General features: G+C 45.1%; 3 protein-coding genes across 6 annotated transcripts; 2 read left to right on the top strand and 1 right to left on the bottom strand.

Moving 5' to 3' along the window:
• Nucleotides 1–49,742: 49,742 nt before the first annotated feature.
• MEIOC (meiosis specific with coiled-coil domain) lies at nucleotides 49,743–93,969 on the top strand. The gene is made up of 9 exons (XM_066585916.1): nucleotides 49,743–49,836; nucleotides 50,846–51,011; nucleotides 67,606–67,720; nucleotides 78,222–78,361; nucleotides 80,009–80,113; nucleotides 85,193–86,771; nucleotides 92,248–92,382; nucleotides 93,513–93,696; nucleotides 93,778–93,969. Exons 1-9 carry the CDS (start codon nucleotides 49,743–49,745, stop codon nucleotides 93,918–93,920), a joined length of 2,661 nt encoding a protein of 886 aa, XP_066442013.1. The 3' UTR covers nucleotides 93,921–93,969.
• Nucleotides 93,970–97,881: 3,912 nt separating this feature from the next.
• CCDC43 (coiled-coil domain containing 43) lies at nucleotides 97,882–106,819 on the bottom strand. The gene is given in 7 exon segments (XM_066587915.1): nucleotides 97,882–98,481; nucleotides 100,338–100,390; nucleotides 101,092–101,227; nucleotides 103,055–103,145; nucleotides 106,599–106,627; nucleotides 106,630–106,701; nucleotides 106,704–106,819. Coding segments are annotated over 7 exon segments (642 nt in total). The 5' UTR covers nucleotides 106,777–106,819; the 3' UTR covers nucleotides 97,882–98,293.
• Nucleotides 106,619–135,871, top strand: DBF4B (DBF4B-CDC7 kinase regulatory subunit). 4 transcript variants are annotated; one of them, XM_066587911.1, is made up of 13 exons: nucleotides 106,619–106,979; nucleotides 107,624–107,656; nucleotides 120,080–120,213; nucleotides 122,508–122,642; nucleotides 123,767–123,820; nucleotides 123,999–124,059; nucleotides 125,040–125,095; nucleotides 125,574–125,610; nucleotides 126,339–126,384; nucleotides 127,914–128,030; nucleotides 129,227–129,314; nucleotides 129,401–129,510; nucleotides 132,778–135,871. In XM_066587911.1, the coding sequence occupies exons 1-13, from the start codon at nucleotides 106,961–106,963 to the stop codon at nucleotides 134,285–134,287; spliced, it is 2,400 nt and encodes a 799-aa protein (XP_066444008.1). In that variant the 5' UTR covers nucleotides 106,619–106,960; the 3' UTR covers nucleotides 134,288–135,871. The 4 variants fall into 4 exon arrangements, with proteins under 4 accessions (XP_066444008.1, XP_066444010.1, XP_066444007.1 ...); XM_066587913.1 differs by having other exon boundaries at nucleotides 106,619–107,128; XM_066587910.1 differs by lacking the exons at nucleotides 106,619–106,979; nucleotides 107,624–107,656 and having other exon boundaries at nucleotides 119,719–120,213.
• The last annotated feature ends 8,308 nt before the right edge of the window (nucleotides 135,872–144,179 follow it).

Raw genomic sequence — 144,179 nt, 5'->3', positions numbered from 1 at the left:
TTGGATCAACCCCTAATATGTATATGTGTGTATGTTGAGGAAAGTCTAACTGACCTCTGTGTATATAATGAGGAGAATCTACCTCATCTCTATGTGTATATACTGGGGAGAATGTAACTGACCTCTATGTTTATATACTGAGGAGAATCTAGCTGACCTCTATGTGTATATACTGAGGAGAATATAACTCACCTCTATGTGTATATACTGAGGAGAATTTACCTCACTTCTATGTGTATATACTGAGGAGAATCTACCTCACCTCTCTGTGTATATACTGAGGAGAATCTAGCTGACCTCTATGTGTATATACTGAGGAGAATATAACTCACCTCTATGTGTATATACTGAGGAGAATTTACCTCACTTCTATGTGTATATACTGAGGAGAATCTACCTCACCTCTATGTGTATATACTGATGAAAATCTATCTCACCTCTGTGTATATAGTGAGTAGAATCTAACAGACCTCTGTGTATATACTGAGGAAAATCTACCTTACCTCTATGTGTATATACTGAGAATTTACCTCACCTCTATGTGTATATACTGAGGAAAATCTAACTGACCTCTATGTGTATATATTGAGGAGAATCTACCTCACCTCTCTGTGTATATAGTGAGGAGAATCTAACAGACCTCTATATGTATATACTGAGAAGCTACCTCATCTGTATGTGTATATACTGAGGAGAATCTAACTGACCTCCATGTGTATATATTGAGGAGAATGTACCCCACCTCTATGTGTATATACTAAGGAGAATCTACCTCGCATCTGAGTGTATATATTGAGGAGAATCTACCTCACTTCTGAGGAGAATATTACTGACCTCTGTGTGTATGTATTCCAAGGCTGTAAAGTACATAAGTAAGCAGCCATGGCCTGCAGGGTTGGAGCATGCCTTTAAGGCTAAGAAGGGGTTGGAACCTCCAGTCTGGGGGTAAATTTGAATAAAAAGCGTAGTTACCTTTAAGGGTAAAAAGTGAGGAGAGTGGCATATTCTGCAGAGGGACATCGGTAGATGCAGTCTGAGGAGAATCTAATGCTCCGCTATGTGTATACTTATTTTATTCCTTGGTTACTCTGAAGTAACCATGACTCCATAAAATTTTCTGTGCGAACAACACGTAAACACCTGTAACAAATTAACTAGAGCGAAGCCGGGTATATCAGCTAGTCAATAAATATGAGCCAGATTTATCGGTTTGGACCATTTAATAAGTATTACTGTCAGGCAGGCAGATGTAAACTTATCTTGCCACACAATGGTTTGGTTTGGGCAGCACCTGGCGGTCCTCGGTTTTCAGCCTTGACCTTTCCATATGGGATATGGTGTTTGTTTCGGGGCCCCCACGCCCTTAATTACACAGATAGTCCCCGGGCTCCTGACTGTGAAGGGCTGAGACGCAGCACCTGATTGCGTGAGCGTAGTGGTTGGTCAGCATAGGTCAAGGCTGGAGGCACAGATGAGGAAATAAAGTCCAGGCAGAAGGCGAGGGCAAGTGGTGAGCAACTGCAAAGTCTAATCAGAGCCGAGGTCAGGGAGTACAGAAGTCAGAGCATTCGAGGGTCAGGCAGGAGTCAAAACCAGAATTCATATGAAGGGGACTTTGTTACAATGGCTATAGATGACCGATTGTCCAGACATCTTCTATGGCAGGAGTGTCAAAGTCGTTTTCACTGAGGGTCACATCAGCATTATGATTGCCTTCAAAGGGCTGTTTATAAGGGCTCATTCATACGAGCATATTTACGCTACATGTATATTTATGCTACATGTGTATATTATCCACACGTAATACAGAAAGCTTAATCCCCATTGATTTGCATTAGGATATTCAGACATGCGTTTTTTACACGTGTGAAATAAATTGCGACATGCCCTTCTTCCTATTATGGACCAAAATTTGTTAATTAAAGTCAAAGGGGTTCACATACATACACAGTAAATACGCTGAATACTTAAGTATTCGCTGCATATTTATGCATGAAGTTAAGAGAAATCTATGGGACTGTTTTTCATTTCTTTTTTTTATGCACGTGAAAAAACTGTAAATACATGTGCAAAAAAACCCAAAAACACACTAGAAGGTCCTAATGTACAGTGAATATGCACAGATTTGGTTCATGAAGACGCTGCGTATTTCATAGACTGAAAGTGCATACGTCCGTGTGAGTGAGCCTTGAGTGTAACTACCTCTTAACATGGCTCTGGAGCTCTCTGCACTAGGATGGCGTTTCTCCCCTTCCAGCTCTTTAGCATTGAGCTTCCTACCTTGGCAGGTGGCTAGAGCTGTGCTGCCACATGTAAGCTGCTGAACAGAGCGGTGTGGAGGTGTGCTGGAGCTCAGAATCCAAGATGGCACCTGCTCCCTGTGCCAAGCGCTGGCTGCGTCTTCCGGGGAAAGTGGAGAGCTGGTCCTTTTGGGTCTGAGTCTCGTCGAGGGCCACATAAAATAATGTGGCGGGCCATGTTTGGTCTGTGGGCCTTGAGGTTGACAAATGTGCTCTATGGGGAGAGGATGCCTAATATAGCGGGAAATTCCTGGAGATTAGTGGAAAACCTAATGAGGGTGTGTGCCTTGTCCCTCTAAGAAGAAGAACAGGAGTGTGCCCGTGCTCTACAGGCTATTTGGCTCATTTCAATAACTGTGCCAGCCTCCTCTATCTCTGGCTTAGTTATTGAAATAAGCCAGTCAGCCAATGACATTAATGACAATGAGAGGTCCATACCATGAGACCAAGCCTAGCCAGCGGGGCGGAAGTGGTGCTGATGACACCGCTGGACCCATACTGGATCGGGTAAGTAGTTCCCTGGATAATCCCTTTAATAATATGTATGTGCACTTATTGTCACAGTACAATCAATTTTTAACCGTCCTCTGGCTGCAAAATGTCTATTTTCCTAAATTCATGTAATTGTATAATGAGGCATCAAATGTTTGCGGTTGGTTTGGCTTGGATACGGTGAGTGACCTTGTGTGAGGCTTTTCCGGAAAACCCTACTGAAAATGTCTCTTTGGATTTGACTCAGGGTCTGGCCTTCGATATGCTGTCTGAGATTGACTGAGTCAGAGACATATTCACCAATTAGAAGATATGAATGTACTTGTGAAATGATGGGGATTTTTTTTTAACCCTCAGAATACTTGTACCAGCAAAAACACCGGCATTAGGGTCAGTTCAAGGTGTCTGTCTCTCTGCTCCATTTTTGGAGGAGAGAAACTAATATAAAACAGAAAATAATTGATCTGTTTCTTTCCCCATTGATTTCAAATGTGGGTTTCACCTCTTAAGCCATGCTCATGGAAACCTGTAGAACCATAGGTCCCAGACACACAAGCTAACAGTTATATAATACATTATATGTACCCCAGAAGGGTGCCATTAAAAAGGATAACTCATCCCACTAAAAACAAGCCCTCATATCACTATTTTCAACTATTTCAACGAGTTATCTCTCTTGCAATGTGATGATGAAAATGCTTGGTCATTAAACCCTTAGTGACCAAGCCTGTTTGCGCCTTAATGACCAGGTCAAATTTTGGAAATCTGACGTGTCACTTTAACATAGAATAACTCCGTAAAGGTTTTGCATATCCAAGTAATTTTGACATTCTTTTTTCGCCACATGTTGTAGTTCATTTAGGTGGTAAAAATAGACCGGTAGAATTTGTGTAGAATCATAGAGCTGGAAGAGACCTCCAGAGTCATCGGGTCCAACCCCCTGCTCAGTGCAGGAACACTAAATTATCCCAGACAGATATTTGTTCAGCCTTTGTTTGAACACTTCCATTGAAGGAGAACTCACCACCTCCCATGGTAACCTGTTCCACTCATTGATCACCCTCACTGTCAGAAAGTTTTTTGTAATATCTAATCTGTGTCTTCTCCCTTTTAGTTTCATCCCATTGCTTCTGGTCTTTCCTTGTGTAAATGAGAATAGGGCTGATCCCTCTGCAGTCTGACAACCCTTCAGATATTTGTAGACCGTTATTAAGACTCCTTTCAGCTTTCTCTTCTGCAAGCTAAACATTCCCAGATCCTTTAAACGTTCCTCATAGGACATGATTTGCAGACCGCTCATCATCTTGGGAACTCTTCTCTGAAATTGCTCCAGTTTGTCTGTGTATTTTTTAAAGTGGGGTGCCCAGAATTGGACAAAGTATTCCAGATGAGGTCTGACTAAGGGGTCATGTCCACGGGGGGGGGGGGTTGAATTCCAAGATCCGCGTGGATCCCACCCTGCACGCATCATGAAGACATTCCGGACGTGTGTGGGTCGTTCGGCGTCTCCTCCGTGCATGTGGGCGGACCCGCCGGCCAGCACGCCCCCCACACATGCGCAGTGGAGATTTTATTTTAAATCTTCTGCTTTCCTGGGGGACCCGCAGCACACCCAGAGTGACAGTTCCGGGTGTGCCGCAGAGCGGACAGATTCCATTGACTTTAATGGAAGCCCTCCCCGCAGGTCCCGTGGCAAAATGCAGCATGCTGCGATCTGTTCTCCAGACCGGTTGGTTTTTTTGGCTGCTGCATTACATTGTTGACTCATGTTCAGTCTATGATCTATTAGTATACCCAAGTCAAAGAGCACTGAAAAAAACAAATAAGATGGAAACTAATTCCAATATGAGTAGAGTCTTAGCAATTAATTGATAAAATACATAAGAAATATTTTTTTATTATTAACCCCTTTCGCTCTTTTTTGTCTTTGTGGTTTCATTTTTTCGCACTTTAAATTAATCATAACTACTTTATTTTTCTTGTGACATGAAGGCTTATTATTTTCAGGACGAGTTGTATTTTTCACTGGTACTATTTAGCGTACCATATAATGTGCTAAAAAACTGTAAAACATTTCAAAGTGGGTAGAAATGGGAAAAAACACGATTTCGTCATTTTTGGGGAGAATTTGTTTTTACAACATTCATGGTGCAGTAAAAATGACATTTTATATTTATCTATCTATTTTACAGCTCATTCTCACGAACGTGATTTCACTACTTATTACACGCGCGTAATACACAGTGAATGGAGTCCATGAAAGTACATTGATTTTCATTAATCAATTCACATTAGCGTATATACATTGTGTGTAATATGTGGGCGAAAAAGATTGTAGCATGTTCTATTTCACAGCGCATTATGCGCGTACAGTCCTATTGTTCTCTATGGGTTGCAGATTCAACACTATATATACACAATACATGGCGTAGGGGTGGCGTTATATATACAGCACCCTATGACTAAAAGAGGGAATTAAAAAAAATAAAATAAAATAAAACAAGTCACACTGTGTATGTAGGTGTGCATGAGATACACTGTTATGTGCAGTAAACAAATGCTGCTATAGGCGGCGGTAGCCAACTTAGCGTTTTACGTGTACAACAGCGGGAATGAGTCTTAACCTATATTTACACAAATAAATAAAACTGAAATAATCAGTGGCCATTTGTTTAAAAAAATGTGTGGATTAGTGAAAACAGATTAATCTGAAGTTGGTCGGGAGGGGTGTCGTCTCTCCTTAAGGAGAGCATCCAGTAGGGGTGTGGAAACACCTAGTAGGTGAGTGAGGAGACTTATAAGGCCATGCATGCTCCTCTGGGTAATATATGCAAATAAGGTAGATGGAACTGGTCATGCACTAGAGATTTTAGAGGACTATCTTCTTACAAAGACTTGTCCTCTATGCTTGGTCTTGGTCGGTGATCATGGTTAATCTGGATGACATTACCATATGCTAAATAGATAAATTGCAGACAATTGGCAGATCAATCTTTGCCCTCTGTGACCTGGGCTAGGATTCAATTGGATGAGGTGAGAAAGCTGTTTGTACCCCATCTCACCCACTACTTGAGCATGCTCAGTTATGCACACCTGTCCTTTGTCAGGAATGACCTCACAAGTATTCCAAGGACGTACATCTGACCATGACCGCAAAATAATGCAGAGCAGCAAACCGACCTGTCCAAAGTTATCTGCTTTTGATCACATCTGTTCCACCATTAGGTATCGCAAAAAAGTATCAACAGTCTCCAGGAAATGCTGCAAATCATTCTTTATGGCCATACATTGTATGGAAAAAACTTTTCATCTGCAAATGAATTACATTTATGCTGGGGCATTGGAGGGCGCAACTCTCAGTGCAAGTGTTTGTACTTTTAGACGTTAGTGGGCCTTCTGGTGGGAAAAATCGCATGACGCCAGAGTGAGTGAAAACGCAGAATTATGAAACCAATAATTTTCAATGGTTTCATTCCCATCTGCCATGTTTTCACTCACGCGATGTGCATGAACAATAAATCGCATCATGTCCTTTCTTTTTGCGATATCACCCATTGTTTTCGCTGGGGCCGGTGGCAGCAGCGCCGCCTCCATTGAAAGCATTGGGAGAACCCCTCAAACCTCTGCCACCGCGGTGACAGCCATGGCAGGGGATTCCGTCATCCTTGCAGGGAATCCTTTCAGCCCCACGGGGAATCTCTTCAGAGGGATTCCCCACAGTGATGCAAGGCTGTTTTCACATGAAAATGCCTCGCATACAGGGGTTTCACATGAATCACAGCCCAATTTCGCCCTCACCCGTATAAAGGAGCCCTTATTCTGAAGCGCTACCGTGTTCTTAGAAGTTTGAATTGGAGCTGAGCTCTCACGACAATGGGGCGGGCGCGTTGAGTTTTCCCCTCCCAGATTATCAAGAGTGACAGGTCCTCTCCCTACTTGAGTATGGGGAGCTGGATGTCTGTCTTGGTAATGCGGGCGGGGAAAAACCGATGTGGCCCGCCTCTTTGACTCCAGGTTAGACTTCTAAGTATGTTTTTTCTGAAACACAGCAGCGCTTCAGAATAAAACATACATGTGCCGAATGGGCATATCCGTCCTGGGTTCATGCTGCCTGGTGATAGGCAGCAGTGCCGGCCCCATTGAAAACAATGGTAGAACATCGTGAACCCCTGCTGCGGCTGTGACAGCTGCGCTGGGGGATTCCTTCAGCCCTGCGGATATTGCTCCCGCTAGTGTGAAGCCAGCCTAAGGGTCTGCTCCCACAGGCTTTTTCCATAAAAATCTGGTGCAAATTTCTATGAAAATCTGCGGCACAGGTCTGCATGGTCGCTGCAAATTTCTGACCTGGATTTTCATGTGTTTAATGTTTTCTTCAGACGACTGTGATTTTGTTCCATTTTGCAGCTGTGAAAATGCTGGTGTAAAACAGGCTGAAACAAAGGCATTGGTTTCAATGGTTTGGTTTTCACTATCAGGATTCTCTGGTTCATGCGCTAATACGCGCTATAGCGGCGAGCATATTACTGCATGCCCTAAGAAGAAGCCCCGAAGCTTCTGATCTATATGCAGATTTAGATGAGAATAAGTTCATGAGAATTTCTATAATTTTTTTTTACACAACTGTAAGAATGTCTAATCAATATGTACATTGCATACTATCCTATATACAAAACATGTACCCCATGTACAATAAAAAAATCTCAGTAAAAAATAATTGAAAATAGGGAAAATCCGTATGTGGCTCCTCCGAAGCAGTTGTAGCACGAATCCACGTCAAGGAGAAACATGGTAATTTTTTTCTTTTAACTCCGCAAGCAGAAAACAGCTGCACTGTATATACTATGGGGCAGCTTTCCGTTACAACTAATGGGAGCCTTCAAGTGTCGCTGATTGGAATCTGTGTTAAAAAAACATTGTGTGAATGTGGCCTAAATACTACAGATTTTCTACATAGAATTTCAGCGTAGAGAGCTAAAGGGGTTTCAGCACTACCCCAAAAATTTTTCTAGCAGCTAGACCCAGCATAAAATAAAAAAACAGACAATAATAACCTCTCTTCAGCCCCCAGGACACCGTTGAGTGGCTCCCACATCGCTGGATTCTGGATGCAGGGTCAAACCCCTGGCATCAGCACTAACATACTGCCATGATGCCAGGAGTTTGGGATGGTGATGCTGCAGCCTCTGATTGGCCGTAGCGCTTACCTGTGCGAGCCGCTCAGCTGCATTCCGGGGGGGGGGGGGGGGGGACTGAAGAGAGGTGAATATCGTCTGTTTTTTTTTTATTTTATGCTGGGCCAAGCTGCTTAAGAATGTTTTGGGCTAGTGCTAAAAGCCATTTAACAAATCTCACCCTCATGCTGCAGAAAAATTGTGCATTGAATTTGTAGTGGAAGTGACATGCACTTTGGATTTTATACAGTCGAGTCCCATTATTAGGACCACCTCCAACTTTTTGGCATTGGCAGCACGTAGCTTGTGAAGGCTGGCTTGGTGGGTATATAAGGTGTGCAATGGGCTGTCTGCTCACATATCACTCGTTGTCAGGGGTAAATGGGGCGATTTATTAGAGTCGCAAACAGTGATGATAATTGGCTATCAGGCCAAAGATGGCGGTATTTCTCAGACAATGCAGTTTGCGAACTGTTCGCGAGCTACTGTGGTGAAAGTGTATCGTGAATGCAAAAATGGCATCGTTGGGAATAACTGACGAGGAAACTGTGGAGCGCCACGTGCCACTGATGTGGGAGCTGAATGTTGGCTACAAAGGTGTGCGAGCAACGACTGATATGCTACAATGGAACAGCTCACCATGAAAATGAACCAGGGGGCTACTAGACATGGGTCTAAAACAACAGTTCAGGGAACCCTTCTGTCTATGGAGCTCCGAAGCAGACGGATGGTCACTGCTCTTATGCTAAGGAAGGTGCAGCAGAAGAAAAGGCTTCAATTTGCACGTTAGTGTTGGAATGGGACCACCGCTGATTGGCAAAGCATTGCCTTCTTTAATGTGTCCCCTTTTCTGCTTCATCGAACGGATGGACGGACGTTGGCATGTCAGATGAGAAACATCAGGGAACAAACACCCTGCAACCATTACTGGAAGCACACAAGCTGGTGGCAGCAGCGTTAAGGCCTGGGGAGATTTTTCGTGGTGTTCTTTGGGCCGCTCCATGTGAAGAACTCTGAACCGATCTAGTTATGAACCCATCTTTGCAGATCATGAATACCCCAACATGCTATTTGTCTTCCTTGGGGCAGATGGGAACGTCCAGCAAGACAATGCAACATGTCACACAGCTAGAAATGTCCGACAGCAGTTGGAAGAGCACGAACAATACTTCCAAGTACTTCCCGACCCCCAACATCCGCAGACTTAAACCCAATTGATCATCTGTTGCACCACCGCGATCGTCGTGTTCGCTCTACGGATCCTCCCGCACGCACCCTCCAGCAACTGTGCAGTCAGCATGGCTCCAGATACCTGAAACAACCTACCGGCACCTTATTGAGTCACTCCAAGCCCATCCAGCTGCTGTCCGTGCGGCACAAGGGGGAGACTCTGGATATTATCTGGTGGTCATAATAATGTGGCTCGACCTGCAGCATGTCAAATATTCTGAATTTGAGCAGGAATCTCACCTCTTCAAATGAGGGTGTAAAATCAGCACCAAAATCCACATCAAATTCTACGTGTTATATGCCGATCGGCAACAGTATATTTTCCTCTGCAACAAATATGCGATGTGTAACTGTAATCTAACTGTATGACTACCGTATAATGCAGTCAGTAATCTAGCGGCGCACGGCTACGGACACCTCGCAGGCGCTCTGACCTGGTACGGTCATCTTTCTCGCCTAAAATACAAGATTAACGGGCAGATTTCGCTATTCCTACGCCAAAGAATGAGAGTCACAAACTAAAACTTGCTTTGTTGTGATCATTATTGTTTTTGATATAGAAAGAGCAAAGGAATTATAAGACCCGACCAAGTTAAACAAGAGTTAACCGGAGCTTGCCTTGAATTCCCTACCCCCTCAAAGCCCCCTCTCTCCCATCCCCCAGCTCATTTAGGACACCTGCTTTTTGTTAGGCTCTCAGCCTCTAGATAGCTTTCAGGAAGCCAGGGGGGTTGTGTGGGGTCCAAATTAGATGGGCCAACTCCCTCTTCATTACCCCCCCCCCCCCCCCCCCCCTTAACCAACTCTGACCTCTGGGACAGGCAAGGCAGAAAGACTAAAAGGGAAAGCAATCTTTTATAGCTGGATTTTAATGATATATATATATATATCTCTGATCAACTTTAAGGGAACTGAGATGTTATTTTTGGCCTCATATGATAAAAAATGATGCCGTGTTTTAAAGTCTCTATGTAAAATAATAATGACTCCGGTTTCATTTAATATATTTGTTAGGACCGCTGCGTAACTCAAAGTCCAAGACAAGAAGCTCGAAAGGAACCTTATATACTGAAAGGGAATGTATCATCAGAATATGACCTATTGTATAAAGCAAGTTTTTGTGTAAAATATATGTAAAAAAAATTTTGGGTGACACTTTTTTTAAGGTTTTGAAGTCACAATCTATATTTTAAAAACTCCTGAAATCCTGCAGTTCTCGCACTGGCCACCAAGCCTAATAATAGTCCCATTCTGTAGAGTAACTTCTCATCAGTCATCTCCTTATCATCACAGGTAGGTATTACAATGAAACACATATATATATATATATATATATATATATATATATATACACAACATCGTTCACAATGAGAGATGGCCACAGTACACCTCCTCCCTGCACACTGAGCACTAAGCCTAATAATAGTCCACTACTTCCTGTTTTACAGAGAAAACTTTTCAGCAGTCATCTCATTATCATCACAGGTAAGCATTACAATGAAACACCTATATATAGAAAACATAGGATTCACCATAGCAGATGGTCACAGCTTCACCACCTCATCCTACCTGCACACTGAACACTGAGCCTAATAATTGTTACGGCACTCTGACCCCCGAGCGCCAGGTGGGGTGCCCTGAACTTCCCGCACCCGTAGAGCCTGGAGCAGAGATCCAGAGTCCCTTGCACTCCCGGATGGCCCGCGAAAGCTGACAAGTGGGACTCTTCAATAACCGTGATGCGTAATGATTCTGGCACAAACCATCTGCCTTCTGGAACCCCTGGGGAGGCGTCCTGCTGGGCACTCTGAAGGAGGGGAATGAGCCCAGAGTCCACCACCGCAACCACAACCCCAGGTTCCAGGATATTTTCGGGAGGCAGCGACTCACATTCAGGCACCCCAAAGCTCCGCGAGAGAGCATCAGCCGTGACATTCTTAGTCCCCGGGAGATATGTCACTACGAGGTTAAATCTAGAAAAAAACAATGCCCACCTGGCCTGACGTGCGGTGAGGCGCTTAGCGTTGGCGAGGTATACTAGGTTCTTGTGATCGGTGTACACCGTGACGGGATGTCTAGCGCCCTCAAGATGGTGACGCCCCTCTTCTAAGGACCACTTGATGGCCAATAGCTCTCGACTGCCTACATCGTAATTCCGCTCTGCCGAACTGAACTTCCGTGAGAAAAAGGCACATGGACTGTAGCCAGCCCTCCCGCTAACCACCTGGGACAACACAGAGCCAGCCCCCACCTCAGATGCATCAACCTCCACGAAGAAGGGGCGTAGCGGGTCAGGTTGGACGAGCACCGGGGCGGCCGAGAACGCCCTTTTGAGACGATCGAATGCCCCCAGGGCTTAAGGTGACCATCTTACCAAGTCAGCCCCCTTCCTGGTAAGGTCGGTCAACGGTTGAGCGATGACCGAGTAGTTTTAAATGAACTTGCGATAGAAATTCGCAAAACCTAAGAACCGTTGGAATGCTTTCAGGTTACCTGGCCGGACCCATTGGGAGATAGCTGCCACCTTATCTGACTCCATTTGCACGGAAGTCGGAGAAATTATGTACCCTAGAAAGGACACTTGTTGAGTGCCAAACAGACACTTTTCCAATTTGACAAACAGCTGGTACTCACGTAACCGGGTTAGTACCAACCTAAGGTGCTGCACATAAGAGTCCCAGTCAGGAGAATATACCAGGATGTCGTCGAGGTAGATGACTAAAAACACCCCCAGGACGTCGTGAAAGATCGCATTCATAAACCCCTGGAAGACCGCAGGGGCATTACAAAGGCCAAATGGCATCACAAGACATTCAAAGTGTCCCAACGGGGTATTGAATGCCGTCTTCCATTCATCCCCCTCGCGGATTCGGATCAAATTATAAGCCCCTCTTAAATCTAGTTTCGAAAACCAGTGGGCTCCCACCACCTGATTCAGGAGGTCAGGAATCAGAGGCAGAGAGCACTGGTTCTTAACTGTGATCTGATTCAAGGCCCGATAGTCTACACAAGGCCTCAAGGTCCCGTCCTTCTTCTCGACAAAGAAGAGACCCGCCCCAGCAGGGGAACGGGATGGCCTAATATGATGTTTGGCCAGGGACTCCGTAATATAGACCTTGAGAGCTTCGTGCTCCTGCCTTGATAAATTAAAAATGGCTCCCTTAGGGATGGGCTTATTTGGAATAAGGTCTATCCCACAATCCCACTCTCTGTGGGGAGGCAGGGTCTCTGAAAGTCTTTTAGAAAACACATCCCGGAAGTCAAACAGGTATTCCGGAATGAGTGCGGTATCTACTGAACAAAGAGGAAGGGGAGCAAGGTGGCTATGGCAGGATGGTCCCCAAAGAGTCAGCTCCCGGGTGGTCCAATTGAATTGGGGGTTGTGCAACGCCAACCACGGCATCCCTAGCACCATGTCTACCGACATTTTCTCCATCACCAGGAATGATAGTTCTTCCGAGTGGAGAATCCCCACCGTGAACTGTAACACTGGGGTCCTCCACCGCACCAGGCCCGTAGAGAGAGGGGTAGCATCAATACTAGTAAAATGAATTGGCGTCTTCAGCGCCACAAAATCAGCCATCAGGGGTCTAACGAAACACAGGCTTATCAGGTTAGCGGCCGCTCCGGAATCAATAAACGCCTGCCCTGGTCAGGAAAAATTCCGGAAACTAACCTGACAAGGTACCAGAAGCTTAGGAAGTACCTGAAGTCCTAGGCGATCCTCCCTACAATTGCCTAGGACTCGGAGTTTTCCGCCGGTTCCGACTGTGAGCGCTGAAGCCTCAGGGGGCAGGTTATCACCCGATGTCCAGCTTTCCCGCAGTAGAGGCAAAGATGATGCAACAAACGAATCCGGCGTCGCTCCTGGGGGTCCAGCGGGTCCACCTCCATAGGCTCGGGAACAGAGACTGGTAAGGAAGAAGAGGGAACAGGACAAACGACCTCCCTGACTCTACGGGCCTGTCTATCTTGCTTCCTAGACGTGAGCCTCCTATCTGCCTTCACCGCTAGCTCCATAGCCTCCTTTAAGGACCCGGGAACGGGATGGGAAATCAATAGGTCTTTAACCGCGTCCGAGAGGCCTTGCAGAAAAACATCTTTCAGAGCACTATTGTTCCATGCCGTATCAACCGCATAGCGTCTGAAGTTGGAGCAATAATCCTCCACACAAAGCGACCCCTGATGCAACGCCAACAGCCGAGAAACCGCCAACCCCACTCGGTCCGGTTCATCGAAGATACCCCGAGTTCCTGAAAAAAGGAGTCCACCGACTGCAGGCAGGGGGAACCCTCGGGGATGGAAAAAGCCCCGCAGCAGGGACATTATAAGCCCGACCCTCTGGGCCTCCGACCCGGAAGAACGGGGGCGCATCTGAAAAAACAAGCGACAAGCTTGTTGGAAAACAAAAAATTTGTTCCTCTCCCCAGCAAACACCTCGGGAAGAGGGCACTTGGGTTCTGGACTGGTTGAGGCGTCCGGCCCCTGCGAAACCCCCGCTGCTCCTGGGCTGCCATGCGAGTGGATAAATCCTGGATCACCGGCACCAGGGCTTGCAGCTGGTTCGCGAGAAGGCTGATCGCCTCCATGGAAAACAGTTTTAAGGGCCAGTTATTATGTTACGGCACTCTGACCCCCGAGCGCCAGGTGGGGTGCCCTGATCTTCCCGCACCCCACTGTCCCTGACTACTTGCCTCGACCCTGGCTAACCCCAGGCGGACAACTGGACGGCGGTCCCTACCCTGGCTAGGGACCTGGCGACTGCAGGAGATGGAACTAACTAACGGGGGACAGAGTACCGACAAGGAAAGGCAGATGGAGTGACCAAACAGAAAATACTGAGCACAAGGCAAAGCTGGAGAAGGAAGCTGACTAGCAAACTAGGGAACTGACTGAGACGAACTGCAGATAGGACTGACTAGGAGCAGACAGAACCAATAACTGGCAGTGAGCTCAGGTCACTGCCAGCCTTATAACTACAAGACTCCGCCCGGGGGTGGAGAGTGGGAGGAGCCAACTCCCCCACTGCTGCATAAGAAAAGTGGAGGAGTGCGGGCGGCACTCTACGGGCGGACACGCCCACGCCGCTGCACACCGGCCGTCTTACGTCGCCGGGAGAGCCCCAACTCCAGAGCTCCAGGACGCCGGAGCGGTGCGCGCCGACCGCGGGAGCCTGCGCCGCCCTGCATGGTAACAATAATAGTCCAACACTTCCTGTTCTACAGAAAAAACTTTTCAGCAGTCTTGTCCTTATCATTACAGGCAGGATTACAATGAAAGGTTTCCTCTATACATCCATAACACAGGATCTACTATTCACATCAGGAGGTAGTCACAGCTTACCTTCTCCCCCTTCCTGCACAACAATCTCTGCACAAGTCACAGAGCATGCTCACAACACTCTCTCATAGAAGTCAATGCGTTATCCATACTCTGCAAATTCCTATAGTCAACATGGCTGCTGTAAAGCATAAATCTGCATATTGTATATAGCAGCTCACAAGATAGCTGCCCTAATAGGCATGTACAGACAACAGAATAAAAAAAAAATCAGAAAAGAATAGATTAGAAAAAAAATAAAGATGATACGTTTCATCTATAGAGACTCTGCCACCATCTTTCTACAGCCCTCTCTCAGAGGAGTACAAGGCAGTCACAGACATGCTGATTAGAGTAATATACCCGCTGTGTGTATCTGTGCAGTACTTTGGGAGAAACTTGCATTTTATTCCTAGCAGCCACACAGTGAACTGCATGTGTATGAAATGGTGCATTGATACGTAGAGGAAATGTTGCCAAATTCTACAGCGGACAATCCGCATTAAAATCTGCGCCATTTGTACGCATTTTGATGTGGTTTCTGATGTGGATCTGTAGCAGATTTGACCTTTCTAAAAAACCTTTCTTGCTCACTTCCCGCTTTGCTTAAAGGGGTTGTCCCGAGGCAGCAAGTGGGTCTATACACTTCTGCATGGCCATAATAATGCACTTTGTAATGTACATTGTGCATTAATTATGAGCCATACAGAAGTTATAAAAAGTTTTATACTTACCTGCTCCGTTGCTGGCGTCCTCGTTCCCATGGTGCCGACTAATTTTCGCCCTCCGATGGCCAAATTAGCCGCGCTTGCGCAGTCCGGGTCTTCTCCTCTTCTCTATGGGGCTCCGTGTAGCTCCGTGTAGCTCCGCCCCGTCACGTGCCGATTCCAGCCAATCAGGAGGCTGGAATCGGCAATGGACCGCACAGAAGCCCTGCGGTCCATGAAGACAGAGGATCCCGGCGGCCATCTTCAGCAGGTGAGTATGAAGACGCCGGACCGCCGGGATTCAGGTAAGCGCTGTGCGGGTGGTTTTTTTAACCCCTGCATCGGGGTTGTCTCGCGCCGAACGGGGGGGGGGTTTAAAAAAAAAAAAACCCGTTTCGGCGCGGGACATCTCCTTTAATGAAAAAAAACAAAAAAACACCACATTTTTGTATTGTCGCATCCGTAAAGAGCCATACAATAAATTAAACATACTTTTCATGCTGCATGTCAAATGCTAGCAAAAAGAAAAATTTTTTAAAAATGAGCCAAAATGCTTTTTTTGTTCATTTCAGCTCCCTATAAAAAGGCAATAAAAGTGATTTAAAAAAGTCATATGTACCCCAAAATGTTACCAATAAAAACCACAGCTCGTCACACAACAAACAAGCCCTCACAGAGCTCCGTCCATGAAAATATAAAATAGTTACGGAACTTTGAATACAGCAATTAAAAAATTTCCATAAAAATGGGGTTTTATTGTGCAAAAGCTTAAAAAAATATATATAATTTTTTTTTTTTTTTTAATTCTTTATTTAACATTTTCATTATGGTTTACATACAATCGATTAACTGTTAAATGATTCCAACTGGATACTATAATATTTAGGTAACTTTGACAGATATTCCCGTAACAGCTTGTGATTACTCTAGCTGGTCCGAGTTGTATTTCTATCAGAAATTAAGTCTTGTTTTCCTGGACCGAGTCTGTCTGAACTTTTGGTTTTCCACTAATCTCTGCTGCATAACTACTCAGGGTAACACCTTAATGAGAACACACATTTATTGGGGAAGGAGGTGGGGCGGAAAGGATCGGGAGGAGCAGGTGGGGTACACAAACGTCTACGAATGATCTCAAAGTTGAGCGAACTCTGTCGTGCTCTGAAATTCTATCCAATGGTACCAAGTCTTCCTAAATTTGTTTTGCGTACCTCTCAGTGTGGCCGTAAGGTCCTCCATCTCCATCGTCCAGTTTACTGCGTTTAACCACATCCTTACAGTAGGGGGATCTGTCTGTCTCCACATTCTGGGGACACAGGATCTCGCTGCGTTAATTAGGTGACGAAGCATTGAGTTCTTGTATGTAGAAATGGGTACCTCGCAGTGGTGCAGGAGGAAGAGGGCCGGTGTTTTGCTTAAGGTGTATGTGGTGAATTTGGATGTAATTCTCCACACCTCCGCCCAGTAACTCGTCAACAACGGGCAGTCCCAGAATATGTGCAGTAGCGTCCCCTGTTCTGATCCGCATCTCCAGCATAATGGGGAGACCGAGGGGAACATCTTATGTAGGTGGGAGGACACCCTGTACCAGCGGGACAGGATCTTGTATCCTGATTCTTGTATTTGACTTGATAGGGAAGTTGTGTGCGTCAATGTGTATATTCTCTCCCTTTCCTCTGGGCTGAATGTTGTATTTAGGTCCTCCTCCCACTGCAGCATGTATCTCGGGGGTGGGTTTTCCTCTTGTGTGTTTAACATATTATACATCCTTGACAGTGTGTGCCTAGAGGGACCTTCTTCGCTACACGCTGTTTCGAATTGTGTCTTAGGGCGCGTGTACAGGTTGGCGTGGGGGAGGGATCGCAGAAAATGTCTTAGCTGAACACTTTGCCAGAATGTTAGCCCAGCTAGGTCTCTCTCACTTCCCGGGTCCTCATCCGTACACCACTGGCCCTCTCTTAGGAAGTGGCTTGCCCTGAAATTCCCTCTCGCAAGCCTCTCTTGGTATATTTTGCCCTCATTGCCCGGTGGGAAATCCGGGTTGCCCAATATCGGGTACATGGGGGAGGGTCTAGGACATACTCCCGCATCCTCCGTGATCCTAGCGAGACTTGTTAGTGTGGGGCCGATGGTTGGGTGGTTTGTCAGTTCTGTTGTGGTCAGATTATTCCTCCATGGGAGTACTACTAGGGGTACCGATGTCGCCATCTGTTCTAGGTCTATCCACTGTTTGGCTCCCCTGTGTCTGTGCCAGTCTATTATGCGAGCAAGATGCACTGCCTGGTAGTACCGGGGGAAGTTCGGCAGGCCCATCCCTCCCTCCCTTTTTGATCTAGTCAAAATGTTGCGAGATACCAGGGTAGGTTTAGATGCCCAGATGAAATTAGACATAAGGGAGAGTAGTTGCCGGAAGAATTGCCTGGGTACGTGTATCGGTAGTGCCTGAAGTAGGTAAAGCACTCTCGGTAAGATGTTCATCTTAAATATGGCCCCCCTCCCGAACCATGAGAAGAGCCCCTTTGTCCAAGAATTTAGATCTATGCGGATCTTGTTTATTAGGTTCGGGTAATTTGCGGGAAATAACTCTGTCACCTTGGGCGTCAAGTAGATCCCTAGGTATAGGATTTTGTCTCTCCTCCAGGGGAATGAAAATGCGTCTTTGAGCTCTTCCGCGAGGGTCCGTGGGAGTGAGATGTTCATTGCCGCGGATTTCTGGTAATTGATCTTAAAGTTTGATAATTTAGTGTATCTATCGATTTCTGCTACCAGGTTGGGTAATGATATTCGCGGTTTAGTAATGAAAGATAGGAGGTCGTCCGCGTAGGCCGCGATTTTATACGCTGTGTCTTTAAGGGCTAGCCCCCCTATGTCTTGATTCGACCGGATATGGTTTAGGAGAGGTTCGAGGCATATGACGAAAATCAGAGGCGACAACGGGCATCCCTGTCTTGTCCCGTTTGTGATGGGAAAAGGGGATGAGAGCAGACCATTTACTCTGATTTCTGCAGTTGGGTTGGAGTACAGACTCGCTAGCCACTGTGTCATGTGGGGTCCCGTCCCGAGTTGTGACAGGGTGGCGAATAGAAAGTCCCAGTCCACCCTGTCGAATGCTTTTTCTGCATCCGTTGACAGTATACACATGGGGGTGGATAATTTTTCCGCGAGATGGATCAGGTTTATGGCCTTTATCGTGTTATCGCGGGCTTCTCTTTGTGGGACAAAGCCCACTTGGTCTTTGTGTATCAGTTGCTGTAGGTAAGGGGATATTCGGTTTGCTAGTATCTTGGAAAAAATTTTTTAATCTGTATTCAACAGAGAGATGGGCCTATAACTCTGGCACTGCGCCGGGTCTTTCCCCTCCTTTGGGATCACAGTTATGTGGGCTCTCAGTGAGTCTCTGGGCATTTCGTGCCCCATTGTCAGTGAGTTGTATGCCCTTAAGAACTGGGGTGATAGGATTTCTATGAATTTTTTGTAGTATGGTGAGGTTAGACCGTCTGGGCCTGGTGCTTTCCCCGAGGGGGCTTCTGACAGAACTTTGGATAATTCGTTCTTCGTTATTGGGGCGTCCATTACTTCTATTGCTCCTTGCGTAAATTTACCTAGTTTTGCTTGTTGGATGTACTCCTTGATCCGATTTTTGTGTGATTCTCTGTCCTGCTCTGATTGGGGGGGGGAGAGGTTGTATAGTTCCTGGTAATATTCCCTAAATGCCTCTGAGATCTGTTTAGGTATGTGCAGAGTCTTCCCTTTAGAGTTTGTGACTTGTGGGACATATGTTCTCTCCCTGGCGTTGCGTAATGCCCGTGCCAGTGTCCGGCTAGGCTTGTTGCCGAATTCAAAGAAGTTCCTTCTGCACTTTAACAGGTTAGTCTTCGCCTGGTCTAGACTTATTTTACGTACTTTGTCCCTCAATTGTGCTAGTTCCTCTCCTTGCGTCCTATCTAGTGATGATTTGTGGGCCAGTTCTAGGGTTTGTATGCGTTTTAATAGCTCTTGTAGCTGTGCTCCTTTTTGTTTTTTGATGTGAGCCCCCAAGCTAATGAGAGACCCCCGTATAACGCACTTATGCGCTTCCCATACCGACATGGGGTTTATTTCGTTCGAAGTAGTTTTGTAGAGTAAGGCTTAGTTTCTCTGCTACTGTTGGATCTCTAAGTAGGGATTCGTTTAGTCTCCAATTCCATTCTCTTTTGTGTATAGTGGGGAGTGTTAGTGTGAGGGTGACTAGGGCATGGTCCGAGAATGTGATGCTATCTATTTCAGCTGATATGAGCTGGGCCAAGGAGGAGTGGTGTACCAGAAAGTAATCGATTCTGGAGTACACATTATGTGGTGGGGAGAAGAAGGTGTAGTCCTTAGTGGTCGGGTGTAAGATCCTCCAAGCATCAATCAGCTGGTGCTTGTGTAGGATCTTTTTGAACCTGCGGTGCGTGGATGTTGGGAGGGAGCTGCTTCCTCTTGATGTATCTACTTGTGGGTCTAGTGACATGTTGAAATCCCCCCCAAGTATCAGGGTGCCCTCCTTGAATTCACCCAGGTCCTCCAGGGCCCTTTCCAAGAAGGACGCCTGGTTGGAGTTGGGAAGATACAAGGTTGCCAGTGTGACTTGTGTATTTGCGAGCTTACCCTTGACGTATAGGAATCTTCCTCCCGGATCACCGCGCGTCTCCCCATGCTCCCACGGGATGATGTTCGATATTAGGATTGACACCCCCTTTGTTTTGGCCTCTGCGTTTGTGCTGTGATACGCTTTCGGGAATCTCGCGTTCTCGAACCTCGGGACGGCGTCTGTGCGGAAGTGGGTTTCTTGTACAAAGGCTATCTTTGCCCTTTTCTTCCAGAGGAGATGGAGGATGGAGGACCTTTTTTCCGGAATGTTGAGCCCCTGCGCGTTAATGGAAATCACCGAGAGGTTAGCGTGGTCTGTAGACATGGTCAATTGGCTAGGTAACCTGGAAGTCAAAGACAGTTATTAAAGACTTGTGGTTAGTAGCTTGGGTAGATGTGGGGAGGGATGGGAGGGTAAGAGGGGGTGGTTAGTGGACAGGGGATTTGACAGACACAGTAAGAATAAACTATTAATCACTCTATACTTTAAGTTTATCCGGAGGCCTGGCCCCCCCCCCCCCCCCCAGAAGGAGGCTGGGCCAAGGTCTCCGGCGCCCTATTAGGGGGTACGAGGTAAGGCTCTGGTCAGAGAAGAGGGACGCTGGTCCGTTCTCTGTGATGTTTCTCGGCAGTGTAGTCTTCACGGACCGGCGTAAGCGAAGGGTGGTTAATTCGCTCTATTATGGGTGTGAGCTGCTCCGCCGTAGCTTGTCTGTCCACGTCTGTGGAGCCCCGACCTTTCAAGTGGGTTGTCCTTTAGCTCTTCGGCATAACAGCTCTGAATTGACGGGAGTTCCTTCTATGGGGCCGCTTTATGCTTTTTTAACGGGCTATATGAGTGGTGTTTGCTAGGTCCATTCTCTTTGTGCCCGTTCGGGTATAGTACCGAGTTCCGTGCTTCGGTGTAAGATGCCCGCGTAAAAGTTCTTTTTCCTTTGGGTTTCTGCGTTGAGGATGTTGGTGATCTTCGTATGTCGTGGCTGGTAACTATTTTCGGTTGCTGGTAATTGCTGGAGTCATCGCCTTAATTGGATATCCCAGGTGAGTCCATTGGTTGTGTCCAGTCTGGAATAGGGACTGGCTGCTCTTCCAGGAATGCGAACGCCCCTTCTAGGTCGGATGGTGTTTTGACCGTGTATAGGCGGCCTCTTTTGCGCAAGATCAGGTGGAAGGGGTGTCCCCATTTGTAGGTAGCGTCTGCTCTTCTTGCTGCGTCTAATAGGGGGCGGATCAGCCTCCGGCTATTTAAGGTAAATCTGGATACGTCTGGCAGGATGGTGATCTCGTTTCCCCTGAATCTGATCGGGCCTTGTTCCCACGCCAGTCGCAAAATCTCCTCTTTTTGTCGGTAAAAATGTACCCGGCAGATGACATCTCTGGGAAAATTCGTATTCCGCGTTCTCCCCCCCAGTAGGCGATGGACTCTGTCGAGCTCTATTGCTCTATCTTCTGATCGTTGTAGAAGTTTATTGAATATTGCCGTGACGCAGTCGTGCAGCGCTTCTGGCGGGATGTCTTCTGGGATGCCTCTCAGTTTTAAATTGTTGCGGCGGCCTCTGTTTTCTACATCATCTAAGTGCAGGGTTAGATCTCTGATTTGTTTTTGCTGCTTTTCCACTGTTTCAGCAAGATGTTGAAAGTCCATACTCGGGGCGCCTGTTGTCTGTTCTAGGGTGTTGACCTATTCCGTAAGTTCTTGTACTGAGAGCTTCACCGCTGACATGGCTGCTTCTTGTTTCTCTTCGATACGCCTCAGGTGCGTTTCAAGATCCAATTTAGTGGGTAGTTCATGCATCATTTGCCATAGAGCCTTTAGGGTCTGGGTGTCATCTGACGGGGGTTCTTGCGGTTTTTGGGAGGCACTGGCTGGTGCTGTATATGCATTACTAGCGGGTATGCTGTTCCCCAAGCCCCCAGGGCCATCTGAGTTTGGGGCTGCTGTGAGGATGGAGGGGGTAGTAGTTGTTCCATTTGCCCTGTCCTCTGTGCTTGTTACTTGTTGTGGGCACTCTGTGGCTTCTTGACTGGGGTGTTCTCTGCAGCTAAGCCCCTTTCTCTGCATATCTTGAGCAGGTGTTTCTGCTTGCTGAGCTGCTCTCTTCATGGGGCTGCTCTGAGTGCCCTCCTGCACTTGTGTTGGGCTGCCCCTGGGAGACCCTCCCGGTACCTGCGGTGTTGTGGAGCTTCCTCTGCCTGGTAGCGGTGACTGGCTCTCCCTCCCGTCTTTTCCCGCCGTTGGCTGGGCGCCTTCTTGTGTGGGGATGACTGCGGGAACCTCCTCTGTCAGCGCTCCGCTCTTTTTCCTGTCCCCGCTCTGTGTCTCCGGCGCGGTCCGCGCCGGCGGCAGCGCTTTACCAGCGGAGCTCGGGGAATGCCGCTCCACGTGTCTGCCCGGCGCCATGTTCCCTGACTTGCGGTCCGTCTCCGTGGCTCCCGCTCCTTGCAGGTACCTCCTCAGCGACGTGTTTGTGGTTGGTGGGGGGTCTCCCCTGCGTCTTCCTCCCGGCATTTGGCTGGATTTCTCCTCTGAGATGTCGGGGAATTGTTCTACTGCTGTTAACGGCGGAGGAGCTCGTTCCCTTTCTTCCTTACTCCTCCATGCCTAGGCCACGCCCCCCCAATATATATAATTTTGGTATCGTTGTAATCGTAACAATCTGCAGAAAAAAATGTATCATGTCATTTATGCTGCATGATTATGGCTGCCTGCACGTGGCAGAGCTGGATTCTGCATGTGGGAGGCCGCAGCACAATCCGGCCCTGACCGAGGCCGGTGACCCTGCGTACCTGCTTTCTCTCATTCTCATCTGTACTGCGGATGGTCCGCATGACATGCACAGTACAGATTTTTTTTTCAAATCTGTTTTTTCCTGCACTGTCGTTAGGCAATGACCCAGGTACCCATGATCTTTCTGCAATGTCAATTGTGGAAGAGCCGCGGGTCGGACGGCTTCCATTGACTTCAATGGAAGCCGCCAGTGCGGAATCTGCGGAACAATAGAGCATGCTGCGATTTTTCCTCTGCGAGCGGAAATCGCAATTCGATTCCGCTCATGTGCAGGAATAATCACTTTCCCATAGCATGTAACGAACGGCATTTGCTGCGCATCCGCAGCGTCATTCTGTGTTAGGATGCAGCAGTGTCCGGTTTGATGCTCCTTGTGGCATTATGCCTAGATGACAATGACTTGTAAGAATGCTGCCTTCCAATAGGTGGCGCTGCAGAGGTATTGTTCCACCTCCCTTATTTGCTTAGATCACGTGTCAAACACAAGGCCCGCGGGCCGAATCCGGCCCGCTGCCTCGTGTTATGTGGCCCGCGGCGTGCCGACGGCCGCTCACCACTGCAGCGATTACCAGCTGGGGTGCTGCAGCTCCCCTCTGGTAATCGCGCTGTTACCGCTCATCCCGGCGCACACTGACGTCAGTGTGCAGCCAGGATCCTCCTCCCCTGAGTCCCCTGCTCTTCAGTTCTGCAGGAGAAGACTCAGGGAGGAAGCATGCCGGGCGCAAACACTGACGTCAGTGTGCATCCGGGCTCATGGCAAACAGAGATGGAGCGGCGCTGACGGCAAGGAGGAGGTAAGTATATGGGTTGGGGGGGGCTGCTTATTAATTGGGAAGGCTGCTTATTACTGAGAGGGGGGCTTATTATTATTACTGAGGTGGGGGCTTATTATTACTGAGGGGGCTTATTATTATTACTGAGGGGGGCTTATTACTGAGGGTGGGGGCTTATTAGCTTATTACTGAGCGGGGGGGCTTATAATTATTACTGAGGGGGAAGGGGGGTTAATGTTGCTATGGGGGTATTACTACTGAGGGGGTTAATATTACTAATTGGGCCACTCTGGGGGTCGTTATTTTTACTGGGGCCACTATCAGGGTCACTATTTTTACTGAGGGCCACTATCAGGGTCACTATTAGGGCTCGTTCACATGGGTGTAATTGTATTTCAGTCGCACAAATACGCTGCATATTTGCGCAATCGAAAATCGCTCATGCCTGTATATTTGCGTACGCAAAAGGAACGCAGACGGGCCCATTGAAATAGTGCGCAAATATGCAGTGAATACATAGGTTTCCTGTGCATTCACCACGTATTTGCGCGGCCCATTCACTTCAATGGCCTATTTCGGTGCGTAGTGCGCAACAAAATAGGTCCTGCTGTGTGAAAATATACATCATGTGAATGAACTCAGTGATATCAATGGCTTTTATTCACTGCATATTCTGTACGCAAAAATGCTTGTGTGAACGAGCCCTTACTGTACTGTCTTAGGCCCCCTGCACACGGGCGGAAATTCCGCGGCGGGATTTCCCGCAGAATTTCCGCCCGTGGAAGCTGCCATAGGATTGCATTAGAAAAAAACGCAATCCTAGGCAGACGGCCGCGATTTGTCTGCGCGAAATGTCGCAGAGCCTCGCACAGAAATGTCACTCCCCGGCCACTGGCTCCGCTCTGCGCATGCATCGGGTGCCCGGCAGCCGGCACATCACAGAGCCGAGGAAGCCGCGGAAGCAGGTGAGTGCCGCACTGGTTCCTGCATGGGCTCTTGTCGGGTCCCGCTGCGAGAATTCTCACAGCGGGATCCGACCTGGCCGTCTGCAGGCGGCCTTACAGTCGGCCCTTTGAAGGTCACCATAAGCCTGATGTGGCCCTTGGTGAAAATGAGTTTGACACCCCTGGCTTAGATGATGACATGGAGCATTGTGCTGTTCATTTGGTGTGCCGCCTGTCTGCAGGTCTGTCGTCTCTACAGCTATGAGTATTGGGTACCAGGGCGGTCCTTTATCCTGGACAGCATGTCAAGGCTTTTGGAGATGTATTTAAACTGGAACTTCCCTTCCTGAAGTGCCATGATGGTTCCCTTGTGCTCTGGTTCTGCCCCGACTGAGGAAGTGTTTGCTTGTGTTCATTTCTTGGTTTTTGACGCAGACTTGGTGACTCGGCTTTTCCGTTCCCATCAGTCTTTATAGCTGGACAGAAAAGTGTCACCTATACGCTTCTCTTTCCTTCTAAAAAAGACTGGCAGGGATGGAAACCTTGTGAATCGGAGACCAAAGAGGTCTTTATTTTACATGTTAAAGACTGTGGATCCCTCAAGTCTTTTATCTCAATGCGATTTTTAATGCATAAAAGTCGTAAACCTAATATGGAGAGCGGGCCGGTGGAGGCAAAGCGTACTCTGAAAAGAACCTTATAGGTCTAAAAATTACACCAGAAACATCTGCATACGTTGTTTTACACACGCACATGTACACTTAGGGCTTTTACCCACTAGCGTTTTTTTAACACTGCGATATCGCTGCGTTTTTTTCAATGGGACTTTCTAATGCTAAAATCGCATCACACAAAAATCTCAAGTTTGTGCATTTTTTATTTTTGTGAGATGCGATTTTAACATTAGAAAGTCCCATTGAAAAAAAAACGCCAGTGGGTAAAAGCCCTTATACATACACACCGTGATATACGTACGTCCACAAGTTGTATAGATTTAGTCCGGGTTCTAACACGAATTTCAACCCTTCATTTGAAGAGGTGAAATTTGCACTATAAATCCGCGAAGAAACTCCATCATACCCTGCACAAGTCTGACCGTCTGAAAACAATATTCCCGGACCCTCCGCTTCTGTGTTACGGGCAACCTCCGAATTTGAAGAACTTTATAATCAAGAGCGCACTGCCCTCTGACACACAAAAAGGAACTTATCCCTGTAAGGTAAGGAGCTGTAAGACCCGCTCACATGTACTGATAACGGACAGGATACAAATCCCCATCACACAACAGGACTCCCGGGGACAGTCACATGTTGGCGCGATATCGATAAAGACTATTATTATTAATAAAATATAAGCCCCATGTGGCGCAGAGTGTTAAGGCAGCACAAATGCAGTCCTACGCTCTCGCTCTAACCATCCCCGCATGGTTCAGGTAGCCGGCTCAAGCCTTTCATCCTTCCAAGGTCGGTAAAATGAGAACCCAGCTTGGTGGGGGGGTAAATAATAAATTACCTGAAAAGTGCTGTGGAATAAGTTGGCGCTGTACAAATAATAAGATTTATTTATTTATTTAATTTTTTAAAGAATCTTTCCGCATAAAACTACATATCGTGTTTCCCCGAAAATAAGACACTGTCTTATATAAATTTTTGCCCTAAAAAGAGAGGCATTATTTTCTTATTTTGAGTGGATGACATCACTGAATGGCTGTGATTGGCTTATCGAGTGCCAGCTGTGATTTGCTGCTGGCGCTGTGATTAGTCAATCACAGCGCTCGCTTTGCTGGAGGCGGGGTATTCAAAACCCCGTCGCCAGAAAGAAGTTAAGCAGGCAGACGGGGAGGACACTTGCCGCAGCGCCGCCGGAGACTATCGGGATGCCGCAGACCATCCAGACAACGTGGACCAGGTAAGTATAAACCACTCCCCCTGAAAATACGACACTGTGCCCTTTTTGGGGCAAAAAAATAATATAAAGAGTGTCTTATTTCCAGGGAAACACGGTAGTGTAGGCCATGAACTAACTGTTAATTTAGCTTTGTATATTACAAATCATTCAGGTACATGTCTATCCAGTTCAGCCTATTACTCCCCAATGTTAATCCAAAGAAAGCCAAAAAACACCAATGAGGTAGAAGCTAATTTTCCACACTTAAGGAAAAAAAAAATTCTTTCCTGACTCCAATTTGGCAATCAGAATAATCCCCGGATCACAGACCCCCTGAAGTAATCAGTGATACAATGTAATATTATAACGCTCAGAAAGGTGTCCAGGCCCCTCTTGAACTCTTTTAATGAGTTCGCATTCACCACTGCTGCCCAACAATCATAGGAGTGATAGTCGGTCATGTGAATGGAGGTGGATCGGGCCGGGGATCGTTCCAGCCGCCTCCTCCCATCACATTAAACAGGAGTCATTCACACACTGAGCAGCATCTGTTTACGCGGCCTGACAGTCACTTAGTTTTCGGTTCTGCGATTTCTTGCTCAGTGCCTTGTCAGTGGCCACATGTACCCGGGACGATTATATCACCCATAGTTGCTGTTTGCAGCGAGAATTCCAGCGAAAATCTATTATCTATCTCATATCCCTCTATCTCATATCTATCTATCTCTCTATCTCTCTATCTCTCTATCTCTCTCCTATCTATCTCATATCTATCTCCTATCTATCTCCTATCTATCTCCTATCTATCTCCTATCTATCTATCTATCTATCTATCTATCTATCTATCTATCTATCTATCTATCTATCTATCTATCTATCTATCTATCTATCTATCTATCTCTCATATCTATCTATCTATCTATCTCTCATATCTATCTATCTATCTCTCATATCTATCTATCTATCTATCTATCTAATATCTATCTCTCTATCTCAGTATGTAAATGTTTTCCTAATTAGAGTATGATTCCTAGGTTTGAGCATGGCCTCTCACATGTGTTATATACATAGAGCGGTAACATGTGCCAGGCTTCTCTCCCGCCTCCTAAATCCTGCCGTTAGTCTTGAACACATAACTCTTTGTAGGTTTTCCAGAGTTTCAGAGCAAAAGCACCTCATCTATCAAGCGAAAAATGTTCCCTTGTGGGGGCTGGTAAATCTGCAGCATAGAAATCTAACAATTTGCAGTTGACTGCACACAGGCCTGCAGCCCCCCACCCCTGTAATGTAGGGAGAGGTTCAGGACTTTTCTCTGGTAGGGAGGCCAAATCTAACAGTATGATCAGACTCGCGGGATTCCCCTCCATCTTTCTACAAGATTGCTGGCCTAGTTCTTCTCTTTCTTTCTTCGGTTATTTAGGAATATGACTCAGTGATGTGATGAAGGTTACTTAATCCCCAACAGGCCTTATTGTTAAGAGGACCAATACCGCTGGTCAACGAGTGGCCATACTCACTGCTGCCACACCAGCCTAACGACAATACAGTATAAGCCTACGTTCGCACATAGCCAAAAGACTGCAGATTTTCACCGTGTATGGCACTTTTTTCACCTCTCAATATGTTGCGCCGCCAGTGCACCCTGCCGAGCACATCCGCCGGGCAGAAGAAAGAAGATCCGGACGCAACGGAGGGAAGACTCGCACAGTCCGGACAGGTGAGTATAATGACATTTTTGGTCTCATGGCTGAGGGCATGGGTGGAAACCCCTGCAGGATTTAACGTGTCTTGGACATGAGGGCTGAGGGTGATCAATGAGTGGAACAGGTTGCCACGGGAGGTGGTGAGTTGTCATTCAATGGAAGTGTTCAAACAAAGGCTGGACAAATATCTGTCTGGGATGATTTAGTGAATCCTGCACTGAGCAGAGGGTTGGACCCGATGACCCCGGAGGTCCCTTCCAACTCTACCATTCTAGGATTCTATGATATCAATGGGTTCATACACTTTTTCTGTTTTTGCACACACATTTCTCTTGCATGCAAACAAATAGGACCTGCTCTATTTTGTGAATATTAGCACACCAAAGGTAACCATAAAAGGGCGCCTACCCACTGGCGTTGCCGATTTTCGTGCGTGAAAAACGCAGCGTTTTTCGCGCCTTTTTTGTTAATTTCCATTGACAATCATGGGTGCATTAAGAGAAAAATAAGGAGACATAAGCAACTGACAGTTCCTATGTGAAAAATTGCAACGAAACGAAAAAAAACCCCAAATGGACAAGAACACATTCTATGCTAATTGCTCTTCAGAAAAAACGCAAAACGCAATTTAGCATCGCAGGAAAAAAAATCGCCAGTGGGTAGGCACCCTAAGGGTGACTACCCACTACAGTTTTTTTTTCACTGCGAAATTTGCAGCGTTTTTTTTCCTGCAGGGGTCTATGGGACTTGTAATGTTAAAATCGGAATCGCGCAAAATTGCAATTTTCCCGCAAAATCGCGATTTTGCGCGATCGCGATTTTAACATTACAAGTCCCATAGACCCCTGCAGAGAAAAAAATGCTGCGAATTTCGCAGGGAAAAAAATCGCCAGTGGGTGGGCGCCCTAAGTCTAGGAAAGGTGCAAAAATACATGCACAGATGTGCAGTACTCTGCGCAATTCCGTGAAAAAAGAACGCATCTAGAACTCATTAGGCTACATAGCCATATAAATCAGGGTGTGTCATTTACTGTACGCAAATAAACATGCCCTGCGTGCACAAAAAAATGCATAAAATGCACAGATAGGCACGTAAAAAAGCCTAGTACATAGCGCAAATGCGTTGTGCTGAGGCGTGCTCAAAATTTAAATACGTCTGTGTGATGGAACTCTTAATGGTGCAAAAGGCCAGCAGTCAGAGAAGTTACAACTGGCTGTAAAAAGAAGTGGGCTGAAATGTTTGATCAGTGTCCACATTGAGGAGTGATCCCCCTCCTCGCTCAGGATGACTCACGGGATGACGGAGGCTCTTGGACGGCCGGCGCTGCTCAGGGCAGGTAGGAGCAGTTCTGTGGTTTTCAGAGACTCACAAATTCTGCACATTCCTACTTTCATCATAACAGAGGTTACCCCTCTCACTGTCTGCTTTCCTTTCCTAAAATATATTTTGCTTTCTGGGACAATTTAACCCTTTACGCAGGTCTTATAAATGTGTGCTGCTTTTGTTATCATCATTTCAACTTCTCATCATTTCATTATACAGGGTGCCTCAAAAGTGCGGAAACACCCATATAGAATGAAAATGTTTTGGCAGACGGTGATCCAACTTTTTCATACAAGTTGCAGGGAAAGGGAGATACCTGTTAGGCCACGTCACCAACATGGCGGCCATTTTCAATGCCGCCATCTTGGATTCAACTCTTAATTTTTCCAATGGGCAGGTAGGTATGTGATATATCAGACTGGCAGAGAGTTTCACCAGAAAAACAATGTTGTGCTTCATTTTCACATAACTTTTTTTGCTCCCATGTTAATACAAAGGTTTTTCTTCATTACAGGCAATATGAATGATGGCGTTATCTTAAGCAGAGATGGTTTTTACGTCAGGTGAATGAAGCACACGTGTCATCGCCGCAGATTTCAATCACACTACCCAAGCAGACCTCCCAATACCCACAGTGTAGCGGCCAAACGTCTTTCCAAGTTCAAAAAAACGGATTCTGTCACTGATATGGTGACCTATTGTGCTCAAATGCACACCAAAACAGAGCACATACAAAAACGAAGCATGCGACTGAACCCACTGCGTATTGCGCAAGCAAAAATTTCCTGCGCAAACACATCCGTCTGAGGCCGCCCTTAATGATTCATGACGTGGATTTCTACTGAGCTTTCCGATGCAGATTTGACTATGTGAGCGTGGCCTAAGCCAGCAAACCAGTTATGCTCTGTATACTAATGAACCAGCCTGGAGGCCGGTGTATTATCTCTATCAGCATAGGTGCATTACAAGCGAGAATGCAGACCGTCTGACAACTTACTGCTTCGAAGTGAAAGTAAGCTCAAAGATAATAATTACTTATTTGGAATCTGTGTGTCTTCAGCTATCCGAGCATTATAATAGTTGGGGGATGTTTCATGATGAAAATGCTCTTTAATTCATAGAAAAAGAGTTATTCAAGGGTTTGTCTATTTACAAGCTCTTCTCCGCACCAGTATGTTGATGCACTAAGCTGATTTCTGCAGGAAACAGACCGCTCCGTTCTCACTGCAGGGCCAGGATTGATACTACAAGCCACTTCAATTGGAACTTTGCCTGTAATACCAAGTTTGGCCACTGGAGAGCAAAATACAGCCGTCTACTTCCTGCAGAAATCAGCTCAGTGCACAAGCGCACTGGCGGGAGGAACAACTAATTGTGGAAGAAGCTTTACTTAAAACATACAGTGCCCATAGAGCACCATACAGCAGCACACAGAGTCTTCATAACTCTGTGGCAAGGATCCTCAGAGACTCTGTATGCTCTCCATTTTCTCCCCTAGACTTACTGCTCAGTTATAAGCCATGGCCTATGTCTCTGCATAGTCAAAGACGTTGGATTGTCATAAGATTCCACCAAAATTGTCTGGATCTGCCAAAAAATATCTCATGTCTATATAAGCTTTACACCAGTGGCTATTTCCCACTTCCAAAAGTTGTGTTGTACAGTGACGTGCCAAAAGTCCTGGGACAGCAGTATGCAAATTGGCGTTACCTCAGTTGGTGGCTTGGAAATATCCGCACCCATATAAGTTGTAAGGTGTTATCTTGTGAGGTTGAACACCGGCCAGTGTGTTCATGGCATAGCGAGTTATTGGAGTTGGAACGATGATAGTGGGCGCTAGACGAATGGGGCATTGAGTTTCCAAAGTTGCGCGGGCATTTAACATTCGTCGATCCGCAATGTCACCTATGTACTGGAAAGACGTTATAGAAGGCGTTACACCCACAGTGGACAGTGCAGTGACCGGCCATGGTTGTTTAGCGATTGCAACCGGCAGCGTCTTGCTAGAATTATCCATATGAGCAGATATGCGGAAATCACCTCCACATACAATGCATGAGACCCCACACATATCTCGCAGATCAGTGCAGTGCTCAATAGCTTCAATGGGAGCAGAAGACCCATCAGAGGGCCTCACCTTGACTTTAAAGTTTGCTAACTGGACCCTAGAGTATGGGAGCAAGGTAAACAGTTGGGTTTGTGTGTGGCGCACACCCCATGAAGCCATAGTCCCCAGCTGTCAACAATGCACTGCGTAGACTGGTGGAGGTTCCACATTGATCCACTGGTCCGCCTAAACAGGTAATTGACCGATGCCTGCTATGTTTCACTGCTTTTTGACCATTTGCCACAAAAATGCCAAATACCACGGAGCTGTGGGTGGCTATCCAGACAGCATGGCTCAACATCCTTCAATCCTTCTGTCCACCTATGGAATCGATACCCTGACAAGTTGCAGCACTTGGCCGCGGTAGAGGAGGTCCTACATAATATTAGTAACTGTCTCATTACTTTTGGCATGTCGGTGCATAGTGTTCCAAGCAAATTATTGATAATTGCATACATTTGCATGAGGAATAAATAAGTAGACTCTGGACCTGTTCACTTCACATTTCCAGCCTCCATTTGATGTATCTGCTGGGAGAAGCTCCTCCAACAAAAGGCTGTGACATATTCTACCATATAGCGGGATACATCGCCCATAGAACACACTTGGGTGGAGCAATATGGATACAATTGGCATATATACCGCTAGCATTTCCCAGGGTATACGCCAAGCATGGGGCCAAAGCATGATGTGAGGAGGCCATTTTTACGTCCATCGATGATCTTGCCGCACCTAATTATCTGCGTATTTTCACATTTGGGTAATAAAGAGTATATGCATAAAACGCTCTGCTATAAAAGGGTTATTGGTGCCGTACTGCATTGGATTGGTAATAAAAAGCTATCTTCTCTTCTTCCTGCTCTGGATCGGTTCAGCCTAGTCAGACCTGCCAAAATATTCCTCTGATTTCACTCCAAGCAGAAAGGAGTAACCAGAGCTGAGCTGGCAGGGGGAAGGAGAGCAGGAGGAGGAGGGGAAGGGAAAGAATGGGGAGTCACAAAACATAATGGGGGGTGGGGGGGATATTAATCGAGGGGCCTTAGAGGATGTGATTTAGAAATACAAAAAGAATCTGAGATTTTACATATGGCACAAATGATCGGTGTAGACTCACTTGCTAAAAGCTGATGGATATATATATATACATTGCATCTATTACACTATGGGGAGCGGTCTTTTTTCACTATATGTCTGTATTAAATGAATCAGTAAATATGTTTTTCTATAACTGCAAGCTCGATCCCTATTTACCTACATAACTGTAGTTCTAGGTGTCCAGGACATCAGCATCTCCATCCAGTTCCGAAGGACGATGGTCTTAGCACTATACACATCTGTGCGGTGTCTAGAAATATAACATATGTATCAGTTTGTGTACACAAAGTCTAATAATTGGCATTATTAAATCTATAACCATCTGGTATAAGTCATAGTAACGAACAATAATCCTCCTGGCGTCCCATTGCTAGTGGAGTCTTGTAGACGAGGCATTGTACAGGGGTCACAAGATTTTGGATGGCCGACAGAAATGAAGGAGGAGTGCAGATTGGGTGGGTCTCAGAAACAAGTAGGAGAGACGAGCACAACCGTGATAAAGTGACAGAAGTAAAACGTCATGGTGTCTAAACGGCTCTGTAATGAATATACCGGGGCAGATTTACTAATCCGAATGCGCCAAAATCCTGGCCGACATTCTGTGCCACACAATTACACTTTTTGCGCACACTGTAAAAGTCTTGAATTATATTTTATGTAGTAGTGTTGTGCGCATAGCATGAAGTACGTGTTCAAAAGACAAATATTGTAGTTTTACTAACAGGGTCTAAGGCGTTGAGCATGCAGCTTTGTCATAATTAACCTTTGTAATGTTTTACTCAGGGCGCATTCAGATGACCGTTTATCCGCTGTATTTTCACGCCCGGCCAATATACGTGTCCCTCTCTGCAGGGGTAGGAGGCTGGAAGAGTCGGAAGCAGTGCACTTAGCTCCCGGCCCTCGCCTCTATTTGCAATGTGAGGGGCGGAGCTACATCCCAAAACTTAGCTCTGCCCCGTCCCGCCCCCTCCCATTGCAAATAATGCTGAGGGGTGAAGAGGGGGCGGGAGCTCAGTGCACTGATCCCAGCTCTTCCAGCCTCCTCCCCCCGCAGAGAGGGACGCTGTATATCGGCCAGGCTGAAAACCCAGCTGATATAAGGTCCTATGAATGCACCTTAAAGGGGTTGTCCCGAGGCAAACATCAAAATTTTACATTAGCCCATTCCCCCTGTCACCCCCCTGGCATAGAATAGCAATTTAAAGCGGTTTTTAAACCGCTTGCTACTCACCGATCTGACGAAATATGAAGTTATAAAAATATTCTCCCTAAGATGGCTGCCGGTCCTTTCCCAGGGATGCACTGCGGTTTTCTCCCATGGTGCACCGCAGGTCTTCTCCCATGGTGCACCATGGGCTCTGTGCGGTCCATTGCCGATTCCAGGCTCCTGATTGGCTGGAATCGGCACACGTGACAGGGCGGAGCTACGATGACGACGCGGTGACCAGCTCTCCGGCACGAGCGGCCCCATTCACCAGGCAGAAGCACGGACTGCGCAAGCGCGTCTAAAAACGCCAGAAGACATCAGAATTAGACGGAGCCATGGAGACGGGGACGCCAGCACCGGAGGGGGTAAGTGAATAACTTCTGTATGGCTCATATTTAATGCACGATGTATATTACAAAGTGCATTAATATGGCCATACAGAAGTGCATAACCCCACTTGCTGCCGCGAGACAACCCCTTTAAGGAGAAGTATAACACAAGCTGTGGACTTTGAATTGTTGACTTTGTGGGGGATGCCTCACCAGATAACCTCTTGCATTATAACAATAAAACAGAAGAGCTTGGAAATATTACTTGAGTGTTTGTCATTGTATTCTTATCCACTGCATCGTCTATATATAATTAAGCATACCTGATTGATAAGGCTACGATCCCCCATGAGTATCACCTAAATTAAGTGATTACTTTAACAGGCACTTTTCAAAAAGTTTTTTAGAAAAGGGGCATGACTTTGTTGAGTCGAAAAAATGCACCAGATTTTTGATTAGATTAATCAGTAAGTTACTAGCCTACTCCTTCCTTGGTGGGGTAACGTTTTCTTTTTTCTCTCACCAGGACAAAAACTGGTAAAAAATATATTACAAAGGATGTGGTATAAAGACAAGAGTCTAACCTCTCATTTTGGCTTTTAAGGGTTTTTTGGTTACTTTTTAAAAATGTAATGACAGGTGAATATAACAAATACAGCACTACTTACCGTCCTCGGTGATCCAGTGCTGCAGCCTCATGGTTGTCCCACTCTCTGCTGACAGCGGAAGTCAGGTGACAGCTGCCTGCCAATCGCCTAACTATGTATGTATGTTACCATTTGGAGCTCCAGGTGCCCAGGTTATGAGCGCTGATGCCTGGAAAAGGGGCGGTGATGCTGAAGCCTCTGATTGGCAGGTAGCAGTTACGTGACTTCCACCGTCAACAGAGACTGTGACAACCACAAGGCTATAATGTTGTAGCGCCAAAGCCGAGGATGGGAAGGTAGGGCTGTACTTGTTGTTTTCACATATCTGCACATGCCATTAAATTTTCAAAACGTAACCAGACAACCCCTTTAAAAGGGTTTTCCAGGGTTTTTTTTTATTAATGACCTATCCTTCAAATAGGTCATCAGTAAAAGATTGTCGGGAATCGGACACCTGGTACTCCTGCCAAGTGGTTGTTACATGCCAGGAGTAGGGCAGCTCTTTATATTGTGCAGTGGCCCAGAATGATGGAACTGTAGGATCTGTCCCATTCGAGCTGATACAAAAATGAAAACCTGGAAAAGTGGAGAAGAAACTTTGCAACTTTGGGCTTCTTTAAATGTACATATTTGCACGCGTTTTTGTGCATGCAAAAGATATGCGCACAATACGCAGAGAATAGAACCCATTGATGTCAATGGGTTCTTTCACATGAATGGGTTTTTTTGTGCACATTTAGGACCTGCTCTATCTCTCCGGATATTTACGCAGCCAAGGTCCCCATAGAAGTCTGTGGGAGGTGCGTAAATGTGTGTGCAAATCCACAATATGCTGTGCAATTCAGTGAAAAATAGAACACATCTGGACCTCATTAGACTAAGTAGCCTTCTAAATGGGGGGGGGGAGGTGGGTATTTTGTGCATATGAAATTGCCCTGTGTGTGCAAAAAAAAGTACAGTACTATGCGCAGACACACGCAAATCAACCTCGTTCACTGTGTAAATAAGTTTGACTAATTCAAGTCAATGATTTTGTTTGGAGTTCCATGTAAATACTACTTTCGGGACTTCAGATGGAACCCTGAGATGGAAGGCTGGACATTGGGAAAAATACTATGTGAATCTAGCCTTAGGCCACTTTTACACAGCCGAGAAAATCACGAGATTTGTGCGTTGCGAGATGCATAAAACTGGCATGAATATGAACCATATTCCTTTGAATGAAGTCGTATACATGAGCGATGCGGTGCGGGGAAAAAAATCACAGCATGTCCTATATTTTCGCGTTCATGGAATGCATCTCCTATTGTTTTGAATGGCACAGGTAATCAGATCAATTAGGGAGTGATGTCCATGCGAGTGAGATGGGAAGATGCCCACTGAAAAGTATGGGAAACATTTGCCAATTCTCCGACGCGGCTGAAAGCAGTACTAGAGGATCGCAACTGTACTGACGTGGTGGGAGGCATTTTAAACAGAAAAATGCCTTGCATCCGCGGCTAAATCAAACGTTGGCGATTGCTCTATTGGTCCGAATTTCACAGCCCGATATAACGCTTTTTCCTTGTGTAGGAAGCTTTAGGGTATGTTCACATGTAGTGGGAATTCTCGGGTTTTCAGCAACAGAATGGGCAGCAATATACAGTGCCAGCATTGTGAATGAGATTTCAAGAAAGCTCTTCCACACAGCCGACCCGCAGTGCAGAATTTAGGTGTAATTTTTGCTGCAGATTTCACTTCTTCAAAGTGAGGGCTTATTCAGGGTGTATATTGGTCGGGTTTTCACCCCCGGCCAATATATGCTGCCCCTCTCTGCAAGGGGAGGAGGTGGGACGGGCTGGAAGCTAATGTACTGTTTGCAATGTGAGGGTTGAGGCAGGGGAGGAGCTAAGTTCTGCCCCACCTCCTCCCAGTGCACTAGCTCCTATCCTGTCCCGCCTCCTCCTCTTGCAGAGAGGGGCAGTGTATATCGACCAATCGTGAAACCCCGACCGATATACGCCCGTCTGAATAAGCCCTGAAGGAGTGAAAACTATGTCAAAGTCCGCAGTGGATATTCCCTTGTGGAAAATTTGCTATACGTAAATGTAGGCTTCCTGAGACAATCAAGGGGTATAAATGTAAATACTTCACTGAGGTGAAAGGTAAATTTCGAATTTCCTACAATGGAAATATTTTTCGATCCTTGCAAAATATCTCAGTGTGTACATGGCCTACTCACGCCATCCTTCTCATTATCGTATTACTTGACTCAGCGATATGCTGCACAGCAGTGACTTTTATTACATGCACATGACAAATAAATTGTTCTGGAGTTGGGCGGAATCTCTCTCTATGGATATGTATTTTTAACCCCTTAAGGACACGGCCCTTTTTTTTTCCTCCCCACTTTCAAAAAACCTCTTTTATTTATCCATCAACATAGCTGTGTGAGGGCTTGTTTTTTTATGCTGGGAGTTGTATGGGTATGGTAGCCCGATTGCAACTCTAGGGAATTCCAAAGGCCCCCAGCTGCTATAACAAACGAACGGCATCACACAATCTCATCACAGGGTGAGGGGGATGTCCGGACCCCCAAACTTTGATCAGGGCATTTAAATGGTCAGGAGTAGAGATGAGCGAGCGTACTCGGAAAAGCACTACTCACTCGAGTAATTTGCTTTATCCGAGTATCGCTGTACTCGTCCCTGAAGATTCGGGTGCCGGCACGGAGCGGGGAGCTGCAGGGGAGAGCGGGGAGGAACGGAGGTAAGATCTTTCTCTCCCTCTCTCCCGCCCGCTCTCCCCTGCTCCCCGCTGCGACTCACCTGTCAGCTGCAGCGGCACCTGAATCTTCAGGGACGAGCACAGAGATACTCGGATAAAGCAAATTACTCGAGCGAGTAGTGCTTTTCCGAGTACGCTCGCTCATCTCTAGTCAGGAGCGGTAATCAGCGTAAACGCTGATCACAGCGATTTCCAGTTGTGAGAAACAGCCGGCAACCTGCATTGTATGGAGTGGGAACAGCTCCAGATGCTCCTCCATACAAACCACGAACCTCCATGATGTACGTCCAGGAGTGTTAAGGGGTTAAAAAGGTTGTCCAAGATCAAAAACTGCTATTAGTTCAACTCCTTTTGCAGCTCGGTGTACGGGTACATCAGTAACTACATTAGTTATGGGGGTGCTGTCATTGCATTTGTATGTACTGAACATGCGCCAATGTTCTTCAGTCTACGCCTGCACACGCACAGTACATGCAAATTAATGGATGGCACTCAGAGAATGTCATAGTTGCTGATGTACCCATACATGGACCTGCAAAGGCTCATGGTGGTCTGTGAACATGACGTCATTGGATCTTGTTTGTATCTTACAGCAGGGTCATGTGATCGTACTCCTGATTGAGAAAATGGGACACTTTTGCTAAAGTAAGCACACTGAAATGCATTCAGTGTAATATAAAACCGTTGGAATACAGGTGGTTTTGGCTCTCGGACAACTCCGTTAATAGCAGTGAAAAGAAATCCGTATGCGCAATTGTGCACGTTTTCACGTAACATGTTTGCAAAGTGAACGAGGTCTGATGAAGTGATTTGTGAGCATATAGGTGTATAGTACTGTACTTTTTGCGCATGCAGGGCCTGTTCACATGCGCATGCACCCCCTGCCGTCATTTAAAAGGCTATTTAGCCTAATGAGGTTCAGATGTGTTCTTTTGTTCATAGAACTGTGCAGCGTATTGCGCATTTGCAAACTCCCATAGAAGTCTATGGGGCCCTTGGTGCGCAAATACGCAGGAATATAGAGCAGGCCCTATTTTTTTTCCACGTGCGTGCAAAACACATTCATGAGAATTAACTCATTGACATTAATGCGTTTTATTATCTGCGCATTGTATGCATAAATTTTATGTGCGCAAATACGGTCACCTAAAGAAGCCCTTAAAGTTGTTATCCTGCCTTTTAAAATTGATGGCCGACTTCAGGCACCCTTGCTGATCAACTGTTTGAATTGGCTACAGCATTTGGGTGAGAGCTGCAGCCTCTTCAATGCTTACATCAGTCCGTGGCGCTGTTCATAATCACACTTTTAAGTTACCTTCACATGGGGTGCTTATTGCCCGCATAATTGCTGGAAGCAGCAAATTCGGGCGATAGTTGTGCCGCGAACACAGGGCCACCGGCTAGGGACTGAGTGACAAATCGCTCACTTCTCACACTCACTTGCTTTTAGCTGACCTAAAAACCAAGTCCATAAACTCCTGTTAAAGCAGGAGTTTGTGCACCCAACAGTCATCCCCTGTAAAAGTACTTTTACTAGTGGCTGTTCCGAGTACTGCAGTTTTATCCTATTCAAGTGGCTCCTTCGTTAGGCCTCCTTCACACACGGTTTTTACGTGCCTAATTTACCTGCGATTAAAAATCGCGACCGTCTGGAGCACTGGATTCAATGCATTCATTCAGATAACTGATTTTTAGCCAATTGAAAATGTTGTGGCCAAAAAGATAGAACATCAGCAACCAAATACGCCGATTTCATACGCGGCCAAAAAAGATAGGTCTTGCCCTATCTTCTAGCTGATATACACTGGCGGCTCCCATAGACTCTTATGGGAACAGAAGAAAAAGGGAGGGGGAGCGAATTTAGCAGCGTCCAACACTGGGAAAACATGACAGGTACCTCTATTTAGGCATTAGAAGCAATTCCGAGGATTTATGCCGACCGAGGGAATTCCGGGCTGCATTGTATTTTTCCGCTAATACGCCACACCCGGCTGAGTTAATGAACGAGAAAACACTAATTTTAGCCGCGACTCTATCGTGGCTTTTTCTTGCCCATGCAATTTTTGCGGTCAGTGTTAAAATGAGTCATCTGTGTGAATGAGGCCTTAATCTGATGGGTGGGGATGCTGGGAATCTAATATTGATGGCTTATTCTAGGTGGAAGAGGCATCATATTTAGGAGGCTGCATAGCCTCTCTTAAACAAGGAAAGAAAGCAAGATCTTCTAAATAGGGCTTAGCTGATCTCAGAAGTCTCTATGTAGGTGAAGTTCTATATTGGTGAAGTAGGAGGTAATGAGAGCGGAGTTTAGCAAGAATGTGTAGGAGAGAAGAGTGGGAGTAGGACTGCATTGAAGTGTTGGGGGAGTAACATACTTCTGATAAGGCACAGAGGAGAGATTGCAGACTAAACCTACAGTAATATAATCCACCCAATTACAGTGTCTTCACTGAGAAAAAGCAGATCCTTGTTTTGCATCTATGAGGATGAGGAGGGGTTCCTAAACTATATGCTGAGGGAGAGGAGGTGAGGGGTTAATTAAAGACATGTGCTGTTTTCTAGACTCAAGAATTTTATCTATTCTGGGTCAAGTGTAATGCAATGAGTTTACAGACAAATCACGTTGTAGGATTTCAGACGTTTATGCTTATCCCCTATAAGGACACAATTTGCCTTCCTTCAGTTCTTACTGGTCGCAGTTATTAGGCTTAGTTCCCACACTGCAGTTTAGGTGCAAGTTTTTGTTTTCTATTCTTAAAGGGGAAGGTGTCATCAGAAAATGACCAATTCTATAAATCCCAATTTTGTGTTAAACATATTTTTAAAGACCTTTTGGTGATTTATTTTTAATAGAGATGAGTGAGCGTACTCAGTAAGGACACATACTCAAGCGAGTATCGTTCTTACTGAGTACCTGCCTGCTTGCCCGCAAAGATTCAGGTGCTGGCGGGGGGGAGATCTCTCTCTCTTGCCCCTTCCCCCGCTCCCTTCTGCTCACTCCCGCAACACAGCGCTCACCCCCGCCGGCGCCCGAATCTTTTCGGGTGAGCAGGCAGGTACTTGGTAAGGACGATACTCGCTCGAGTATCTGTCCTTACCGAGTATGCTCGCTCATCTCTAATTTTTAACTTTCAGTCACAAGCTGTATTTTCTTTTTTTTTTTTATCCTAAAATCCTGCATTTTTCACACTGACCACAGGGCCCAGTACTAGTCTGTCACTTCCTGATGTGTAGAGAAAACTTTGCATCAGTCATCTCCCTTAGGGCTCCTGCACACTTGCATTTTTCTGGCGCGTTTTTTCACGCGATATCGCAGCGTTTTTCTCACACGATTGTCAATGGGACTTTCTAATGTTAAAGACACATCGCAAGTTGGTGCTTTGCAATTTTTGTGCGATGCGTTTTTAATAGAGATGAGCGAGTATACTCACTAAGGCACATTACTCGAGCGAGGAGTAGTGCCTTAGCCGAGTATCTACCAGCTCGTCTCTAAAGATTCGGGGGCCGGCACGGGTGACAGGTGAGTTGCGGTGGGGAGCAGGGGGGAGCGGGCGGTGGGGAGCAGGCAGGAGAGAGGGAGATCTCCCCTCCATTCCTCCCCACTCTCCCCTGCCGGCCCCCGAATCTTTAGAGATGAGCGGGGAGATACTCGGCTAAGGCACTACTCGATCGAGTATACTCGCTCATCTCTAGTTTTTAACATTAGAAAGTCCCATTGACAATCGCGTGAAAAAACCCCAGCAATATCGCGTGAAAATAACGCGCAAGAAAAACGCAAGTGTGCAGGAGCCCTCAGGGCTCCTTCACACAGGCAAGGACAATATCAAGGCCCGATATTGCACTTGCCACCATATGAAAGCCCTCGATGATGCAAGGCATTCTCATGTTAAAACAGCCTTGTATCACTGTGGGGATGAAGAAAATCCCACCGCGGCGTAGGATCGCAGAGTTGCAATATGTTTCCTGCATATTGTCGCATCGTGGTGCCATGCAGGAAAACATCACTGATGTGAATTAACCCATTCTAAACAATTGTGTTCATATTTGTGCGAGATTAGTGCGTATCGCAATGCACAAATATAACACGTTTTTCACGCCAAAGTGAGGGCAGCCTTGGGCCTCCAATTTTGTGGCAACATTCTGTCCTGAGACCAGAGGGGGCATTTATATTATCAGTGCTGATGCCCCTCTCATCTTCTGCTTCTGTTATCAGCCAGCCAAGATGGCTGATGAAATCTTCAGACAACCTGACCCTTAGAATGCATTAGTATTTTTAGCCTATCAGTGCACTATACCTGCTCTCTGATTGGCCAGCACTACTCACATGCTCTGTGCTGGCCAATTAGAGAGTGGTATGCATAGTGCATTAGGTAGCTAGAAAATTGTAGTAGCCATGGTGGACAGTTAAAAACAGAACACTGTTTAGGACTCGTTGGATCAGGGGGACATCAGCATAGAAGGACAACTGCAGGTAATATACCCTCTCCCCTGCAGTCTAGGGGGCAGAATTTTGGCCCCAAACCGTAGGGTTACTTTAATATTGATAAAGGGCAAAGTCAGTTTTTAGACATTTAAAGGGAAACTGTCATCATAAACTAAGTTATGGTGCTTTATAGTTTAGGTGATGTGGAGTCTGGGGAGCCTCTTTTCATACTCAACTAGTCTCCCATTTCTTCAGAGTCCCCCAACAAAGGCAGCGAGCGCACAGGCTGCATGACTGTTTTCAGAAGGCTGTGCATGCACTCCTATAGAGATAAATGGGACTGCATGCACACAGCCTTCTAAAAAAGACTCATGCTAGCTGTGTGCCTGCTACCTTTGCGGGAGAAACACAATAGGAACGAAAAACTGGGTATGAAAAAAGGCTCCCCGAATTCCAAGTCACCTAAACTAGAAGCACCATAACTTATAGTTCATGACGGGTTCCATTTAAGGGGTGTAATGATGTCAGCTAGACACTAAAGAGCAGAACTAAAGTTAACCAAGTCTTCAATTTCCAGTCATTGTTACAAGACTTGTATGAAGAGTCTAACATTTACGTGCAGGAATTCTGCCTGCCAATAGATGGCGCTGCAGAGGTATTGTTCCACTTCCCTTATTTACATATTACCCAAAGGAGCATTAATGGCCTTATAAGTCTCCTCACTCACTCACCTTCTAGGTGCTCTCTCTAAGGAGAAAAGATAGCGTTCCTGTCCCATTACTCAGATATCCCTGTGACTTACGAAGAGCCAAACAGTGTGACAACTGAACGCTGCAGGAATAAGAAGCACATATCAGCACAAATAGTACTAGAAACTCAACATTAGATGACGGGGCAGAAGGTGATGGTAACAGGATGAATATGATGAAACTCGCAGTGAAGACTGTAGCAGATGGTATGGAACCGAAATAACAACCGGAGAAACACTGTCCGTAATGCTAGCTCTCCTTACATCTCTACCTGATGCTATCCCTCAACGCCAGTCACCACTATCCCTAAGTAGCCCTCAGTTGTGCCTACTGGCATCCTTGTCTGAAATACTTCCTCGGAATAGGAAGGCATTAGAGCCCAAACAAGAAGCAAACAAGCAGATAGAATCAAACAAGAAAAAAAATAGGACACACCACAGACTACACAAATCACAACACATTGGTTGGAGACTAGAACACATCACCCAGAACTAGAGCAAGGAATACTGGATTAAATGCAAGCAGTCACAACTATCAGCTGCAACACACTGCTAAAGCCATAAATACTTCAATGGAACCAGGCAGCAGTTTCTAAGAAAGTAAATCGCTAGCAGCGGTACAGCTATGTAGGAAATGTCTTTCCAACACTGTTTTCTTTTTGAATGTGGCTTAAAGCATACCGATGTAATTGTACTTTGAGCAGGATGTAAATAAAGCAGAGCGGTTTGGTAGGCAGGTCAGACCATTTTTGCTAGCTGCATGTTTAGCTAGAAAGTCCACCCCTCTCACATCCTCTGACATTGATGACGCCTACTATATTATCCATTCACTGCTCTGAAGTCTCGCGCCTGCGCCACAATGTCAGGTATCGGCGCATGCGCAGATAATCTCAGCAAGTCTGCCCACAGAAAGGAAAGTTTATCTGTGCATGCAACGTCACCCGGTATCACGGTGCAGAACTTCAGAGCAGTGCATGGTTGATGTAGTAGGCATCATCCACATCAGGGGATGCGAGAGGGGTGGACTTTCCAACTAAACATGCAGTTAACAGAGACGGACACCTGTCCTTGTGCTGTCCGATCTCCATGGACTCTGCACATTGCACATCCTATTCTTGTGCGTGAAACCACACGAGAATAGGACAAGCAGCACTTTTTTCACATGGACCGTCGGTCTGCATTAACAATAGCAGTATAGCCTAAAATGGGGCCATGTTCTGTCCGTGGAATATACAGACAGCACAAAAGTATGGCCGTGTGAATTGGCCCTTAGGAAGCAGGAGCTAGTGATTCACTAGGAGACCCCCTGCTGATCATAACGAAGGGGTGTCATCATGACTTCTCTCACCTTTGGTGATCAGCTCCTAAAGGGGTTTTCCATGAAAAAACTATTGATGACCCATCATCAGGATAGGTCATCAATAGTTGATGACCAACCAATCCGCTGTGCAGACGCATGATGTCAGTGCTGCAATAACACAGAGGTCGGAGCACTGACCTCCATGACGACCTCTGTGTAGTGGCCGACGCTTGAAAATGCAGGCACGGCTCTCATTGAAATCAATGAGAACCGTGCCTGCAGTTACCATGGTCGGCCACCACATGGGAGGTTGGAGCGTAGGCTTCCGCTTCGACCTCTGCGTATTTGGAGCGAAAGTCTGATTTCAATTAGAGCTGTGCCTGCAGTTACAAGTCCGCCACTACATGGAGGTAGGTGCAGATGCTTCCACTCCAACTTCTGTGTTATTGCTGCGCTGACAGCATGCGCCTATACAGCTGATGGGTCGGGGTCCCCAGCGATGGATCCCAGCCGATCAACTATTGATGACCTATCCTGGTGAAATATGGACATGCTGTGGCTTTGAAAATGCACAGGGTGCTCACCCGTGTGCAGAATGGCACAGTCCATGACAAAATACACATGTAACACATGCAAATGTTGCAACAGATTTGTGATGGAAAACCCACAGCACAAATAGGGACTTTAGGTATGTTCACATGTAGCAGAAATGCTGCGGCTTTTCTGCAGCTGAATATTCTGCTGCACCGCCACCGCTCATCTGGCAAACGCTACTAAGCGCCGTGGCTGCCAGTCAGGTGATGCGGAAGTGGGCACATTATTTGACTGGTTGCTGTAGCGCTTAGTAGTGGTTGCTGGCTGAGGGTTGCTGATTGCAAGGTGAAAAGAGTGGTAGGCCAAAATTAGCTGTGGATCCGCAGTTGATTTTGAGTCAAAATCTGCACCATTGGTGTGGATTTTGACTATTGATGTGGGAATGCTGTGGACATACCTGCAGCCTTACATTTACAGGGTGAAATACCAAATAAAATGGGATTGTCTAAGAAATAAACAAATACCATCATGACACTTCCTTTACCTTTAGTCATGGTAACATGAACATGGAAACAATTGTACCTTGTCTTTATGGTATAACTTGCAGTAACACGCATCACCCTGCAATGTCACAGCCAGCCAGAACTATGACAGAGCGTGTAACTACATGCTCCACCATTAGATCTCTGTGGCAGCGATGACAGGATTGTTACTGGATCCAGATAGTCTCATTACTCACAGTTACCACTTTGACATTCAGATAATAGAAATTAGATAAGGCTTAATTCATATTATGTTTTTTTTTGTCTGCAACCATTAACCCCTTAACGACAGGCAATACGCATTTGCACTGACCTCACTAATGGACTTTAAACCTGCACATACATCTTTGTAAAGCAGTAGCTTAGCTGACTACTCACTGCCAGGCTCCTGCTCTAACAGCTGTGAATGGAGACACCTCAGATCCTGGCAGTTTAACCTCTTACCTGTCACAATCAATAGTAACTATAGCATGCAAGTGGATGACAAGGGGAGGGGGACTCCTTCTGTTACCCATCGGCACCCCGTAATGCGATTGCAAGGTACAAATGGGTTTGCATGGCAGCTGGAAGCCTGAAAAATGCCTCCATGTGTGCCATGTAACTCAGCCTTGTAGGCCCTACCTCCTGCTTAGTCGAATAGTCTTATTCTGGTACCCGTACTAAGAGCTAAGACTCTCATGAAAGCTTAGAAATAGGGCTTAGATAAGTGAAACTTTTGGTTCATTTGATAGACAGTGACACTGATTGAGAGCTATTAGCGTAATATGGTATTTATCACTTTTGTTGCGGAACTACCTGATTGTGTTAGAATGTAATGGATAGTTGGTTTAATGAAAGATACCAGCAATGTGGATGATTGTAAATGTTTATTTTCGGTTTTGTTAAAGCTAAAATGCTTCAATAAAAAGTGATTAAGCCAAATATACCCCATTTTCCCCACAAAAACCCTTCATAAATGGATAAAATAGAGAGAGTTGAAACTACTCACCTCCAGAGTCCGCGGTGTCCCACGGCGATCTGGACCTGCATAAACCTGACACTGCCTTCTGCGCATGCGTGCCAGACGTCAAAGTGCCGGGCTGATTCGCAGAAGGCCGGGGGGCCCGGTAAATTTAAAATCTCCCTGCTCCCGGCTGTCAAAGATAGCCAAGAGCAAGGAGATGTCAGCGGGGGCTGCGGTATACAGTCCCCGGTCACGTGAATGCCACTATCCTAAAAGTAAAAAAAAAAAAGCTTGAAAAAAGTTAAATTACTTATCTAGGGCCACCGGATTTGTCCCCGAAGGGATCGTTGTCCATGGGCCTTTTCCCGGCTTCTGCACATGCGCTCGTCAGCAAAATGCCGGTCCTATGCCAAAAAAATTCAACGATCGCCTGGGAAATTTAAAATCTCCCTGCTCCTAGATACCAAAGATGAAGCCGAGAGCCTGGAGGTGTCATGGGGAAAGGGATGGGGGGAGGGGCCGCGGTATGCAGTCTCTAATCACGTGATTGCCATTATCAAATGGTATAAAAAGGCAGTGATCTGCCATTATGTCAGTCTCACACGACAGGATAGGAATTGGGAATTCCACATGTGTTTGTAAGCGGTTTTATTGCCCCATGTGCCCATCCCAACAAGGCCTCTGTAATTGAGACCCCTCTTTTGAGACATACCACACAGCTTTACATTATAACTTTTATCTAAGATTTAGGGAATGTCAAAAAAGGAGGGGAAGGGGGTTGGTTCTTTTTAGGAAGTTAATTTTTTTATCCGTGCAAATGTGCAACAGGGCCTGGAGTGCCCTGAATTCCAACGGGTGTTCCCTCCATTTTAGATCTAGCCACGTGTCCTGTAACTAGTTTTGGGCTACAATGAGGGTATTGCTGAACACAGAAGAACTAGCGCTACCATATTTGTGGTGCATCTGCCCAGTTCTTATGAAAAAAAAAAAATTTATTTTTCACATGATTTATAATAATTTTCGCAAAAAGCGGTGGGGTCAGAATGCTGAGTACACACATACATTAATTTGTTAAGGGGTCTAGTTTGGGGTCACTTGTGGAGGGCGTTCTATCGTTTTGGCACCTTTATGGCTCTACAAGTGAGCAATGGGGGCTGGAAATTATTCTGTTGTGCCCTGAAAGCCAAAGGGTGTTCCCTCCATTGCAGGCCTAGCCATGTGTCCTATAAGTGGTTTAGGGCCACAATAGTATTCTGAACACAGGACAAATACGGGTATCCATTTTGGGGTGTATGTCTTCATTTTCTATGTGTGCTGTAAAAAAAAACCAAAAAACAGTTTTTAAGATGACACATTTGTTAAAAAAACGAAAATCGTAATTTTTTCCTTCTGCTTTGCTTAGATTCATTCAAAAACTCAGTACATTCAAAAATTAATTCAAACTACGCAGTACACAGCTAGATGAATTCATTAAGGGGTCTAGTTTTCAAAATTGGGTCATTTGTTGGGGTTCTCTATCATTTTGGCAGCTCAAGGGCTCTAAAAGTGTGCAATCTGGCCTGAAACACCTTGAAGCAAAATGTCTGTTCCGAAAGCCACTGGCTGCTCCTTTCAGTTCGGGCCCCGTTTTCATAGAAACATAAGATTAGGGCCACAATGGGTATGTTTCTGAACACAGGACAAACCGGGGTATCCCTTTTGGGGTGCAAATCCTCATTTTCATGTGCACTATAGAAAAAAAACTGTCTTTTCAAAAATATGAAATTTAATTTTTTCTCCTCTAAATTGCATTAACTTCTGAAAAAAAACTGTGGGGTCAAAATAATCCTGACCCCCCTCAGTGAATACATTAAGGGGTGTATTTTTTAAAATGGGGTCATTTGTTGGAGTATCTATTATTTTGACACCTATGAGCCTTTGCAATCTTGGCTTGGTGAGGAAAACAAAATGTTCCTAAAAATTTTCATAGTCAATGTTGAATTTGTACGTTTCCTAAATGGTTTTAAAAAAAGCTAACGTTTTTCCAATGTGCTTCCTGAATAAAGTAAACAGATGGAAATCTGTATCTTTTAAACTCGTTTTATTGAGAATAACAGAACATATCAAATTATATTACTCAGTGACAAACCTGAGTGTAACGTGGTTCAAGTCTGAAATCTGTTACAATTACTTGAAACAATATACACTCTTTAACATAGCGCATTTGAAAAGATAGTTCGCAGAGTGCAGGATGTTATTTGCATATCCGTGAAGGGCTAAATGGCACATGGATGGGTCAAAAACCTCCTTTGGTCCACCAATTGCTGAAATGCATTTTGCGTGTTGGTTGTGGTTGATGAGCCACATCAAATTCCCCAGGTTTTATAGAATTTTTCTGGGCACTTTTTATTTTTGTATACTATTTTTTCATGCGAGAGAATATAATTGACTGGATCAGTGTTCCCCAACCCCAGTCCGCAGGGACCCCCAACAGGTCATGTTTTCAGGATTTCTTCAGAATTGGACAGGTGATATAATTATCGTTAATGCTTCAGACATTGCCACAGGTGTTCTTGCTATAGAAAATCCTGAAAACATAACCTGTTGGGGGTCCCTGAGGACTGGAGTTGAGAAACACTGGACTAGATTATGCCATTGGGGGAGCGTCGGGGGTTTCCTATTCATCCAGCGCAATGCTACTGCCCTACAGGCCAAAAACAACTCCTCACCAAGAAAAATGCAGATTTGGAATTGCCGCTGTTCTTCATCCAGTATACCTAGCAGACATTCAGCAGGGTTTGGTGGAAGTGGCACCCCAATAGTTGTCCCAGGAAGTCTGTAACCTCCATCCAGAAGGAGTATACCATCAGGCAACTCCATATCAGATGGTTAAAACTAGTGTTGAGTGTCTGACAGCGATGACATTGTGTGTTTGGGGTTCTATTCATCTTAAAGGGTCTGCTTGGTGTCAAGTAACATTGATGTATAATGTGCAATTGAATCATTTTGTTGTTAGCTGCTGTTGGTGAGACTGAAGTGTAGGAGGACATTTTGGTACTCCACTCCTCTTCAGAGAGCAAGGGGGTTATTTGGAAATATATATATATCTTACAAACATTTGTACAGTATGTTGGCACATATTTGACATATTGCAGTTGAAGATGTGAAAAAATAACATTTTTTTCAAATTTTTCTCAATTTTGGCACTTTTAATAAATATATACAATATGGATGCTTACAGGATGAAAATGGTGAATTGGTTAAGAATGATGTTGAGAAGGACGAACTTTTAAATTCCTATTTTGTATCTATTTTCTCTCAGAAAGTAGATGTAACATCAACTGATCTTCTCTGTGCTATTGGGGGAATAAAAGAATGCAGGTTATCTATAAACAGAGAGATGGTGAGGGAACACTTAGCTAACTTAAATGAATTCAAGTCTCAAGGTCCAGCTGAATTACATCCTAGGATACTAAAGGAAGCAGCGGAGTAATTGCTGAACCACTTGCCATAATCTTTGAAAATTCCTGAAGAACAGAAGTCCCAGAAGATTGGAAAAGGGCAAATGTTGTCACTATCTTCAAAAAAATAAAGAAGGTGGATCCAGGAAACTACAGGCCTGTGAGCCTGACTTCTATACCGGGAAAGATCTTTGAACAAATTATTAAACAGCATGTATGCAAGTACTTGGATGAAAATGGAGTAATTAACCAGAGCCAGCATAGGTTTGTAACAAACAAGTCATGCCAGAAAAATCTAATTTCCTTCTATGACAGAATCACTGACTGGGTTGATCAGAGAAATGCAGTGGATATAGTTTATCTTGACCTTAGTAAAGCATTTGACAAAGTATCTCATACCATACTTATTGAAAAAATGACCAAATATGGGATTGACAAGGCAACTGTTAAGTGGATTATTCGTACTCAAAGACTGGTCCACATCCAAGTGGAAGAATGTATCAAGTGGGGTACCACAAGGCTCTGTCCTAGGCCCAGTGTTATTCAACATTTTTACATGATCTGGAGGAGGGAATTGATGGGAAACTGATCAAATCTGCCTACAAAGCGAGAAGAAAAAGCTAACACTAGGGAAGAGAGGGAGAGTATTCAAAAAGATCTAGAAAAGCTTGACCAGTAAGCGGGGACTAACAGAATGGTATTTAACAAGGGGAAATGCAAAGTCCTACATCTGGGCAAGAAAAATGAAAAAAAAGCACATACAGAATGGGAGGAAGTGGGCTAAGCAGCAAATGTGAAAAAGACTTGGGTATACTAATAGATCATAGACTGAACATGAGTCAACAATGTGATGCAGCAGCCAAAAAGGCAAACACAATTCTGGGATGTATTAAGAGAAGCATGGAGTCTAGATCATGTGAGGTAATTATTCCCCTCTACTCTTCCTTAGTCAGAACTCATGTGGAATACTGTGTCCAGTTCTGGGCACCCCACTTTAGAAAAGACATCGACAAACTGGAGTTCAGAGAAGAGTTACCAAGATAGTGAGCAGTCTGCAAATCATGTCCCATGAGGAACGGTTAAAGGATCTGGGAATGTTTAGCTTGCATAAAAGAAGGCTGAAAGGGGACCTAATAGCTGTCTACAAATATCTGAAGGGCTGTCACATTGCAGAGGGATCAGTCCTATTTTCATTTGCACAAGGAAAGACTAGAAGCAATGGGGTGAAACTGAAAGGCAGGAGAGACAAATTAGATATTAGAAAAAAACTTTTTGACTGTGAGGGTGATCAATGAGTGGAACAGGTTAACACGGGAGGTGGCGAGTTCTCCTTCAATGGAAGTGTTCAAACAAAGGCTGGACAAATATCTGTCTGGGATGATTTAGTGTTCCTGCACTGAGCAGAGGGTTGGACCAGATGACTCTGCAGATCCCTTCCAACTCTACCATTCTACGATTCTACACAAATTCTATCGGTCTATTTTTACCACCTATTTTTATTCTTTTTCTGCTTTACAGGTTCTTTGCCTCGTTGCAGTTTTGTGTTCCAACTAGATACCATTACTATTGTCCAGATTGTTCATCATACTTGCAAGGTTATTTGGCAGCGTGCCAGTGTCACCGTGATGCCACTGCTGACGACCGAGGAGTGGATGGACATCGCTTTGGGCGCAGTTCCCAACTGGTGCGTTCAATGGAAAACACATAGATGTGCAGAAGCAGACGTACTTAGGATCACAATATTTTAACTACAAATACTACTTTTCAGTAGTTCTGTTGGCTTTGGCTTATAGCAACTATCTATTTGTTTTAGTTGATATGCAGATGCATGCATCTTCAGAGTTTCCAGAATGGGGCAGTGGCTGCAGTTTCACAATATGTCCCTTCCGTGGCCTGGCAACTTTCCGAGATCCATCAGCTCACCTTCCCCCTTCGTCATTGTTGCGGATGAGGGTTTTGGACTGTTGGCACACATTCTGCAGCCATTTCCCTGCCATGGCCTTGTCACCAGTAGAAGAATCCTCAGCTACAAATTCACTAGGGCATGCTGGTTTGAGTGAGCCTTTCTGGTCCGCAAGTGGCGGTTATTCCAAGGTAGCCTTCAGCTGTATCCAGAGATACAAGCCTATGTGGTTCTACACAACTCCTGTAGTCTGGTCGTCTCTTCCAGGTCTGATGACTTATCTCCACCAGGAAGAGCAGCTGAATAAGCTCTAAGAGCGCAGGACCAGTTCGCAGACTACCTCATGTTGTTACATGTGCTGCTGGGATTTGTTGTACTATGTATTCCTAGCAGCACCACTACAGGTGGTTGAGGGTTAATTGAGCTGGCTGGGTGTGGTACTTCCTGCTAGCCAATCTCCTGGATCTGTGCTCACATATAAACACAGCTCCTGGTCAGTCACTGGCTGGGTCCCAGGGTGAGCAGTCATGTTACTTCTGTGTTCTGTAACTTGTTATCAGTCATTTTCAGCTTGTTCCCACTCTGATCTGTGTTTGCAAGTAGGTCTGTGTCTCTCTGCTTCCAGTGTGTCAGTTGGTGGATCCCTGACACAGTCCCCTATGTCAGCTCTGTGGCTGACTGTCTATCCCCCCTGGTATGAGGACCCATAGACTTGCTGTGAGTTTCATCTGTGTTCATGTGAGCTCTGCCAGTAGAGTCCGTGACCTGGTTATTTGTCCTGTTGCAAGCTTGCTGTGTCATCTGTGACCTGCTGGTTCATGTCCATTTGTACATTTATTTCCTGTAAGTTTTATGTCAGCTTGCTGTGTGCCCTGTGCTCTGTCCTATTTCTTATGCAAGCTTGCTGTGTGATCTGTGTCTTGCTGGTTCATGTCCGTTTGTACGTTTAAATTCTGTCAGTTTTGTGTTAGCTTGCTCTATGACCTGCGATCTGTGTCCTGTTCTGTTGTAGCGTGCTGTGTGAACTCTGTCCGGTTCTGTTGGACTCCTGGTTAGTGTAGGGACTAGCGGTATAACCAGGAGCCGTGAAGTTGGCCCGCTAGCTTTCATGTCTTGTACAAAATGTCAACTAATACCTGGTATTTATATTCAGCTTATCATCTACTATTAGTGGTTGCATTTTGGCTGCTGTATGCTGTGTATTCTGGCTCTGTGTGTCCTGTGGTTCAGTCCCAGTCATGTCCTGTTCTGGTGTGTGGCTCCTAGGATCAGCTAGGGCCCAGACCCGAAGACCGCTGGGCTGCCCTCTTATTGGGGCGATGTCCCCGCTTAGGTAGGGCCATTGTCATCCCCCTTGTAGTTCAGGGTAAGTTTGCCTGAAACCCGTGTGAATATCGTGTGCAACCTGTGTGCGTCCATCTTCCCCCAGTCCTCTTTGGTCATGATCGTGTGGGCCCCGTGCTTAGTTTGCCCACACGATCGTAACATATGTCACCTGTGGGAGCCGTGTCATGGCAGTTGGGACTCCATTCCAGGAGTTTCTACTTCGCCTCCTGTTTTTTTCTTTTTCTGGCTGCATTCCTAGTTAGTTTTTTTTTCCAATTTTTGATAGTTAATGACTCGCAAGAGAATGAGGACCCTTGACATGGGTTGTGAGCTTACTTATTTCTGTCAAATCGACCTTTTTAAAAAAACCTAAATTTATTTTGCATTATTTAAAATAGATTTTGGGCAAAATATTACCAATACCTCATTCAATTATTTATTTTAAATATTATCCCACAATTGTTTTTCTGTGTTTCATTATTTAAACAGATTTCAAAGACGAAAAATAGTGATGACTACTTTCAGGATAGGTGGTCATTATATTTTCGCTAGGGACCGTCCACTCAGGATCCCCACTTATCAGCATATTGCCTGGAAAGCTAGAAATGGAGCGGCCCAGATGTGCACCATATGAGACACAAGCTGGATTGTCTTTGCTGCCTTCACTGATATAGAAATTTATGGGAGCTAAAGCAGCTATGACACTTCCGTTTCTGAACACAGTGTGACAGGCGGAAGTGATGGAAGTGTCATAGCCTCATCAGTTTCGTTAAGTTTTCTATGGGAGTTAAGCCAGCTAAACCATTTCCATTCACATCTCTTAGGCAATTAACATTGCAGGAAGGTTGCGCAACCCATGTCATCACCTAGCGATGGCACGGGAAAATCTGTACAGCGCATCTGCGATGACATGACGTCCAGACCATCCACAGTACAGAAAGAACAGAAAAATGACAGGTACACAGGGTCACCGGCCGGACACAGGGTCGGATTCTTGTGCTGGATCCCGCATCCGAAATCCGACCTGTTCGTGTGCAGGTGGCCTAGTAAAGACGTCTAACACAGGTTTTACTGTATCTTTTAATGCCAGATCCGTTTGACAGTTTAAAAGAAAGAAATGTGTTGGAGACTTTCTTAAAGTTTAATTAAACTTTTTAAAAACTTCTTATATATATCATAGTGACATGTCAGAAGTTTTAATTGGTAGGGGTCCAGGTGCTGAGAGTCCCACGAATCGCTAAAACGAAAGGGCAGAAGTGCTCAGATGAGCCCTCTGCCTGTTCAGCTGTCATAATGAGCTGTGTACAGACTACATAGACTTTCTATGCAGCCTGTACATCACTCCGAGAAGTGACGGAAACAGACAATGGGACACAGCACTCAGATGAGCGGTTCTGCCTGTTCATTTAAGCAATCCATGGGCTATCAGCACCTAGAACCTTACTAAACAAAACTTCTGATATTTCAAGTTTTTAGGAAGTTTAGTTACCCTATAACACTAGACAGCTATTTGTTCCAGTTTTCCTAATAATCCATTCCTAAGTTTGGCTGAAAAAACACATACACAGAAAAAATACATTAAAGGGGTGAACTGGATATGGTTTTCTCCAGCAGGTTTCGGGGTATTTTGTAGCTTCCTAATTGTGTAGAAGCAGTATGCGCACACTGACCAGGTCAAACACGAGGTATCAGTCTCATGCTCAAAATGGCTCTCTGGGCAGAGACACCCAGACGGCCCCTTTTATTGTAAAGCATAACACCTGCCCTTTAATGGGCGTGCAACAGATTACATCAGTAACATATAAGATTCTCATTTGTCAGATCATATAGAATCCCCCTCCTTCCTGCCCACCTTCTCTCAACTCCAATGTATAAGCAAGTCTTTGTCTTACAAACATGTGCTCAAATCTGAAACTGAAAGTAGATATCTCTTTGTTGAAGAAGATTCTGTGTGGGGGATGGGGAGGACTGGGAAAACACTCAAGATGGACACGAGCAATGACATATAACACTGTGATTTAACTCTTTCCTTATGCAGCAGAGTTCCACATTAGGCTGAAGTCACAAAACACACATAATACGTCTAGTTTAGTACAAATCGATAGACATTTTACACTGACTAATCATCATGTCTATCACAATCCCCCCTTAAAATGTCTATCCTCTAACTCTCTATTTGATTTTCACAGTTCTCTGCGCATGAGCCTATAACTGGAGCGCGTTGAAGGTTCATTTTAGGGTCTTCAAGGGGGTGTAGGACTTGTCCACTCCTTCTGGGGATGCATCCAGCGAGCTCATTGTGGGAGCGGCTTTTCCAGCATCAGTTTCACAGGTCTCTCTGACACAGGGGATAACACAGCAGACTAGAACAGAAAAGGTAATCATCAGTTCACATACAACAGCGACGCCCGTCTGTGCCAGGATCCTTTACCACCCGCTCATCCATGGCGAGTGCTGGTCCCAAAAGTTAGCTCTTTTTAGTTAGTGCGGTCAGCTTCTTAATGGCAACTGCGTCTTTACCCGAGGGTCACGTGTCGTCTGGGATGTAGGTACAACAAGTCTCCCCTATCATCTTACAGACACTCCCCTTTTTAGCTAAAGTCATATCTAAGGCCATTCTATTTTGAAAAGTCATAGTCGAGGTAGGTCCTATTGGTCGACTAGTCCCTATAAGGCGTCTCTAGTATAATTTATAAACCACTGCTAATTATAATAAACATAATTAATCCAGTCAATGTTTATTTACCATAATGATCGGGAAAATGGACTCGAATCTAGTTTTAACTTGGTCTCTATTTTTTTAAACTCGTCAGGTACCCCCCTTGGCTATCCTATGACGTCAATGTACACGTGTAGATCAAAACTACCACCAGGAGTCTCTCTTCTCGCTCTAGTATAATGTTACAATACTAGTAGTGTGCACAGGTACGCACGGCCTGGGACTCCCTAATCTTCACCCACACCAATATCCCTCCTGGAGATAGTCCGGATGGTGAACACGTCCAGGCCGCCTAACCCTACACTACCTAGTGACAAGACTGGAAGGAACCGCCGTACCTATGCGGAAAACAAGGATAGACCAACATGACAGGATAACCACAAAACACAGACTGAGTTGGATCGAGATAAAGTAACTATTAGGGGTAACCTCATTATCCTCAATGTTGTCTGACAGGATGTGGAGGAGCATAAGGGCTTTACTAAGGCACACTCCCCTGTCCAATTACCCTCCAGGCGGGTCCTCTACCTCATGTCTCCACAAAGCCAGTAAACGTCTCCTAAGGACTGAACCTGATTCTGGATCCATTCCCCTCCTATCGTACCGTAGGAGGAGCAATACCCGTTGGTGAGTTCCCCAAAAATCTCCCTCAATCCTACCTATTTGCCTGGCAGGTGTAGTTTCCAGGGTAGTCAGTAATACTCTTTCCGGTGCAAAACACTTAAGTAGTTATAGAGTATTGCTTCTTCCACTTCTCACGGACAGTGTAATTAGCGGAAATGTTCGTGAAGAGACTGATAAACCACTCTTCAGCATCTACAGGGAGATTTAGGGGGACCATCCCCGAGTGTAGTCGGGCACTACCGCACACGCAACAGTTAGACTTGTTGCTCCTGTTAGCATTGTACCTCATCAACTCCAACCAGAGATTCTGGTCAGAGTAGCCAGTCGCTACTGTCAAGGTGTCCTCAAAAGGTAGGGTCGGCTATGATCATCATGTTCGTCAAGGTCTTTATCTTACGGCGGAGGGGGTTAATTATGAGCACGGGACTAAGTGAAGGCTTCCATTCGGGTGCATCTACCATATCCCTTATTTTAAACTTCCCTAAGGGATCTGTCCTCCCGTACCGGTATGTCCCCAGACTGTAAGTCCCCCCCCCCCCCGGGCTTGGATCTCCCATGGTTAATGTAAAAACCGCATTAAAACCATGCAACATACTAAGTTCAGCCTTCCAATACCTGCTGTCCTTATTATTCTCAAGGAGGGTTATACGACTGATTAGGGATTTCCCGCTCTTATCTTTCGTATTTAAGGCACTTCGCGGTTTATAGGACCAGTCTGTTCCTGCGTTCCATCCCACTAATCCCCAATAACGGCAGTCTTCTCCCCAGACGTTATCAGTGGCGCGAACATATTGTATTCCCCGGGTATATAAGTCATATAACTAGCTGGACTGAGCTAAATCTGGCCTGCGGTGGGATCTTGCGCCTAGACACGGGACCACAGTACAATAGTCGAAGGAATATGCGGCTACTTGAGCATTGGACGAGTTATACTAGAAGGTAACCATACCCTCATATTCTTCCGACTAAGGATTCCAGTTGCCACCCTCCTCCCTCACTAGCCCTAACCAGAGTAATGTCTTTGGCACAACTAAGACTGGTCTCCCGGATCTGAAGCTTTCTTATAGTATGAAGCATGGATCCATGTAAGTCTTTCGGCTAGTTTCACAGCTGTGGCAGTAGTCAGAAGCACCTGGTAGGGGCCATCAAATCGGGGCTCAAGAGGGTGCTTCCTGAGGAACTTCTTGACGCACACCCAATCCCCAGGCTGCAAGATATGTGTCCCAGTGTCTGCCTCTGAGTCTGGAAGAGAACACCTGTGCATAGGCTTTGGTTAGTTCTTTAACAACGGAAATCACATACTCAGTCAACACATCAGATTGTAATTGTAACTACTGAGGATAGTAACGACCTAGCCTTGGGGCTAGCCCAAACAATCTCGTAGGGAGATAATGTATGATCCCCCCTGGGTTCATATCTAACACTGAATAGGGCTATTGGATGACAGTCTTTCCAAAGTGGCGTCATTTTTAAGTATCTTACTTTTTAGTGTGCCACTAAGTCTCTCCACCTTTCCACTATTCTAAAGATGGTAGAGTATGTAAAAGGCCTGGGATACACCCAGAGCAGACATGACGTGTTACATTCACCTGCGAAGTTTATACCTCTGTCTGACTCTGAATCACTTCTGGTACCCCATATTCACAGTTTACCTCGTTTATGAGCTTCTTTGCGGTTACCTACTTGTTTGCCTTGGTAACAGGGTCAGCCTCCAACCTGCAAAGACATCAACAACAACAAGCACGTATTCATACTTCCCAACAAGTGGGAGCTGAACGTAGTCAATTTGCAATCCCTGAAATGGGTAGAGTGGTCCCGGCAAGTGTGGTGTGGCAAATTTACTTCTGCCCTGACTCACCTATGGCATAGATCATGCTAAACTGGACAAATGATGCAGCAGCTACAGAGAACCCAGAAGTCGCCCATCCTCTTTCAAGCATCGTCGTCATTGCTGCTTTACTAGGTGGGTCTTTCCGTCCATCAGCTGGGCCATCATGGGATACAGGAACTGTGGTGGGCAAGTGCTGTTGACTGTTCACCACACGCTGTCCTGTTTCTGCTGCTCCCATATTAGTCCATTTATCCTTTCCTTCCTTGCTGGCTTGTAACTGTAAAAGTCTTTAGCATATCAAAGTCCAAATTTTGTCAATGTCCAAAGTTTTTACCACTGACTCATGCTGTCAGTATCTTTCTTCTTTCTTCCACGGCTTTTGGGCCGCTGCCTTTGCTATGCTGTCAGCGAGGGTGTCGTCCCTCGCCTCTCCAGTGTAGGAATCGGTGCGAACTCTCAACTTTGTCAGGTAGAAGTAGGGCCTCCATGCGACTCTGTACCGCTGCACCATTCTCAATTAGTTGTCCTGCTAAGGTAAAAAACTGTCTGGCCTTCCATATTGGGCCGTAATCATGAGCTATGCCAAATACATACCAGGAGTCAGTGTAAATGGTTGCCGTCTTACCTCTCGCCACTCTACTCGCCTCAGTGAGGGCCTTCCATTCCGCTTCTTGTGCTGAGACATGCGGATGCAGAGTTTCTGCTTCTAGGACATCTTGTTGTGTGACCACTGCATATCCGATGTGGAGTCATCAATCCTCACCCTGGTACCATCTGCAAAAAGCTCAACATATGCATTATCAACAGGGGTTCTGGTAATTGTTTGCATGCCTGCAGTTTCTTACTGTATTAGTACTAAATAATCGTGCTAATGTTCTATTTCACATGGCTCGGAATCTTGTAGCACAAAATCATTTATTTCCTTTTATTTATTTATTTTTTTAAACCCAATAGCTGATCTACAACACCTAGATCATCTATGACCCAGATCACCTATGCCTCCCCCCTTTTGAACCGGAATACTCAATGGAAAAAAGAGTAATTGCGTTCAAACTAGTAAACCAAGAGGCACAAAAACAAGCACTTTGTAGGTCAAGGTGACATTGTATGCAGCGAAGTCTGAGCGAAAATATCCTTTAGATTTTTTTTTTCCCTCAGGTCGCAGTTAGCATTTTTTAACACAAGGGGGCGCAACACAAGTAAAATTTTACGTCACCCAGTGTAATAGTATTTCAGGGAACGTCCAGCGTTTAACTTTCACTCTCCTGTCGGAATATAATTATAGCTTCAGTGTAGACTGACAGAATATACAAAAGACTTAGGGAAAAAACTAAAGAATACGGATGAATTAACATCCTACTCTGGGCAATTTAGTCCCTCTTTCTTCACATAAAAAATAAAATTACTTCATCAAATTGCATGAAAAAGTTTGCTGGGTGACTATAGGGAAATTATTCCATCTGTAGGAGCCTTCCATAACATCATCTGTCTGAGCATCCATTGGAGAAGCGGGCAGTGGAAAACAGAGCCCCTGGGAACATGACAGAGCGTCCCCTGTCATGTATTCCTGGCCTCTGTCCCCCATGCATCAACTCCAATCTTCCATACACTATAAACCAGCTTAGTCATCTACTATGTCCCAAGCTGCATCTTCACAAAGGTTTGTTTCCCTGAACTTATCACACACCCAAAGTGGCCACATCTTGGAGTGTAACAAAGTCCGGTCAAACAAGACCTTGCTTCAGACAATCATGAGGTTAGCACTGGATACAGTGGCATTGGGGAATATAGGCCTCCCAAGTGCAGCAAAATGGCCGCCAGAGGCAGAAAGGGGCGGGGCTACAAATCTCCCAGGTGAGGCAAGATGGCTGCCGGAGGAATGGGCAGGGCCAGGAGCAGCAGCACTTCCAGGTGAGGCAAGATGGCCGCTGGAGGAGGAAGGGGCGGGGCCAGATCCTGTCCCGGATGGGGAGGGAGCGGAAGTAACATCACACACCCTGAAAGTGAGCACATGGGGGGAAGTAACTTCAGGGTGGGGGCAGGGCTCACCAAATTTGCTGCAAAGTCACACTATGTGGGGTTGTAAACATTGCAAGCGCGGCCGCCATTACAGGGAGGGGCTGTAGTCAACACAAAGGCATTACATTGTTCATTAGCAACACACATACCCCACTACATGCTTTCCTCTCTTGAATCTCTTAACTACGTTATACCAAAGAACTAGCTAAAACTAGCTAAAACACCTTTCTTTCTGCTGGGTTTCCTGCTCGTCTTCTGAAAACTTTCTACAGTCTATCTTACCATACTCATTTCTGCTTATCTGTCCATAACCTGACATTTCTTTGTAAAACGCTTCTACATGTTTTGCATATTCCAAAACATCCTGTACTGATCCCTCATTCTATTCTACCTGCTTATTCTATCCTATTCGAAGTTTCTGGACACAGTAGTGTTTCTCTTGTAAAATCTGCTTTCTTCGAATCCTTCCAATATAACCTCTCTTTCCCACTCAGATCACAATGCACATTAATTCTACAAAATACAAGACAAAGGGAACGGAAGGGTTAATTGAGAAATGCTCTCAGTGGCTTAACTTCAGTCCACTCTCTTATCAGCAACCCTCCCCCAATAATAAACACTGCACATTCTTTAAACTGTCTGAAACACACACAGACTGATGATTATTTTCAATGACCAAGAGCTTCTGGAGACGTCGGCCGTCACAAAGCACGGCTATATTCCCGCGTATATACCTTTTCACATATGAGAACATAACACGCTCAATCATAAAGGTAAATATGCGTATCATAAATCTTCCTAACCTCACACTAGTTGCCTAGGAGTAAGTATCTCTCTCTGGCGTGCTCCCTCAGACTTAAACAGCTGAGTCCGCCCTTCTGACACATTAACCCTCACAGAATTTATCTCTTGGTCTTGTATACACAATTTTTAACCGTCTCAGACATAGCAGCCACAGCATACAAAATACCCCTAGACAGGTAACATGGTGATAATTGGGTGGACAGAACTAGAGTTATTACCTGCCTTTCAGTGAAGGTCTAGTCTGGATCAGATACAGGCAGTTTAGCAGTTGGAAATCAGCTCACATCGGTGGATTTTACATAAAGCAATCTTACCGTGTTCTGCAAATTTTTGGGCCCCTGAGTTCCGCATGCTATCTGCCGGTCTCTATACGTTCCAGGCTCTGACCTCACAGATCCACCCGCGCACCCAGGAACGCCACTGAACTGGATATGGTTTTCTCCAGCAGGTTTCGGGGTATTTTGTAGCTTCCTAATTGTGTAGAAGCAGTATGCGCACACTGACCAGGTCAAACACGAGGTATCAGTCTCATGCTCAAAATGGCTCTCTGGGCAGAGACACCCAGACGGCCCCTTTTATTGTAAAGCATAACACCTGCCCTTTAATGGGCGTGCAACAGATTACATCAGTAACATATAAGATTCTCATTTGTCAGATCATATAGAATCCCCCCTCCTTCCTGCCCACCTTCTCTCAACTCCAATGTATAAGCAAGTCTTTGTCTTACAAACATGTGCTCAAATCTGAAACTGAAAGTAGATATCTCTTTGTTGAAGAAGATTCTGTGTGGGGGATGGGGAGGACTGGGAAAACACTCAAGATGGACACGAGCAATGACATATAACACTGTGATTTAACTCTTTCCTTATGCAGCAGAGTTCCACATTAGGCTTAAGTCACAAAACACACATAATACGTCTAGTTTAGTACAAATCGATAGACATTTTACACTGACTAATCATCATGTCTATCACAAGGGGTATTGTGGTCTATTTCGACTGATAATTATCCCCAGTACTAGTAACTGATAGACATGAGTCTGCAGCTTAGGAACCCCCGTCCATCAGCTGATTATCCATGTTGCTTCTATACTTCCTGCACAGGACAGGACGTGATGTCCTGACCATCAGAAGCGCAGTGCTCCCATTGATTCCAGTGGGAATGAAGCCTGTGCTGCCCCTACTTCCTGGCCACTGATGACCACGGATGAACTGATAAGACAGAGGTCCCGAGCTTTGGGCTGCCATTCATCAACTACTGATGATCTACCCAGGGAATAGGTTATCAGGTAAAATAGACCAGAAAACCGTTTAAATTCTTTACTAAGCTGCCTTGAAACTGCCATATTAAACGTTCCTTAAAGGGTTGGTCTGGTTGGGACAACCCATTGGTGCAGTACAAGTCCCCTGAGATGAGCTGTTATTACCAGAGTTTCTGTAATGTATGGATGAGCTGTGTACTCAAAACATAGGTTCTTTCTTTGCAGTAATTCAAAGTGGGGGACCCCCCTGTATTACATCCACATGCCCTAATAATATAATACCAATGCCCCTAAAAATATAGATAGGGGCTAGCTAAAACAGACAAGCCATTTAAAGCTGGTCATAAACATTACATCACAATTTGAATTGTGTGACTTATGTAGTGGTACCACATTGGTATTGACAGAGGAATTGGCTTTGTGATGCTGGAGTTGCATTTCTGTTTGCATCTTCACTCCTGTATAATAAGTGACTTCATGAACTCGATTTTATGTATTTCTGAAATAGTAATACAGTTTCCTTCTTGTAAAATGAGATATTCCAGATAAATGTCTTACTCTGCTTGCTGCAGTGTTCTTACTCCCTCTACTGGCAACTGGCTTAAACACCTATCACCATGTTCAGAGTTATAGTAATAAAATAAGATATAAATATTTTTCAGTGAAACTCTGGATTTGATTTCCATTTCATGTATTGATGTATCAATAACAATGCTGGGGGGATATAACAGCTGTCGGTGATGCTTCTTCTGGAATGTCAGCTACCCCAAAAGTTGAAGTCTAAAGACTACAGCTTGATAGCTGACGAGGATCTCAATCTGAGGCTGCAATCTGTAGTATTGTCAATAAAACAAGACTGCATGATTAATAGCTCTAGTCTTTGGACTCTATTTTTGTGCATCAAACATTCCAGATGAAGCATTACTGACAGCTGTTATATTCTTCAGCATCTTATCTGGACTGAGTAAGAGCTTTTGGGTGTGGGAGTCACCGCAGCCGACAGTTTGGATCATCAGCTCATGGTTCAGTGCAACAGAGGTGTATCTGACCGAGGCACTAAGTGGAGTTGTGCCCATACATGGCACAGCCCCTTCAGGCAGGGCAGCTTTAACCACAGCACAAATGGTGCACTTGCAGCAGGCCCCAAACGCTAGCACTCCAGTGGGCTGAGGGAGATCTCAAACACCGGTCCTCACCAATTCGCCACAAGTAGTGAATAGCAGCGAAGTCCTTTTTTCTCTTTTCGCTGGTGTGAAAAAAACAAAACACGACATACTCACCATCGGCGAGTATCACCATTCTTACTTCTGGGTAGAATGTATATATCGGACACGTAACCAGCCTTGGCCAATCTGAGATCACGGACTAACCAGCTCCGGTCATATATCTGACTTATACGCTCTACCTGGAAGAAAAAGCAGAGTACGGACTGAACAGCTTGGGGAGCGCTGCGTGTTTTTTTTACCAGCAAATACCAAACTTACAGGTTTTTTTGCTGTACTACGTTTATTTTATTTTCAAAACATATTTAATTTTTTTATATGATTTTCTGTCGCCATCATCTTTTGACCGCAATAACTTTTTAATTTTTTTATTGGCATAGTTGTGAAGGTTCATTTTGTGCGGTACGTCGTGTAGTCTCTGTTGGTACCATTTTTGAATACATACGACTTTTTGATCGCTTTTTAGTACATTTTTTCTTGGAGACACAGTGACCGAAAAAGCACAATTCTGGCGTTCTTTATTTTTTTCTCTAAAGACGTTCACCGTGCGGGGTAAATAATGCGATACTTTAATAGATCGTACTTTTACGGACGCAGCGATACCAAATATGTATTTTTGTTTTATTATTTAGATTCTTTTATTATAAATATGGCAAAAGGGTTTTTTTAAAAACTTTTATTACTCTTTATTTTTTTAATATTAGTAAAACTTTTTAAAACTTATTTTTAGTATGTTTTTTAGTCCCCTGAAGGTACAACAACTTGCGATGCTTTATACGCTCCTGCAGCATGGTGTAATTCTATTGCATTTCATCATACTACGATCAGGCAGGTATTCTATCAAGCCACCCCACAGGCATGGCTTGATAGGCATTCTGCTATGACAGCCCTTGCGCCTTTCAGAAGGCCCCCGGCTGCCATGACACCCGCACGGCTCCCTGCGATATCTGTGTATCAAATTGTGCAGAGAGACATCATGGTGGTGGTCTGGGCCTCGATAGAGGAAAAAAAAGGGAAAGAGAATAACACCTATCAGAGGTGATGCTGCTTGTAATCACTGGAGGTAACAGCACTGTAATCACTATCACTGTATAGAGGCGTATCCAATTATTATTTAGAGGTATACTATTATTGTGGAAGGGAGGTGTCACTGACGGACAATATTACCGTGAAGGCATCACTAACGGGCAAACTTACACCGGACTCACACAAGCAGGTCAGATTTCGCGTGCAGGGGACCCGCAGCGGATTCCGGCTGTGAGTCTGGCCGGTGACCCTGTGTACAACTGCATAATTGCATAGCTTATGACCGTGTACTTACAAGGTCATGTTCAGTACACTTTTTTGCTTGCTTGCATATCCAGTGCTGTCGCTTACCGATGATGCGGATATCCGTAGCCCATACGCAGTGTAATTGCGTATGGGCTGCGGGTATATCCACTTCCATAGAACACTATGGGCTCTATGTCGCGGTAAAATAGAACATGCCGCATTCCATTTTCCGTGTATTGTATTTTTCAATGGTACTATTTAATGTAAGAAAAAATGTAATGAAAAACGATCAAAAAGCCGTACGTACTCCAAAATGGTACCTTTAGAAACTACAGGACGTCCCGCAAAAAATTAGCACTCACACAACTATGTTGACGGAGAAATAAAAAAGTTATGGCTGTCAGAGGATGGCAGTAGAAAATAATTTAAAAAAACTTTAAATATCTTTGGAAAAAAATAAAAGTACAGCAAAAAAAAAAAAAACAACTATAAGGCCACCTGCAGACGGCCGGGTCGGATCCGGCTGCGAGAATTCTTGCAGCGGGACCCAAACCGAGCCCCTGCAGAGAGCAGAGCGTATTCACCTGTTTCCGCGGCTGCGGCTGTTTGATGTGCCGGCTGCCGGTGCATGCGCAGACTGGAGTCGGCGGCCGGGGAAAGAGATTTCTCTGCCGGGCTCAGAAATAGAGCATGCCGCGATTTGTTTGCCCCGCGAGATTTTGCGCGGACAAATCGCGGCCGTCTGCTTAGGATTGCGTTTGTTAACGCAATTCTATGGCAGCATCCACGGGCGGAAATCCCGCGGCGGAATTTCCACCCATCGGCAGGCGGCCTTAATTTGATATGGTTGTAAACATACTATCCTACAGAATTAAGTTATCCGGTCATTTTCATTGCAGTGTGCACGCTGTAGAAACAAGACGCACCGAAAGATGCTGGAATTTTGTTTTTCCCATTTCACTACACAAAGAATTTTTTTTAAAGTTTTTTTCACTACATTATAGAGTCCTTTACATAGTACCACTGAAAAACACAGAAATTCTGTGGGAAATCCCGCTGTGGAATTTCCGCTCGTGTGCAGGAAGCCATAGAAAAAAACCCATCCTCAATCTGCCCCCTACCTCTCACCCACCCCTATGTGGAGGGCCTTGCCTGTTCACTAATCCCAAGCCATCATGTCTAGGAGGGTGGCCCACTCTTAACACTGGGACCACCAATGTGTTAAAACAGCCTTGCCTTCAGTTCAGAGTACGTCTGGAATGTTACTCATACTTACCAGTAATTTCACTACTCCTAGATCCCGCCCGTTGTTTTCTTCCATTTTTTCTAAGATACCTATTACCTTTTTGTATTGATATGAGTTACCAGAAATTACAAGAAATTTTAGGATCCGTTCGCACGTAGCGGAAAATCCACACCAAAATCTGCATCAAAACCGTGACAAAATCCCGGTCAAAATTTGCCCCACTGCGGTGGATTTTGGTGGATCAGCAGCAGATTCACTCTCCCAATTGAAGGGATGAAATCTGCAGCGGATCAGCATAAAAAAACATGTCAAAATCCGTTGCGGTTTTGCACTATTTTCCGCTATGTGTGAACACGTGTTTAGGGCGCCATTCACACTGGCGAGGAAATCGCACGATGTGAGAGCAAGTAAAAACGCAGAATTATGAAACCAATGATATTCAATGGTTTCCTTCACATTTGCGATGTTTTCACTGCTGCGTTTTTTTATCTCCATGTTTCCCTATGGAGCCTCCTTTTTAGCGCCTCGCAAAGCACAAACTTGCGATTTTCACGCAATGCGACTTTAACATTAGAAAGTCCTATTGACTTTCATGTAAAAAAAATCGTAAAATCGCGTGAGAAAATCGCAAGTGGCAGCATTGTTTTTGCGAAAAAAGCCAGTGCCGATGCTCACAAGTAACGGGAAAAAAGTTGCGATTTTCGCAATCGCCCGTGTGAGAAGGCGCCCATTGGCTATAGTCACACGGGCGAGCGTGATACGGGGCTGATATCACGCTTGTCAACGTGCGTTTTACCTGTGGATGCGAGGTGTTTTTCATGTCACATCACTCCAGTCCAATCGTGATCCTCCAGCGCTCATTTCACGCACGTCGGAGGATCGGCGAGTGTTTCCCATCAATTTTAATGGTAGAAGTAACATGGCGCTCGCGTGCACATCGTACGGCATACGAGCTTTTTGGCTGTCCCATTGAAAACAATGAGCGATACGTTCCGAGGGACGCGATAATATTGGACATGCTGCCATTTTTTTTTTACCTCACGATGAGGGGGAAAAAAATTAATTAAAATCGCTAATGCGCAGGACTCCATTCAAAAACATGGCGTTCCTATCCGTGGAACATCACAACTAATGGACAAACATGGACGTGACTAAAGGTGAATGGGTGATATTGCCAAAAAATAGGACGCGCTGAAATTTTTCTCTCACAGCGCACAGAAATTGTGCGGGAAAACCGTCCGCGCAAACGCACCCTCACTCCGCTGTACGAAGGCGGCCTGAAAACGCGAAAGCATCAATGTCCTTTATGCATTTCGCTGGATTTATGCATTCAACTCCCATGCATGAAGAACTATACAGCTTGGAAGCATACTGAGGATAAACTACAAGGCTATCTGTGTACTAGTGAATATATATATACTACAATATCTGAATATATAGGTATATATGTACGTCACGTCTTCAGCAGGCCGCCATTTACCTCACACACACACAGCCGGCCTAGTTACCGGCTTCACCCCCTACAGCCAATCAGCAGCGCGCTTTTACCTTTCGGGCGGGAAAGACTCGTATCACCTATGCGCGCGCTCTTCCGCCCAAAATAGCAATCTTCTAACCAATCACACCGCCGGGAGACAAGAATTAACCAATCAGAGCTCCCTCTGGCTTTCTGTCAGCCAATAGCGTGAGCCTGCAGTAGGGGCAGTTGCTGGGGCAGACTAGAGCCGCGAGTGTTTGAGCGCAGCCGACGCTCGGGGGCGGGACTAAGCTGAAGTAAATTTTTACCGTTGTGTCTGCCGGTGTCACAGCCTGAGAGGACGCGGACGACATGGAGGTGAGGCGGCACCGGGATATTAGCTGCCGTTAGAGCGGCTATTAGTTATGACTAGACTGTTATGTAAGCGCAGGGTGTTATTGTCCTGCCGCCCGTGTGGTGACCTGTTATGTGTCTCCTCACAGTTGTCCTCCTCACGTTCCGGCGTCATTACTGGCCTAGTCATTCGTTATATCCCTTACTCTTATTTACTAATATTTTTATTTTTGACCCCAGGAGGATTCTGGGACTTGTAGTTCTTCAGCCCTCCAGCTGCGGCCTCCACTATGCTGAAGTTGGCTTCTTCGGCTCTGTTCACATCTGCGTTCGTTCATCTTTTGGCGCTGATCCGGTATGAAACGCCGGACGAAAAAATTGTGCGCGGGACTTCATCATCTGGTAAAAGTAACGGCGCAGGAAGTGACCGGACCCCATTCTAGTTCCTGGGGGCGTTCGGCGCTGTTTGGTTCCGTTATGAGACGCATTCATCCAAGGGATTCCGTTTTCCTGCTGCCTTATCGAAGTCCGTAGCGCAATTAATTTAGTCTCAGGCGGGCGAAAATATGTGTAAAACAGCATTTTGCTAAGGTAGCGCTGCGATTTTGGACTGCGCATGACAGTGTATCTCACGCACGCTGTCTTCCCGTTTTGTTTTTAATCTCCCGCTCTGTTGCTTAGCAACGAAGCGTATGCGCATTGCATGTAATCGCATATGCACAGCACTTATTACACGCCCCTAGAAAACCATAATGGCTCATTCACACGGGCATATTGTCACCACATATTACGCAGGCATATTTCCCGCACGTAACACGTGGTGAATGGAGGCATTGAGAGTCTATGGGCTTTCATTCTTCCATTCACACCCGCTTTGGAGCTGGGAGGGGACATCCTTATATAACGCAGGAGAAATAAATCGCAGCATGCTCTATTTCTCCCGTTTTATACGGCGCCCTTCCCTCGCAATACCTGCCAAAGGGCAGTATTTAATATGTAGCCGGGGATTTGAAGAAAAACAAAAGCCACATTGTGCATGTCCGTGACATTATAATGTAGGGCATGCGCAGTGCCTATCGCAGCCTGTACACGATCTCTGCCGGCAGAGCGTAGGGGCTGCGATGAGTACAACACTGCGATACACCCATGTGAACGAGTCCTAAGACTATCCCGCGTGATATACGGTAAAATAGAATATGCTGTGTTCCTTTTTATGCGCGTATTATACGCAAATGTGAATGGATCAATGCAAATGACTGTACTTTCATTGGATCCATCCACAGCATACAACACACGCGCAATACGCCATTAAATGGCGCTCGTGTGAGCCCGCCTTAAAAGGGTTTGGCATTAAAAAAAAAAAAAATCCATCCTTAGTAGAGATGAGCGAACCTACTCGTTTCGAGTAATTACTCGATCGAGCACCGCGATTTTCGAGTACTTCCGTACTCGGGTGAAAAGATTCTGGGGGTGCCAGGGGGCGGGGGGAGGCGTTGCGGCGCGGGGGGTAGCAGCAGGGAACAGGGGGGAGCCCTCTCCCCCCCACTCCCTGCTGCAACCCCCCACTCACCCACAGCGCCCCCCGAATCTTTTCGCCCGAGTACGGAAGTACTCGAAAATCACGGTGCTCGGGCGAAAAAGGGGCGTGGCCGAGTAGGCTCGCTCATCTCTATTCCTTACTAGAGATGAGCGAACGTACTCGTAATGAGTACTTACGCACCCGAGTACCGCCATTTTCGAGTACTTCAGTACTCGCACGTAAAGATTCGGGGGGCGCCGGGGGGCGGGGAGAGGCGTGGCGGTGCGGGGGGTAGCAGCGGGGAACGGGGGGAGCCCTCTCTCTCTCCCTCTCCCCCCCACTCCCCGCTGCAACCCCCCGCGCCGCCACGGTGCCCCCCGAATTTTTTCGCCCGAGTACGGAAGTACTCGAAAATCACGGTACTCGGGCGAAAAAGGGGCGGGGCCGAGCACGTTCGCTCATCTCTATTCCTTACCTATTTCTCCCCAGGCAAACTCCTTACCGCATCTTCTCCCCAACAGAGCTGTGTGAGATCTTGGTTTTTTCTGATTGGATGGGTTGTGGTTTCCAGTGGTACCATTTTAGATTACATTTAACATTTTGCTCTTTTTTACGCCATTCAGCGTATCAGATATATTTTTATTGAACCGGTTATTATGAACGTTTCGATATCTAATGTGGTTTTTATTTTTTCCTTAAAAAATGTGTTTTGTTGGGAAAAGTGTGTTGGTGTTTTTTATTTTTTTATTTTGTTTAACTTTTTATGCTTTTTTTTTGTCCCTGAAATGAACTTGCGAAGATGCGATTAGGGGCACCAGCTCATCTGAATACTGCAACATAGTGGAATTTGTTTAGGATCCACTACAGAATGCACACTGGAGCGGTTTTGGATGCAGATCCGCAGAAGATTTCACCCTTTCCCTTGAAGGCCTGAAGTCTACTGTGGATCTGCATAACAATACATGTCAAAATCCTGCAGTTTTTGACGTGTAGAATTTCACGTAGATTTTAGTGCGGATTTTCCGCTGTAAAGAACCGACACAAATTCTGTTATGTGTGAACGTTCCCTGAGAGATGATCTGATGTAACGGGCACCACATTTACTCGGCTCTAGATGAACCTTTCCCAGCGTGTTATGTGACAGAGACAGCAGATAAGCCTTGGAGTAATACTAGTGAAAGGCTCAGCAGTTCTGTATTGCATAAAACTTATGTGCCATCTCTGTCAGGTAACCTGCTGGGAAAGGTTCACCTAGAGCTGAGTAGATGTGCAGGATGCCTGTCACAACAACTTATTTCTGACAGAAGCACTCAGTTACGGCAAGAAATGAACTGATGCCACATTTGCCTGCACATTCGCTGACTGAGTGCAGGGACCCGGGTGGCTGCAGTATCTGCTGGACGTGCCACTATTGAGCTGGTGCTCAGTCCCCTCTCTCCTATACAAACCTCCCTGCATATACCACGTTCGCACCTTTAAATCCTTGTAACCTCAGGTTTGACTGGCGGTGACGTCATTAATCAGGAGAGCCGTTCCTGGTTTACCTGCTCATGGGGGCGGACATCATTGGCTCCAGAGTCCAGTCCAACCAGTAGAACTGACCTATAAGGAGTGAGCAGAGGCAGCATACTAATGTTGCTTTGGTCATGTCTGAAATGTGGAGGTCCGAGCACTGCAATCCCCAGGGGTCCTGACAGCCCCCGCATCAATAAAGCCGCTGTCATATATGTGTACTACCGCTCCATTAATTTCAATGATGGTGCTGGGCATTGTGGAGTACGAGCACTCAGATTCCCACCTGTTTAAGGCCTCCTGTCCACGGGCATAGCGATATCCCGCGGCAGATCTCAGCCGTGGGAGGCGATGCCGGGGAGCATGGGAGAGCTGACAGCTCTCCGCGCTGAGCCTATCTGACAAATAGGCTCACCGCGGAGAATCGCAGCAAATCGTGGCATTAGAGTGGAAAGTCACTATGATTCTACACTCGTGGACAGGGGGCTGCGCTTTCCATAGCAACACTATGGAAAGCGTTCACTGCGTTACCCGCGGCCGGATTATCGCCGCAGATAGCACAGTGAACAATCGCTCGTGGACAGGCAGCCTAAAGGTTATCCCCTATACGGTGGAAGAGGCGATAACTTTATATTTTATTGTAAATGCTTCAAAGTGACTGCCTTTCAGTTATATACTGTATATTGTATGTGTTCCTTTGAAGCAAACACCCTACAGAACAAGTAACCGGTGCTGGAGTAACACGGATGTTGGGGAAAAACTGATGGATGGTTTTGCCAGCAGTGCATCGCACAAACCAAGCTGCACATACAGCTCCTACACACTTCAGGTAAATTGTAATATTGTATCAATTTCTGACTATCCATTGCAAATAAAAGCTACAGAGTGGGCTGGGCTGAGAGTAAACAAACTTTTTATTTATCTTTTGCTGATATTTGAAATCTTTTTTGAAAACTCTTCATTTTTGCGTCCAGTAAACTTTTGTATGTCAAGTACAATTACAAACCAACAAGTACAATTTAGGCCGCCTTCAGACGACCGGGTCGGATGCGGACCCGTGCCCCTGCAGAGGCCTGCGGCTCACCTGCTCCCAGTGTCTTCCGTCTGTGCTATGTGTCGACTGCCGGCGCATGTGTAGAGCGGAGCGGGCCCAGCATTACTGACATGTCTGCGAGACACGCACAGAAATAGAACATGCCGCGATTTGTTTTCTGCGTGTGTTTTTACGCGAACAAATCACGGCTGTGTGCATAGGATTGCGTTTTGCAATGCAATCCAATGCAGGCGGGCACGGACGGAAATTCTGCGTGAAATCCTGTTGCAGAATTTCTGCCCGTGTTCAGGAGGCCTCAGATGTTGGTATTAGACTTTACCCAATACACATAAAATGACATTCACCACAAATTCCAAATGACATTTATGCACTAGAAATCCCTGCCGTACATTTTAAACCGTGTTCCATTTAACACCTTTTTGCCCTGCACCATGCTATTATACTACTGCAGGAATATTGGGGCTTACCTACTATTCAAAATACGTCAGTTTATAGGTTCAAATTACACCAGAAAACGGTCTTACATGCTTTGTGCCACATTTACTGTGCGTTTTTAGACCCTTTTGAACAGTTTTTATGACTTGTCCGCAAAAGGTCCATAGCCTAAATGCACCAAATTGCAGCGAATAGCACCTGAATTTTGCTGACTTTTTGGCATAAATTAAGCCAACTAATAGGTGGTCAAAACTTAGATTAGACTAGACTTCCTGTGGAGGGAGAGCAACGAAACTTGGCACAGTTATTAGACCCTCTATACATAGGTGCCACCTAGGGACACACATTTCTCGCATCTCTTTATGCAACAGACAACACCTCACTTGTAGAAGTTGACTGGTTGCTCCAAAAGCCACGTTATGACTTCTGAAATCAGAGTCTCGTCATTTTAGAAAGGCAACATTTACCTGATGATTTAATTGTTGAAAAGAGGTAGAAGTCTGATGGTGCGAAGTTGGATGAATAAGGGGGATGCGGCAGAATTTCATACCCGCAGCGACGTGCTTCTATCTGGGCAACATGTGAGTTGTGAACTGGGGCATTGTCTTGCAGAAGGCGGACTCTTTTGGTGAGCATGCCACGTATCTTGGTTTTGATGGCCCCCTGGTTGGTCCAGGGAAAGGCAAAAAAAACAACTTGCTGGTCACCTATTGTCTATAGCCTGTAATATAGCACTCTAAAAAGACATCTAGTTCCCTCTTAAACTCCTCTATGGATTTTGCCATCACCACGTCCTCAGGCAGAGAGTTCTACAATCTCCCTGCTCTTACAGTAAAGAACCCCCTTCTGTGTTGGTGATGAAACCTGCTTTCTTCTAGACGTAGAGGATGTCCTCTTGTTACCGTTGCAGTCCTGGGTATAAACAGATCATGGGAGAGATCCTTGCATTGTCCCCTAATGTATTTTTACATAGTTATTTGGTCGCCCCTCCACTGTCTTTTTTCCAGGGTTATCAATCCTAATTTTGATTTCCTCTGGGTATTACAGTCCTCCCATTCCGTTTATTAATTTAGTTGCCTTTCTTTGAACCCCCTCAAGCGCTGTAACATCTTTCCCGAGCACCGGTGACCAGAACCGTACACAGTATTCCATGTGGGGCCTGACAAGTGCCTTATATAGTGGGAGAATAATGTTCTCATCCCTCGCCCCTATACCTCTTTTAATGCACTCCAAGACTTTATTTGCTTTTGCAGCAGCTGATTGGCATTGATTGCTCCAGTTAAATCTACAGTCCACTAGTACCCCCAGGTCTTTTTCCATATCACTTTTCCCTAGCTGTACCCCATTTAGTGTATATTGGTGACATCCGTTTCTCCTGCCCATGTGCATAACTTTACATTTATCAATATTGAACTTCATTTGCCATTTTTCTGCCCAAGCCCCCAGCTTATCCAAGTCCTTTTGTAGCCGTACATTGTCGTCTGTTGTATTAATTATCTTGGATAATTTTGTATCATCTGCAAATATTGATATTTTACTGTGCAGCCCCTCTATCAGGTCATTGATAAATATATTGCACAGAATGGGGCCTAATACTGAACCCTGTGGCACCCCACTGACAACGGTGGCCCAATCAGAGTACGAATTGTTTATTACCACCCTCTGTTTTCTATCTCTGAGACAGTTCTTTACCCAGATACACCCGTTTTTGCCAAGGCCGACCTGTCTCATTTTATATATCAACCTATTATGCGGCATGGTGTCAAATGCCTTAGAGAAATCCAGATATACGACATCAATAGACTCTCCCAGGTCCAGCCTAGAACCTACTTCATTGTAGAAGTTCATCAAATTGGTCTGACATGATTGACCGCTCATGAACCCATGCTGATGAGGAGTTATGCCGTTGTTTTCCTTGAGGTATTCTAAGATGGCATCTCTCAGAAAGCCGTCGACTATTTTTCCAGTTATTGAAGTGAGACTTACCGGCCTGTAGTTACCAGGCTCTCTTTTAAACCACATTTTGTATATTGAAACCACATTGGCAATGCGCCAATCTAGTGGTACAACCCCAGTCTCAATAGTGTCCATAAATATAAGAAATAGCGGTCTAGCTATCACCAGCAAATCCAAATGAATGAATCCTGCAGCATACAGTGATGCTTTGTAATATTCCAAGCCGAGTTCCTTTATTTCATCACAAGTAGTACAGCACAACGTTTCGGCTTATGGTAAGCCTTTGTCAAGCTGTTATACCTTACACAATCGTGACTATAAATACAAATCACTCCATCCATCTCATAGGTCCGTGATGGCGAACCTATGACACGCGTGTCAGCACTGACACGCGTAGCCATAGTCGCTGACACGCGGCCGCTCCCCCGTTAATGAATACCGGTAGGGGCCGCGGTTCCCTGCCAGTATTCATTAACCAGCACTACTAACCAGCGCTGATCCCGGCGCACACTGTGATGTCAGTGTGCACCAGGATCCTCCGTCCCCCGATGTCTCTTACCTGTTGGTTCCGAGGAAGCGTCCGGGGGGAGAAGGCGTCCTGCAACACACTGACGTCACAGTGACAGTCACAGTGACGCACCAGGCACAGGAGGAGCGGAGCATCCACGAGGTAAGTACATGGGTTCTGGGGGGGGGGGGCATCTGTGTGGGGGGCATGTAATGCTGGGGGCCCGCTGTGTGGGGGGCATGTAATGCTGGGGGCTGCTGTGTGTGGGGCAGGTAATGCTGGGGGCCGCTGTGTGGGGGGCAGGTAATGCTGGGGGCCGCTGTGTGGGGCAGGTAATGCTGGGGGCCGCTGTGTTGGGGGCATGTAATGCTGGGGGCCGCTGTGTTGGGGGCATGTAATGCTGGGGGCCGCTGTGTGGGGGGCAGGTAATGCTGGGGGCCGCTGTGTGGGGGGCAGGTAATGCTGGGGGGCGCTGTAGGGGGCGTTGTCGCTGCTGGGGGCCACTGTGGCGGGCGCTGTCGCCGCTGGGGGCTCATCATTACTGACATAAGTGAGGGGGAGGCAGCGAGAGGCGAGGGCCTGTGCTATGGGTGTTTTGGGTTTATTAAATACAGTTATATATTACAATTATACATATTTGTTATTTAAACTATAAATATCGCGAATTTATGGATTTTTTTCTCGAAGTGACACACCGCCTGAGTCATGCTCGGTTTTTTGGCGAATTTTGACACACCGAGCTCAAAAGATTGCCCATCACTGTCATAGGTGGTTAACCAATACACACACAGACAGCACATGTCCAATTAATCTTACGACGTGAGTATTCCGATGTAATCGATCCATGGAACCTGGACTTAATCTGTTGGTCCTTACACTATCCAATGATCCTGAAGACATAATGTGGAAAATTGTTGTGCAACCTTATAAAGACCTGTCTAAAGTAGTTTTACACACAGTCCAAACAGGTGATCACTATCCTACAACCCGTGATGGTGAGATGGCTGTCTACATAAAGCTCAAAAGTATATGTCTCATATATCAAGGGTCCACTACCGGCAATCCCATTTAGTGTGCCAATTGATGGTTTAAAGTACAAATGGACATTAATAGCTATTTGTGAAGTGTACGTGTTCAATGAAGTATAGAATACAATTATCATTGTGTAGAGATAACACCTGGACTTCTACTCATTTCCATAACTGGATGAGGTATACCTAACTTTATCGGGTATCTAATCCTAATGGATGGAGCAAGTGTCTGCCTTTAACCATGTGTCAATCCCAAACGTTGCACTTTCTACCAAAAATATATCCCATTTAAAGGTGTTCTACAAAGTATTACGCCATCTGCAATCAAGATATGCTCACTACCATACAGTATATTAGTTTCTACTGTTCCCAATGTTAGTATCTCCCAAATGAAACATAACAACTGATAGGATATTGCTGCAATAATATTTTATTATGGGAAAAAACAAATCATGACAGATAGCTGCATATCTCAGTGTCCAAAACCAGTTATATCATATTTTAGTGGGATTTATCATAACGCAAAAAAGGGAACAGCCATCTCTTCCAGGCAACAGAGCCACATAAAGTCCAAATCTGGACAAGACATACAACACAGGCCATAAGGTATACATATGCAGAAGCATCAATTTCACCAGGGAGGAGCAGATTCAAGTCCGGAACCGACCAATCCGCTGCAGCGTGGTAATCCACATTCTGGATTAAAATCCAATACTAAAGAGTTAAAATCATCATAAAAACTAGTCAGAAGATGCTAGGAGGAATGTTACAGGTATGGGGTCACATTATATTCAATGTTAATGCCATGCAGTAATCTCGTGTCTAAGTCAAAGATCCACCGCAGTTCCTTTTTCTTCAACGCATGGACTCTATCTCCATCTCCCACATTCTCGGGGACATGGTCTATTACCCTATATTTGAGTTGACTGATTGCATGTCCATGGCTCAGAAAATGCTGCGGTATTGGTAATTCCTTTTTGCCAGTCCGTGTGGTGCTCTTATGCGCTGTGATACGTATCCTCACCCAGTGGTGGTCTCCCATACGTAAAACAACCCACACGGGCAGGAGATGAGATAAATCACAAATGATGAGCGACAGGAATACCTATCCCGTATTTTAAAACGTTCCCCAGTATGTGGGTGATAGAAAGTGTAACCCCTGGCCAAGTTGCTACAACAGGCACAATTTAGGCAGGGGAAATTCCCATTTTTCATATACGTAATCCCTGGCCCACAGCTGATGTTGATACTATCTGTGACCTAACCAGATTCACTCTCAAATTAGGGCCTCCTCTGTATGCCACCATGGGAGGAACTTCAAACTCTACAACTTGAGGACAGTTTTTACCAAGCAATGGCTAATACCTCCTCACTATTATTGGAGACTCGTTTGTTTAGGGGGGCCGTATGTTGAGACAAATGGTATTCGGGCAAGTGTGTCATTCCTCTGCCTTGGTGCCAATAAATCAGGTTGAGTTTTATAGTGTACTTCGTTATCCGTTCTGGAGATCAAATCAGACGGGTATCCTCTGATGTGTAAATTTCTTTTAACACATATTGTCCAATCTTTCATCAATTACTTCATAATTCACAATACGACGCACACTAAGTAGTTGGCTCCAGGGCAGTGATTTCAACATCCTCTCAGGGTGACAACTGTCAAAATGGAACAGATTATTTCTGTCAGTCGGCTTACCGAATATGTCGGGTATCTAGTGACGTACCGTTCTTCCTAATGAGCACATTGAGAAACTGAATCTGTTCTTGTGAACTATTAATTGTAAACTCAAGTTCAGGAAAAATCCCATTAATATAGTGATGAAATGCTTGAAGTTCCTTATATGTGCCAATCCAGAATAGCAGTATGTTATCTATGTAACAACACCACTTCAGTACTTTAGTCCAAAGAGGTGATGTGTAGATGTACCACCCCATCCATATATATGTGGGCACAACATTTGACCCCATAGCGGTCCCCTGATGTTGTAAGTAAAATTCCTTCCCAAACATGAAAAAGTTGTTCCAAAGGATAAATTCCAGGAGAGTCATTACAAAGTTAACACTAGTATTCGACTATTTGACCCCAAACCGTCTGAAAAATAAGTCTGCGTGCTTAAATACAGTTACCAATGCCTCCCCATTGGGCACTTTGAATTGCCGATCTTCCATGCTAAATCTTTCAATATGTCGTCTGTTTGAAAGCTTATCTTTGCGGGTACTTTATGATCGTGGTCAGGGCTCTATGGCAGTTATATGCATACAATAAAATGTGCATGTGCCTGCAAAAAAGCATTGTAATACCACATGTAAAGTATTTCTATAGGATTGATTGTCTTCGATGTCCTCAATATGGCAATTGCAAAAAAATCCAGTAGTGTTGGATTTTATTTGTAATAATTGCATAAAACCAGTTGAATACTCTCCTTTATCTCAAAAATCGCAGGTATCACATGCAAGTTTGCAACTATGTGCAATTTGTCATCATGGTGTCCCAGCCCAATAGTTGCTTCACAACTATACACAGCTATATTGACGCAAATCTCTGCGTGAAATATTGTCTTTTGATACAAATAAAGTGGCAGATGTATGAAACTGTCTAAAAAAACTGTCTTAGTTGCCTGCAGCAACTAATCACAGCTAAGCTTTCGTTTTATTAGACAATACAAAAAGAAAGCTGCTCTGCGATTGGCTGCTGGGGGCAACTAAGACAGTTTTTCTTTCAAACAATTTCATAAATCTCCCTGAAAATATTTAATTCATCGACAGAATTGTTTCTCTAACAACCGCCAAAATAAGCCTTAGTAATTGCTTAATAATTTACATAAAGATATTTCCTTACAGAGTGAGGAACCATTCAGCTTTCAGCAGAGTTATGGAGCATCTCTTCCCTCTACAAACTGTGATGAATCTTCCATGCTCTATACACCTTGGGAATCTCACACTGATGAGATCAAGCCTGCTTCAACACCGGTCAAGATCAAGTGAGTCAATGCTATATCACTTAAAACTGGTTTCACGTTACATTTTAGTGAATCTGGTTCTGTCTTGGTTTCCGTCCTACATGCAGAAAACTACATATGGACGGAAACCATCACAGAACCTATACAGCACGCCTATGGGTGGCAAGAGATGCGGATCTCTCGTGTAACAGACACACGCAGATTTTATAATTAAAATCCGCATGTGGACATTGGGCCGGTATTATTGTATCTTGACGCCACCAGGAAGCTAGGGGTTTGACAGGGTTTGGATGCAGAAACGCCCCTGTCACACCCCTAGCTCCCGATTGGCTGACTTCCGCAGCACCCGGATGAGCATACTGCACCAACCGGACCCTGGCGCCCCAAGTGGTAACCCCATATCTAACATATACTACATTGTGTGCTTCAAATATACTGTAGTTTTGTAGATAAAGGGGTTTTCTGGGACTAAGAAATTGATGACCTATCCTTGGGATAAGCCATATATAACAAATCAATGGTAGTCCACTGCTTGGGACCCCAGCTGATTGAAGAGGCCTGTAACGGTACATTCATCGGTCACATGGCATAAGAACAGCACGGTCAGATCCAAGTGTAAGAGACTGAGGTGTAGTACCAGGCACAGCTACTATGAAATGTACGGCACTGTGTTTGGTTTGTAGTGAAGTGGCCACAGTGCTCGCATGAGTGCCATAGCCACTACATATGTATAGCTGAAGGGCTGAGTATAAGTCATCGATATCTCAGTCTCAGAAAACCCCTGTAATTATGCAGTTGTAGACTTTTGATGTTACTGAGATATCTTAAACCCTAAGAAGGAGTTCTATGTTAATCTTATAACATATACAGTATATATAGTTGACAACAGTCTTGGGAAATGCCGCAAAAAGGATGGGGTTTGTGCAAATTTACCCCAAAGAAGTTGTGTGAGGTGGCCCCAGGGCATGGCTTAAATCTCCTAAATTATATTCGAAGATCTGTTCATGCCACGTGTCCTTTTAGCAAGTGTCATACATGTTAATATACTTTTTTTTTAATGTATAGGAAAGTGAAGGGCCACCCCCCAAATAATGAATATTGTGTTGTATATGTAAGGGGTCTATGTAAACAGTCTTCTTGAAAATATTTATTGTATCAAAATTTTTAGGCATAATTGATGCAAAATCAGCTTTGCAGAAGAGACTATATAAGAAAAGTAATTTTTTTTATTTACTCATGCAAATAGTCCTTATCAGAGATATGCAAAAATGTACACTTAAATGGGTTTTCAGAGATCAATACTTTTTTAAAGCTGCCCATGTTGAATAGTAATAAAATATCCTACGCCCATCCATTCTGCAAAGGGGTACACTCATTTTTGTCAAACATGGCCTTGATAGGAATACCTCTCTATACAAGGTGGCTGGGACGGTCTGGCTGTGCTACACTGTTTCTGTAATTTCCATAGAAACGAAGTCCCAGAGGTGGGACCCGCATCTATCAGACTTTTAGGGCATATCATCTGAATATGCAGTAAAAAGCTAGATGGGAATATCCCTTTAATAAGAATCTTAACTACGTGGTATACCTTATGTATAGTACATAAATTTTACCCTTTTCTGTTTTTATTCTACCATACACTTAAATAGCATGTTCTTAACTCACTAGGGTCCAGACTGAAGGGAACAAGTTTGGAAGTGACTCTGATCTCTATGGCCTAGTATCTGATATTCTAGAGGAGCCAGAGAAAGCACAGCCATTCTTAGATGGAGGGTATGTATTGAACTTCTAAGGCCGTACTCAGATGGCCATATGTAAGTTGTGCCCGTCTAAAGCCTTATTTACACGGGCTACAAAATTGTACGACTTTGTAGCGCTACAAAAACGCATGTATGTGAAGCTCGTGGCTTCCAATGGCTTCTTTCAGGCTACAAAACATCTCTCATCAATAAACCCACTAAAAGCCATGGCATTCACATACGTGCGTTTTTGTGGCACTACAAAATCACACGATTTGGTAGCCCGTGTAAATAAGGGTTATAGTTTAGGTTTATTAAGGGTAATCTGTCACCCTGCAACCCTCCCCGCTCCCCCAACTACTGTTATGGTCAGATTGCTCAAGATACATAGATGCAGAGTGTATAGTTCCAATTTTTCTAATCACTTATATTCCCCACAATAAACTGGCATCCTTTATATGGTAATGCATACTGAGGACTCCTAAGTGCTTCATTGCATAAACTCTATGCAGGCTTTCTGCAGGGGAATGCAACTGAATAGAACGATTAAAACTACACATTGTGAATCTGTGTCTTCTGAACTTTTCAGCCATTACAGTGGTTCCGGGAGGATGGGGTTACGTGGTGACAGGTTTTCTTTAAATTAATGTCTAACACAAGCGAGGATATCAACAAAACACACCAAAATACTTGCTGTAGATCAGGCCAAAGTTACTGGGAGGAAGGTGGGATAATTGTCACTGGAAGGAGCAGAGAAACTGCCCACTGCCTCCAGCTGTAAACAAATATATACCACATGGTATATTTTTTTTTGCAGTGGCCCACAGTATAGGAAATTGCAGACTACTGTGCTTTCCTGTAGAGTTTAAAAAAGGTATACTAAAGTATACCAGCCCGACAGCCCAAAAGGATGCTCACTTTGTCTCCGTCGGCTGAAATGCCTGCTGCATACAAACATCGAGTTCAGATACAGTGCCCACAGAGCCGAACATCCTCTTTTTTTGTGCCAGAAGCAAAATACAAGTTTGAACTTCACACATACATATCAAAGGGGGTAGCTAAAAGGAACTGCATATAAGCAGGGGATGTGGTGGCCATCTTGGGAAACATCAGTAAAACTAAGAACAATAAAGTTTTACTAATTATTAAAAAATAATAAGTAATAAAAGTTGATTTAAAAAAAAACCCTTTTGCCATATTTAGGATAAAATAATAAAGCAAAAATACATATTTGGTATCGCTGCGTCCGTAAAATACCAATCTATCAAAGTAGTGCATTATTTACCCTGCACAGTGAGCGTTGTCAGAAATAAAATAATGTCATAATTGAGCTTTTTGGTCACCGTGTCTCCAAGAAAAAAATGTAACAAAAAGCCATCAAAAGGTCGAATGAAATCCAAAATGGTACCATCACAAACTACAGGGCGTCCTGTAAAAAATGAGTCCTCGCACAGAAAAATAAAAAGATATTGCGCTCAGAAGATAGCGGCAGAAAATAATTTAAAAGAAATTAAATATCTTTGAAAAAAAATACAAGTAGTACAGCAAAAAAAAAACTATATAAGTATGGTATCTTAGTGATTGTACTGACCCATAGAATAAAGTTTAATGTCACTTTTGTTGCTGTTTGTGTGCCATAGAAACAAGACGCATAGAAACAAGACGCACCGAAAGATGGCGGAATTTTGTGAGTTTTTTTCACGAAAATGGGGGAAAAAAGGTCCGCGTTCTTAAGGGGTTAAAGGGGTTGTCTCGCGAAAGCAAGTGGGGTTAAGCACTTCTGTATGGCCATATTAATGCACTTTGTAATGTACATCGTGCATTAAATATGAGCCATACAGAAGTTATTCACTTACCTGCTCCGTTGCTAGCATCCTCGTCGCCATGGTTCCGTCTAATTTCGGGGTCTTCTTGCTTCTTTAGACGCGCTTGCGCAGATCCGTCTTCTCCCTTCGGCTCCGCTCGGCAGCATCGGCGATTTTGCTCCGCCCCCTTGTACGCATCATCGCGTAGCTCCGCCCCGTCACGTGCCGATTCCAGCCAATCAGGAGGCTGGAACCGGCACACATCATGGGGCGGAGCTACGCGATGATGCGTACAAGGGGGCGGAGCCAAATCGCTGATGCTGCCGAGCGGAGCCGAAGGGAGAAGACGGATCTGCGCAAGCGCGTCTAAAGAAGCAAGAAGACCCCGAAATTAGACGGAACCATGGCGACGAGGACGCTAGCAACGGAGCAGGTAAGTGAATAACTTCTGTATGGCTCATATTTAATGCACATTGTATATTACAAAGTGCATTAATATGGCCATACAGAAGTGTATAACCCCACTTGCTGCCGCGAGACCACCCCTTTAAGGTGCAAACGGGCTTCATCACTAAAGGGTTAAAAACATTGAACTAAATCTGCACACATGTAATGTGGAAAGTATGCAATATGCCAGTCTGTAATGACTGACAGCTATCTGCACCATAGCATGGGGATCCACAGGGTCAAATGCTGGTGGAGGTGTTTGTTGCTAGACAGCTGCCTGCAAGCACTGCGCTTACAAGGATCATTCCTTAGAGAGCTTAAAGGAGTCTCCTGGTTGTGAAGCAAATAAAAAAAAAATCCAGGTATGAAAGGTGTTTGTGCCATGTTTATGCACAACTAATTATCGGTATAAATCATGCAGCCATTACCTTTTTATGCTGACCTCAATTTCTGATGTTTCCCTACATCTGTATTTTCTCGTCTGTATCATTGGGGGACACAGCTATGACCTTGAGTATAGCTTCTTCCACTAGGAGGCGACACTAAGCTATTTTCCAAGATGGCCGCCACATCCCCTGCTTATATGCAGTTCCTTTTAGCTACCCCCCCTTCCTTTAATATGTATGTGTGAATTTTTAAAAAGTTTTTCAGTACATTATATGGTACCTTAACTAGTACCACTTAAAAGTACAACTTTTCACGCAAAAAACAAGCTTTCATACAACTATTTCGATGGATAAATAAAGGAGTTATGATTTTTTAAAAGGGGAGAGCAAAAAATAAAAATGGAAGAAAAAAAAAAAGGGCCAGCTATCCGCTGGATAGCTGATAAAGGTTTGATCTTCGGGTATGCAATCACCTCTTCATTTACTTCTCGTGAGCCCTGGGGGTCTTAGTGGTCAGACCCCCGGCACATTTACCACCTGTCCTGTGGATTGGGGAACAAAGTATTTAATATGAAAACCAATTAAACTAGTATACATCATGCACTTCACATATATAAATATAACCATCTCTGGGGACTGTTCAAGAGCATTCAAAACCTGTAGTCAGAAATATTCAATCAGGTTAATAGAAATTGATTTCTCAAACATACCAAAGGTATTATTTCTCAAGTCTCTAGGGACTCATTCTGATGACTATATATTTTGGCCACATGCCGACTGAGTATTTCACAGAAGCACCCAAATCTACCATAAGCAATTAGGCTATTCACACAAATATTCTTTCACATGAAAAGATGGTCCTAGTGAAAGAAATCGTTGCATATCCTGCTCTTGTCTGTTTTCACGGATGAGAATACCACATGCAATGTGCTAGGTCATCAAATACCAGACAGCACAACTACAGTTGTCCGTTTGCTGTCTGATGTGAGTTACGCCTGAGTTTCAAGCTTTTTAATGAAGGTCAAAGCTTTTATGTCTATTGATGTAACTTTTTTATTTATATGTGTATTTATATGAGTCTTGTTGGAAGCAGGTTCTCCACTCACCATTTAAAGCTGCTTTGCGCTCTTAGGCCTCTTTCACACGGACGACAGCAATATGGGTGCTACAAAAGCGCAACAATATCGCAGCTGTGTTCCCTCAATTTTGTAGTGTCAGTAATGCGTTTTTCTTTTAACAAATCGCGCATTGCTTCGCTGCTGCCAACAATAAAATTGCATGATTTTATCGTGAGAAAGTCAAGCCCTACCCCTACAATAAACCCTAGCTGATTTCCCTGGAAAAAAGGGAATACTTACCTAGCAGGCTCGGTCTGGGTCCTGCTGCTACTCTCCGGAGCTCCACCGTGCGTCCTGCAGTTCTCGAAGAACCAAGCATGGTGTGTAGGCGGAATTTATGAATTGGCTGAGCCCTGACAATGATTGGCCAATTGATAAATCCCTCTTCCACAGCGTAATTGGTGCTTCAAACTCTGCTCAGCCAATCACAGCCCTCGCATTGGTTCATCGAGCACTGCATTGATTGGCTGAGTAGCGCTGGATGAACCAGTCAGCGCCATCGCTTAACGGAGGGTGAATTTTTGAAGCCCACAACCAGGAGGCAATCTTCTGTGGGCGAATGAGTACGGCAGGACGCACAGCGGAGCTCCGGACAGCAGCAGGAGGACCCGGACCGTGGCTGCTAGGCAAGTATGCCTTTTTGGGGGGGAATGCAGCCAGGGCTTATTTTAAGGGTAGGGAAATGTATCGTATCTCATGAAAATCGCTAGTTTGTGAGATGCAATAAATAAGGAAGTTCCATAGGGAAACATGAGCTGCATAACATTGCAAATTGCGGCAGTATAGAGCATGTTGTGATTTATTTATTTTTTCGCGCAACATCCCATCAGACAAAACATTACTAATGTGAAGAAACCTATAGGAAAGCAAATAAATGCATGCGATTTGTAGCACTGTCGCATTGCGAGAAAATCGTGCAATTTTGTCGCCTGTGTGAAAATGGCCTCAGGCACAAAGAATGACAGATTTATTATGCATCTAAGTATAAGGTTAGGTGCACACTTCCCATATATGCGAGTTGTGACCGAAAGTCTCAGGCGCAACTCCCAGCACAAGTCCATGTGCTGTCTGATTTACGCAGAGGCAGCACATTTGATATGGATTAGCATGTACTATTTTGCATCAGTGAAACGGAGCAGTATAGGCATATATGGAAAACCATCATTCCATGTGAAAAAAAAGTGAATGTGCATGTCCTCATTGGCCTATAATGGGGTCATGCGCTGTCCTTGGATTAACATAGACAGCACACGGCCCAAAATACACTAGTGCAGGGATCCTAAAGTGGAGTAGCGAAATGAATCATGCACGGCATCTTCTTTGATCTTCTCTGATCTTCTCTTATTGCTTTTAATAGGTTTTACTCTTCGATTTTGAAATCTGCATTTCCATGTAATAGACTGTCTGATCACCACAACTTAATCCCAGACAGTAGACAACCCGAGGATCAGATCAGTCTGCAGCAGAGTCTATATGAAGAGTCAGTCCTCAGTACAGAAACACCAAATGTGAAGGATTTATACAAGATGGAGAATTTGGAACAAGATGAACATTGGCTATATTCACGCAGTTACAATGCAAATGCCAAAATACATCCACCTGGGTTCTCTCCTCCCAATAGCTTTTTCTTATCTGAAACACCAAAAGACTCCTTTCAGAAAAGAGATGCAATAGTTTCTTCATTAAATAAGTATAACTTTGAGGAAGATTTTGGTAGGTATGACATGAGCAATCATGATAAAGCCATGCACAATAAATGCACTGTGACTGGCTTACAGGATGTCAAAAGTTGTGTTAATTTATCACACGAATCACCTGCCTCATATGCAGATACATACAGTAATTTATTCACAGCAAAGCGGAATTGCCAAACATTTGACGATTTTATTGCAGACCAGTCGTTAAGCATCCCAAACACAACATACCTAATGTCAGATAGATCAGAGTATGATCACAAAACAGATTTTGGAATGAAAATTCTGAATGGTAGCAATATGGTTTTTACTGATCATTTTCAAAAGCTCAGACCCAAGCAGGAACTTCAAAATTCCAGCTTTATGTCCTCGATGACCAGCAATACACCCGACAAATTATCATGGACAAACAGCCAGATGGAGAGAAACTCTCAAAACATATATAACAATCTGGTCAAGACTGGTATTGTTTTACCAACTTCTCCAAAAAATCCTGCATTTGTGTCCAACTATACAAATTCACGTTCGCCACACCTACCTGGTGGCAGTGCCCAAACATTTCACAGTGACAGTTGCAGGAATTCCTCCTCAGACTATGGTTACAATAGTGCTGACAAGACACTGGAAGGTTTGGACAAAACTACAGAGGAACATAAGTTTGAATCGGTATCTGATAAAAGGCTGAAGACTTTAAATGGTATGTATGAGAATGTATCAAGCTTATACAGAAATGTCAAAAAGACCATTCCTGAGAACAAGCAGAACATGTCATATACAGTACAGGATATGAATCTGGAAAGCATGGTCCAAAAGTACAAGGAGTTATATAGCAATGCCCTTGGACATAGTAATTTAAGGAATCTAAATGTCGATAAGTCACAAAATAGCAGCAAACTAACCCATCCACAGAATATGTATTTATCCAATGGACTCATGATGGGCAATATAGGAAGCAATTTCAATGTAATATCTTCCAGTAACTACAGGTCACCCCTTTCTAATAACTTGGGTTACAGTTTCTGCCCAATAATAAACAACTATGATCGTTATTCTTATGAAAGCCAAGCATGGCCACGGATCAATGACATTATACATCGTGGTGATCCCTCTCTTCAAGGCTTGACAACTGTGTTAAGTCCTCAGAGGTCAATGAAGCCTATAAGTATGCCTGCAAATGAACTCCACCTTCGTCTGGATGAATGTTACGAGCAATGTAGAGCTCTAGAAAAGGAAAGGAAAAAGGTATGTACAAAGGCAGAGCTAGAGTTGAAGCCATAAGTTTACATACACCTTAGGGGCTGCTGACATCATGTTTTTATGCCTGTTTAACCTATAGAGAAAGCCTCAAAACAGACCCCCTTTTAAAAGATAAAACTTTAACGTATACAAAGATATGCAGCTTTAAGTATATCTTTACAGTGTATACTTTAAACTTATAGCTGTAGTTTTTCATATGTTTTTGACCATTTTTTCATGTTAAAAAGTATACAGTTTCCTTTTAAATGAAGTTTAGTAGTCAAACCCTTTTTTCTTTTTAGGCACCTGAGAACTAAAATATTAAGTTTAGGCTAACTTCACACAGGTGAGTGCAATATGGGGCCGTGACTCCTGCACCCATATCGTGCTCCTGACCATGTGAAAGCCCTGAGGGTTGTGAGGTTTTTTTTGTGAAAGCAGCCTTGCATCAATTCAGAGTTGAAGGAAATCCCCTCGCCATGGTTGTCAGCCATGGCAGTTGATTCCGGCTGTTATCCGCGGCTGGGAAAGCGGAGTTTCCCCCATTGTTTTCAATATGAGATCTCGCATTACATCATGTGCACTTAGCATGTGGTGCTATACTGCCACCGGTTCGATTGAAAACAATGGGGCTGTGATGCGAGAGCACGCAGCATGATAGAACATGCTGCGATTTGTTTCCCTGATTGCATTGCCATGCAGGGAAACATCGTTCATGTGTTTGACCACATTGAAAAGAATAGCATTCAACACATTCTGACAACGCACAGGCCTCGCGCAATTTTCTCAGCCGCGTGAGGCCGACTTCAGGCCGGTCTCACATGAATTAGTCAGATTCTGGCTCTGACCTCGGCTGGCAATACCGTGTAACCTTCTTTTCTTGTATTGCAGATCACAGAGGGCGCTCGTTGTCTGTCATGCGCAATACAGGTTTTCTTTATTAAATATTTGTCTTTCCTGTGCCGCCGCTAGGTGATGAAGCGGGTACCTGCGTTTTATCCGCAATGTCAATTGCGGATGGGCTGTGGGTCAGACAGCTTCCATTGATTTCAATGGAGGGAATCTGCAGCAAAATAAAGCATGCCGTGATTTTTCCTCCGCTCGCAGAAATCGCAATTCGTTTCCACAAGTGTGAAGGAAAAAGCAAAAGTACATACATTTCAATTCATGCTGTTTGCCTCGGATCCTCCGTGCGGATGCCAGCCATGGATTCCTCAATAGAAATTTGGTCGTGTGAGACCAACCTTAAATGTATGGAAACATAAATCTTTACGTATCTAAACATTTCCTGTTGACTGTTATGTAACAAAAAAGAATACATCAAGCATGTTTTTTTTGTAGGATAGACTGAAAATACGGGCGAATTTTCACTGCGATCCCCGTGGCGATAATCCGGCCGCAGGGAACGCAGTAAATGCTTTCCATAGCGTTGCTATGGAAAGCGCAGCCCCCCTGTCCACGAGCGGAGAATCATTGTAATTCTCCACTCGCAGTCAGCAATTTGCAGCATGCTGCGAATTGCCGCGATTCTCCGTGATGAGCCTATCTGTCAGATAGGCTCACCAGGGACATCCAACTGCAAGCTCCTGCTCCCGGGCGGCAGAGATTCGCCGCGGGATTTCGCAACGCCCGTGAACAGGCAGCCTTACTCAGATTATGTCAATTTTCACTTATCAGAGGCTCCTAAAGTCATGGTATTGTTTTCTGGACTTTTCCAAGCCATTTAAAGGCACCACCAACTTGGATCTTAATATTTTAAAATTATAAATGAAATTATTCTTTAGTAAACATTTAGGAAAAATTGCTTCCATCATGTGCAAAGTAGATATCCAAAAAAAAGTACCAAATAGTATAGGTACGATGGAATTCAGTTTTGTGTGGATGCATGTTAAGAGATGACGTGACTTCTTCATGCAGATCTTCTTGGAATCGCATTGGAAATTCCAACCTGAAGATTTCTCCCATTCACAGGGCTAAATCCACGTGTAAATCAGTGGCTAAATGTGTGGTTTAGCCTTGGATATTGGCTGTAGTTTAAGAGGTGGAATCCATGCTGAAAAATCAGCGTTGGATACCGCCATGTTCACATATCTAAAAACTAATTTCAGGGCTCCAAATGGTCGCATGTGCGCCATAGAATTTGCAAATGGTGAAAAGAATTCACGTTCCTATCGCTGTTTATGACTTAATCCTCTACCCCCTTTACATTAATTCCTTCCCCTGTGTATCGGCCGCTGATGATCACAAATAGGAGTTGTGGGAAAGAAGACATGCTGGAAAATGTTTTCTCAGATTGTTTCTGAGGAGGAAGAACCCTAATCTCACTCCACTGCCTTTCTATCCCAGCTGCTGCAACCTTCAGAATAACTGCGGCCAGTCAATTTTATTGCCATTTTCCCTGTAGATTCTTTCCTCTCCATGGGAAGAGATGGCTACAGCAAAATATAGGCAGCGAAGCCGCTTCAAAACCTGCGCTGGACAGCAGGGATTTTGAAGTTGCCTTTCTGCCACATAAATCTCACCGAATTTCCATGCGTTCCCGCTGCAGTCATTCTGCGGGATTTATGGCCCGTGGGACTGCCACCGTAGGATGCAGCACTGTGTATGTTAACCTTTGTGAAGTCAGCGCAACAGCTTTCAAAAAAGTGAATTTTTTCAAAAGTTTTGAATGCACCCCAAAGAGTTCTAGAGTTCCCTATTAATTTAAAAAATAGTTCTAGCGAATTAAGCAAAAAAAATTAACAAATGTATCTTGGGGATGCTAGCTTCAAAAAATAATAAATCAAGCATTAAGAGTTTTTGAAGAAAACTCTTAATGCTTGAAGCTCTAGAACCCATATTTACAAAGTTCTCGCTGATAAGTGATATCCGTTTTTGATGTTAGCACTCCGGAGATACATTTGTTGATTTTTTTGCTTAATTCACTAGAACTATTTTAAAAATTAATAGGGAACTCTAGAACTCTTTGGGATGCATTCAAAACTTTTGAAAAACTTTTTTTGAAAGATGGGGTGCTGACTTCACAGAGGTTGTATATTATGCAACCTGCAGTAGGCCTCAGTCTGGATGTGTAACAGATTACTGGGTGAAGAACAGTACTTTGGATGATGTGTGTAGATTTTACTGGGGGTGACTCTTTGGCTGTGTATATGTAATTTTTAATGCATTTTTTATTCTAACAGTAATAAATTTGTTGACTAAAAATTTTGTCTTCTACATTTTTCAGTTTAGGAGCCAATGGCTCCTCTAGGTAATTTTATTAGTCTGGAGTAGAGTGTTGACATGGAATCTGTGGAGAGGATAAATAAAAGTTAAATGAATTTCACCTAAGTGTATGTAAGCTTATGCCTTCAACTGTATACAGGTTCATTAGTAAAGGAATTTGTATTGAAATATTTGCACGTTATGTACTTTTTTCCTGATTTGTTCTTAATATAAAAAGGGACCGTATATCTATTTTATTTAGCTTTTCATATCTTCTTTTTGTATACTTAAACAGGTACCAGAATCACTAGTTATCCCCTATCCGTAAGATGGTGGAGATCTCACTACTGAAACCCCATCAATCCCAAAAACTGGGGTCCCGGGTCCCCCTCTGCCTATCACAGTGGGGTTGCATTCATTAGAATTAATGGAGTGCTGGGTAATCATGTGCGGTTGCTGCTCCATTCATTTAAATAGGGTTGACGGAGACACGCGAGCGCTTGCCACTTGGCTATCTCCAGCAGTTAAAAATTAATGGAGCGGCAACGTGCTTGTACGACCAACACACGATTAAGTCTCCTCATTGCAGGAGGTGCAGTTATCGTGCATTGAGGACAGGGAATAAGAGACCCCTATTCTCGGAATCGGTGGGGGGTCTTATTGGTCGGACTCCAGCTCATCAGCAAATTATCCTCTATCTTGTGTTTTAGCACAAAAACGTACTTGTATTCCAGCATGCGCTCTATGTACTCTATGTAAATCACAGCTCTGGAGCCCTTTGTGTGGTGAAGGAAGTCCTCTAAGTCACTAACAGAAAAAAACAAATGAGCAGCAGGTCAGATCTGGCAACATCTGATGCTTTTTTTTTCCATTGGGATGTAAATGAAGGGGACTCACCTGGTGCCAAGGCGGGAGCTCTTATAGAAAGGGCAACCCGCCAGCACCTCCTTGTCTTGGTTCGCCTTGTATAGGTATTGGCTGTACTTCTGGTCCCGTCTTGATCCAGAGGGTCTGGAGAGTCGTCCAGAAGAATGAGCCCACTAAGGAATAGTCGGCACTCTTGTACAAATCCAAGTAGGTTAAAAGGAAAAAATCTCCGCACTCACTAGATTAGGAAGAAATCAGGCCGCTGAGTTGTAGGCTAAAATTAGCAGTAGTTTATTCAAGGAAGGAAAAAAGTGATGTGTTTCCGCGAGATAATGCGCCTTTCTCAAGCATATATCGATGAAGCAGGTTATATATATAAAAGTTACATACTCACTGATTAGCAATGTCTGTAGCTGTGACGTCATCTTCAGTAGGCATGTATGAGGAGGAAACATCACTTTTCTCCAAGTCACTAAGACACTCCTGTACCTACACCAATTCCTGGGTAATTGACCGTGGCCTGGGCTCATGATCCTGCACATGTTCTGTCCAAGTCTTGCAGGATTTGAGCACTACAACTGCTAATGTCACGAGTGCAGAGAGATGATAATCAACCAAGATTGGGCGCAGATAGTGGAGTGTATCGGAGAAAACTCCAGCGTGCCAGTCTTCTGTATGCCCAGTCCTGATTGATTAACACTTTCCTGGGATCCTGACATCAACAGTAGCAGCACTGAAATCCCACAGGACTTTGTTCATCTCTAACAGTGCAATGGAGTCACAGAGTGGGACTTCTGCACTGCTAGTGCTCATGTCACAAGCCCAGGTCAATGTCTGTCAATCAAGAGTGGGAGCACATAGTGGAAAAATAGTAGTAGTACTGACCTGTAGGATCTTCAGCTCCACCCAGATTAATTCAAAGTAGAGATTTACATTCAGTGCATACCAAATAAAAGTTTGTTTTTGTGCTAAAAATAAAAATCGCACATGTCTAAAGCAGTTAGCAAGTTCTATAGCTTCCTGCTGGGTGATTGGAACGAGAAAAAAACTGGTAACAGGTTCTCTTTAATATATGGTCCTATAGTGTAAGTTCTTTTATATAGCTTGTCAGCTGTAGTTTATTTTTTAAAGTTAGGGTGCCTACCCACTACAGTTCTTTTTCACTGCGAAATTTGCAGCGTTTTTTTTGTTAATGTTAAAATCACGACACGGCAAAATTGCGATTTTGGGGTAAATTGCGATTTTGCTGCGTTGCAATTTTAACATTAACAAGTCCCAGAGACACCTGTAGAAAAAAAACGCTGCAAATTTTGCAGTGAAAACGTAACGGTAGTGGGTAGGCACCCTTATGTGGAAATAATAATGTGCATTTACCGTGTAGTAATTATAGTGATGTATTTATCTGTTTCAGACGGAATCTTTTCTTACGAAACATTTTCCTGGGAAGAGGATTTCTAGCACGAATAATGTTCCTATCCCGAGGCTGAGTGCCAACCCCTCAAGAGTTGACCGTTTAATAGTGGATCAGTTACGTGAGCAAGCCAAAGTAAGCATAATACTGATTATATGATGGTTATAACTGCTGTGTGTGTGTGTGTGTGTGCGCAAACCCAGACTTAGCTACCAATGCTGTTTATATAGCTGTAAGATAAAGGCTCATTAGGCCAACAGCTATTTTTTACTGACGTTACATTTTTTACATACATGTGCATTCTCTGCTGAGTGTACATGTGTTTTTCTATTGGGAGAGGGGCATAAACCAATTCCAGAAAAGTCAAGGAAAGGGGAAGAGAAAGGCAGGCATGAACCAACACTGATGATAGATGAAGAAGCCATCTGAATAGTCGTATATCTTTAATTGTAAGTTAACGTTTCAGTGGCAAACCACCTTCATCAGTAATTAATGATTCAACACAGGAATTTAAAACATCAGAAAGAATGGCAAAGCAAAGGCAATAGTGACTTTATGGCAGGAGTAGGTCAGAAACTGGCTTACATCATGAGGAGGTCATCCAAACAGCAGTTGCCAATATTTTCTTCATACTGTTGTGCATCGTTAGCACAACATTAACAGTTGATGTATTGCAATCTCTATCATATGTATTAGAGGTCCTGCACTGTGGAGTGCTGTTTTTGATTTTTCGGTGTTCTCCAGAGGAGTCTGGCATTTTATCTTCTGCCTAAAAAAACAAATAGGCATGTGTGTGTAAAACGAATGCCTGTTTTTATTAATGAATGTTTGCTGGATGTACACCATTTTCCTTTCTCCCAGGTGCCTGTAATTTTGAGTAGGACATTGTAAACAAGTTGCAAGATTGAAAGGACTTTGTTATTAGTGGGACTAATCACATTGTTAACACATGGCAGTTATTGCTTTTGGTCCGGTGCAAAATGGTTAGTTGCGCAAAAGCATATAGAATACATATTTGTTCAAAGATCCTGAAGATTTTGCTTGATTTAATGACATTTTTAACATGAATGGAGACAGCTTGTGTCCTCCTTGACATCTCCTGTCAAATGAAAAAAGAGCCGACAGATTGAATTTTAACATTTCAAACCCTTTGTTTCCCTTGCTGCAGGATGTCCTTCCTTTTTTTTCTAATTGCTTCAGTAGTTAAACATGCTTTGTGTCTGTATATGTTCTTACTAACATTTTCCTAATCATTTATCTGCAAGGTGGTAACTCTGCTGAGTAAAATGGAACGCTTTCGGAGCTCACCTCTGCATGCAAACATCTCCACTGCGCTCGACCGTCATTTAGAAGCTATTCACAATGTTCAAGCCCAACGCAAAAATGAGATTATGAATACATCAAATCATAAACAAAAGCATGGGAGATCTCACCATAATGATGACAGAGGTAAAAAAAAAAATGAGGAAACTCTTAATATCTAGTAATCCAGAATCCAAACAGCAGTTTTCTTTCTTTCTCTCATTACAGATGTCTTCATCCTTGCCTCTTCAATTAGAGAAATGGCTTTAGCAACACGTAAGGCTAGAACAGCGTTGTGGTGTGCTATGCAGATGACTCAGCCTAAGTCAACACCTACACAAAGTACTGGAGAAGGGGGACGGCTGCAGTAAAGTATTGGGAAGTCTCATGATCAGAATTGAGCATCTTGATTAAGTTAAAGACTGGCACATGTCAAGATCAGTGTTTTGCGTGGACTCCTGGTGCTCCTCCCTCCCACTGTATTGAGTGTTCCATATAGACCCTGCTCACATCTTTTTTTTTTTCCTCTTTCTTTTGCCATATACATCTGGTAATGATAACATTTATACCAAACATATGGATGTATGCAATTCTATGCCATACAGTTATATACGTTGTTCATTACCTGCCATTGAAACTAGAAAAAAAATAGAGCAGTGTCGACAGCATATTCTGATATTTACACTGTAGGGAAGAAGCAAGATGTGAACAGAATTTTTCTGTAACCACTGTCTTCCACTATATGTCCTCTGACCTGGACATATTATGCCTCACTGCTATTGAAGGAGGTGACATATAGTAGTGGAACTAGGCATCTGATTCACTAGGAAGACAGAGGGGTTCATTAGGAGTCCACACAAGACTTAAGGTGCGGAGTTCACCTTTTATCGTCTGTTCTTTTAAGTTAAATTAATTTATCAAGATGCACCAAAACAACTTGTTAGTTTGCTTTAAAGGAAGTTCCCCCCCCCCCCCCCCATAATTAAGTATATTAAAACATAACTACTGTGAACTTTTAAAGTAAATGAAACCACTTTATCCCCATTTGATATTAAATTGGCTGCAATGATGCAGCTATACTAAGAAACCTTTGCATTAAGCAGTCTAGTTTAGAATTCATATGGCTTGGTTTCTCTCTGCCATTAAACTCTGGCATGTATTCCAGTTTTTTCTGTATTTTTTTTTTAATGTAAGCTTCCCTAAACATTGAAAAACTTATTAGTTTAGAGTATTAGTTTAAAGTCCAGATGATTTTCTATTGGGCAGAGAGTTTTTCCTAGCTAAGCTTCCGGTGCAGATGTCAGTCAGTTCATGTAGCCACAATACTGTACTTGGGGTTTACATATCTTAATTATTGCAGATATGCAGTCAGATCATTTATTTCCTACCATGCACTTAAAAGTCTTCACACAAAAATATTGTTTCCAGTTAAATGCAGCCTGTAGTTTTACAGTTTTTTGTATATCCACTTATTAAAAGACTTTTCTATCCCTAGATATGCCAGGATTAACGTTAGGATAGCGCCTCCTGCTGTTTCTGCCCCCAAGTATTCCAGGACATTAATGTTGGACTATGAGAAAGATTAGAGACCCTCTTTGTGTCAATTAACAGTCCTGGATTATCTGCAGATAGAAACATTTTTATTCTAAGCATAAATAAAAAAATGTATATAATTATATCTAATTCTGAGCTGGATTTAACTAGAAACAATATTTTTCATGGGACATTTTAAACAGCTGGAATTTGATTGGTTGCAGCAGTCAAATATTCCACTGGTTTGTAATATGAAAAACGTCATATTTCTCAGATGTTCCATGACTGGAAGTTTAATCATCTGTGTACATGGACCCAAGCCCACAAATGGCGATCCATCAGAGAAGTATATAAAGGATCAGAGTATTTATTCTTTCACATTCATAAAACAAAAGTTGTTTGCTTAGAAATATTCTTTGAAACCCATTTTAGATGACTGATTATACAGTAATGTTGATTTAGCAAACCATGCTATATATTGTATGCAATGAATGGTGCATTTTATCGGTTTTTAATTTACCAAGGAATCAAAATTCTATCTTATAATCCTTAATGGGCATGCAGAAATATTGATTTATTATCCCTTGGTGCAGAATATCACCAAGAGGATCTCTACGTTTTGACAACCGCTTCTAACCCTGATGTTAGCTTAACTGTGTATTCTCATCTTGTAAAGCTATGGCATATCGCTAAAACATTGCAACGCTTTATGATCGGTCAGGGCTAGACTTCAGGGACCCCACTAAACCTGAGGATGCCAGGGCCTCAATTCACTGCTGCTCCCCTAGGCTTTTCTTGTATACAGGCATGCCCCTAATCACCAACTGTGCAAGGATCAGCAGCCATCGCCATTCAATAGAGGCAACTCTTTGTGTGTAGGAAGAGACTGTAAAAGGACCACCATAAAGAACCACCGCTATGGCCTCTTCATTCTTAGAATATGCGGGGACCCAGAAGACAGACCCCACTAAACATGAAGCGATCGTAAATCCTAGCGATATGCATCAATTTAATGGGATGGTCTCGTATCCATTTCTTCTTAAGACCATGTTTACACCTGGTGGTACAGCGCAAAACCACATTGTTACTGCAATGCGAAAGCCTTAGCAAAGACTACTGTTAATGCATCGATGGCTGTAGTACAACTGCTAGAAAACACATGGCTCTGGGTGGCCCCCGTTTGGCTGTTGCTGTCAGAAAACACAGGGTTCAGAAGCAGTAAAGCACCAAGTGTAAACTAGTCCTTAGCTAAACCTGAGTTACACCAGGATGAAGCTGTGGTTGTTAAATTCAGGCCATAGGTTACACTACAACTTAATAGACGTCAATTATAAGATCATGCACCAACTTCTTTGCAGTGTTTCCAGCGCCCACCTGATAAGTATAGAACATTTAAGACGTCTGAAGACAGACCACTCATTTAAAGATTTTTTTTTTCTGGATTTAGAAAGTTGTCATGAGGTTTGTTTTTTTTCAGTGTAACGCAGTTGATAAACCGGTTGTAGCTTTTAACATATTTTGTTAGCAGGACTTCGGTCTAAAGTTGCTACACATTTCTGTTGTGTAACGGGAGCAAAATGCTCAGACGATAACGCCAATGCAAATAGAGCTAATTTCTGAACAGGGCAGAGCATTGCCAAGTCAAGGCTTGTAACACAGACTTCGGCATATACAGCTGTAGATGGAGATCAGAAAGGAAGCCCTACACTCCTAACTTGATTCAATCATAGTTTCATAAATATGACGTTTTCATTAGATAGTATAAGATGTACTCTGGTTTCTATGGATCAATGCACAAACAAGTTATGTTATAGAAGAGTGCTGCACTGGTTGTGCCTTGTATGGCTTATGGCATGTTTAATCTAAAACAAAATAAAAATGCAAATGTTAACCGCAGTGTAGCGTGTTGTCTTTACTTTTAAGAATTGCTAAAAAAAGAAAAGTTTTTTCTTGCAGATTGGAGGTCGATTAAATATTTTTTTTCCAATTGTCAATGGGACTTTCTAATGTTAAAAACGCAAAGTTGCGTTGCATCTTTAACATTAGGAAGTCCCATTGACAATTGGAAAAAAACGCTAGTTGGTAGTCGCCCTTACTTAGTAGAATCTGTAGACAATCTAAAGTGGCCGAAAATGTCTATTTCACAGAGACCAAGTGACAATCTCATGGATGGTGACCTTCTGACAAAAGATGTTTGGAATAGGAGGGGGATTATGAAAATGGCCTCTTGCTCATAGCAACCAGAAGTTAAACATGTGCTTTGATTGGCTGCTATGTACTAAATTTTTTTTTTTAAAAAGACCATTTCATAAAGCTCTCCTTAAAAGGTCATTGCCATTAAAATCCATGCCAGTATTTCAATACAGGTTAGGATCATGGTAGTCACTTATTGCTTTGCAGTAAATGAATTCCGCTGTAAAAATCTGCATCATTTCCGCCATAAATTCAGCAAAATCCACACCATGACTCTTCTGTGGCGGACCTTTCAGTTGTAAGTGAACAGTTTATTAAAACCTCATTCACTTACATTGTACTGTACATTCTTGTGGAATTTTAGCAACAACCAGGCACCCAAAATTCCACAGCAAAACCGTGACGTGTGAACTCACCCCTAGTGCCATTACCATTTCCGACTAGCAAACAAATTCCCATTGAGTATTTGGCAACTGAAAGATACCGCCAACCACCCAGCCTTCAGCAGGTCTACAAATCCAATAATTTAAAGTTCTTCCATTCTTCTAGACATTATGTAAAATGTTGTACACATCATAGGCATCACCAAAATAACCGCTCCGCGTCTTTACAAAGGTCGGCGTGCCGGGCATTATTTATTTTATGTGGTTTACAAATGTATAAATATATTTTCAGTGCAAAGAAGAGCCCACCATTAAATATGTCTACCCTCCACCCATCCTGTGAGATGAAAGCTGTATTGTTCATGCACCAAATAGTCTTGCCAAGAGCGGGTAAGTACAGCAGCAGTTCCATGTCATCGCTGTTATGGCGTTACTTGGCATCTACTGCCTTACGTGTCTCTCAGCTATGTTGGTTACACCAGTTATTCTCAATCGGAAGTTAGAACCGTCGAAAATTAGACCTGAACTCGCTTCTTGCTGCTGAATGCGTTCAATGGAAGGACCTTGAATTGTGTTACATATGTCCAGTCTAGTTTATGCACCACGACCGAGGCAACGTCTATCATACAGGTGAATTATCGCTTGCGCTCTCCCTTTTGTGTGCGTTTCTTCTCCTTTTCTTTTCGATCCTGCTTGGCTTGTTTATCTTTCTCCCGTTGCTGCTTATCCTGCTCTTTCTTCTTTTGAGATGCCTCCTTCATTGCATCGCGTTCGTGTTTCCTGGCATTTATAAGATCATCCAGATTGGTGTTCTTGAAAAGTGCTGAATTTTTGTTAAAGGTCTGTAATCATCTGTGTTAGTGCTATTGGGGGAATTTATCAAGGGCTTTGGGGCAGAATTTTGGCAAAAAAAAAATTTCACAAATCTTGGCTCATGCCACTTTTATACTAAAGTCTATAACTTTTATTCTATTTGCCACTTTTAAAAAGGGGTGAGGTTTAGCAGGCGGGGGGAGCATGGCCAGCAGTGATCGGCCAGGTTTATTAAAGGAGTTGCATCAAGAACAACTTACCTCTAAGACCCTCGCCAATCCTAAGAAAGGGCCCCATGTTCCCATCCCTTCTCCTCACTGCACCTCCAGCAGGGAGAACGAATAGAGCGGCAGTTTACATGCACAACGGTACTTTTCAATGAAACTACTAGAGACAGCCAAGCGCTTGTACTCTGGTCATCACCGTCAGCCCTGTTGAAATGAAGAGCAGCACCATATATGTGTGACCAGTACTCCATTCAATCCCCACATCCCTGCAGGGGGGATACAACAATCCCACAGTGACAAGAGGGGGACACAGAACCACTATTCTTAGAGTGAGGGGGGGGGGGGGAGGGGGGGAGAGAGTTGTCTCTGCAGTGAACCCCCAATCAGAACTATCTATCCTGTGAATAGATAATAAAAGCCATTTTGGGTACAACCACTTGGATGCTACATTCACAAGCAGAAAACGCACGCAAACAAACTCCATTCTTTTGATTGGAGTCATACATATGAGCGATGGTTTTCACCTTTCCTCACAGCACCACTGAGGTTAAAAAAAAAAAAAAATTGCTGCGTGTCCCGTTTTTTCATGTTCGTCAGAAAGCATCGCCCATTTTTTTCAGTGGGATTGTCAAGCTAATCGCATGCCGTGCGATATGAGGTTTCCCATTGAAATCAATGGGAACACTTGCTGATCCTCAGAAGCGCATGACAGGCGCCAGAGGATCGCAACTTCACAGAAGTGATACAAGGCATCTTTGCATGAAAAAAAAAGGTGACATACGCAGGTAAAATGGACGTTGACAAGCGCGATATCGAGCTGGGTTTCTCGGCCCGATATCACACTTGCTCGTGTGAATGCAGCCCAAGTTTTAAGTCAGAAATATTGCAGATCTGTGTCTGCTCATAGCAGGCGCAGATTTTATTTTCTACCTTAAAGGCAGCCTAGAATACGCTAAATTTCTTAAACTTATCTCATATGAGGTTTGGCGCATTTTGCTCAAACAGACTCAAGTTTAAAGAAATTATGCTATGAAAACAAGTTACCCCCACTGCACAGGATAGGAGATAACTGGTTAATGGGGACCCAACGCCGCTCGTGACCCCAATAAATCAGCTGTGCGGGCGCATGCTGACAGCGCCGCAATAACACATGAAATCAGTGGGAGCCGTGGCTGCAGTTACAAGTACCGGCAACTATACGGAGGTCAGCAGAGACTTCCGCTGCGACCTCTGTGTATTTGGCGCTTGAAATCAATGAGAGCCGTGCCTGCAGTTACAAGCGCCGGCCACTACACAGAGGTCGGTGCGGAGGCTTCCTCGCCTACCTCTGTTATTGTGCTGACAGCTTGCGCCCGCACAGCTGATCGGTCGGCGTCCCTAGTGACGGATCCTGGACGATCTACTATTGATGACCTACCCTGATAATAGGTTATCAATAGTATTTCCACGGAAAGCCCCTTTAAGAGGCGAGGGTTATTACAAGCGGAGGAATCTGCAACTTGGTTTTCATTCGTAGGAGTAGTTGGGCTGAAGGGACTCGTCGCCGCACGTAACATTTGTGCTCTTATCTACAGGAAACCTTTTCTTTGTTCCTATATTATCATAGTAATAGTTCTAAAAAGGTATAAAATCAGGATACATTTCTCTGGGTTCTGGGCAGCAGAGCTGGCAGCGTCCTCTTCTTCACCTGCAGTATCATTAATTAAGGAAAGAACTGGTGTAATTAACGAATGACATACAGAGGAAAAGGACACGATGTAAAGCTTAGAAGTGCTGGGATGCCTTGTAGTCTCCTTTACCATTACCCCGGGGCTGGGATGCCTTGTAGTCTCCTTTACCATTACCCCGGGGTCAGAGAGGATACATTTGCTACGATTTTACAGTTCTGACCATTTCAAAGTCATATTCAGCATCGATATGAACACTTTAAGGGCCAGTCTAGCAAAAACACATTGTTCCATCCCTGCAGCCTCACAGCAAATACCGCCCATAAAAAGGCTATTGAAAATAGGTTTTCCATGTCCACAAGCGGAAACCCATTGAGGTTTTCCGCTCACGGAGGAAAAATTGCAGCATGTTCTATTTTAGCGCGGACAGCTTCCATTGAAGTCAAGGGAAGCCATCCAATCCATGACCGTGTTAGCTGCAACAGGGCCGTGGAATTCGCGTCATCCGCAATACTGAATCCGGACAGGTACGCAGGGGTCACCGGCCGGGCACAGGGTCGGATTCCACTGTGGCATCCTGCATGCAGAATCCGACCCGGCCGTGTGCAGGCGGCCTTTCTCTTTCTCCCCAGACCCAATTGTCTACTTTAATTTGTAACCTGTTGCCTTCTCATTCTCGTCCATCCTACTATATAGACACATTGTTGCGGTGCATATAAAGGATATTCCTCATCATCGGTGACATTGGCGTACTGCGCCAGCAGGGCGGCCTTCCTCCGCTGCTCTTCTCCTGACACTTCCTTGGGCTTCACCACGATTTGTGCCTGCTTCTCTATCATGCTGGCGAGAGCTTCCACCTCATCTAAACAGACAGGAAACCAGAAGATGAACAGTAAGAACACACTAGTAATGGTCATAACCGAGCCATGCAAAAACACTAAGCTTTTTAACCCCTTAAGGACCGCGCAGTTTTGAACCTTAAGGACCAGACCCTTTTTAAGGATTTCACCTTCAGCTACCAAAATCATTTTTGCTGCATTTTTTTCCCCATGATATATAGCGCTATTATTTCATATCTTTTTTTTCCCGTTTTTTAGTTTTATTGGGGGCAAAAATGTAAAAAAAAAATTATATTTATAGTTTGTTTTTTTTAATTACTATATTTACGCTCAAATAAAGTATGGGAACAGGTTCCTCATTTTGTTACATTTTTACATACAATATGTATGGTTCAGGATTACAGGGCGCATACGGCGACGGCTTCAGGTTATTTTCTTAGTATGTATAGCTTTTTATTTTATTCTGTAACTTAAATTTTACTTATTTATGTAATTATTTTTTACTATCCATCTATGTCCCACCATGATGTCATACAAGACCTCTGGGGAACATTCACATGTTTTGTTTGGTTTTTTTTTAAACTTTTCCACTGTAGCTGGGGCATCCATAGGAGCCCCAGTTAAGGGGAAAACATCCCCCTGCAGTGACAATAGTCACTGGCAGAGCTGATCAGGGTCTGCTGGGGCCCTGCAGCTCTGCTGTAACAGGGAATCCTGGTGGTCATGTGACTGCCAGCTCACATAATGGAAGAAACCCTTCCACTTCTTAGCACATAGCGCTCATTGAGCGCTATGTAAACAGGGAAAGGAGAGAGCAGAAGTGGTTAAAAACCGCTTCTCTCTTCTGCTTCTTAGCTGTGACTAACAGCTGACAACCCGACCTGCTTCTGCTTGATTGCAGAAGCAGTGGCTTTAATCTTGTGCTATATTTCTGCGACCAAGTGGAATTAAAGCCTAGGAGCAAGCGCCATAAATTTACAGCGATTGATCCTTAAGGGGTTAAGAAGCTCCAGCTGCACAAATGTGCATTCAACGATGGGAGGACGCTTTGGGCGTCATACAACTGGACTGCCCTGTCCGTCGATGCATCGGCCACTGTCAAACTGCAGATTTCAACAGACGTTATGGTTAAGATTAAGTGATGCACAACAGGCAGTGAGATACTGCTCCTGCCGCCTGCTGGACAACCTAATGTCTGCATTATCAGGTATTTAAACGGAGCATTACGCTCACTGAAAACTATCCACAGAGCAAGGGAAAACCTGCTGATCATGGGGGTCTTGGCAGTCGGACCCCCAATGATCCAGAGACAGCAGCTCCAGAACGTTCCTATTTGTGGGCAGCAGAGGACATGTATGCACACCTCCACGGGACTGCCAGAGATAGTGTTGCTCATGCACATCCTCCGCTGCCCACACATGGGGCAGCAGTCTCGGGAGCGGTGGAGGTGCCAGCGTTAGGTCCCCAACCGATCAGAAAGTTATCCCCTACCCTGTGGATAGGCGATAACTTGCTATGATAGGACAACCCCTCTAAATCGTGATAGAAGTGGTTCCTCTGAAGAGACCAAGGGCCCATTCAGATGGCTGATTTTCCTGTCTATATATCATGGACAGCACATTATAGCCAGTTAGATTATTCACATGAGCTCCCCCCTTCCCCCCACGGACCATCGAGAACACAACCAGCATGTCCGATTCATGGATCAAATATAGACATGCAATGTACACTACACACTGTGTCCGTGTCCTGTCCAATGCGAGTTGTACCCAAGATTCTTGGGTGCAACGCCGCGTACTTGGCTGTCAGACTACGGCCTTTCGGGCAAAGAGTCGTGTATGGAAGGTTACCTTCTGCTTTAGCCTGGGCTCTGGTTGCCTTCTCGGCTTCACACCACTTGGTGACTATTTCTAGACAGACGTCTTCTATGGAGTCTTCCTCCTGTAGATGAAAAGCCGATATTATCTAGTCTATAGCACTGCAATACAGGAAGGGTAACCTCTAATGTGGAACAGAAAATGTCAGAAAGACAGCTCCGCAATGCTGTAACCGCATGCGACATTGGCTGCCATGGATGGGGCGGACGCATGCAGTGGCCATGGCCCTCTCTGCAGTGTTCCAAGCTGACTGCAATGCTCCTATGCCCATCTTTAGTCGCACACTGCTTACTGCTTTTGGATTGGCCAGCAGCCTGTTGTGTCTTAGACTACTGACGTACTAGCCATGCTCAACGTGCATTGGGTTATCTAAGAATTGGCGTAGACTATATCCACCCCCCTCCTGGATTTGTCCCAGGACTTTAAAGTCATACAATTTTCCAATACTTCAATTAAACTTTATCAGAACCAGAATATCCCTTTGCGAAAGTATTAAATGAGCCATGTTACACTTACAGGGGTTAATACAGTTTAGTCCGAAGCTTGATAAAGCGGCGTATACTGGACTCATTTGCCCCTGTTAAGTGGTGGCTTGAGCGGTTTCTGGAGACCAGATTTAGTCATTGTATCTGTATTTCTTAAAACCCTTTTACACAGGCCAATAATGGATTGGTTTCCCGCGATCCAGCAAGAATCTGAACGATTATCATTCTGTGTAAAGGCACGCCCCGAGTGAACGATGAACAAGAATTTGTTCGCTTCTCATTTGTCATACAGTTTCCGCATGCACAGGAGGTTGTTTGCTTATGAACAGCTGTGTGCTTACTGTGAACAGAGGCGGGTAGGCTGGAACGATCCCCGGCCTGCCCCGCCTCCAACTCACTAGCGATGCTCGTTATTGTGTAAAAGCTCAGGAACGATTATTGCTGGGACGACCTACTGGGTATCCGCGCCCAACAGACCGTGTAAAAGCACCCTTACTTGTGTCAATGCAGTTAATGCATGCACACGACACATCTATTCATTTGTCAGTATTGAACTTTTGTAAGGATTTGCTACTGCTGTAAGGTGCAACTAGGGTGCCGTCTCCTGTGATTGGACCACTACACATTTCTTTGTTCTACTTTGCACTATTAATAAAGTTAACACTGAGCTGGCGCTTCAGAAAAAGGACAATAGTGACTTCACACACAGTTGATGTCTTGTTTTTTCTCCGATGATCACCGCTAACCAATATGGATACATGAGAGAACTCAGATCCTTGTAGCCTCATTGTCAATTCTAAGTTTAACCCCTGAAGGACCGCCCATATGTCTTTTGATTGCAGCAGTTAAGGGGCTTTATTCTACAGCGCCGTCTTTGGACGGTGGCTGCACTGAAAGCTTGCCGTGGATGCTTGGCTGTCGGATAACAGCCTGACACTTACTCTAATGGTGTGCACCGAAAAAAAACCTTCAATCCCTGGTGTTTAACCTTTTACACACCGCTATCAGTGCAACTGTGGCATGTAAAAGGCTGACAAAGGGAGGAGCTTGCTCCATCACCCATCAGACCCCCGTGATCGCAGGGTCCTGATCGGTTGCTGTGGCTGCAGGAGGCTTGAATATAGCCTCTGGGTCTGCCAGTTATGGTGGCCTATGAGGCTCTGACTTTGGCTGAGCCTCATAGGGTTTCTAATATGCTGCTATACTGAAGTATAGTAGTGTATTAGGAGAGTGCTGAAAGATGCTGATGCTAATAATCAAGTCCCCTGGTGGGACAAAAATAAAAAAAAATGTTGCTGCTTTCCCAGAATCATAACACAAAAGTTAATCTAAAAATAAATAAATATATTTAAAAAAAGGTTTTTTGTGTACAAAAAAAAAAAATCCAAAAAGCAAATGGCAAAACTTATTTTCTTCCCCAATCCCCCTAGGGAAAAAAATAATAAAAGTTACACAATATATTATATGTACCCCAAAATGATGCAATTAAAAAGTACTTGTCCACGAAAAAAAAAAAAGGGTTGTGGCTCCTGGAGCGCAACAATAAAAAAAAAACAGAAAAATTAGTTGGTCCTTAAGGCGCAAACAGGCATTGTCACTAAGGGGTTAAAGGGCTATTCCAACATCTTTAAGGAGATACCGAGAAACGGTTGGACGCCTGTAAGGTGTATCTGATCCCTTCACCTTGTTGCCGGGTAAGAATTAAACATTTACAGCTGCACATGTGATTGCTACTCAAATGTACCCCCAGGCAGTCGCAGCAGGGAGCGAATATGGGGGGGGGGGGGGGGGGGGGGGGGGGGGCGCTAACTGCAGACACTTCCCATAGCTGAACCAGCTGAGAATCTGCTATGGTGGCCCGCAGTGTTATTGGTCCTGTAAAACGCCCGACGGAAACTGAACGGACCCCATTATACTCAACGGGGTCCATTCGGTTCCATTATAAGACGGATCTCTTTGTCCAGTGGGGGGCGTATTCTCACATAACAGAGCAGGAAACCAAAACTACGTAGCGCAGATTAAGGAGGCCGAACATGAATGTATCGTTTCTTCGTATGGAGATCCCAAAGCAGCGGTAGGGGGTATTAGTCCCCATTATGTGGCGGATTTGAGGCAGAATCCGTATCGAATCCCCAGCAAAACCCGTGCGAATGTGTTGCATTCACTTAAATGGGAATCAGCGCCATAACCTCCGCAACTGGGCTTTTCCCCCCAAACGTAGACTTCAAATCTGTGTGCAGAAATAAAACACTAGTGGCGCGTTACTTCTTGACACCAGATCGACATGTGGATCAGCCCCATCGTAGAAGGGCTAAGGGCTCGCTCACACAGGCATGAGGGGGCTGCGGATTATCTGTGTATTTTACACCAGTGTAATACGCAGTCCTAGAAGCCAAATGATTTTATTTTTGGGCCATTCAGACATGCGCAACAAACATTAAAAAAAGAAGCAAAAAAACACACACTGCATTTTTTTTTCAATATGTGCGTCCAAACTGACATGACTCGCGTGCTTACGGGGGGGGGGGGGGGGGGAGGGGGGGGGGTTGCGCACATGTGAAAATGAAAAAGTCACAAGAAGACGCACAAACACAGCAAAAACGCATGTAGCACCCAAGTACCAACACGGTGGAAGGCGGTTTTTTAACAGCCCCATATAACAAACGCCCGTGTGAACGAGTCCTTGGAGGTCATGCAATGCTCCCTGGGAAATTAGGTATGCAGATCATCTCTCCTTCCAGGAAGAAGGAAACTCCAGCACCAAGTTGGCGTCACCCCCAGACCTAAATCAGAGACCCCCAGCCAGAACCCAACTGTGCAGTCACCAGGGACACAAAGCATGCTGGGACTTGTAGTTCCACGAGAGCTAGGGAGGGGCCAGCGCACAGTGCTTCCTAATAAGGTTCCTAGCAGGACGAGTGCAGCTACGGGGGGAAAGAGAAGAATTGCACCCCCAGCATGCCATGCGCTGCTGCCGCAACTACTACTACTACTCCCAACAGCTGAGAGTTGCCAGCCGCTGCTTCACTCACCAGGAAGGCGGACAGGATGCCTCTAAGCGCTCGTCCCTCTCCTCGGGGTTGTCCTCCTCTCGCAGGACCCCCTTGATATACGCCGGGTACACCTCCGGATCATCCCCAAAGCCTCCAGCCTCTCGTCCAACCATACCCCAAAATCACCGGCTACCACCTGCTCGCTGGGCGCCGCCATCTTTCATCCGGGCTGGAGCTCCTACCAAAGGAGGAGCTATGCGGCGGCGAAATCCACTGCGCATGCGCGAGTTTTTTTGGTTCCGCTCTGCACACTAGTTTGGTCCTCCCGGCTCGCCGTTCCTGTTATTCTCAGGCGGGAGTGACTGCTGTTTAAAAAAGCTGTGCTAGGTAGAAAGAGATTGATGCGGAGCAGAAAGAGCGGTGAGAGGCGGCTGCGGGGAGGGAGTCGGAGCACGGGCGGCATAGGGAGCTGCAGTAGGACTACATTTCCCAGTGGGTCTACTTGCTTATTATAGTATTAGAGGCTGCTGGGAGTTGTAGTGTCCCAAAACTTTCTGCTCACATCTGAGGTAATTCCGTGATCTTAGAGGCCGGTTGACGTGTGGGATGGTGGCCGGTGTAGTCTATGACCGGAGGAGGTCTGCCCCTTCCGTAGATATGTTATAAAAAGCGTGCGGTGCGGCCTTGTCTATGGCTCTTATACCTGTAAAATAGGACGTATTTACTCCCCAGCGCTGCGATGGGCGGCTTTGTTCTCGTACGCAATACCGCCACGGTGTCCGTAGTGATATAGCGCGCTTGGAAAGCGACCGTCGGGGTACTTGTAGACGGAATGGATATCGTTCCAACGAGCGAAAGTGACCGATACTCGTTAGCTCACGTTTAGACCAAATGAGTACAGTTTGATTTTCGTTCATTTTTGCCGCGTAAAAATCGCCGTTGGCTCGTTCGGTCTTAACCGCGCTCGCTCAGTCACTTATACGGCGGGCTGATGTTATGGCGGCGTTGATTTGACGCCATGTAGATAACTAGACATTAATGTTTGTGGATCTTCTCTCTTCTAGGTGTCATGGCAGCGCCGAGCCCTGTGCCGTCTGGTATGTATTCCTCCATCGCCGCTACGTGATTTATGCCCCGTTTACACGGGACGAATGACGTATTTAAACAAGCGCTGATGTCACCGCTACGGCAGCCTGTTTACACGGGCGGATCGCCGCTCAGAATCGCTGTCCTCACTAAGCGCTTTACGTTCTATGGGAAACGCAGAGCGTAACAAGAAGCGAGCGAACGGGCAGCGACTAACAAAAAGCGCACGATGGCTGAGGCCGCTCTCACATTGCCCGCTTTTTACCGCGGCGTTTCAAACGCTGCGTAATTGCGGTACGACTCCTCCATTGACTTCAATGGCGCTTCGCAGACCTTCGCACGAACAACGAATCTTCAAGCGTCTGCTCTATTTTCGCGCGTTTTAGCGCTTTTGTTTTTTAAAGCGCCTCAACAGCCGTCACAATGGTGGGGTGCGTTAAAAGGCGCTGTAACATGCGTTTGAGAACGCCGTGGTTTCGGATGAGGCGTCTTGCAATTGTCTGAGGGCGGTCTTGGCGTTTACATGTAACAATTATCGCGCATTTTCGTTCGAGCGACAATTGTAACATGTAAATGGGCTGTTAGGATCCCTGTCAGGAGGACGATCCAGAAGGAGTAATGTGCGCCATGACCGCGTGACGTTACAGGCCGAAGCCTGATGACCGGTCACCTCCTGATGCCACGGAGGCCGGTGAGGCCGCTCGTTACGTTGGGGTGACTTTATAGACCGCTTTCATCCAAATAGTTGCTCAATAAAGCAAACTTAAGTTGTTCCGTGAAAAGATGGCCACCAACCGCGTGACGAGCGCAAATCCATCACTAGACGCCTCGTTTCACCTTGACAAAAATAGTCACTGAGCGTTTGTCTGCCTGTAAACGGGTATGGCCGTGCGCACATCGGGGTTGGACACCTTCATTCGGAGGTTCTGTTGCAGATCCGGCACAAAATGGCAGAAGAAAAAGTACTTCATGACTGTTTTTTTTTTTTTTGGCTAGTAAAATACCGGACAGCTGAGCGGAGACCAAACGGACACCATTAAGTCAATGGGGTCCATTTGGTTCTGTCAGAAGACCGATCCGCATAGCCAAGGGATTCCCCTTTCCTGCTCCGTTATGGGAACCCCTGAACGCAGATGTGAACACGGCCTAATGGTTGTTTTTTAACCGCTAACCAATAGCTTTGCAGAGTGCGCGCACTTCATCAACTGCAAACCTGAACAATAGCTACTGTTTCCCTGAAAATGAGACCCTGTCTTATATTAATTTATCCCCCCCCCCCCCCAAAAAAAGTCACTAGGTCTTATTTTCAGGGAATGACTTATTATACTTACCTAGCAGGATTGGTCCAGGTCCCTCCCGCTGCTCTCCGGAGCCCCAACGCGCTGAGCTACGGCATTGATTAACCAATTCATAAATCCTGTCTCCACAAGACGATGGCTTAGATTGGCGGAGCAGCAGACAAAAAAACAATCAGTGCAGCGCTCTATGAACTAATCAGCCATCACATTGGTTCATTGAGCACTGCATTGATTGGCTGACCAACGCTCAATTAACCAATCAGAGCCATCATTTCCTGGAGGTGGAATTTATGAATCTCGAAACTATAAAGTGATCTTCTGTGGGCGGCCGAGAATGACAAGAAGTGCGTCTGAGCTCCGGAGAGCAGCGTGAGGGACTTGAACCGAGCCTGCTAGGTAATGTATTTCTTTTTGGTTTGTTTTGTTTTTTTCTTGGGTAGGGCTTATATCTCAAGCGTCCCTAAAAAATTAGGTTTGGGCTTATTTTCAGGGAAACAGAGTATGTAGAAAAGTACACTAACAAATCACGCAAGCGACTATTTCAACGACTATTTGAGCGGTTAATGTCCCCTGTTAAACACACTTGTAGTCTTTCTCCCCGTTTCCCATCACCTTTTAGCCCCAGAACATAGTTTATGGGGCTCAAAAGTGGCGACTGTCCCTTTTTTTTTTTTTTTTTTTTTTTTTTTAAAGGGGTTCTATCAGTAAAAAAAAAAATTCTATACTCGCCTATTTCTTCCCCGTCAGTCTACTTGCCAGATCTTCTCCTGCAGTCCGGGGGCGTCACTTCATCTACAGCTGGCTGATGCTTCTCCTTCCTGTGATGTTGCGTACGTTCACAGAAAGTCTCCTTTCTGCCCGACAATGTATGTTACGTCACTAAATCACAGTCTGGCAGGGAGTGCTGAGCTATTGAAGAGACTGCTCATGCGCACTGTCTCTGCAATAAATTAGCATTCCTTCCTAGCCAGCGAACGCTACATCACAGGGACGTGACCGTCACTGACCATAACTGGTTAAGATCAGTGAGAGAATGTGGTAAGGAGTGTGCCTGTGGAGGAATAGGTAAGGATAGAATTTTTTTTTTTTAAATGACAAAACCCCTTTAAGGGATACTTTTCACATTGAAGTAGTTTTAATAAAGTTTTGTGCTTAAACTCTTTAACCCCATAAGGACTTGGCCTATTTTGGGCATAAGTACGCACCGATTTTTGGGGGATATTAACTTCCACTTTTATTTTTTTTCGCCCATATGGCCATATGAGGGCTTGTTTTTAGAATGGCGAACTATAGTTTTTATTGGTACCATTTTTGGTGCATATAATGTACTGTAAAACTATATATATAATTTTTTTTTTTTTTATAATCGTTGTCTAAACGGGCCTTTAGACCTATATTCAGTATCCAATTTTTTTTTTTATCCACTGTATAGAATTCCCTGCCTATTGTTTACATTTAGAACAGGCCATTGTCTCGCCTTCCCTGGACAAGAGCTCCCAGGGAGCTCTCCCCTTTCTTCTCCTACCTGTATTTGTTTGTTGGGTAGTATTAAAGTGAAGATGCTGGGTTGTGTGGCCATGTACTTGTTAATGAAGTCTTAGAAAAATCACTCACCTAGCAGAGGCCTGCTTGTAAACACACCGGAGCAAAAAAATTCAGATAAAGGAAGATCTTTTAATAAGAATTATTAGTTGTGTGAGGGTCGTAGCCCAATATGAAATATATTTTCAGTATAGGGCGGCACAGCTGAATAAAACGCAACCACACACGTTTCAGTGCGGGCCCCAGAACACCCTCAAACTAAATTTCCCCAGACCTGGTTATATTTCACACTTCATGCTTGATATCAATGAATAGATAAAATCATGACCAGAAATGTGGCTGGCATGTCTTCCCGACCAGAGGACCTCTTGCGGAAATATGCCTGAACTAGGAAATTCTGCTTTTCCACAAGTCCATACACACTTAACCTGCCTCTCTCTGAATGACCTCAGAGAGGGTGGGAGGAGGTGTGTTGTGGGAAAATGTTAAAACTAAGGACTTCAGAGATACGCCCTCAGCGTGAGGGTATCCTATTCGCTTCAGTGACTTTGCATGTATTGGAACCTTGGGCCGTGTATCCTAAATCCGGTATCTATCTTTTTTTTTTTTCTCCTATTTATTTTAAAAATCGTCTTGCTGTAGTCCCTTATACTCCATGTAACATCCTTTTCTGTATACTTTAGTATATATATCTGCACTGCTAGTCCCCTTTTTTTTTTTTTTTCCCCTAGAATAAATCTACAATTTATTAGTTAGGCCTTATCCATTTTAAAACTAATCATAACTCCGAAGATTGTGTTCATAATTCATTGTCTGGGTCCCAGGTTCCCTTAATAGCTGGTGGTGGCAGCGTGAGCATTGTAGAGCATTGGAGTGCATTAGAACGGATCAGGTCGTGATTTGTGCTTTTGGTCTGCATGCATGCAGAAGCCCGGGAAAGCTGGATACAAATCAGCCTGTATTCGAATGACTCCAAGCTTGCAATCTCGCTAGAGTGATCGATCGAGGCCCTGCTGGGATGAATGGTAGCGGCAAGTGCGCTGGGAAGTCGATCCGTGAGCAATCGGGGACAGAGGCAGGACCGATGGGTATCCCACCCCTCTCTCTCCCAGTCCACTCTGCTGTGACAGGATACATATGGCTTTTTTGATCACTTCTATTGCTTTTTGGGAGGTAAAACAAAAAAATAAAGGAAGCAAAATGCTTATTTTCCCGGTGTCATCCTGACGGCAGACATGGAGGTTGCACCTTGACCTTGTAGGGACAGGAAGCAAGAGACTTCAAAAGGCTCCTCCTGCCTCGCATTCACCAGTGCTTCCTGTCCCTACAGGGACATGCAAGAGGTGCTCCCTCCAGGGAGCTACAGGATAACACCGGGATTGACGGTCCACAGGGCCGCTTCCCCTCACCTTTCCAACGGAATCTGGCTGACAAGCGGGGCTGACGGTCCACAGGGCTGCTTCCCCGTTTACCTCCCCTCCGGAGGGTCAGCGCGGTCCGGGAGCACGGCGGGCCACAGGTCTGACCGCCCGGGGATCACCACCGCAATGGTCGGAGCGGCGGACCACAGGTCCCTGAGTCCCCTCCTTCCTCCTTTCGGCTCCGTGCAGCGTTTTCTCGGCAGGGGAGAGCGGCGGGCCACAGGCTCAGATGCCTCTCTCCCCCAGGCATGCCGGCGCGTCCCCGCGCGGCGGCAGGGGGCGGAGCCAATGATGCACCGTCGGGGGGCGGAGCCAAAAGACGCAGCGTGACGCGGTGACGTCAGACGCCGTCGGAGAACCCGGAAATGGCGGGAGATTTAAAAATAGAAAACCCCCCCCCCGGCAAGCTTCCACTGACAGCACACCTTCAGGGAAGGATTTATCTGTCTGGCTGGTCCTGTCTATCGCTACCTAGCATGATGACTACTAAGGAACCAGAGATGGAAGCCCTGCAAACCGTAAGTGTGACAAATTGCAGGGGTGATATGCTGGGGATTTAGCATTGGATGGCGGTTTATTTCCCTTATGTGCATGCATGTATTTTTGCAGGACAGGGAATCTACCCGGTCTAAACAAGACCTTAAAAAAAGATGCAGGAAATGCGCCCTGTGTCTCAAAAAACTTGACGAGACATATAAAAAGCCGCTATGTCCCGATTGTACCGCAAAAATCCTGACGGATGAACAGGCCGCCTTCAGGGAGGATATTAGATCCCTGGTCCGTGAAGAGGTCCGGGCATCAATCTCTAGTCTCCCCCCAGCACAGCGGGAAAAAAGAGCCACTAAGAGGGCGAGCCACATGCCGCTGACGAGCTCAGAGTCTGAGCAATCCCTGGGCGACCTGTCAGACGGCGAACTCTTTGACTGTCCCCCGGACTCCAGAGATGAGAATAGAAAATACTATTTCTCATCAGCAGAGCTGGACGACCTGATCAAAGCGGTCAGGGACACTATGAAGCTGGAGGATGTGATTGAGCCTAGGTCCGTACAGGACGACATGTTCGGTGGGCTCAGACCGAGAAACCGCATCATGTTTCCCGTAAACGATACCTTAAAAAAAGTAATCACGGATGAATGGGCCTCAGCAGATAGACACCTCTATCTATCCCGTGAGTACAAAGAAAGACTCCGGTTTGCGGAAGAGGATGTGAACATCTACGAGGATGTCCCCAAGGTGGATGCGCAAGTGGCCAGAATGGCTAAAAAGACAGCCCTACCGTTTGAGGACTCCTCCCACCTTAAAGATCCAATGGACAACAGGGTAGATGCCCTGATGAAACGGGCCTGGCAAACAACGGCCTATACGCTGGAGTCCAACATTGCAGCAACGTCCGTGGCCAGGTCAATGTTCCTCTGGTTAGGGGAACTCGATGACCAGATAAAACAGAAGGCCCCTAGAGACGCATTACTGGAATGCATGCCTCTATTGAAATCGGCGACGGGCTTCCTGGCAGACGCATCTGCCGAATCCATGAGACTGGCGGCTAGGAGTGCCGCATTATCTAATATGGCCAGGCGGGCAGTCTGGCTGAAGACGTGGAAGGCAGACACGGCATCTAAAGGGAGGCTATGTAATATTCCCTTCCATGGCCGGTACATCTTTGGCGCAGACCTAGAGGAGATCCTTAAAAGAGCTACGGATAAAACCCACAGCTTTCCGGACCAAGCGAGGACTGGGTTCTCTCACAAGCGCCAGCCATCCTTCAGGCCATATCGGGGCAAAGGGAAGACGGGACGCTGGTCCTACCCCAAAGGCGGCAGGGGTAAGACTAAAACAACCCCTACCCCCATAGAAGAGTGCCAGGTGGGGGGCAGACTACTGAAATTTTCCCGAGAATGGCAGGGGGTTACAGACAACCCGTGGGTCTTGCAACTCATAGCTCAGGGGTACAGAATAGAGTTCTTCACCCGACCCCCCCCCCCCCCCCCCCACACACAATCCCCAACCCTGCAGGATATCTTTAAAGACGAAATCTCGAAGCTGCTGCAAATGGGGGCGATAGTCCGGGTCCCCACAGTAGAGCAGCGCCAGGGATTCTACTCGCCTCTCTTCCTGATCAGAAAGCCAAATGGTAATTTCAGGATGATTCTTAACCTGAAGGGCCTGAATAAATTTATTGCCTACAAAAGATTTAAAATGGAGACCGTCAGGTCAGCGGTAACGCTGATCAAAAGGGGGGACTTCATGAGTACCGTCGACCTAAAGGACGCGTACTATCACGTCCCAGTCCTGCCGGAGCATCACCAATATTTAAGGTTCGCCATCAAGATAGGGAACAGGGTGCGTCACTTTCAGTTCCGGTGCCTACCCTTTGGCATTTCCACGGCTCCCAGAATATTTTCTAAAATAGTGGCAGAGATGGTGGCTCATCTCCATCTGGCGGGTATAAATATCATCCCGTACCTGGACGACTTCCTAGTGGTTGCTTCCTCACCCAGGGTCCTCAGGGACGATACCAGCAGAGTCATCTCCCTTTTCCAGAGTTTGGGGTGGATAGTCAACTTCCCCAAATCTAGCCTTCTCCCCGAGACGCGGAAGACCTTCCTGGGGGTACAGATAGACTCAGTGTCACAGACTTTGTCTTTACCCCCACCCAGACAGGAGAGTCTTAGACTGGCAGCGCAGGAGGGCGGCCAGAGAAGGCAAATCGTAATTAGGGATGCAATGAGGCTCCTGGGCCTCATGACCTCCTGTATCGGCATTATCCCTTGGGCCCAGGCGCACTCTAGGACACTACAGAGATCCATCCTGGGTAACTGGGATGGGGCATCCACCTCTCTGGACAGGAGAATGCCCATGTCTCCAGCTGTCTTAAGGTCCCTCCGCTGGTGGCGGTCATCTGACATCCTTGAAGCAGAGTCCCCATGGGTGGCAGAACCCTTCATCCCCGTAGTAACAGATGCAAGCCAGTCTGGCTGGGGAGCGCAAGTAGGGCAGTGCCTACTCCAGGGCGAATGGGGGCCGACGTTGCGTGCCCAGTCATCGAACTTCAGAGAACTTAGGGCCATCTGGGAAGCACTTCACAGAACCCAAGACATCTTAAAGAAGAAACATGTAAAAATCTTCTGTGATAATATGACTGCAGTTTCACTTATTCGCCACCAGGGAGGCACCAGAAACCTTCACCTGCTGAGACTAACAGCGCGGATCTTCCGATGGGCCGAGACCACAGTACAATCCCTAACAGCGGTCCATCTCAAAGGGTCCCAGAACCAGACAGCCGACTTCCTAAGTCGAAGACGCCTGGACCCCGGGGAATGGTCCCTGAACCAAGAGGAGTTTCATCATATTACGGAAACCTGGGGCAGTCCACAGGTGGACTTGTTCGCGACCAGCAAGAACTCAAAATGCCCAGCCTACTTTTCCCTAGATCCAAGGGACAGGGCCGAGGGGTTAGACGCCTTCTCCCAGAGGTGGGACTTCAGTCTGGCTTATGCCTTCCCACCCATACCCCTGATCCCGAGAGTTCTTCGGAAGGTTCAGCAGAGCAACATTACACTGATCCTGATCGCCCCACACTGGGAAAAAAGGGCATGGTTTCCGGTACTTCTAAAGCTCGCCATCACGGAGCCAATCCGCCTGCCATCCAGGAAGGACCTTCTAGTGCAGGGCCCAGTTTCGTGCCCCAACTCAGAAAGGCTGAACCTAGCGGTCTGGATATTGAGGAACAGACGCTAATAAGGCAAGGTTTATCCTCCAGAGTCATCGCGACATTACGCCAGTCCCGAAAGCCCGTGACTTCAGCGATCTATAATAAGATCTGGAAAAGATTCTCCTCCTGGAGAGGGCTGGAAGTCTCCAATCTCGATACTTCGGTGGCAGAGATTTTGGATTTCCTCCAGGATGGTCTAGACAGAAACCTGAGACCGGGAACCCTGAGGGTACAGGTATCAGCGTTCTCGGCCATTCTAGATGAACCCCTGGCGGAACATAGATTGATCCGCAGGTTTTTAAAAGCGGCGGAAAGAATTAGACCAATTAGCCGTAGTACGGTCCCCCCATGGGACCTAAACTTAGTCCTCCAAAGTCTGTGCAAAAGCCCCTTTGAGCCTATTGATCAGGTACCAATTAGGTTCCTCACATTTAAAACGGTATTTCTGGTAGCTATTACTACAGCGAGACGCGTAAGTGAACTCCAGGCCCTATCCTGCAAAACACCCTACCTACTAGTCCAGGATGATAGGGTCATATTAAAAACAGACCCCTTCTTTCTCCCCAAGGTAGCCTCAAAATTCCATAGGCAGCAAGAAATTATTCTTCCCTCCTTCTGCCAAAATCCCCAGAATGATAGGGAAAGAGACTACCATAGCCTGGATGTAAGGAGGGCCATTTTATGCTACCTAGAGCAGACCTCATCTTTCAGGAAGGCTGATTGTCTTTTTGTCCAATTCCAGGGGCCGGGCAGAGGAAGAGCGGCTTCTAGAAGATCCATTAGCCGCTGGATAAAATCCACCATCCAGCAGGCCTACTCTTCCGGCAACAGTGCTATTCCTGAAGGACTCAAGGCCCATTCAACCAGGGCAGTATCCTGCTCCTGGGCAGAGAGGGCCATGGCGACGCCGGATCAAATCTGTAAGGCAGCCACATGGTCCAACCTGCATACCTTCACAAAACACTACAGGCTGAATACGGACCTCTCCTCCGATCTCTCTTTCGGGAGAAAGGTCCTGCAAGCAGTGGTCCCTCCCTAAGAGTTAATTTGGTATACTCCATGTCTGCCGTCAGGATGACGCCGGGAAAGGGGAGTAATTTCTTACCGAAAATTCCTTTTTCCCGAGTCATCCTGACGGCACGTATTTCCCTCCCGAAAAATTCACACGGTGGTACCTACGTCTGTGTGGGCGCGAGCCAGTAGCCCAGGGGCTCCTATATTGGACATTTTTCTTTGTTTATGCGGAAAATTCGTGCATATTTCCTTTGTTTAATCCGGGTAAGCTACCCTCTTATTGTTTATGTTCACATAGAACTAACCATGTTAATTTTGTTTCGGAGCAATAAAAATCTTCCTTGGTTAACCACGACATGTCCATGTAAGTAATTTAGAAGACACTGGTGAATGGGAGGCAGGAGGAGCCTTTTGAAGTCTCTTGCTTCCTGTCCCTACAAGGTCAAGGTGCAACCTCCATGTCTGCCGTCAGGATGACTCGGGAAAAGGAATTTTCGGTAAGAAATTACTCCCCTTTGTTTTGCTTTGCAGAATTAATAGTGTGCTCAGATTATAGTACAGGTCATTACAGACACAATGATACCAAATATGGAGGGTTTTTCTTAAAATTTAATTTATTTCATACAAATAGGGGGAAATCGGTAAAAAAGTGTGTGTGTTGGGGTTTTTTTTTTAACCACTGTTTATGTCTCTGAAGGCGACCTGACCCGTAGCAGCTATGATAAAGCATTGCAGGACTAATGTACAGCAATGCCTTATTGCTTGTAATAGCGATCATAGGCATCGGTAAAGCCAGACACCCTAACTGATTCTTTCTATGCCAAGATGCTAACTGATGCTTTCTATTCCTGTTTTTCTACACTCTTCGCCCCTGCGTGGGATCCATGCGGCAGGAATGTTGCCAACAGTCTAAATTTTCTTTCGATAAAGACTTTTGAAACACAAAGCAGCACATCTGTATTACATCGCGGGGGTTTGATGACGTCACAGAGGGAGCGCCCTCCCTCTGTGAACTCTTTACGCCCCGCAATTACCTGCCACGTTGTACATAGGTTAAGGCATGTAGCGGGTTAACCGCGAGGGTCGCTGTCCTTAGCCAGCCTCCAGTTGCAACAGCGAGCGTACATATGGGTAACAGCCAGTTCCCGCTGATGGATGGCGCGGGCTGCCTTCTAATCTTGTGCCATTCACATGACGTAAGGTTACGTCATTGTTGCGTCACGGCAGCGTGGTATTTAACGTCTAAATTAACAGGTGGCATCAACTGTATAAAGTCATCACTGTCCCATTTCTGAGGCACCAATTCACTGTTAGCTTTATTAATAGTGCAAAGTAGCACAAAAAAAGGTAAAGTGTTCAATCACAAAATCATTACAGACTCATAAGGCCCATTTACACGGAGCGATGATCGTTTGAGCGAAAATCGTTGCGTCTAAATGCTCGGCCATCGTGCACTGCTAGCTGATCATTAAATTCAGGCCAACCTAAAAATCGTCCTGTGGTCTTAGCAGGAGTTCTCTGCGCATAGTGCTGATAGCATTGTTTCCCGCTGGAGAACAAAGGAGCTGAAAGCAGATAAGAGCCCTCCAACTATTAACTGCATTCAGCTAAAGGCTTAATTTGCACGCTAAATAGCTATTGAGTAGCTACTCAATAGTTTATGCAAAATGATCGCTGAAAGCTGTCACTCAAACTGTTGTTTGAGCGATCATCGCTTCGTGTAAATGGGCCTTTTAGTGTTGACAAATGAATACATACTACTTTGATAAGAGTAAAGGAATGCGGATACAATGACTAAATATGGTCTCCAGGAAACGCTTAAAGCCCCACTACAAGGAGATGCTGCTTCTGGGAGCTTCAGAGTTAAGTGTAGTAACCTTTGAATAACAAGATCCTCTTAACCCTTTCACGAGCACAAACACTCATTGCCCATGTGCAGCTGCACCTGATCTCCCAATGAATGAGCAAACGCTTGTTTGTCAGCTGATCGCATCTTTTGTGCAACCAAGAAGCTTATGGGCGGCGCATCTTCCCGTGTGAACAGGAGATGTGCTGCCAACAGCGATGAGTCTCTTGCTGGGGATAAACTCTGCCTAGCCCGATCACCACGAGCGGCACCCCTTTAAATGCCTCGCTCAGCCCACGAAAAAGGGCCTTGGCTTTGGTGATAAGAGTCTACACAAGGTCTCTAACACCACCCGATGGGAATTGGAAGGGGGTGTTTGTCATCAGCGCTCTCTTCAGGCCTGCAACTTCTAATGGGAAGTTTTACAGCAAAATATTACAAAACTTTTTTTTTCTTTTTCTCTAACTTTCTTAACAGTTTTAATTTTTGCCATTTTGTGGTTTGCTTCTAGTGTAAAGGGGTTGTCTGGGACTTTATTATTGATGACCCATCTTCGGGACAGATTATCAACAGTTGATCTGCAGGGGTCCAATAGTCGGGCTCCCTTCCATTTGGCTGTACACTAGGCCTGCTTTCATTACCGGCAAGGCTATTAGCAGGCAGCTCTGTCTGTAGTGCAATACCAACCCAGGACACTGCATTATGGACAGTGCTGTCTGCTTCTGGCTCTGGCAACAACGGCAGCGAATTCCCTGCCAATCAACTATAGTTGGCCTTTCTTGAGAATACTTCATTATTATTAAAGTCCTTGTAAACACCTTTTACCTACTAATTACTAATGCCTCATACCTTAAATATTAGGCGGATAGATCACTCCTCTGAAGAGATTTTGCACTGTTTTCGCAAAGTCCCTGTTAAAATTGGTTAAAGGGGTTTTCCCAGGGAGAATACGATTGAAGACCTATTCTTAGGATAGGTCATCAGTAGTTGATCGGTTAGGCTCTGTCACCCTGACCAATCAGCTGAGCGGGTGCATGCTGTCAGCGTCACAAATACACAAAGGTCGGAGCTGAAGCAGCAGACGTCTCCACACCGACCTCTTCATAGTGGCCAGCGCTTGTAACTGCAGGTACAGCTCGCGTGAGCCGTGTCTGCAGTTACAAGCACTGGCCACTACAGAGGTCAGCCCAAGGCTTCAGCTTCGACCTCTGTGTATTTGCGGTGCTGACAGCATGCGCCCGCTCAGCTGATCGGTCGGGGTCCCGAGAGACGGACCCCAGCCGATCCGCTATTGATGAGTTATCTTGAGGATAGCTCATCAGTAGCATTCTCCCTGGAAAACCCCTTTCACCCTGAAGTGGAGCCTGGGTAGGAAATGTTGCAAAGACATTCCACAGCTTTCTCCAGGCTCTTTTTAGAAGGTGCCACACGGGTGCTCTGACAGATTTACTGCTCCCGGTTCATTGTCTAGCATCATATAGGACATCTGCATGTAAATAAGTAGACCTGTATATAGGTGGGGTTTGGGAGTCTTATGGCTCCATATCTGCCGGTAGTTTCAGGTACCTCTAGTCATCACTCTCTCTTGTGTTTGTGTGAAGGTCAACAATTGGAAAGGAATGTGATGTTGGACAAAAAGAAAACCATCACCTTCATGGGAAAGTTATTCTACATGGATCTCCCCCACAACAAGCAGACCCAGCTTCTGAGTAAAGCCATAGTCCGCCGAGGTGGGGTAAGTAACGAGGTTTTGTCCAGTAACCGTCATCTACATGTACTGTAGCAAAAGGTTTATCCAGAGAATGCCAATGGTGATGGTGAAAGCATACCTATTGTTTCAGACTAAGCGGCCATGTGAACATGAGGCATGACACTATATTTCACTATTATGACTCGTATCCTGTATCTCTCATCCATTTTCCCCTCTGCAGAATGTATTTCTGATTTTCAGTTGTCCCTGAGTTGGTGGAGGGACTCTAAGCTGTTGTGATGTCTTCATATTCTGTACACAGAGCAAAACTAATGCTTTAACTCTCTGCAGCACACACACATAATTAATGGAGGGCATTATATACAGCAGTACTGAGCAGTGTAGATGTGATTTCAGTAGCTATAATTCACTTACTTTTAGCTGCAGTCACACTTGTGAGTTTCTGTTCCTACTTTGCTCTATAAACTTCCACGGGCAACATCTGTTCTCCCCCTTCCCTCAGTTGGACCCCCACCAATCATAGTTATCCCCCATCCTGTGGTATAATTTGGCACAACCCCTTTAATGATTTTACTTGGCATATATTGGCAGATCTTTATATCTGGTTTTGCGAAAAGTGACCATCAGATTTAACCCCATACTGGCTGCCACTTTGTCTTCAGCTACCTAGAAGCTACTGCAATTGTGCAAAGTACGGCATGATGGATGCCGGTGTCACATTTGTAATGGCATGTGACAAGTTCTCGGACTTACTGTATTTTAGTGAATGTTTACAGAAATCTAATTTTATATTTTTTTAATCTATTAAGGTTGTGCACATTGTAAGTACGTTACAAACTGTATTAATCCGGAGTTGCAGCCTGTATTGTCCAGAGCTGCTTTCACATTTCTGCAGGCTTCAAAGCTGATTATATCCAGCACGCCCTGCTTGTTCTTGGACATGTGGTGTTTACACCAGGCACTGTATAGTAATCGTGTGAGGGGGAAGAAGGCGAATTATCACTGGCTTGGTAAACTAGCTCCTCATGAGACACCGCTAAATGGATTTCAATGACAGCCATAAGAATAGTGAGTGCAGCTCTGGAGTATAATACAGGATATAACTCAGGATCAGTACAGGGTAAGTAATGTATGTACACAGTGACTCCACCAACAGAATAGTGAGTGCAGCTCGAGTATAATACAGGATGTAACTCGGGATCAGCACAGGATAAGTAATGTATGTACACAGTGACTCTACCAGCAGAATAGTGATTGCAGCTCTGGAGTATAATATAGATCTAACCTCAGGATAAGTAATGTAATATGTATATAAGGTGATTCCACCAGCAGAATAGTGAGTGAAGCTCTGGAATATAATATAGGATATAACTCAGGATCAGCACAGGATAAGTAATGTATGTACACAGCGACTCCACCAGCAGAATAATGAGTGCAGCTCTGGAGAATAATATAGATATAACCTCAGGATAAGTAATGTATGTACACAGCGACTCCACCAGCAGAATAGTGAGTGCAGCTCTGGAGAATAATATAGATATAACCTCAGGATAAGTAATGTATGTACACAGTGACTCCAGCAGCAGAATAGTGAGTGCAGCTCTGGAGTATAATGCAGGATCAGTACACAATAAATGTAATGTATGCTCAAATGTACTCTCCTTTATGAAGATCTAGATAGAAATTGTAAAATAGCGCAGCTTTTAAGTTGTCTGCATTAGCTATAAAAACTGATGTATGCCAAACACATCATACCTGTAAGGCCTTATTCACACGAGTGTATGTATACATCGGGCAAAAAATCGCGACCATCCGAAGCATTGGATTCCAATGTATTCATTCAGATGAGCCGGTTTGGTTTGGGGTTTTTTTGCCACGTGAAAAAATTGGACACCAGCGACCAATTTTATACGCCGCTGGGAAAGTTAGGTCTTGCCCTGTCTTTTGCCGAGATGCGCTAGAAACTCCCATAGGCTTCTATTGGAGCTTGTGGAAATAAGGGAAGGGGAGGGAGGTTAGCTGCCTCCACCGCTGGGAAAAATTACAGCTGGCTCTATTTGGTCATTGTAAGTCATTCTGAGGATTTCTGCCGACCTCAGGGATTTTGGCGCTGGAGTGTATATTTTCGCTCATACGCCGCAGCCGCCCATCTGAATGGACGAGAGAGCGCAAATTAAGATCGGGGACTCGCTCGTGGCTTTTTTTTCTCCTTACACATATTTTGGCCGGCCAGCATGAAGACTCGTACGGTCGCGTGAGGAAGGCCTAAGCTGGAGAAAATGGATATTCAACACATTGTCTCTGTTCTCTCCTTAAAGGTTATTGAGAGCTTCCTCAGCAGAGATGTCAACTACGTGGTAACCGGGAACAGGAAAGCTGCAGATGTCACTAATGGAGAGCCTAACGGTAGAAAAGGGAACGGCTCCCAGCATCCCGCTGCAGAGAACATAGAGGTCAGGCCTTGTTCACACACTACAGCTTTCTCTCTTGTGCTTTTTGTGCTTTTACAATATCTAAATGTTACATGACTGGGAAGATATCTCATGCAAGCAGCTTATACAGGTTATAGCACCAAACACTCACCTTGGGGGAGCCGTACATCTGCTACATGTAGGTTTACCCCCCCCCCCCCCCCCCCCCCCCAGGTTCTGACATTATGTTTGTTGCCCGAAAGTCGGAAGGCGGCTTCATCACTAAAGACTCCATGAAGCCATCGCTTTCTGTTTGCATACTCTTACAGAAAGAATGTTGCCGCACTTTGTCATTTGGTTTCGGGGCTGGTAACCATTGCAGTTGATGAGCATAACATCGCAAACGTTTGCGCAGAATCTTCCAAACCGTCTGTAGGTGGGACGTCCAATTCTCTGCTTGCTTTGATGATGGAGTTCAGAGGCCTTCATGTGAAACTTGCACGGACGCGCTCCGCTGTTTCCACGCTTACTGGTTGACTGGCAGATTTTCACTTAGAGATGCAACCTTTTTCCAAAAAATTGGAGCGCCACTCACGAATTATTGCGCCCGCTGCGGGGGATCTTCACCGAACTTTGTTCAAAAAGGCTGTTGCACACTAATATGACCGGTAGACGTGAAAATCAAGGATACAAAACTCTCTACTGTCCTCGTTTGCAGCCATTTTGTCTGCTATCACCCTTAGCGACGACTACAGCAGAATAAAACTTTTTGTGCCTCACTTAGTAAAACTATCTAACAGGAAGACCATCCTTGTTGCCTATAGCAACCAATTACAGCGCAACTTAATCTTACCCCAGCAGATTGAGAAATTAAAGTTGCGCTGTGATTGGTTGCTCTGGGCAACAAGGAAGTCTTACGGTTTAGACAGTTTTACTAAATGAAACGGAGTTTCTGTTTCCATTGATATCAAATTTTCTATATCTGAGTGTCAATAAACGTGAGTTATGGGGTGTCACATCAGGAAGATTTGTAATAACCCTGTAGTATTGTGATCATCCTTTTTACATGTTCCTATGGACGACTGCATCCGACCATCACATTTCAGCTTCATGACATGTTATGGATGCCAGTTCTCCTGCTCATTATTTTCTACCCTGCCTCATAGAAACCACCATACAGCCGGGGGAAGCAGCTGCTGAAGAAGGTTGTGCAAAGCCAGGTATGATTAATCCCAATAAGGATTCTACTTCTGCAATTTCCTTCAATCTTCTGTGCTTTTATATATCGCCCCCATCTTGGTTTCACTGTGCCATGACCTAATTTGCGCTACTTCTGTTTCTTTGCTCCATCCATGCTCCTTCTAAACAGTTTTTCTGTTCTTATTCTCCCCCTCCCAGGAGTGCAGTAGCGTACTTTCCAGCGCACGGTCTTGGGGAGTTTGTATCCTCCATCTGGACGGTATCCTTTTTCTCAACATCCGTTTTGGTCTTTACATACTTGTAACACTCTTACTACAGTCAATGGTCAAAAGTTTTAGAATAAGACTAGCATGATACAATGACGCTTAATGTAAGGGTATTTAAAGGAAGCCTATAGCATTGAAAGGTTGTGCCAGGTTAGAAAGTTATCCCTTGTCTGCACGATAGGAGGTAACTTTATGATCGTGGGGGTCCAACTGCCAGGGCCTTTAGAAGCGGAGTCGTGCATGCAATCCCCACTTCATTTGTTTCAGTGGGAACACCGGAGATTGTTGAGCACTTGTACTCAGCAGCTTCTGACGCTCCAATTAAATTGAATTGAGTGGGCATTCTGGCTATGCGGTCACCACTTTATTCACACGGGGACTTTTAGAATCCCTGTTCTTGGGATTCCAGTGGTTGACCCCATCGATCATAAAGTTATTCCCTTTCCTGTGCATGAGGAATAACTTTATAAAGTGTTGTGCCAAGTTATAAACTACTGATGTCATTCACTGACTGCAGAAATGAATGAGTAGAAGCGCTCCTCTCTGTCCGTTTGGTTGTTTCCAGCTGTGCTCAGAACAATCTACATGCTCCAGAGAAAGTCTATGGCGTCTGTTTACCGCTTGCTGATGAAACCCAAATGGGCACAACACTCAATGAGCGTTTTTATCCTTTAGTTTTACCTATGGGCGGGGAGACTCGGCCCCCGAACCCTCACTGAGTTTGAAAACTTTTGTGCCCTATGACCTATCAGGAGTTTATAAACAGTGTAGTTACTATTCAACCAAACACAGTAATGAAACACAAAATTCAAAGTTATTATTTATTTTACTTTTTTTAAGTGAACGTAGTACCTCCTCACAGCCTGTAGAGGGCGCCATGTGCTTCTTCCGAAAAACAAAAAATGCAGAGATGTAGCATAAGATTCGTATGTGTGCCCTTTGTGTTTTGTTTCTTAACCAGTCTTATTCCCAGAGGTGCTGGAGTATCTTGCGCGCTTGACCAAAAGGCGAATGAACAGGCCCTCAGTGGTAAGATATGTGAGCTGTACGCTACAATGGATTGTTATTTTCTAAATGGTCTGCTATAGCGACGGATGCAACAAAGATCGATGTTTGCTGCCTACATGTAGTGACCGATGCAGTTACCGCTCCTGATATTCTTTTAGTAGTTCTCATAATTAAAAGCCCTTTTACATACCACTATCACTCAAACTGTGTTCAAACAAGCGAAAGTGAGCGAAAATCATTTAGTGTGAAGCGAAAATATCGCTCACTTGTTCAAGTTGACTTTTCAGTCAGCTTAAAAAAAACCTCGTTGGCTTCTCGCCTTGTGGGAGAGTTCCCTGCTTAGTGCTTCCCATCAGCAGGACTTCCAGTTTGAAATCTCTGCACGAGCGCTGACAGTCTTAGCGGTGACGTCAGCGCTTGTGCAGTCACCTAACAGACTGCCAGTCCGTGTAAAAGGGTCTTAAGCGTCTTGTGTATTTATTTATTGTATGTATTTTAGGAAAAAGGAGCTGTAGGTGCGGCACAGACAATAAAAGGTAAGAGCTGCTGCTGTACCATTTGCCTTTCCATTTAAAGGGATATTGCCATCTTAAAGGGATTACACTAGAATGATGAGTTACAAACAGCTAAGTTCGTTGTGTTCTGTTTCCATAAGGGCTCCCACCCACTTGCGTTTTTTTTTTTTTTTTTTTTTTAACGCTGCGATATCGCTGCATTGTTTTAACGTGATTGTCAATGGGACTCTCTAATGTCAAAAACGCAACGCACAAAAAATTGCAAAGTCCAAACTTGTGATGTGTTTTTAACATTAGAAAGTCCCGTTGACAATCGCTTTAAAAAAACGCAAGTGGGTCGGAGCCCTAACGCCTATAAAAGTGAGTGAGCGTTTCGGAAACGGCATTTCATTGTGAGTTTTGCTGTTTCTGTAATCCCGGTCCTTACTTCATTCAGCTGTAGCCTGAATGCATCCGTCAGCGGCAGGTGGGGACTCGCACCCGTCAGACACTTAATACATATGCTTGCTATAAATGTCTAAGATGGGAATAACCGTTAATGGGGAACTCCAGCGAAAGGCAGAATCTTATCCTTGTAGTTATTCACAATAAAGCCTCAGCCACCCTGAGTGACTACAGGGTGTGATGACCTCTATTAATAACACACACCGCTAGCACTAATGACTGCTCCCCACGCCTCCACTATAACGAGGTCTCCGTTGGGGTTTTCTTTGTCTTGTAATGACATTCTCTCCTTACATGTCTCACAGTTGGTAAACTGAAAAGTCCATTCCTGAAGATCGAGGACCAGAGCCGGTGAGTAACTTGCTCTTCCTTTACATAAAGTGTAGAAAAAGAGGAATCCGGCATCCAATCCAGCCTTTTACATGAGCTGAGATTCAGATCGCTCAGATTCAGTCAGCGAAAATCTCATCAGTTTAGTTTCAGCGCTCATAAAAACTGAGCAGCTACTTAATAGTTCATGCAAAATAATCACTCAAAGCTGCCACTCGCTGTCGTTTGAGCGATTATCGCTCCGTGTAAATGGGCCTTAAGAGTTACAAAAAAGGTGTAGGGCACTGTGCTACGCTGTTTCCGTAACTTCCATTCACTTTAGTGGGAGCTATACAAGCAACACTGCGTAGTAAACTAGAGCAGCAGATACTCATCTCTGGTATGAAAAGTGAAGATGGGAATACTTGAAGGAATTACCATAGGTGTTCTCTCTACGCCGCTGCAGTTGTTGATGTAGTTTCTGAGCCAAAGCCAGAAATGGATCCAGGAGGAAGGAAGTCTTCTGTTTCCCGTATCTCCTGGAGCCACTTTTGGCCTTCTCTCAAAAAATGCAATGGTGTTTCAAAAGAAGTAAAAAAAAAAAAAAAAAAAAAAAAAGGTTTATGCTACATGTAAACATATTTTAAGGCACCCTTGGAGTTTGTTCACATGCAGCGTAAATGGCCGCTTTTCCATTAGAAATCATGTGAATGAGATATTAATGCTACCCTCCGAGGTTGGAGAAACAAAGATGTCCGAAGCACTTTAATAATTCTCATCCACGCACTGTGGAAAAAGAAAATCTGCACAGAATTGACATGCAGGGCAGACTTCAATGTTCAGCTTGTTGGTTTATGCTGCAAATTTTCAGTGCGGATTTCTCCTCTTCAAATGCATTCAAATCCGCAGCAAATCTTAGTGTATTCACAAAGAGCTGTAACATTACTGCATTGTGGTAAAGCTGCACGTTTTTAGGCCAGAATTAGTTTTCTAAAGCCATTCCTGCAATCCTAGTAAACCGGCATTCACTATTGATGCAGACGACTGCCACACTTTGTGAAGACACTTATGTCTGTTTCACAGGGTAAAAGGCTCTTTATACAACCCATGGATCTCCTGCCTTTGGAGACATAAGGGCCATTTACACGGGATGACTATCACGCAAAATTTGTTCACACTATGAATTTGCACGATAATCGTTATGTCTAAATGCGCGGTCATTGTGCACTATTCGTTGGTTGCTTACTTTCAACCAGCATGAAAATCATCTGACTTCTTGCTGAGTGTAAACGCTCCCTGCTCAGCACTTTGCATACAATGTGAAGTGCTGAGCAAGAAGCCAGCAGTGATCTGCCTATCTAAACGCGCTACACAACCGCTAACAGCCTAGCGATGACGTCCGCGCTCGTGCAGTTGTTAAAACCACTGTTGTCCCGTCTAAATGCAGCAATAGTGTTCCTGAACTGCTGGGGTCTCATGGAAATTTCTCTTGCAGACCTTGTGGTTACGAATATATTCTATAGCAAATAAAGTGTGTTTGTTTTTTTTTTGTTTTTTTTATATCTCCATAGGGAATACTGTCCAATCCACTGCTCCTTTTCCAACTTCCCTGAGTGCTCCTTTATCTCTTCAGACAGGAGTCCATTTGAAACTGCTCCCACCAACAATAGTACACATAAAGACCCCAGGTATGTCTTACTTTTCACGTGCGCCTTCTAAGGGATTGACCTTATTTGATGACCCCGGCCTCAAAATGAAGCTGCCTGATGTATTTTTACTTAGTAAATTTATCAGCTCTGAACATGGCTTGTCTAAACTAAACCTCTGCAGCTATGTCCTGGTACTGCAATGCATCCCGTAACCTGTTTTTGTATTATGCGGAAAGTGGTACATTGCTCTTCCTGCACATACAGTGTGTAGTGTGTAATGTGACATGGCGGACACAGGAGCGGAGCCCAGCTGCAGAAGAATTACTGATCACTCTGATCCTGGCTAGTAAACCCCCTTCAGTTCAGCTCTACACAATTAGGCTGGGTTCACACGGGGCGGATTTGCCACGGAATTTCGCTGCAGCAAATCCGCATGCGGCCGCTAATCCTTGGATTAGCCAGCCATGTGGACGAGATTTCTCAGAACTCTCGTCCACACGGGACGGCAAATCCGCTGCGGCTAAGCTGGGAGAAGCCACTCCTGCGTCGCGGATTTGCCGACCGCAGCAGGTCCCCCCCCCCCATCTATGGGAGCGCCGGCCGCAACGGAAGAGCGAGCGGCCGGGCCACTTCAAAACCGCCGCGGGTTTTGAAGCAGCGGTTTTTCGCTGCGGCCAAACCGCGGGATTTTTGTCGGGAATCCACCCCATGGGAACCCAGCCTTAGGGCTCAAACTCCACTATGGCACATGGTCAAAGTTCATCATCAGGGTTTTACCAGCCTGCAATGTAAGTAAAGGTGGTTGCATTGCAACTTTCAATTGATGCAAACGCGTTTCAAGGCCTTCAAATCTGGATTTCTTGCAACTGTCAAGTCCTGGCAAGTTGCAACACAAAACTACATTCACTTACATAATTTGTGATGCAGGCAGGGTGATGTATGTTGCAGTCAAAGCTGCTGTGTAACCCTAGACTGACAATGATTGTCCTTTTGAATACTAACTGCTGCCCCCAATTCCATTTGCCAATGCAGGCGTATCATGCACTGACAGTTTTGGGGCAGATTAAAAGCCCCCAGGTCTGTATAGTGATTCTGCCTGCATACCAAAAAGTTACAAAAAAACTTTTAGTAAGAGAACCATTTTTATTTTGGTTTATACTACTGGTACTTTTTATTAAAGTTATTGTATCCATTAATATGACTTTTAAATGGCACTATGCTTTCCCTGTTATTAGGGACCAGAAGGAGGGTGAAAAACCACGTAATTGGGAGAAGATTGGATATTGTGAGTGCTGCCAGATAACCTACCAAAAGCTTAGCGAGGTAAGAGGACACTTGCCTGTTTTTAAAGGTAAGAATGGATCCTGTAGGTACAAGATCACACACTAGCATCCATTTGCTTCCTGCAGCACCTGATCAGCAAGCAGCACTGCCGCTTTGCTCTCAAAGCTTCCAATTATAGAGCCATTGATGACCTCGCATCTCTTATCCACTACGACTTTGTTCCATTGCCTCCCGGGTAAGTGCTCTCAATCCCCTCAGCCTATGTCTATTGCCCCCAGGCCCTTTACCAAGTGTTGGTTGAGTGGTTACAGCTTCTTGAAGCAAAGTTGCTGCAGTAGCCTTGATGCATTCTCCCATCCTGCAGTATCAGCAGTAACATTATACAGAGCTCTACTTGTGTATATATAACTATAGCTGGTGCGCTCACTCATAGGCTTTTAGTGGTTTATATGGCCATCAGGGGCCTTTATTAAGGTTACTAAGAGTCTGACTTTTTAGAACAAGGTAGTAAATGACAAGGAGGTTTTATGTGCTTTTAGCTGAAGCTTGTAGACTAGGCGACACTAGATGTACAGAGTTAGTGGTTGTGGTTTATACATCAGCAATTGTTAATGTAAAATACATAATATACAGTAATGCCTAATACTAAACCAACAGTTAACATTTAAATGATGTATATAGAGATGTGACTTCACTTCTTCCATTATATACACATTATAAAAAAAAAAACAACAAAATCCCTCCCCTAGAAGTTGTCAGAATCGAAAGAAACTTTCTCTGTGATCGTAACGTTGATATAAGTAAGTGATTAGAATATCTAAACAAAAGGATAAATTTTAACGGAAAACTAACCTCTTGAAGGGGGGCTCTATCATCCTGTTGTACCACCTCTAGCTTGGATAAAAGATGTGATACAGGCGGGCATGGAGGCTCTAGTACCCTGTTGTACCGCCTCTAGCTTGGATAAAAGATGTGATACAGGTGGGCATGGAGGCATACAGGTACTGTATGGTATTCTGTGGCAGATTGGTCCACGTTTACTGTAACTGAACCTCTAGATTGTGCAAACTCGAAGGCTGGCTCCCCAGCTGGTCCCATTCATGTTTTCTACTGGTGATAAATATGGCAACTGGACAGCCATAGAAATGTGACAATGTTGTGGAGAGATTCCTGTGACACCCCCCCCCCCCCCCCCTCTTCATGCATTCCCCCCTTGTGGGTGCGGCCGAGCATTATCCTGCTGGAAATGCTTCTTGGAAGCCGCCATGAGAGGAACACATGTGGCTGCAGGATGTCCTGAACATATCGCTGAGCTGTCATTGTCCCTCATACCACTACTAGGGGTGACTACTTGGAGCTGCTCGTGCTTGTCGGACAATCCTCTCTACTGGTGGTCTGTCAAAGGCATCCTGATCCTTGTCGCCTTGTATACCCTCACACATCCACTGGTCCCAATACCTCCTAATAATCTGGTCAGAACAGCCCAGTTGGTGGCAATTTTGTCGCTACGGCCATCCAGCTTCTCACATCCCAATAATGCGCCCCTCTCAGACTCTGAACCGGGGAGATGGCTCTTCTCTGCATCATAGAGGCATGTAGTGGTCAACAAGCTCTACACAAGCAGAAGAAGAGGTCACTCCACACAAGGAGCCTTTTATAGGCCAAGGGGGGAACCACTTTTAGGGCCTCTGGTGGCAAAACCATTCATCTCCTCTAACTGCACCACAACTCTAGTGATTTGTAGCTCTGCCTGAAATGTAACTGCATGCTTAGCTTTGCAACAAAACTGCAACTCATCTAGGGGCTGGATTGTTTTTTTGTTTCTGTTTTTCTACAGGAGTGTAGAATATTTCATGTATCATGGTATAGAGCTTATTTGATTGGCAGCAGCTGCTTGACACTGGTTGTTAAAAGGGTGTTCCCATCTCGGCAAGCTATCCCATACCTACAGGGTGGGGTATAAGTTCACGATAGGTGAAGGTCAGACTGCTGGGATTCCCACTGATCCAAGGATGGCCATGCTGGGGGTAACAGACTTCAAGCGCTTGGCAATCTCCAGCAGCTTCCATTGCAGTGAATGGTGCAGTGGCATGCATGTACGACCACCCCTGTCAATGTTTTGGTGACTTCTCTGGGTCGATGGAGGTCCTAGCCACTAGACATCCACTGATCAGCAAGTTATCCCCTGTCTTGTGGATAGTGGAGAATTTGCTGAAATGGGAATACCTCTAAGTTTACTGGTTAGTTTTACCCATATCGGAAGGAATGAAGTTTTTTTCCTTGGGGAGAAGCTTAATAAGCATGAGGAGACTCAAAAACCATGCAGGCTTCCTCTGAGAAACTTGGTATGCAGATGAGGGACAGTACAAGGCTTCTGCAGCGCCACCTACAAGTTTTACTGTGTTTATTTCCTATAACTATCAATGAACTCTGCAGACTGACTTCTTATATACCTGCGGTCACACATAGGCTGCATATGCTATAGTGGAGAGACCGGTGATCCATGGACGACTGCTGCGTGGTGGGAGCTTTAGCTCCAGCACTCCATAGATTTTCTTTAGCGTACATCGAAGCTTAATTTCTCCTGCTGCCTCCATTCGGACCGTTTCATGGTCCTGATTACTTATTTGGCTGCGCTCCACACCCAGTGTCTCTTGGCCCAGATCCAAGCAACCTCTCTGTCACTGGCCACTGAGGCGTACTTCCAGAAATAGGATTTTATCAGTAATCCAACCCCCTGTAGCATCCTGTGTGCTGGGGACCTGTGAATTGGAAACTTCCATCCTGAATTAGTGACCTATGTGACTTTGCATCTCTCACTCCTAATCATCAAGACGGCTCTACTTCTATTACATAAGCTGATGTAACCTAGAAGTTTCACGGTTATCGTGCTGCAGCTGTAAGTCACACAACTTCTGGTAAATGTGAACGAGGCCTTATAGTAGTTTATGCTTTCTGTCTGATGTACATTATGCACCTTATTTATGCATAAGGATGACCATGGTGGCCATTCGGCGATGTGTGCTAAGAGTTTAAAGTGTAACTAAACTTTTTTTTTTTTTTCCTTCTCAAACTTCTGCCCCTCAGTGACACATGAGTTTTGATCAGTGGGGTTCTGGGTGCTGAGACCCCCACCAATCCTTAAAGTAAAATGGCAGTAGCACTCAGCGGAGAGCTGTCGCTGCAAGCTATATACGTACTCCATAAACTTTCTCTGGAGCCCCTACACCACGAAGAAGCACAGTACTCGATTCAGTACCTCTTCCCTTTCGCTTTAGTGATTGGTGGGGGTCTCTGCACCTGCACACTTGCCTATCAAAACTTTTATGTGTCACTACGATTTGTCAGAAACTTGTAAAAAGTTTAGTTACCCTTTCAGTGCTGAAAAACCTTATGCCCGAATGATGGAATACCAAGCTGACCTCTTGAGAGATGTCTTTTCTGGAAATATCGGTTTATATATAGAAAAAATTGTAATCTGCTTTTTAAAAATATTTTTAAGGTTTAAACCCAACGAAGAGCCGTATGAAGATAAGGCCCCTCCACAGAGTTTAGAGCAGCCTCTGCTGAAAGAAAAGGAATTTTTGGAGAAGGAGGAGGACCAGCAAGATGAATCCAAGGATCTACCTGTGGATCTTGTGGCAGAACGTCCCACAGAGGAGCACGGCCTGGTTTTACCAGAGAGGCATGTAAAACAAGATACAGCATGTCCCATGGAGAACCACAGTCTGGGTTTGTCTAAGAAGCCACCAGCAGAAAACATGGTGATAGATCCAGCACAAACGGGGGGTTTACTTGTAGAAGACAATAGACCCCAAAGTACAGTAAGTACAACTGCTCTGGTGCAGTGTGACTTACCCTTAGAGGCAGCAGCAGGTTCCCATGTGGGCCTTGTTACCAAGATGTCTTGGTACACTGAGGAAGCGGGGCTGACCTCCGTGTATACAGTCCAGTCTCTTGTTATACCCCCAGCTCCTGGTCTTAATCAACACATGGCGATGGAGAATTTATCGGTACAACCGCAACTATTCCTTAGTGCCCTGGGGGATCCTCCTTTTTCACTGGCACAGGGTGGCTTTAAGAATTTGGATAATAATGACCAAGGAGAAGCTACTCTCTCCACATATGTAGAGCCACAAATCATTAATGCTGTTCTTCAACAAACTAATGCATTGCTGGGTGATAAGCCGCATGTCATACCAAGTACTGGACTGGATTCGGAACGTTCTTCAGCGCCTGCTACTGGAGGTGAGTGCTCATTACAACATCTGGATGCTGCTTCAAGTGTAATGGCACCAATCGTGGAGTCTGCAGTTGATCAACACCAACATGTCCTGCTGGTTTCCACTCAAAATAAGCTGTTAGTGAATACTCCATGTGATATGCCAACGGAGCTAACTAACAACTTATCCATAAACCAGTTGACACTGGCACCTTGGCATCTATCTGCAGAAGATAATGTCACGGTTACGCCAAGTACAGCACCTTCGGTTGACGCGCAAGATCCGGAACCGACGGTGCCTAATGTAGACTGCGGTGGAGGCAAACGAAAGCATTGCTGGTCTCCATGTCAGCCTGCGGGAAAAAGACAACCTTTATCTTGCCAGCCAATGCCGTTGTGGGTACTTCACCATCTTCCCAGCTCTGCGAACCAGCCAATAGTCCCCATGTTTAGTGACTGGGTGGATAGAGACTGCAATAATAGAGCAGCTGAAGACGAAGGGACTACTCTCCCCACATTCTGCTACAACCCTAAGATGGTGCAGTATGACGCCTCATCGGAATCCGACTGGGACTCCCATCTCGCGTCTCTTCGGCACAATAACCCTCATCAGACCGCTCATTTTGGAGAACTCAGGACGGCTCAGGTCAGTCTGGATGAGAGCTGTTATGGGAAACAGCTTTGTTCAGTATTGTCTCATGAACAGACTTTGGGGTCTCCCGGCGCTACTCAGACTGTAACCTTATCACACACCTCATGCGACATTTTTCTCAGTGGAGTGGCATCCTGAAAAGAATGGACTAATAACTGGTGCCCTCATTCCCTGGCGTGATGCCATCTACCTGCTCATCGTTTCTGCATTGCTTATTACCCTGTATATTTGTCTTGCTCCTATTTTGTCCATTACACTTGCTCTACATATTCCCCCCCCCCCTTCTCTTTCCGGGATGGATGAGCTAGTGAGCCCTCTGCTTCTGCCCACAGCTATTAAGTGCATCTTAATGACTCTTAATGGCATAAAGAAGTTCTAGCTGGAGTTAAAATGCTGAATCCTGCCAAGAACCAAGACGCTTCAGACAAATCCTATACTTGCACAGCCTCGAAGAATGGGCACGTTCACGTCGCAAAGATAAAACCCCGTCCTCCCCCTCGTGGTGCGATAAATTATAAAACCCATGGCCCGATGGTTCACACTATCATAACCGTCCTATATTAAATGTATTTATATTATGTGGCAAGACACGATCGATCTCCAGGGGAAATGTCCCTTCTAAGGCCGTCGTCTGTCAGCTTTTCATTCACAAGTCGGGCAGCTTAATTAATTTTGAATGAGGAAGAGGTTTGAAACCGAGTGTCTCTATTAATGAGCAACCTACAAGGTTTGTATACAAGCAAACCGCATATACTGCAACTGTATCCACACCGTATACGCTGTACATTGGGGGTGGACAGATATAGAAGAGCCAACTAGACCATTCCAGGAGATATGATGTATTGGTATAGTAGTAGTGCAGTCACACACTACACAAACGCCTTATATGAGGTGTGATCGGTATGTAGGGGATGTGACTAGTGTCTTGCATTGTCCATAGCTCCCATGCAACATCCCGTTTCTTCTCTACCCATTTTATTAGCTTTATGATCGCCATCTATGACTTGTTCCTGTTTGAGGACGTTTGTGATATGTCACCACATGTTTACATGAGCCTATGGTACGTAATAGTCATGATGTGGGTCTTTTCTTTTTTTGGTTCCCTAGATGGCAGTATTTCCTTTTGACTTTTTTATATAATCCTGTAAGTATTAAAGGGGTAATCCAGGTAACTACTATTGATGACCTAATCTCAGGATAGATCATCAGTAGTTGATCAATTGGGGTTCCCTGCTGGATCCAACCGTCCACATCAGTGGTCAGAGCCGAAAGTGCAAAAGGCTGTTTAATTCCCATTGAAATCAAACGAAGTGATGCCTTCCATTACATTTCCAATTCTTCATTGCAGTCGGATATGGAGGTGTAATGGAAGACATCACTCGTATTGAAGTCGGTGAGAGTGAAGCCATGTATTGCACGTCTAACCCTGACTACCGACTCGGACATCTGGCCCCGCTACACTGACAACTGGCCAGAGGATCCCAAGCGGTGCCCGCCCCCTTACCCCAACAATCAATAGCAAAAGCCCAGAATACCCCTCTGATGGCTTCTGCTCTGAAAATAGTTGTCATTACTGTTTTTATACAGAGGATCTTTTATATATGTCTGTATGTTGGTCATTCTCCCTCCTACCTGTATAATGTGAACTTGTAACTTAAAGTTTATTTTTTATAAAAAATAAAATATATAATTTCTTTGCTACTTTTTTTTATACTATTCTGTACTGTGAAAACCGGTAAACACTACAGCAAAGTCCTGTCTGTAACTATATAGTTAAATGATCAATAAAGCTGTGTTTATGATAGCCAGTGTGATAACTAGCAAAAGTGCAAATCACTTTACGTAAAATTATATTTTTGTGCTGCAAATTCCCTCTGCAGTGTTGGCCACTAACGGCTCACCTTATTCTTATTTGATTTGCTGCCCATTGTCTCTAGTTAGACCAGCGTCACATGGGTGTCAAAATCACGTGAGCTTTGTGTGTTAGGAGATGCACAAATATGAACGCCATTCTTTTGAATAGGGTCATACACATGAGCAATGTTTTCCTGCATGGCACTGCGATGCCAGAAACAAAGCGCTCATTGTTTTCAATGGGTAACTGTGCCATCCTCTACCGTGGCTGTGACAGCCAAGCCGGAGGATCCCTTCATCCCCGACGCGATGTAAGGCTGTTTTCCATGAAAATGTCTCACATTCATGGGAACTTCACATGGTAGTCAGCACGATATCGCACTCGCCCATGTGACGTTAGCCTAATAGACATAACAAGACATACCGTGTGTAGGACTCATACTTGTCATAGAAGTCTACGGGGCGCAAAGGAGAGAAATAGGAGACTTGCATAGACGCACACACCTGTAGCTAATACTCGTGATTCCTGTAGCTTTGGGACAGTAAATCAATCTATACTGCTCAGTCCTTTTCTAGTGTCCTACATAATGCTGCAGGCTATGCAGGTTTCTCCATGTGCAGTGTATGGGAGACAACATTACAGCAGTTTACACCCAGCAGCTCAGATATGAGTAATAGAATTACAGCCGTTGGAGCGGAAACCTGGTGATAAATGCAAAATACAAGTCCATATAACGTTAGAAATGGTGCTTTCTCATCTGTATCATTGGGGGACACAGCGAAGACCCTGGGTATAGCTACTAGGAGGTGACACTAAGCAGAAAGTGTTAACTCCTCCTCCTAGCTATACCCCTCCTCTAGGCACCAAGCTGATCAGTTTTTAGCTTGATGCCTGCAGGAGGCAGACCTGTTTAGTGTAGGTCTTCCAAGAAGACGCCTATTGTGGAAATACGAGTAGGCAGCTTCCTGTCCTCCCACGGGAAGGGCAAATGATACAGTGTCTCTGCAGTGCTGTTACGCCCGACCCAAAGAAGAAAAGGTGGCTTGATCATGCCTTGTGCAATAGATCAATGCCTGACAGCCATAATGGTCCCTGCCCCTGAGCAACTGTCCTCCTCTGTGACAGCAAGTGTGGGGCGGAACACTGCTGGAGCTGGAGGCCGTGCCACAAGTTCAGTACGGCTGGGGACAGATCTCTGTTAGGATTTTCTGGAAGAGGGGCGAGTAGGCAGAGGTAAGTTATAATCCTTCACTCTCCATCTCCTCTCCCCTGTCTTTGGAAGGGGTGAAAAGCCAGGGGAACGTTGTCCTCGTGAAGCCGACCACAGATGCCAGCCTCTCCCGCTGGGGGTACACTGGCGAACCTCTCCATGCAGGGAAGCTGGTCCCCGCAGGTAGCCAGGCTTCCATTTGATGTACTGGAACTGCAGCCAACTTTTCTGTCGCTGTGACACTTTACCTGGCAGCTCAAGGGTTGGCTGGTTCAAGTGCAAACGTACAATTTGATGGCAGTCGCATACATCAACCACCAAGGCGGAACCTGAAGCACATAAGCCATAGACGAGGGGTCAAGGATACTCACTGGGTCGAACTGCATCTGCTAGCAAATCCGGCAGTCTACATCCCAGGATTGGAAAACTTGATCGCATATTTTCTCAGCCGAGAAACAATCGACCTGGAAAAATGGGAACTGCATTCTGACGTGTTCCAGGCAATATGGCCGCAGTGGGGGCAACCAGACGTTGACATGATATTGTCCAGATTCAACTGCAAGGTGCAGCACTTAGTGGCCAGATCTTAGGATCCTTGTGCCCTAGAGGTGGATGGAATTCCACCTCCCATACACTTTTCCTCTGTTCCTGCTCCTGCTGAGAGTGCTCAAGAAGAGCAGGATTGAGGGTCGTCTGGTAATCCTGATAGCACTACACTGGCTGGGCAGAGCCTGGTATACGAACCTCATAGATGTACTCGTCGACTGTCTGTGGCGCCTGCTGCAGAGACAGGATCTGCTCTTGCGGGACCCACTTTTTCATCCAAATTTAGCGTTGTTTCATTTGATGGCATAACTGTTGAAGCCGCTGTTCTGAGGTCATGTGCGTTTGCGGAGCCAGTCATTCAGACCATAATAAGGGCCAGGAAATCCTTATCTTTTCGGATTCACCATCAAGTCTGGAAACTGGTTTTCATTTGGTGCGAGGAACTAATTTTGCATCCAATGCGTTTCACACTGACCCGTGTCTTGTCCTTCCTACAAGCCGGATTGGACATGGGGTTGAGTTTGAGCTCCTCGAAGGATCAAGTGTTTGCCCTATCTATTCTCTTTCAGAGACCGCTGACCGCCAAGTCTGCGATCTGTATTTTTCTTCAGGGGGTCTCTCGCTCTGCGCCAATGTACCATTCGCCGACCCCCGCCTTGGGATCTGAATCTTCTCCTGGGCATTCTTCAGTCTCATCCATTTGAACCGCTAAGTGAGATACCGCTTTCCCGCTGGCAATTACATCTATACGCCGGGTTTCGGAGCTGACTGCGCTGTCAGTCAAATCCCCGTTTCTTGCTTTCCATCAGGGCAAGGTGGTGTTGCGTCTGGTACTGTCATTCCTGCCGATGGTGGTGTCCTCATTCCACCTCAATGAGGACATTGTCCTTCCCTTGCTCTGCCCTTTGCCGCCTCATCCGAGGAAATGGGCCTTGCACAAGCTGGACATGGTGCATGCTTTACAGACGTATGTTTCAAGAACACATGAGCTGCAACAGCGTGATGCCCTGTTTGTAGTTCCTGAGTGACTGCAGCAAAGATCTGCATCATCCAAGGTGACCATTACCAGATGGGTCCATACGGCGGCGGTCGACGCATATCATGCCAGGGTAAGGCGCCCCCTTTACGTGTGACTGCGCACTCAATGCAGGCAGTGGGGGCTTCCTGGGCGATTCACCATGGGGCTTCAGCCCTCCAGGTGTGCAAGGCAGCGACTTGGTCATCCCTACATACCTATTCCAAATTCTACAGGGTGCATACTTTTGCATCGGCGGACGCCTCCCTCAGTCGGAGAGCCTTGCAGACTGCTGTACACTGACTGCATGTGTCTGCTGGGTAGGTAACCCACCCCTTTTTGTAGGACTGCTCTGGAATGTCCCCAGGTCTTTGCTGTGTTCCCAAATTATACGGACGAGAAAACCGGACTTTTGGTATAACTTACCGTAAAATCACTTTCTCGTCACGTTCATTGGGGGACACGGCACCCACCCATTTTGTAGTTAACATATTTTTCTTGTTGGAACTTTCCTTTTCTGTGGTCGCATATAGCGTTAATATACGTACCATAGAGTTTTTATGCTTGTTGCTGTGTTATGTTGTACTCCTACTGGGCTGTTCCTACTGCTTGCATACAAAACTGATCAGCTTGGTGCTTGCAGGAGGGGTATGGCTAGTAGGAGGAGTTAACACTTTTACTTAGTGTCGCCTCCTAGTAGCAGGAGCTAGACCCGAGGTCTTGGAATCTATAATTACTGTTAAAGACTCTTGTTGAAGCCGGACATTATGATTGACCCTGAGACTGTTGCGCTCTCTCTGCCTCTCTTCCTACCCAATACTTCGCACTGCAGCTTTTCTTATTCTGACCGGTTGGTGTGTATCAGCAGGTTCGAAAGCTAACATTTCAATGCAGCAGTAATAGAATAATTACTTACAGATAGCCAATCCTGTTGTATAATTCATGTGTCTTTATCCCCTAACCGCCCGTCTGTCCTTTGAACTTCTCCACCGCTATAATGGACAGATGTATCATCCTAGCTGGACTCTACGGTTGTCAATTGGCTTCAGACCAGCGTGATAAAGAGAAGGTCCGGGACCCTAGCGGCACACGGAGGATTAAAACTTGATTTTCTTATTATATGTAGTAGTAAAATTCCGGCCAAAGGTAGGTTCAATCCCCTCCCTTTCTACAACTCCCTCGCTTTAGGAGCCTTTTTATAGAACGAGTATCATATAGTATATCGCTGCATCGTGCCTAACTGAGCAATAATCGTTCAGTGTAAACAGTGACTGAACGACAAACGATAATTTGTTTATCGTTCATCGTTTAGTTTCTACAGACATAAGCTGATCATTTTATTTTATTTTTAACGTAAACAGGCAGTTGTTCATCTCTAAATGACTGCCTGTTTACTTTGAATGGGGCCAACGGCAGCATCGCCCTACAGGCTAGGTGCACGCTGTGCAATGCAAGACTTCCCCATTGAAAACAATAGGAGAAACTCTGCAATCCTCCATTCGACTAGTTATGGAATGTGCATTTTTTTGGCAGGCATGTATTTGAAGTTTCAACCCCCTCCCCAATCCCCACTCATTGGCGGCCAAGTACACAAAAGGCACATAAATACACGTGAGCGGACTTCGAGTGAGCACTCGCTGCTGTGAGCGACCCCAGCACCCAGTGTTTCAGTGAAGGCCAAATCAGCGAGATCCTGTAGAAGCAAGTAGTCTTCTGCAGAGGGGCAGGGACTGCTCCGTGGAGGATCACTCCTACATATTTGTGTTTCTGGGAACCAATGAACTTTAAGTGGGAGGGGAAAAAAGTTGAATAAAAGGTGGGAGCCAATCGGAGACTAATGCCGAACATGCACACACCTCCCTCCAATGTTGTTGGCTAGTCGTTAAAGGACAACAATTACCTTTTAACACCAGATGATAATTAATCAACCAGCAATTTATTTTTAGCTGATTTGAAACAAAGGAACTCGTGAATGAATTCTCACCCATTTGGAGCAAGTGACTGCTCAGATGATGGTTGTGCCGTGTAAAGGCACCTCAAGATGCCACCGGCACACACAAAGGGGATCAGTGTCCCTGCCAGCGCACAGGTGCGGTTCCCTCACACCGCCCATTGGCATTCTCCTGTAGCCCAGTGCTGAGCATTGTGTTATCCCTCAGTACAAATAATTGTGTGTATAGTATCAACATGACATTCTTGACCTTTCCTTACTCCTACACTGTCTGTCCTTTTTGGCTACGACCATTGAGATGTCTTGTAGAGTCTCTGTTGTTAGTTTGTGGTGGTCGTCTTCCAAGATGCGCCCACCATCACAGTAGGCTTTTTATAATAACTCCATGTTAAATCATTCCATTATACAGGTTTCTTTTTTTTTTTCTTGCTGCCATTTTGATGAATTAAGCTCGTTTTTAAATGACCAAATGTACTATGGGCCGAGTAAAGATTGTCCAGATTTTCCCTCATCTCTGCCAACATCCTCTTCCTACATTTAGCTGTATTTTAGCTTTCTAAGGGTTTTTGGGAGAAAGTTGTTCCAGGGGTTCTGGGTAGCAGATCCTCACCAATCGTCTATTGATGCCCAATTGTAAATCTAGGCCATGTACAATTTATAACTGGACAACCGCTTTAAGCCTGATTAGCCTTAAAGGGGTTGTCCCGCGCCGAAACGGGTTTTTTTTTTTTTTCAACCCCCCCCCCCCCCCCCGGTCGGCGCGAGACAACCCCGATGCAGGGAGGTAAAGAAAGCTTACCGGAGCGCTTACCTTAATCCCCGCGCTCCGGTGACTTCAATACTTACCGCTGAAGATGGCCGCCGGGATCCTCTGTCTCCGTGGACCGCAGCTCTTCTGTGCGGTCCATTGCCGATTCCAGCCTCCTGATTGGCTGGAATCGGCACGTGACGGGGCGGAGCTACACGGAGCCTGCATTCTGCACGAGCGGCTCCATAGAAGACTGCAGAAGACCCGGACTCCGCAAGCGCGGCTAATTTGGCCATCGGAGGGCGAAAATTAGTCGGCACCATGGAGACGAGGACGCCAGCAACGGAGCAGGTAAGTATAAAACTTTTTATAACTTCTGTATGGCTCATAATTAATGCACAATGTATATTACAAAGTGCATTAATATGGCCATACAGAAGTGTATAGACCCACTTGCTGCCGCGGGACAACCCCTTTAAGGATTCCTTAATTGTAAAGTTCCTGTTGGGTGGTCTGGGGCGGCACAGATCACCAGTATTGATGTCATTTCTGTCACATCCACCGATCATTTTAATATGTTTAGAATTGAGTGTTTTTCATTATTGACCATTAGTCTACTTGCAGTGAGCCGAAGTTGGCAGGAGGGTAGCTCGAGTGGTTACGCCAATTCTCATTTTTGTCACTGTGGTTGCTACTCTGCCTAGAAATGGTGGCTCATGCAGCAGGTGCATTGCAGTAAGGCCCTTGTCGGGGCAATCTGGAGTTAGTGTAGGTTTGATGTGATGCTGGTGCCTTTTGGTGCTATGCGACGATGAAATAAAGAGTCCAGTCCCAATCGCGTTAGTGAAACCGAAGGCACACGGTTTACTAGGAGGTTATTTGTGGAGGAATGGAGGGAACAGTGCAGACTCTCCTGTAGACACTCTGACTTCTGACTGAACCGGGACAAGTTAAACTCACGATTGCTGATTCCAGGCCTAGATTTCCTCCAGGGCTAGCCTCCAGGCCTGGGATAGACTCTTGACTACTCCAGACCAGACTCTAGATTAACTAACCCCACCCATACGCTGTCTTTTATACCTTACCCACTAACCAATCCTGAGCCGAGGGGAAACTCTACTGCATTCCAGGACCAGACAGGGGTGACTGACAGGTAATAGAGTGGGCCAGGGTGAAATCTGCAAAGTCATGCAGAGTAGAATAACCAGGCAACAGACATTAACTGTTAAGTGACTGGTTAAGGCCAATACACAAAGACAAATGTTAAAACACACATACAAACATTAAGACCTAAACAAACCTATACACTCCACAAGAGGTAGCTAATAAAGTGCTGTGGGACCCCAACTCTGGGGTACTACACACTGATACATTAAAGTGTTAATCTAAATGGCCCCCTAATTAGAGACCCTGCCCCTTTTACAATTAGAGCTTCCCTGTATGGAAACTAGGGCCGTGACCCCCGAAGTGCAGAATAAAATCCTGTGACAAGTTTTTTGTTGGCTCAGTTGCATCTTAATCCACATTATAGGAGACTTTCAATGAGAGCTGGTCATCAGTTCTAGACTCTCCGGGGTCAGGATTTCACTGCCGACCTTGTAGGGTTTTCTCCTGCAGCGGTGCGGAGAATATATTGAGAATGGTGTGATGGAGGAAAAACATCCAGCAAAAGGGGATCCTGTGGATGTAAGCGACTAGCCTCAATAAATTGCGGCAGTTCTGAAGGCTAAAGCAGGTCCAACGTGCCAGGGGGGTGCACTCATTGTAAAAAAATGAATAAATAAAGCACTTAGAAGTTGTCAGAATCAAATGAAACTTTATCTGTGTGATTGTAACATTGATATAAGTGATTACAGTATCAGAGCAAATGCATAAACTGACTCATTGATGGGAGCTCTAGTACCCTTGAGCTTGGATACAAGATGTGATACGGGTGAGCATCGAGGCTAAGATGTGATATGTGTGGGGGGGGGGGGGGGGGGGTGGTAGGTAATGAAGGTTCTAGTACCCTGTTGTGACGCCTCTAGCTTGGATAGAAGATGTGATACAGGCAGGCATGGAGACTCTAGAATCCTGTTGTACCGCCTCTAGCTTGGATACAAGATGTGATTATGGGGGGCATGAATGCTCTAGTACCCTGTTGTACCTCTATGCTGACAACACCCAGTTATACACATTCCCCCTTGACATCTCTGCAACTTTTCTCCAAAACGTCTCCAATTGTCTGACCGCTGTCTCTAACACAATTTCCTTTCTTTTTCTCAAACTTAAAGGGGTTGTCCAGCGAAAGCAAGTGGGGTTAAGCACTTCTGTATGGCCATACAAATGCACTTTGTAATATACATCGTGCATTAAATATTGGCCATACAGAAGTTATTCACTTACCCCCCCCCCCTCCCCCCGCCTCCGGTGTTGGCGTCCCCGTCTCCATGGCGCCCGCCGAAGCCTTCTCCTGGCTGGATTAGACGTGCTTGCGCAGTCTGCCTCTTTGTCCCGTTGAATGGGGCCGCTCCGGCATGCTCGCGCTCACTCTTTTCTGTAGGCTACTGTTCAAATTGCCTCCAGAAGGGCTTCCAGTGCCATATCCTTGTACTTATGATTAACATTTTTTTACGCTATGCTGACAAAAGTATTGGCCCCCACCACCAATCCTGTGCTGTCAGATGAAGCGGGTGTTATAGTAATAATATATGTATTCTATGGTA

Source organism: Eleutherodactylus coqui, chromosome 13 (assembly GCF_035609145.1).
Source record: "Eleutherodactylus coqui strain aEleCoq1 chromosome 13, aEleCoq1.hap1, whole genome shotgun sequence".
In the NCBI taxonomy this organism is placed as follows: Eukaryota; Metazoa; Chordata; class Amphibia; order Anura; family Eleutherodactylidae; genus Eleutherodactylus; species Eleutherodactylus coqui.
Note: the sequence above shows the minus strand (reverse complement) of the source record. Positions and strands in the feature narration are given on the sequence as shown.

Coding starts and splice junctions, on each gene's coding strand:
- MEIOC (XM_066585916.1), top strand. CDS start 49,743: ATGACCAAATATGGGATTGACAAGGCAACTGTTAAGTGGATTATTCGT. Junction 67,721..78,221: donor CATCTTTTGGCGCTGATCCG/GTATGAAACGCC, acceptor ATTTCCTTACAG/AGTGAGGAACCATTCAGCTT. Junction 78,362..80,008: donor TCAACACCGGTCAAGATCAA/GTGAGTCAATGC, acceptor TTAACTCACTAG/GGTCCAGACTGAAGGGAACA.
- DBF4B (XM_066587910.1), top strand. CDS start 120,013: ATGGCTCCATATCTGCCGGTAGTTTCAGGTACCTCTAGTCATCACTCT. Junction 122,643..123,766: donor CCGCTGCAGAGAACATAGAG/GTCAGGCCTTGT, acceptor CCTGCCTCATAG/AAACCACCATACAGCCGGGG. Junction 129,315..129,400: donor CCTACCAAAAGCTTAGCGAG/GTAAGAGGACAC, acceptor TGCTTCCTGCAG/CACCTGATCAGCAAGCAGCA.